The following is a 122592-nucleotide window of genomic DNA, read 5'->3' on the forward strand; positions in this document are numbered from 1 at the left end:
ATTGTATGTTGCAGCCCAACAAACAGGAACAGCTAAAACACACACTGAATCCACTGTAGTCCTGTTATCTGTTAAGAAAATGCACGTGAGGGATTTATTTGTCTCAAGGCCCAGCAAACATGATCAAGCTGAATGAGAGCAGATCTAAGTATCTTAAGAGTTTGCATAACAGAGAGAAAGCACTCAAGTAATGGAGGAGGCTGGCAAAGCAGATGAGTCTGACATGTAAGCCTATTTAGTTAAATTGCTAAGCTACTCCCTGAATGAAAGTACACACCTTAACGGGAGGGGGAGGGGTTACTGGAGGTCAGCAGACAACAGGTGGGGATTCACATTATGCACGAATATGAGTTAAAAAAAACCCTGAATGTCTTATCACAATGTATTTCTGTAAAATCTACTCAGAGCCATACTGTGTCAAAGAAGCTATAGCAGCCACTCCCGCCCTATGGTGCATATAGGTTTAAGGTGACTCCTCCAACGGCCAAGCAGTGCAAGATTAACCCATTTCATCCCCACCCCCATCTTTACCTGGCTCGCCTGTCTCATCCACTCATTGTCTACAGTTTGCCATCTGCTGCATGGGAAACCACTTATGCCTCCCGACCCCCTGGGAGTGACGTTTCACACCTGAGGTCAATGATTCCCAGGACACCTGCACCTGGTTAGAAGCAGCATTGTTCCTCATGTCTCCGTTTCTTTGTGGATAATGTGAGACAGTGACAGAAAAATCTTTAAGTCTGATCAGACAATGGCAATGCACAATATCAATAGACGCATTTGAATATATCTATATATATGAAAATAACAATAATAGTTTCTGAACATTTCTGATGAAAATACCTGGAGATACCTGAAATTATCCAGGAAATTGAATATGAATATTCACAATCACCTCCAGGAAATGTTTTGATAGTTCAGACATAATTTCCCAAAACATGTCTATGCAAAATTCAGGTAAGATTCCCAAGAAGCACAGACAGAAATAAATGAACGTAAACTACCGACGAAAGAAAGGCAACTGGACTTGGTTGAAGATCTTGAATACGTTTCCCCTCTGCTTTGAAAGGCTTGTCCAGATGCCTGTGGATCAAGCTTCAAATCTGACACAATGTTCTTCTGCACCACTGCCACTAAAAAGCTTGGTGTCCAGTTGGCATAAAATAAAGTTGATGTGAAGGTAACAGTGACTTATGATTGTACTGGATCAAAGTTCGGTACAGTATGAAGGTAAAGCCTGGGTGAAATGTAGCTAAATATTCAACATTGTTGCTTCAAGCCACACACAAGACTTCTGTATTTTACAGGTGGAGGAATTTCAAGGCTGTGTGTTACTTGGGAGGTATGTTGGCAGAGGACGGTTGTGAGACCCCTCCATCTCTCACTAAAAGCTGCTGTCAGGGTTTCCCTATTAAGCCCACAGATAAACCCCAATAAATAAAGTTGATTGATATTCGATGAAACTTGTTTGCTCCCTGTCTCCTGTATTCATGCTAAGCTGAGCTGACTCAAGTTTAAGTAGTATTATAAAGAAAGTGGCATCAGTATTATCAAGAAAAGACATGAATACATATGTTTTTTCAAGTCAAACTACAAATTCTAATATTGTTTTAATGATGTTTCTTTGCTCTCTACAGCACAAAAAATGATCACATACAGTTGAATAGACAAGACTCAAAAACTAGGTTTTACAGAAACCTTGTGTGATCATTAGTCTGCTGTAACCTCAGAGACGCGCTGACTCAGCAAAGTCTGTGAATTATGATCACATCTGAGAATTGCACATTTGTTTTCACTGTTTCAAATTGAAGCTGGCTGCAAACTTTCCAACAAATGAACAATATCAGACTTTTGCATTTCGCACGTTCATGCTTGCATGTGCCAGTGTGCTTTTGTGTGCGTGTGAGAGAGAGAGAGAGAGAGTGAGAGAGAGCGAGAGAGAGAGAGAGAGAGAGAGAAAGATAGCTAGTGTGTGTGTGTGTGTGTGTGTGTGTGTGTGTGTGTGTGTACACGTGTGTCTTTCACATAGCATATATACACTGGTAGCTAAGCAGACCCAGGTGTGTTTGGTGTTTTATAGAGAACACAGGCCCTTTACAGCCACGTTTACAGTGACTGTACAGGTGTGACTGATCATTCCACTCATGAAAAGAGACAGCAGTCAGACAGAAACTACTCTGTGCCCTCAGCCTTGAAAACATCATCAGAGCTCTGCAGAGGTTTTGTGCTTCCACGTAGTCAACATCTTAAAGTATTAAAGATTTGTCCTATTTTGATTAACAGTCATGAAAAAGAGTATAAACACCATTTCACCTACTTTACCCTTTTTTTTCAAACTCTCATCCATCCTCTGTTTCTGTTTGCAGCTCTGTCTTAAAACAACTACCAACCACACTTTCTTTAAAGCAAAAGATGGGATGGTTAACGTCTGTGTTTTTACGGCATAATTTGCATAATTGGAACATTTCTGATTGCGAAATCAGCCTGTTCTGGCACAACCAGCTCCCTGCCACCAAACACTCGTATACACAACAATGAAAGGCGCCGACCACAGGATTGAGGGCAGTAGACGATTTCCCACAACCAGCCGGGCACAGCGACAGAGCAGTGCAATAAAAGTCAGACAGCAGACAACTAAAGCTTTTATATCAAGCAAGAGGCTGTTTTTGAAACCATGTTTTGACACAGAGGGATAATGTAGTGCCCAGGCTTTAATGCTGAAACTTATATTCACATATTATACTCCATTTCAACAAGTTTAAACAAGTCTCAGAGGTCTCCAAAACATGTACTTGAAGATTCTTGCCAAAAACCAACACCGATTCTATATTTTGGCGTGCCTATAAACCCCTCTCTTTCAGCCCTGCTCAGAACAGGCTGTTTATGTGTCTATATCTTTAAATGCAAGTGTCTTTTGTCCATTCTATCATCATAACATCCTAGAACAGCTGTATGAAATGATGGTGTTAGGGGAATCTGCATGGGATTAAACCCTTGACTTTTGTCTTTTTGAACTATCTAACATTGCTGCTAATAAGCTGCTCTGAGAGGCTTTATTCAGGCAGAACAGGGCTTTAAGCTAATAGTCATTTAAACAAGCTAACCAGCTAATAATAACTACTAATGTTCAGTACATGTATTATGTGGTGTGTATGCATCTGAAACTAAGCATGAAATGTAGCATGAAAAACAGGAAGAAGAAAAACCAAACATATAGAAATGCCATTACTTTACAGGACTTTGGTTTAAAACTAAACAATAAGGGTTTACCAATGTCATTAGGATTTTTCTCACGTAGGCAACAAAATGTCAACAAGAAATGTCTTGCAGAAAAAAGGACTGCAAGAATGTGGATGAACTGAAAACAAATTGGACATTCATGGGAAGCTAACATGTCATTACTAATTCTCACTCAATGTTGAGAAGTAAAACAGAAACAAAGAGTGTATTTCAACATTAATCGGTTGGTCAACAGGTCTCTGGGGTCGACACTGCCGTATGACATAATGAATGATGTATTAACATTATCAGCTCTAAAAAATGGAAACCTAACGTAGCAACTGTGAAATCCACTCACTACATCAGCTTGGTGGCTTTCCAGTGATATTCTCCATGTGTTACATGAGGCTTTTCTATCACATTGAGAAGATCATTGTATATTTAGTGACCATCCAGATCCTATACTCCCCAAAATCAATGTGATCTGTGATGATTTATGTATAATATGTTGGTGAAATAGTGTCATTTCTGTTAGCTCACCCAGTTAAAGCAATCGCTGCTTTCTTGTTTTGGTCTGTCGACTAATCAGAGGCTGTATAGGCAGTAATAGCAAAACTAACATTTTAGACAAATAACGTGTGTGTGTGGGGGGGGGGGGGGTTTCCCCCCCTGATCACCAGGACATAGGAAAATTAATTTAGGAGGCCAAATGTCATGTTTTACTTTTTGTTTTAACATTTTCACTTTGATTTTTCTTTTGAATTTATGTTATAATATTAAATATTTAGGCCTTCAAAATAGATGAATATTGCATGGTATTACTCTGGTGAGCTAATACATACCTTCTTACAGAAGGAGACCAGGTGTTAAAAGATGAGGAGAAACACTTAAACACAGTTGACTTCATAGTAAAGCTGTCAATATGTAAAAATGTTTTCTTTTTGTAAAAAAAGGTTTTCTAGGGGAAATCTCTGGGCGAGAGTTTCTGAAAGAAAACACATCAGTGTATTCTTATGTGTGTGTGGCCACCCAACGAAGCGGTTTCCTTTGAAGCTTGATTAAAGTCGTCACATTGTCAAGAACTGTATTATGTATCACGACCAGGTAATCACACTTGAAAGTCAAAGGACTAGACACACAGTGTCTTGTCTCAGAGTTTAATACTTCTCTCTTCATGCCTGTTGTTCAGCTGGATGATTGGAAATGCCTCATCCAAAGCTTTATAGAGGGGGGGGGGGGGGTGATGACTCACTCAGGCAACAGACGTCATCTTCTTCCAGACAGGTGCTTCATACTGCCACAGCGGCACTGCACTTCCAAAGAGGAGTAAATAAGAATAGAAAAATTGCATAGTCTGTAAAAAAGCTTATAAATCAAGTTTTTGAGCTTCAAATAAATCTTGTGCTGCTCATGAGCCTGAACATCAGCTGTGACAGTCAAATTGTTTTACTCCCGATTGACTATTTGTATTCAAGCACTTTAAGTAATTGAATTTTAAGTTTCATCCATCATTTCAATAATATTGAAGATTAAAACACTCTGATTTACTGTTGGCCTACATTTTCACTGTAGCAATGGACAGTTTACATGTCTCATATTTTTCTTATTAGTGAAGACTAAAACAGAACTTAAAGAGGTCATATTATGCCCTTTTTGGGGTTCGTATATTTAATCTATGTACCTACTAAATTATGTTGACAATAGCTAAAGTTATAAAAAAGTGTCTGTTTTCATGTACTGCCGCTCCATGTACCGGCTCGCTTCTGACTCTCTCTCTAAGGCTCTGAAGTGCCCACGTTCAGAGTCCCCACGTGTGCCAAGTCTGATCTGATTGGTCGGCCTGTCAGCTCTGCCGTAATTGGTCAGTCGCTCAGCACGGTTCTGTCACGCCCCTTTTACCATATTGGGAATGCAGCCACTTTGGCTCTGAGCAGAGCAAAAACATTAGCACCACTGTGCTACCGCAGGCTACGGCATATCGTGGGCGTGCTACAGAAGTTAACGGACCTGCAACATGAGCTGCTGGGCTTGCCACAACGAGCCAATGGGCTTAGATCAGTGATCTCACACTGACAAGACGTCACAATGGCAATTTTTTTTCGAGGGGGGCTAGAACCGAGCGTTACATGCGGCTAATGCTACAGCTAACAGGAGAACGTGGAGAAGCCGCGTTTCTACGGACTTTGAATTTTTGCACATAGATGTGCCTAAACATGCACAGGACACATGGAAAACACACTAAAGAGCATATAAAACCAGAAAAAGCATAATATGACCCCTTTAAAGGAAAACTCATATCACAATTATATTCATCGGGTTACCAAGGTTACCATGTATGGAAGCTTTTGTTTTACAGACAACAGTTTCGAAATGAAGTTCTTACTTTACCTTTTTGTATTTGACATTTCACACCAAAACATGTTGGGTATCAGGTGCCTATGTCATATTAATGATCTGCTTTAAAAAGATAGTCATAGTTACAAATGGCGTGAAATAATCCCATAATGACTCTTACAAACACAGACTGTTTTAAGTATCCATCATTATCTAACACAGGCTTTTATAGCTGAAGTGCCCTGGGAGCAGGAGCAAGATAAAAGGAGTAAACTACATCTAATCCCAACCTTCATAATATTTGTCTCCACCTGCCCTCTCAGGGAAAAGGGACCGTGGATATTTGTTACACCTCAATAATGGGCTGCACTGTACAGAGAGAGAGAGAGTGTTCTGTACTCAGTCCCCTCTGCTGTGGTCTCAGGAGCCCCATGTGGAGATGGGTGAGGGAGTTCCCCTGTGTCCTGCCACTCAGCTAATTGAGGCTTGGTAAAGACAGGTTGCCATGGAGGAGACTCCCACATATAGGAGGCTACTTTTAGAGTCAATCTCTCGGGAACACTGGAAAGTTTTTTGAACATTTATTTATACTTTGTGCATACGAGAACAGCAGAAATGTTACATTTATTTTCTAGCTGATGTCTTTTATATATTTTAGATTTACCGCATATTCTTCCAATGTTTTTATGATTAGACATTTTTAAAGTGTGATCTGTCTGTCAGCCCATGTGGAGGGCAGTCTGCAAGTCTTTTGCCCTTCACTGTGCAGAGACCTTTAATCAGAGTGTCCTCCTCTCTTCCTGTGAGAAGCTCTTATCTTTTCCCTCCTCGCACAGAAAAAATTAGAAAACTCTTTCTCCGGAAAAAAGAGGAAAGAAAATTGGCCCTATACAGCGAGCTTTGAAGTGTTATAAGTGAGTTTATTGTTTGAATAGAAAGGAGGTCTGTTTCAAGCTTTTCCTTTTTATCTGTTACTGCTGGGAGGCATATGAGAATCTATTCTTCAGAAGTTTGAGTGTTACTACAAGTTTTGATGAGCCAGTGAGAACCTAAATACATCAAAACATTTTCCAAAAAGTTATTCATTGATATATCCAGTCCAATGGTAATCCATTGTCCCTGCAACTTCATTTCATGATCACTAAAATCTGAAGTTTTTCTGTTATAGTCATTATGTACAAATCATGGAATTACCAGAAATAATAACGTCAGCAAGTTTTCCCTTTCAGTAAAAGCTGCTCAGTAGCCACTGCCACAGAGCAGTGAACTGATGTTGTGAATGACAGGAAAGCATACTGTCAAAGTGTAGCAAGGTGAGGCTCAAACATGTATTACTTTCAACATTTGAACATTTTATGATGTCTTCTTCCATCCAGCATGATTTGTACTGAATTATGTAGTTGCCAATGAAATATTTGTTGTGAGGCAATCAGTGAAATCAGTAACACCTCATGTGAGTGTTTTCAGTGAGTCGGCACTGCACATCCTCTGACTTTCACAGGGATGAATTAATTCTCTGTACTTTACATGCAGAGCGAGGAGCTTCGGTTAAATCGTCTGTCGCTGGAACTGACCAAATAGTCAGCCAGGAGACAGTGATGAGCTCATCCAGAGCAGACGGATGAAGAGATGACAACACAGATGATGTGAAAAATAAAGGAAAACATGTCTCATATTTAGACAATTGAGGATGTCTATGTGTGTCTAAATCTTCTCTGTTTGTGGTGCTAATATTCAAAATCACTTGTCATTTGGATTAAACCTGCACACCGTCCTCTGTTATCTACTTTTTTTCTAAAATATGGACATCATGCATTAGCTGAGAGATGGCTGTTACCTTGGCAACCATTCCAAAATGCATGGTTAAGACAAAGTCCTGATTTCATTTCATTATCGTAATGAGATATGTCTTGACATAAAGCTCACTTATGAGCTTGCTGACAGTCGAGGACATGGGAATCCATAGAAATCAGCTGTACACGTTTTTTTAATCTTTTCGTTTAATATTAGCAGTGTTAAGGAATCAAAGGAGCACTGTTAAGGACTTTTAAACATCATTCAGGCGTTTTTACTCTTGATTTAGCACACTCATTGGTTTGTGCTGTTATAAGGTTCAAGTGACTTAAACAAGAATACAAACACAGCATAGTCAGGAGTGTTTGGTGTACATTTAAAGAAATAATATTGTTAGCTGCTTGAATCATTTTGTTGTGCCCTGCAGTAGAATATTCAATTAATCTGTATCAGCTTTACAAGTTAGTTGTCTAAAATAGAATGATTTACATCAGGGAAACTGAGTGTGAACTGAGTGTGAAACAGCACTTGTGTCTATACAAGTGATACTTTTGGGATAATCTTTCATTTATTTTTACTGACGTCATAGATCTCTTTGTAGGCATTGTTTTTGTGACAGTACCGATTTGAAAGGCCAGTCATAATTCACAGACATCAAAAATCTGGATCTTTTTCTGATTCTTACATTTCTGCTCAGTTTGAAAGTATCAATCTGACAAATGGCTGCATTTACGTTTAACGAAATTCAACAAATGTGCGTTGAATTTGAAGCCCAGCTAAACTATTCTGTATCTTTTACCTCTTATGACTCCTATCTTTTTTTACCAGCACTTCTTCAAGTATTTTCTACGATCTCTTTCACCTGACCTGACTCATAAGAAGTTATGTATTAAAAATGTATATCTATATTTCCAGAAAGTTGCATCCATATCAGTGATACTCAACCCAGCCCAATCTCCACCCCTGCTGGATTCACCTTTGTGTTTCCATTGAGGTTCAACAAGTGCAACATCTGCTCTCCAGGAGGTTTGACCTTGACACCCACATGCCTTCTTTTGTCCCCGGATAACTTTTGATCAAGTAGTTCCCCTCAGGCAAGAGATAGCTCTCAGATAAAAGGTGAAACAATAGGGCTACTGAAATGGCCTCTAAATAAGATGAGACAGGAGTAAAAATACTGAAAAGGAACGGAGAGAGGTGAAAATCATTTTAATCTGTAAGAAACAGGTGCACTCTGAAGTTTCTAACCCATTCACTTCAGGATGTGCACCCTGCAACAGAAATCTCTATGTTGTCCTTCAAGCCAACATGAAGCTATGCCCTACTTTCCCTAACAATGTAGTGCATTAACCTATTTTTATGTTTCTTTGCACGACGAGCTGTGTGTTTATTGTTGAAAGCTTTATGTTCAGTGCAGATGAGGACAAAGGCACAGGTGAAATGAATCACTGCATTGCATAATATATGGAATGATACTCATGAGAGCTGCACACAGCTCGTTTTTCTCTGTCCTCAAAAACAGCAGTTCTGAAAACCTGAACTCAGAATATACTGTATGTTGATTATATGTTTTGTTTTGACATCAAATCATATGTTTGTGAATCTTTTGCATAATTACTGAGCCTGCTACTGAAGAGTTTTTTTTAAGATGACAACAAAAAAAAACAACTCAAAAAAGGTAAATATTGGCTTTGGCATTATACATTTTTTAAAACTTTTTTTCACTTGAGTAAAGATTTGTACTGATGACCAATTTATACGTTTTTCAAGGTGGGACGGCAAAATCTATCAGCCATGCCAGCTACAAGCCATGCATATTTATTCATTGACAAACAGTGAGACTACAAATGACAGTGACCGTCAGTTAGTCAATCGTTTAGGCCAGACTAAAATATCTGAACCACTGCTGGATGGAATCGTAAACAACAACCACAAAGAGCTGTTAGCCTGGTGTAGTCTTTATTGGGTGAAACGAGATCATTTCACTGCTTTCTTTTGATCGACAACTTAAAAACAGCAAACTGTGGAAATCTGGTAGAAATCACGCCATATTTATGACATATTACATAACCAAAAGTTACTGTCAAGCAACAGCTACAGGAGGAAGTCCACGATTCATACTGATGTCCACAACATAGCTTTATCTTCACAGAAGACCGTTACACCTCATGGAGACAGTTTAGACAGTTTTTATCCTTCAGCTCATATGTCAACAAACATATTTCATGACTCATATTTCTTTCCAAAAGTAAATTAAACGTTGTTACAATGTAAAACAATATTTACCAACAGATAGGAATAATGAAGGATGGGATAAAAAAGTTCTCTACAGTAGCCTACCCGCGATTTCTTTCTCTCTCAAAACTCCCCGGTCAATATCATGTGACATTCAATGAAACTTTAACGACAGGACGAACACAACAGACAAAATAACAACATCTTTGACTAATAAATTACTGAATTAACAGTGTAACCTACTTTTTAAGATTGCTAAAAGAAAAACAACTTAGCAATCCGAAATAAAAGTCAAGCTTTTTAACTTTATGTGTTGCCATGACAACCTATTTAACTCAAACAGCGCCAGCTATAGGAAGCATTATTCAGTCACTTTTATGATAATCTTACCATGAGATAGAAAGTGGCTGAACCGTTGGGTATGTGAAATAAAGGCTTTGATTCCTGGCTATATGATGTTAGGCATGATTATTTTTTAGCTAACATAATAGAGAAAATGTTTAAATTATAGCATTGGCTGTTGAATTATAGTAGCTAATTCAATTTAGTTATTCAACTTAAAACTCTCAACTCTCCTTAAACAATTCCAGTATTGATTGTCTTGCAAATACTGAACTATAAGAAGGTATTGAAAAACAATTTTTCAGATATGCCAAATTTAAATTGAAAAATTCTGCCCTACCTGTAGGCTTATTCTTTAATGATGTTGTGAAGCGTCCCTGATGCAGCATTGATTGGTTAAAGACCCTGACACACCAAGGAGACCGTCGGAAACAGGAGAGCCAGTGCACGAGAAGAAAGTGCCTCTTCTATTCTTGTTCTCCTAATAAAAGACCAAGGGCTGACAACGCCAGTGTCATTTTCTACTTTTTATCAGATATTTTCTTGATTATTACGAGTGTTGAGCGACAGCGGTGAGAAAATTGTCTTCTCGTATCACAACAACAATGGTTTATCTATCCATGTTCTTCCTCGTCCTCTTCCGGTTTCCCCTTTTTGGAATAACGATTACAGACTACTGCCACCTGCTGGCATGGATAGTTATTGCCTCTCACGCATGCGTACGTGGTGGTTGGCCGTCGGCTGTAGTCTTTGCGGTGTGTTCTAGTGAAACTTTTTGGCCAAGACAAAAGGCGTCATGCGCCGACGCCACAGGCGGCCTTCGTCGCCACTAGTTCTTTGCCGTCATCTTGGTGTGTCAGGGCCTTTACTCTGATAAGTCACAAGATTCAGACGTTGTGATTTGCTGGGCTCTTATTAGTCGGATGTTGTGTGCCTGCATTTGTTTTGCTCCATATTCTAACAAGTTTGTTCATATTCAACAACATTACTCTGCAACACAGAATACAAAAATGTATGTTTTACGGTGACGTCCAACTGAATTACAGTTATTGTTGACATTTTAAATGAAATGATTTGATTTGAATGACATAACTCCTCGAAGAAAAGTATAACACATTTGATTAAAGTCCAAGAGATTAAAAGAAAGCGTGAAAAGTAACAGTTGCTTCCATGTCAACATATAAACATTGACAGCATTATTTGTCAGTTTACGCTAATACAAATCTTGATTTCAAGTTTTTCCTGCAGATAGAAGAAAAAACGTGATTAGTAACATGCAATACTGCATGCACAACATCATAATTTCATAGACTCATGTCTAAATTAGCCGCAACACGAGGGACATTAAGGCAATGCTGAAGATGGAATGAGCAAGTCCCATCAATCATTCATGACAGCAAGCAGGACTGTGGCAGCGTGATGGATGACAGCGGTGAAATGAGACAGAGAGGAATGCACCATACGTCCAGCTTGTCACACTAAGTTTATACTGCCACACATCAGTGCGCTCACCACTTCATGATCAGCATTAAAAAAAGGCTGCTATAAACAGAGCAGGGTAGCCTGTGCATGGAGATAGTGCCGTGTGGTTGTATTGTCCTCATCAAACATGCAACCTCAAACGTTTTAAATGAAAAAGGAGAATTTAGAGATTAAGGGTAAATAGAGACGGCACCAAAGAATAAAGTAAATCTGAATAAAATACGAGTGGTAAAAGATTCAATGATAATTGTGTAAAGGACATATCATCATCAACTATCATTAATGACAATGATGTTGTTTTTATTGTTAATAGTTCTAATCTAATGTGACAAGTAAATGTTAGAAAATAAAAAGAGGAAGCAGGGGTAACATGTAGAAAACAGAATCAAAAAATCACTCAGATTGAGGAAATAAGATCCATAATCGAGCACTTTGAACTTTTTTGTTGTTTACCAAAGTGAGAAATGAAAGCAGAAATCGTATTACCTGCTAACTAACACTGTATCATATATGACCGTTTTTAACAAAAACATTTTTGCAGAAAAAGACACAATACAATCTCAAACAACAAATACTGGTGCTCACACATGCTGCAGGCCAAATTAAACTACTTACGTGCATGTGGTCATGTGAAAGGGCGTCTTTCACTAAGTGTTCAATATGGAAAAGCACTGAGAGGGAATTAGAGGGCAGGGACTCTTACTATTCATTTAAAATCCCCTTGTTAAATTTAGTTTGAAATTAATGGAAAACAAAGTTGTTCCTCCTCATCATACTCTATTTGACTAAACTGAAGACATGACATGCGACAAAGCTTTAGAGGCAGTCACGTAAGGACAGCATTAATATTTAGAGGCTTTGTAAGAGCAGAAGCAGTCAACATTGTCAAAATGACCAGGTGGTGATAATTGCACTGCAAGACAAAAATAGTTTGCTTCCAGCAGGATGCTGTCACTGTAAGCAGCTGTGGGGAAAACAAGTCAAAGGCAGACATCCTGAGCCGCTTGTGTCGCCACCAGCCCAATAAACTGACCGCAGTGTTTGACATGCTGTTGTACACGCTGTTAAAATCTTCAGGTTCCAGCACGCAACAGACACAAAAAAGCCACTTCTCTTTGCCCACTCAGTCTTCTGCAGGTGAACGTTTTCTGTTAAGTTTGCAAGTTTGAAATACTGATAATACAATCTATATCTACAGGACACTTCTTTTAAAAGCACTTTTATATCCTCCTGCCTCGACTCCTGCAACTCACTATATACCTGTATCAAAAATCCCTCCATCGCCTACAGACAAAATGCAACAACTCTGCTTTGAACAAGAATAAAAATGTGCCCGTATTACCCATCTTTTAGCATCTCTACACTGGCTGCCTGTTGGTTTTAGGATTCATTTTTAAATGATTTTAAATGCGTTTCAGGCACAGCATGGCCTGGCCCCTCATTTCTGAGCTTTTGTCACCCTATGAGCAGTCTGAGATCTTCTCCTCGTGCTCTGCTGGCTGTTTCAAGATCCACACTGAAAAACAGTGACAGAGCTTTTGCTGTCAGAGCCCCCAGACTTTGGAGCAGCCAGTAAGAGGAGATCAGACTTCAGTCAGTCTCTCGATTTATTTCTCTACTTTTACAATATGTATTTTATGTATAGTATTTATAGTGTATTGCTTGATTGCTTTTATAATCTGTTTGATTGTATTGTGAATATACTGAAATGCTAGTGGATGTTATTTTCTACAGATGTTCACAGCCCACAGGTGATGAATCTGTGAACCTTTGTTGTTTCCTCTAGTGCCGCCATTAAATTTACTTTTATTGTTGAAGAGAAATGTCTGAACAGCTATTGGATAAATATCAGTGAAGTTGTGTACAGGCATCCATGTTCCCCAGAGAATTATTTATATGTTCTGAGATCCCTTGTTTATACTTTAGAACCATCTAAGGTGAAAATGTAATTCTTGCTAAACTTTGGTTTATGTCCAAATACTTGCCAAAGTAAGAGTCTACCACTCTCCTCACCTACACTTTGTGATTCTATTTGGCAAATGAAGTGATAGAAAAAAATACCTGCTGCACATCAGATGTAAGCATTTAGCTTATGTGTTGAACAAATCCTACATATTATCACGAAACGTTATTTCTAAAAGCCCTTTCAAACACCACGTTATGAAGGGTTTTTGAAGTCACTAATGCATTTAAATAATCAAGAAACTTTTTTCAACTGATGACTATTTTCCTCTGTTAAAAGATCAGAAAGAGTTATGCAATTGTTGAATTTGTTTTTATCATTTTGTTTTATGTATCATCAATTTATCATTTACTTCATATATTTACTTTTTATTTTATTTTCATTTAATTCTTTTATCATTTAATTCATATGTCATATAGTCATAACTTTTTTTCTGCTTTTATATTTCCTGTCTAACTTACACATACTTGCGGTAACTACGCACCTGTGAGGTCAGGATAAGTGTGCCATACACTGAGCAAAACCACATACGAGCTCGTAGGCGTATAGCCTTTCTGCGTATCTGCGGTTCACGGTCTTCGAGCTAAAACCACATATGAACTTAGTATCAAATGTGTTACCTTGTATCACATATGAACTTAGTATCACCTGTGTTACCTTGTATCACATATGAACTTAGTATCACCTGTGTTACCTTGTATCACATATGAACTTAGTATCACCTGTGTTACCTTGTATCACATATGAACTTGGTTGAACTTGGTATCAACTGTGGATGTATACTCACACCACGTGTATGTTTCATGTGTATACATGTGACATGTGTCACGTTTCTGCGAATCTGCATTGTTGAGGTTTTACAGAATCTTGAAAAAAAGAGACAGTTTGGCTATAAAAACGCTGTGTAAAAGCTGATCGAGGTTCTTTCTTGCTTTTCTAAAGGACTCCACGTCACTCTGACTTTTGAATCCCCATTTTGGGACTTAGTCTCTGAGACCAAGATCTTTTAAAACCTCAAGTGTCTACACGCTCGGGTTTAGACTTTGGTCTTTGTGTTTTGCTTTTACTTTTTACATTTTTATATTTTTACTTTTACTGTTTTGTATTTGCATTTATATTATTATTTGAAGTTTTTTAAATAAATTTTTTCTGAAACTTTTTGAAATCATTTCTCTGACTGAAATCATTTACACCACAAAGACCGGAGTCTCCCTTAAGGACCCTGTGAACCTCGGAAGGTAAGCTTGAGCAGTCACACCATGGCACACTTCTACTGACTTTTATTACACACTTCATACAAACCTAACATGCTAGCGGGGGGAGTTCACAGTTATTCCCTCTCTGGGGGGTAATCTAGTCCTATACCAGGGGTTATTCTTGAATCTAATTATTCTAGAAATGAATGTTAGGCAGATAATCCTAGGACTGTGATTATAACTTGTTCATCGGGTGTTAGCGGAGTAATTTTACATCGCTCCTTCCACTAGGAAAGAGTAGACTAGCCGGTTGGTAGGGAGCGAGCTCTCATTTAGTTCTAGTTCATTTAGTAGTCTAGTTAACTAATGTGTGGTGAGCTTCCGTTAGCTATAGTAAAGTTATTCACCCCTTTTTGCATGTCCAGGACATGCTACACCTCTTTGAAGAAGATCATAGATACCCTGTGGCTGCTCGGACTCGACTGCATTTCTTCAGTGAGTATGGGTGCTCTTTTGGTCCACTTCATCAAAAAAAAAAAAAAAACAGCACTTGTTGCCTAAAGTTAAATTTATCACATATATAAGCATTTCTCTTTACTTACTGTGTTTATTGTGTATTCCTGTCAGTGATGTGTGACCACATGTTACATCAAAGACAAAGTGAACGCTCACTCACCATGCTTGCAGATGCAGGATTTAAAGATAAAACATGACAAAAGAAGTGTTAGCTCGACTTTCATCTGTGATTCTTTTAGCCATCAAGGATACAAATACTGAGGGCAGCAGACCAGAGCAAATTTAAGGCATATAATTAAATTCCATGAAGACCTTATTCTTCACTCAAATAGACTGTTGGCGAGACAATCACAGCAGCAGTTTGATGGCTCATTGTATTCAAACAGTAATTATGTCCTTAAAATACTGTATTTGTCTTTCAGCAAGAAACCCAGCCCTGTCTTTATTCTGCTCCTACATGCTCACTTCCACCGCCTTGCTCACATTTGAAGATTTCTATCCCCGAAGAAATGTGTGGATGATTAAATTATTATCATCTCGACAACATGAAGTGTACAGTTGATCTTTATGAAATATGAATTGATCAAATTATCCTGAAGCAGTTGCTTTTTCCTAACATCCATACAGTGCATATAGGCTCATGCAGGTTTAGCAGTAAGTTGCCTTATTGGTTTTTCACAGTTTCGGTGTGTGGGTTGAAGTTCAGTTTTAGGCAGACATGACTCAGTCTTTCAGCTTATTCAACTTCCAGACAGTCAATAAAATCACTCTACCAAAACTGCAAGGAAAACATGATGTGGTTCTTATTGTATAATTGAAATAAACACTCTAAATCACTATTAAAGATTCCATTTTGCACTATAAACTACAGCTGTGCAGTCATTCTTAATCAGATGATTCATTCTCATGTTTATTTTTGACATTCTAATTGAATCATGTGGTCCAATGAATAACAAGCAATTTCAGAATTTTTAGTATAAAGGCTACTAAAACCAGTTAATTTAGTTTGTTTTACATTTTTTAATTTAGTAATTTTCATGTAATTCATCTATTCAGTAGAAACGTAGGCCTATTGTAAAAACTGCTTTTTGAATTGACTTTTATTACGAATGTCAATGTGGATTCCACAGAAGTCCAACAGCCTTCATCTCTTAGTTACTTTAGCATAGCCTGCCACCTGCTGGCTGTTTGTAGCCTAGTTCATAGCCTAGGATGATATTCTACCAAAACAAACATTTTTGCACCTCAAGGACCCATATCTGCATCCAGAGGGGTGTTCAGCTTCAGTGGGTGAGTGATGCCCTGTGCTAGCCATTTGAATTTGCATTGCTAGAAGAGGCCTTTCCATTTGGGCTCTGAGCGGTTTGGTGTATTTTTATTTATTTATTTGTTAGGGACAGTGCATATTAATGAACAGCTGTAACACTTACAGCTGTAAAAATGCCAGATTATAGCAGAAGTGCTAGTTTCCAGCTGTTGTTCCTAGGCAGGTAACAGAGAAAGACAAATTACAAATAAAATACAAATACAAAGACAAAGGCACAAGTGACACAAGACAATAATAGAGGTTAAAGGTGGTCACAGACTTGGTTTTCTTTAATCCACTGTTTGAGGTGTGTTTTGAAGGTTGCATATGTTTGTGAGTATAGGCTAGATACAACTATTGTGTTAGAAGCAGTGTTGGTTGAGTGATTTGAGTTGGAGATAGTTTGTGGCATGCGAAGAAGGTGAAACATAGCACAGAATGGTTATAGTTTAGACCAAAGTTGAGCGATACAGGGCGACATAGAGTCGTTTTTGTATGGGTTTTGTACCACAATGTCAACTTCACCACTAACGATGACGAGCAAAAACCCCAACACTACAAGGATTATCTACTTTATAAAATAGCCTAGTAGGTGAATTTAAGGGCTTCATTGTGGACCTTGGTATTTCTGAAGCTTGCAGCCACAACTTTCGCCCTTCACCGGTTGCTCATTTGTGAAAAATATTAATAGGCTAATGATGAAAAATATAGTTGTACGGCTTTGGAAACAGATTTGAATAGTAGGCTATTGAAAACACATCAATCAATCCATCTTTATTTGTATAGCGACAATTCACAACAAATGTTATCTCAAGACACTTTAAAAGCAGGTTAAAGACCATAGGCTACTCTATATTAGCTTATGTTTCAAAGACAAAAACTTCCTTTAAGAGGCAGAAACCAAGAGCAAATTTAACTTAATGACCTTATGATGAACAGCGCCATCTGCCGAAACTGTGGTGGGCTTGGAAAGTGAAATAGAGGGGGAGATGCAGTAAGAAGGAGAGGGATAGAATAGAATATAATAGAATTACTTTATTGATCCCAAACTGGGAAATTGTGGCGTTACAGCAGCAGGTTATCCAACACACAATATGAGTAAAAAACACAATGTTAGCAAATCTAAACACAATATAATATTAACTACAAAGTAAATAAGCACTAAAAATATCAAAACTAAGAATGTGAATATATACAACCAGGATTTAACTAAGCATTACTAGTCTTAAATAGGAAGATTAAATGTAAATGTGCAAGAACAGAGTCATAAATGGTAGTAAATTAAATATGAAAGATTAAATGTAAATGTGCAAAAACAGAGTCGTAAATGGTAGTAAATTAAATATGAAAGATTAAATGTAAATGTGCAAAAACAGAGTCGTAAATGGTAGTAAATTAAATATGAAAGATTAAATGTAAATGTACAAAAACAGAGTCATAAATGGTTGTAAATTAAATATGAAAGATTAAATGTAATGTAATGTAAAACTAGATTTGATGCTGTTTTGTCATTTAAACGTTTCATATCACCACCAAGTGTCCAGTAGCATAATTGATATCGACGCCTGCTTTTTCAGCGCATGCGCAGTGTAACCGGGGGAGAGAAAGAATGTTCTCGGTGACGAAGGGAAGTCTCGCGTATATTAGACATCGACAGTCAGGCGCAACCTACTGACGAGACGAGAGGGGAACCTACGGCCCTTCGGCTGAGCATATTTGGATTTTGGGCGACAGAAGCGTCGATTACTAAAATGACCAGTGGGTATCGACATATATTTTAGCTGTAAGGCATTCATGTACTTAACTCGATTGCATGGCCGTTGTTTTGACGCCTTTTAGCCTTGGCCGCCGCCGACCCCGGGCTCCGTCTATGTGCTGAAAAAGACCTGCCGTAATGTTTTTCTTCTTACATAATACGTTCAAGGAGTGTCGTCTTAGGTTATGAATCTCTGACACAATTGAATGTATTGTATCAGTGGGGTTGAATGGAATAGACTGGGAAACATCATTCGATATATATATGAGATGTACGTTTATCAACAAAGATAGGCCAGTGTTGTCCAGCTTTTAGTCGAAGCCCGTTCAGCAGAGGTATCACAACACTGATATCTGGGCATCAACATGTGTTGCAAATGTTTTGTCAAAATCTTGTTCTTGCTGTTTTATGCATTATACATGTTGTGGCTTGCCTTGAATAACCCAGAAGATAGTTTGCTGCCCTCTGTGCTGTTGTTGTGAAGCTGCTCCATAGCGCCTCTCTGCCACGTCGTCTGTTGTCATCATCTGCTCCACATGTACTAATACTGCCTTACAGCCCTGTTTAACATTAAAGTACCTTATTTCACTTGTAAAAAATGATTGGTAGAGACTAAAAATGTTTTTATTTTTTTTTATTTTTAGCTTTTGATGTATCTTTTTGAAGCATTATGTAAATATAAGTGTTTTAAGGGTGCAGCTCACATACCTTAAGTATTACTCAGTACAGTGTTGTTTGTTCTAATGCATTGTTTTCTTTCCCTGTTGTGTGACCTACAGGAGGAAACCAGCGTGAGCTTGCACGCGCCAAGAATGCCAAAAAACAGAATGATGGAGGGAAAGGGAAGAGGGGGGACGATGGGCTGTCTGCTGCTGCTCGGAAGCAAAGGTAGGCAGCAGACTGCGTGATGGGACTCTAGAAAGTGGATGCAGACAAACTCAGGAAAGGGTTTATTGTAGGAGTGGTTAACATGTGTTTCAGAACTGGATGATCATGAAATCGTGGCTTATTTTGGTCATATAAAGACAGTATTATCAAACTACTAACAATGTACCTGTACTGTAAATCATCCTCGCATAATGTTTTCAATAAAAAATGGCTAAGAATCAATTAAAACAAAGTCTTCAAATATGTTTGAGTTAAGAGGGCATATTGGGTGATCCTATATTGGCTCCACTGAGGTAGAGTATGTTCAGCTTTTGTTTGTCGTCACACATTTTTTCTCATTTGTTTGTGCCTTTCTTCTAGGGATGCTGAGATAATGCAACAGAAGCAGAAGAAGTCGGATGGAGGGGGAAAGGGAGACACCAAGTCCAGTAAAGAATGATGTCCGAGACTCATTCAACTCAAGTGTTTCAAAAACAGCCCATGTTCAGCAGTTTTCCTGATATTTATGAGAATGGATCTGTCATTTTTGTCCAGACTCAAGAATCTAGGATCCTACTTTCTTCCCTATGGCAAATGACGTTTCTTCATGGATTTGTTATTTTACTTGGTAAAATTATGTCTGAGCAAGTTAGTGGTGGTGACACGTTGGTGCTGCATGCAAAGGAGTATCAACGGTGTAAGCAGCAGGAAAAGGATGAACAATTTCCCGACACAAAAATCTGCGTAACAGTTGTGTATTTTTGTACAAAAATGTCCCCTGCTGGTTTCAAATAAAGTGTATCTTTTTAGTTCATGCTTGCCTGAGTCATTCTGAACATTACTTTAAAACACATTTTGTTGAATATATCCACATAATCTGCATTTATTGAGGGAGAGCTGGAAGGCAACAGTTTGTTTTTAAAGAGCTATTTGTATCTTGTAGCATTTCTTTAATGGCTGATCCAAATCATTTTGCCCATCATATTTCTTCTACTTAGCCTTTGAAATACATCTCTATAGGCTCTAAAACCAAAAGTATAGTAATCCAGTGAAGGCAATAACATTATACTTTAATGATAACTAACAGGATGAAACCATATTAACTTGTTGACACAAGAACAAACAGTTGAGTATTTATTATAGCCTTTACTGAACAGACAGCTTGAATAATGATCTTTTATACTATGATGTTAAAAACAAAGATATGCATTTATCCACTTCTATAGTGCTGCTAGAATATCTGATCAAAATTTTCCTTCATGAAACTTCCAGGTTCTGTCAAATAGGCGTAATCATTGTCAGCTTTAAGCCTCACTTATATGATTAAAGATACTTAATTCATCCCTTTTACAATCCAGTTTCAAGTCATATTAAGAAAGTAAACAAACACGTCAGTCTGCTGGCTGCCTCCTTTCAAAATATAACTAAAAACGGAGTCACCTGTCCTTGTAAATAATCGACAGGTGAATCTTGTTCTAGGCGGTTTTCTGAATGTTTTTTTTTTTGTCATTCTTTTTTTCCAGTGTCTAGTTGATAAATAGTTTTCTGAACTGCAAGCTATTCGGTTCCATTTCTGAAGATCTTTCTGCCTATAAGAGAGAACACTTAAATGTTATTTGGACAAGTTGTATTAAGTACAAAAAGCCCCATCCATATTTTTGGTCACATGATTCAATGCTGCCCCCTGAATGGTCAACTTCTATTGATCGTGGTCGCACAGAGGAGCTCTTTATAGAAATGTAACTTTTTCGTACATAGCATTAGAAATAACAACCTGCTCAAACATTTGAATGAAGAAATGATACATCTGTGTTTTCTGTGTGTTGTGTAACACTGGGCTCTGCCAAGTTCTGTCATTAAACAAAGTATGCCAGTAGACAGAGAAATACTGCAGTCTCAATCTCACCACTAGGTGGAAGCAAACACAAAGCTATTATTTTACACTTGGCTCTTAGTGGTGGACATTGGGTTTGTCAGCTTGTTATGCTATAGGTATATCATCTGTTCATGTGTTTTATTAGCTCTTTACTTATGGGGGTTAAAAAATAAACTTGTTTTTTTTTTTTTTCAAATAATGATAGTACAGGCTTTTACCAAATGTGGTCATTCATGAGGCAAACATGCACAATGACTGTCCCTGCAAGACATTTGTTCTGTAACTGTTGTATTTTAACATTAGCACTTAAAGCATATTATATTCTTTACATCGGCCAGAAGCTTGTGAGCTACTTCACAGCCTATTTATAGCCAATAAGCTCTTTCTTCTTGCTGAAATCTAGTGAATATTTATCATCAGCTCTCAGATTACAGGGCGTATAATTAAGTTACCAGTTTAGCTTTCCCCCCCATCTCAGATAACAGGAGAAGCAGATGAAGAGCTGAATAGTGATGAGGAACAAATGCAGAGTCAGCAACATGCTTCAATTTGAGAAAACTCAAACCGTATCCACTATCATCCACGCTACTCTGCTCGCAGTTTTGGTAAATCTCACTCAAATTCAAGCATAAGGCCCGGCAGACTGACTGTGGGTTCTGGCAAGTTTTCTTTAAACAGAGCAGGAGTGAGGAGCTCAGTGGTAATAAGAGACGCGAAATGCAAAGAAAAGACGCAGTCGGCTCATCTAATTAAATTCAGAGAAGAGGCTTCATCTCTTTATGTCTTCTCTGCTGAATTTGTGGTGATAGGAGAGAATTGGGCGAAATGTATTGTCATGTTAGAGCTGCTGCTGTGGTATTTAGGATGTTGAATAGGACAGTGTCAAAGTACAAATGGAAGAGAAAATAGACACAATGTACTGCATCTACTTTTAGCTTTTCATGTTTTAATTTTAGCCGTATGTTTCCTGCAGCAAAGGCGGCTGTAGTCATTTAATCGGCGTGAAGTCAAACCTCATTTCTACAGATGCATTTAAGAAACTCCCAGCTTTAGCTTGAAGCTTATAGCATTTGGAAAGGCTCCGTAACATTACATCTATATAGAGGGTTCAGTTTATTTCCAGAGGTTAGGCTGTGGTATAGCTCAGAGAATTTAGCTGATGAGGACACACAGGACTCAGAAAAAAAAGATCTCAGTTCAAGCTTCATAATCTCGCTGGTCCCTCCACCATGCATCTCTTTACAGCACAGGAAATCTGGTTCAGAAAAATGACCCCTTAAATACAAAGTCAGAAGCAAACAGTGCTATGATGGTTGAACTCTGGAGCCCAGGTGCCAGTCTGTAATATCCCCTCTCCGACCTGCTGCATTTTAAAATCTCAATTATAACCATATTAATCAAACGTTTCTCATGTTTTATATAGAGATAAAAAAAAGAGCCAAAGGTTATCAAGCAACATCATTTTACTCTGACACAAAAACGGATTTACAAGATACAAGATTTTCCTTTGAAGCAATGTGTGATTATGACGCTCATCATGTGGTTGATAAATATAGACACAGACAGACAGGTACTCCTCATGTTTCATTATGCTGAGGGCGGAGACAGAACTGAGTTTAAATAATGCTTCTGGAATAAAGGACATATCTTTGCAATAACAATGATACTGACGACACAATGATTAATAGATGTTTCAAATCATGTTTCTGTTTAATAGCCCACATAAAGCCTTCACATAAACTGACCCTACAATGTTACACATTGTATACATGATGATGTGACAGGAGGTGCGATACATCATCTACAAATACATCAGATTGGTGTCTCTGTCCTAACACATGTCAATCGATGTCGCTTAATGAGTCAGACTCAGAATCACACAACTACTTTAATGAGGTTGCAGGAGGACTTTTTATAAAACTATATAGACATTTCAAGCAGCAGAAGTAAGTAAGTGTTACAGCATGTTGCTTCTTCACTGCTTTGTGTCCATTTAGAAACAGAGAACATGTACTTCTGCTCTGCTTCACTCTTTTTTTAATGGTATTGCACCTTTTGGCCTCTGCACACTGACTGCTCAACATGGTGGCTATCAAGAATGTAAGCTTCTTTTAAGTACTTGTACATGTCTGGTCTTTTTCTGAACCAGCTGAGCTCGTTTACAGTAACAGCAAAATGTGTGCACATGCTCATTAAAGTGTGAATATGGGGCAGAACAATGTGTGCATGTTCACATGTACAGTGTTTGTGTCTTTATGTTTACAGACAAAGTCATTGATCTTCAATATTTAGAGAAGAAATCGATTGGCTGAGACAGTATAAACAAATTAAGGTACAGCTCAAAACACATATTACAAGCACTAGTTATCACCCACACATTTGTGATATTCTGGTTTCACTTTCGCTGAATATACAATGACACAGGATGAGATTTTGGAGAATTTGATGTAATTTTGATACATTTTTGAGCTTTAAAATCAAAATATAAAAAATAAAATTTCAGCTTCTTTTATTTTTATTATATTAATATTGAGTGAACTGTCCTCTTCAGAATGAAAATACTTGACGTGTAACGTTCTCTCTGCCTCAGCTAAAAGCCTGCACAGGAGGAAGTTACAGCTAGTGACTAAGAAAAAAAACTGCCACAGAACCGTTTATGAAATAGCAAAAGTAAATGTCTGCACACTTTTTTGGGATTTAACACTTGAATTTGTAAGAAGGACTCTTTTTTTTACATTTAATTAGAGCAGGCCTACCTGTGTCCTCAGTGGTCTCCTATTTTTTTTTCCCGATTGGGTCCTTGGGGGTCTCAGCTTTTCGTAGAGCTAAGGATGGGGGGCTCCAAGGAAAAAAGGTCGGGAACCTGACTGCTCTAAGACAAGCTAAGCTACTTCTTTGCTGGTTGTAGCTTAATATTTACCAGTCATATGAGTCATGAAGAACTGAGAGAGCAGATATCTTATATGTAAATATTATCATTATTTTCATTCTTTATTAACTATAAGATTAAGACTGGACCAAACTAAATCAGATAATAGCAAGAACTAGTCAATTCTATTTCTGGATGACCTTCCTTTTAAATGGTGAGAGTTTGGGGCTATTACCAGATAAGTCAAAATGATCATCCATTAAACGGTATTAACCACCCAGTAAATACATTTCTAAAGACATGAGTTGGAGTGTGACCTTGGAGGTTGGGTCGGCACTGAATTAAAAGAGCTCCAGTTCCTCTCATTGACTGTGAAAAAGTAAATCTGCTTTTCAATTACACCATCAGCGAAGCGTTGCCATGAAATATGCAATGCAATCACAGCTGAAACGCACGCTGACTGTAATTGTTTTCAAGGCTGAGGCAAACAAAAGGCACTTTTCACAGCACAGTGATTTGTTAATAATGAACAGCAAATTACCGTCTTTGCTCTTTATCAAATGGGCGGTGACAGCAGATGAGTGGCTGGTGTTGAAAGTTAATGAAATCTGTCACAGAGCATCAAAAGAGAGAGAAGACGTTGATATATAGTTGATTTGGAGACACAGAAAGAGAGACAAACATCAGCTAAAAGTGTGAGAAAAAAAGGCTGAAAATGGAGGAAAGATGCTGTGGTAAGAGTCCTGTCACACCCGACTTTGCTTTTGTGACAATGTGCGGTCACTTAGTGAGTGAAGAGGCCGTTTATTCCTTCTTGCAGCTGCAGCTCTGTCAGCAGGTCTGTTAGGACATCAATAAGGTGAGTCTTATTCACGTCCTCTCCGGGCAGAGTTTCCTCTGCTTGCGGTTTGAGGCTCAACAAAACAATGACACTGATGTCAGTCTGTGCATGTTCATGATCAGAAATGCATCAAGTGAAATATGTTTTATATGTGTCCTGCTAGCAGAATGAAGCACATATTTTTGATAGAGAAACAGACGAGCTGTCTTTGTGTTGTCATTCGTTTCTCTGGCTTGAATTATTTTTAAGAGATCTTCTTATAAAGCTGTAAGTTTGTCATTCAAAACAATAATAAAAACAAAATACTTGTGCCCTAATGAAAGGATAAGCACTCAGTGAAGACACCCCTCGTTCCAATTATGCCCCCAAGCCCGACTGATAAGTTACATAACCTACCTTATGGCCTTTAGTTTCCACCGCAACCAAAACAGCATTGCTGTAAATTTGAGCGTTGTTTACAATCGTAGGAATTTGAACCTGCTGTGAGGTTTGAAGCAGTTTTTTGAAACAGTGAAATGATAACCATTACATACATGAAAAAACTCTGTAACACAGCTTTTAGACTTCGTAATGACATACGAGTCACCCACGCTGAGTGTGACATCAGAGGAAATATGGTGTGTGAACATGGTGATAAACAAAGGTAACATCTACCTCACAGTTCATCTTTACTGTCATTAGATGTGTTAAGGATGTGTTGATGTTGGTCCAGCTTACGTACAAATATCTCATGACCTCAAAAGAAATGGAATTATTTCCAATACATCTTATTGGTCTGCATATAAATATAAGTGACAGTGGCTCACTTTCATGAGCGCTAATTGTCGAGGCTAACGTTTCCATTAGACATTTCCATTAGATATTTTAGTGCTCAAGGGCGTCATTGTTGACAATTATGACAAAGTGTGCACTGAGTTCATGCAGCGTGTGTTCAAAATAGTCAAAACTGTTGAACTGAACTCTTCTTATCCTCAGTGGATAAGGGTAAGGGGGGCATTCAAGTCAAGTCAACAAACGTATTGGTGGTTGACAATCATGGTTAAAAGTAGCTGTTAATGCTAACCTAGTTGACATTAAAATAATAGATTTAGAAGAAGCAGATATATGTTTGCGTTACACTCATTAACTAACTCCTTTAGTGATTTCCATGAATCACAAACGTATGCTCTTCATTGGTAGCACCGAGATAAAACTGTAAAGGACCATGAAAGTGCCAGAGCACCTTTTGATTCTCCTTTGACTTGAACTGTAAGTCTCTGTGAACAAAGAACCTTAAACCAGGTTTTGATGTTCTGAGAAATAAGATTTGATCCTAAGAGTCTGTTTTCTTTTATGAGGCCAGATTGACAGAATTGTGTTTTTCATTACCAGCGGTTAGATGACATCTTTAATACATGATTAAGACAGATGAGACATTTCCGTCTGTATTAAGGTCTTTTTATGTGAGACAGTATATTGTGAGTCATCCAAGCAGCCCACATGTAGGTGTCACGTCTTTGATACGTAGTGTGCAAGTGTGAGTGAAGACTTGTTTAAAGCTCGCAGCAGCTGAATAAAGAAACAAAAACAATAACAGAATAAAGACATTTAAAGAAGCCCAGTTTTAACTTCTTATGCTCCTTGTTGAGATAAAGGAGCATCTATTGATCTTGAGAGGGACCTGCTTTATCCCCAGGTGGTTTGTATTTAACCGTGAAGTGGATTAAATGAAGCAGAGAAACCAGTCTCGACCTGTGCTCCACCATGATCACAGAGAGCAGCAGTGAGAATCCCTGTGTCATCTGTCCCCTCTGAGTAAACAACATTCAGTACAGGCTGGCAGCTACACACACTGTCCAAAAATAACTGCATGTATTGATTCTCAAAGCTGACGTTTATGACAGGCCTGCCCTCTGGAACTGTGTGCGTCCATGACCAGAGTGTACACAAAATAAAGCAGGTTATGGTGACCGTTCTGTAACCCTGCTTGAAAATGATTGGCCGCTACAAGCCAGCTGGTTTTTCAGAAGCTTAAGTATGAGCCAGTGATGACTAAAGGATGAGTGATGCTAGTCTCCGAATGTGAGAACCACTTCAGTGCCAAAAACACAGATCTATACAATCAAGTTAAACGATTCAGCGTTTCCATTAAGTGTTTTGGATACCATCTTTAAAATGAAACAAACCAGTTTAAAGTGATTTGTTATCATTAACCAGATTAATGATTCTTTGTGTGATTAGAGATTAAACAGCTGCATCACAAAACTCTAAATAAGATGGCAAGTATGTAGAAATTGTTGGAGTGTGTAGTTTCCATATCCTAAACTGTAGAAGTGAACATCTGTCAAGTGTGTCTTTAGAAATGTCTCAGACTTTACAGCATGAAATGGACTCACACATGCATGTGTCAAAACATGTATTTTATTCATTTATCTTAAAAAAATTAAAATAAAGTGCTTTTTATGTACAATATAATAAAAACAACAGTCACAATCTCAATGATACAAAAAATACAGTTCACAATGTTATTTGTACACAACAAATAAAAAAAAGGAAATCATGCAGGCAAGACCACATTTGTCTAATAGTTATTCAGTCGTCTAAGCGTATGCTGTTCCGTATGCTGAGGCAAAGCTGTTGCTGAGTCTCATGGTCGAGTAGATGTGGACAATTTGGAGCCGTGCTGGCGCCTCACTGTAGCACTACACCGTGCAGCACACACGATTCATTACTTCTATTGTGCCATGTCTGTGTAGTATGATCGTTTAAACGAAATCCTGAAACGCCGTAGCAGTGTTTTGCCTACTTAAGCTGTTTTAGGAAAATAGACTGCTGCAGATGTTCTACAAAATATGATATAGTGGCTACATTCATGTCCAGTACAGTATGTTGCATTACTGAGGAGCCACTCAAAATGAAGCATCAATCACTGGTATTACTTTTTCAGATAAGCACACCATTAATAAATACACAGTTACACAGAGTATCTACCTTTTTTGGCTTAAGGAAACATTAAAAGTTCAAAAGGGAATCCAATGTTCCACTTTTCTTTAGGAGATTGGTATTACTCTTAAATATTGAATGCTCAGCTGGATGTTTTCCGATGTGCACAGTTACACACTGACACAAGCAAAGACAGCAGAATGGCACAAGATTTTGAGCAGCTCCCAGTGTTATGGTTTGCAGGTAAAGTTTATAGCGACTTGTGAGAGTCTGTAAATCTACTGTTGACCCGTGTTGTGTTGTGGAGTTAAGTGTGCCCATGAAGGAAGGGCTACAATCACGCCATCCACCATTTTTTTTTTGTTGGTGAGGTCACTGCTGGGTTAGTGTACGATGTGGCAAATGGCTGAAGGCAGATCAACTTGACATCTAAAGGCATTTTAAAAAACATGTTGTGAGGTTATCTCAAGCATCTCAAAGCAGGGCAATCGGCCACCAGAGAGACATTTTATATTTTAGAATATGTGTCATAGCTGGGCTGCTCCCCACCTAAGCTTTTACAATCCGTCATTTATTTGTGTTTTTGATCTGTTATACTTCGGTTTATTCTGTAAGATTGTATTGCAAGCAACCAAAAAGACTCAAGGAATAGGATCGAGCTTTTGGGAAATGTACTTGTCTTTTTTTTCAGAGAGTTGGATGATAAAATGAGTCCCTCGCTCACGTCTGCAAAACATGAAGCTTAGGTCAACAAACAGTTGGCTTAGCAGAAGGCCATAAAGACAAAAAGGTTTGCCTGATTTTTTCCAAAAATAAGAAATCTGACCACCAGCACTTTAAAGCTCTCTAATAAAAAGGTTTTTACGTTGTAGTTTTAACTACCTACAAATAACAATAAAGAAGGTTATGTGAGGGATTATTTCTAGGCCAGGAGTAGTGACTTTTTGGATGTCTTCTGGTTTCCTTGCAACCTTCAAGTGACAGTAATCCAGCCTGTGGCTGCATGAGTTTTGCGACATTTGGCCATAGCCAGGCAAACGGTTTCCTGTCTTTAAGCTAAGCTAAGCTAACCTGTGGCTACAATTTGACAATTTGATATTTAACATGCATACTTGAAAGTTGTATCTGTCTTCTCATCCAACTCTTGAAGGTGAAGTGAATATGCCAATTTCCTACAAAACCTTACTACATCTAATTCAGAATAGCATAAAAATAAACCATATAGCACCCCTGCTTTGACATGCTTGTTAGAAACCAACTGGAGAAATGTGCACTTTTCTGTGCAAGAGTTGAAATGTATGCTGAATTAGGCAGTAAAGGACTATGAAAAAAAAATATCAGCAGTGTTCACTCTCTAGTTTCAAGACTACCTCTACAACACATCTTGCACAAGGTCCCTTAAAAACACTCAATATTAACCACAGATACTTTATATACATAACAAAAACTTAAGAAAAACTGAAACACTGACCACTGTTGCGCAGTATGCTGTGCAATGACTTTGTCAACTCGTAGCAGTAACATAGCATTTCATCATCTGCTCAGTGTTCGAAATAGCAAAATGTCGATTCTGTATGACACTGGAATATATTCTTTAGGCTCACTTGATCAATACATTGAATTGGTGATGTATTCTAAGACATGTGGTGCCATAATGTCCCTATGACCGTGTAAATGGTTCTCATTTAGATTTACACAACACTGTCAGCTTCCTACATCTTTGGAAAATTCAGCTCGTTAAGTCTCAAAGTCGAAGCGGTGCGGGTGCAATCGTGTTTGTAATGGCTGCACTGGTCCCTGTGATTACTGATTGCTTCAAAGCAGCCACACCTTGTGTCTCTCAGTAGTTGCATTTCTTTGAATTCGCTCCATTTTTACTGACATGTGCAAACCTGTAAGTATTCACGACCCTGATTACTTGTGCTTTCACATTAACGTCTCCTTGACATCTGAGTTTAGTGAATGCCATGAATGTAAGAAATGGAACCTGGTGGGCGTTATACTGAGCTATAAAGCTCTAATCTGTGCAGCTACATCACTACATAGTGCAGCTGCAATCTGGGCAAGAGACTACTAGATATTATCTCCTCACTACAGTGACATATTATTAGTGTCATTTTGTTTTTACCATTTAATAACCCAAAGTTTGTACTGTTAACACAAAAGCTTTAAACTACTTGTACCTGTATGCTTAGCGGCAGAGAAATCCTTTAAGGGCAGCAGACAAACAAACTGGGATTTTCTTTTCTTTCTTTTTTTACCCTCACAACCACAAGACACGTTTTCATATGAAGTCCTCTTCATGGCCCCAGTTCAGATTTGACATAAAAGTCAATGATTTTACCCGATGCAGTCTTTAGAAAAATGTTCATTATGAGATAACAGTCTTAGAAGAATCTCCCATCTTTGCACTTCACATTTGTTTATTATTAGTGCCTCTTTACTGTTAGTGAAACCAAACTCCGGTTCCATCACCATGTGCTCTTTAACAGTGATCAATGCAACACAAAAAATGGAAGTGGTCATGACGGGATGGCACTATTGCATTTAGGTAAGACAATCAAGTTATTTTGGATCTTTTGGCACAGTGCACATGATGATTCTGGTGCTGCCCTGAAAGTTGAAGAGAAGTGGACATCGACAAAATGTCATCTCTTTTCCATATTCACATCATAAACGGGGTATCTTTGCCATTTCAGAGTCCACCACGATACCTGCCGCTCAGTGCTGAAGGACAGGCTGTCTGAGGTGAGCCAAGACGTAATGGTTTCCTAAATCTTACATGGTGCGCTCACGTGTGAATGATACAGGCCGCCTTTGAACAACATACATACATTCAGGAGCAAACTGTCAGTTTCCAGGCCTCTGGAGCTTTCCTTAAGATCACATTTATTGATCCTTCTTTTTGCAGTCCTTTAGCGTTTGTTTCAACAGCGCTGAGAGGTCTTATTTAACCAACATGTGCCGTTTCTTCTGGTCCGCCTCATCTTTTGTACAGTCTGACTTTCTCCCATGATGTGTGGATCATAATGAACAGTCAATATTATACTATCCTAAACCTGAACTCTTGGTCGCCATGTAGCTGTAGCTTGGTTATAGTGTGCATAATAACAGAAGTGCAGACTATGTGGAAGCCATCTTCTGCAGAGCATGTGCGCGTCACACGTACTCGAAAAGGTGCCGGGCTGCACATCAGTACTTTTAATATATTGTCCACAGTTGTTCATATTATGTGATGGAGATGTTGGACCTTGCACACATAAAGGGTACTTTGATGAATACTGATATCAGAAGATATTCGATTTACTGTGGTAATTTTCTCCCCATACGGTTCAGCTGCACATCTGTGGCCTGTTAGAGCGACTCAAACAAAGACCAGGTTAGCACTTTTCATTGCAGCGGCCTCGAGTCGCGATCCTGGTTGTAACTGGAGTGTTGTGCTGCATCTTCTTTCTGCCTTATGCGGCAGACCAGACCATCCTCTGGCTCTCGGAGTGGAAATGGTTAAATGAAATGACCTCCGCACTGATCACAGAACAAAGATGACTAAAATAAAAGGTGTGCTGTGATGTAGAGGAGTCGGGGTTTTCCTCTCCTTCGCTCTGTGGCCTGTATCCTTCATGGAAATACAGGGTGGCATCTTTTGTAGCGTACGTTGTGCTCTCATACGATAGAGTCTTTGATCTCTGAGCCGAGCCTCACTCTGGGCCGCGGGCACGTTGGCGAGTATTCAACGTGGCTCTCCTTCAGGTTGAGCGGCCGTTTGTCTGAGGCCTCGGAGAAGCTCTTGCTGTTGTCTGGTGAGGACTCGTGTGTGGGCGTGCTGCAGATGTAGTTGTCGTTTAGCGTCTGGTAGCCCTTGTGATCGGACGTGGAAACTGGGATTGTGTTTCCATTTAGGGGTAAGCTCTCAGCAGGCTTTCCCACAATCCTCGGCTTCTTCTGCTGCATGTTGGGGCACTCGTTATGCTTCAGCATGGACTTCATGTGATCTCTGTTCCTGTAGATGACAAACAGGGAGAACACCACGAGGGAGAACGCCAGCAGAGCGCACACCACGATCAGCTCGTTCCAGTACGTCTTCGTGTTCACCTGCTCAGAACGGGACTCTCCTGGCAGAATGATGGTCTCCTCCCGCTTAATGTGCGGCGTGCGAGAGTGACCAATCATAGTGGTGCTTTCTTGCCGCGGCTCCGCCCTCACACAGTAGTTGGCTAACAGCTGACGAAACCCCTCCTCCTCTGACCAGCACTCGTAGGTCTCTATTTTGTCGACCTGGGCCACGACGACCAGGTTCCCCTCGGGTGTAGCGTAGAGGAACTGGCTGGCACTGTCGCTGTAATGCCACCTCCTCTGAGCCAGGTTGGAGCGCAGCTTACAGGGCAGCACTCTGAACGTGCTGGCTGGAATTGTTATGAGCTTGCAATGGGAGCCACCTATTGAACAGAACATATGAATACAAAATAACAGTTATTCATGAAAACAGTTACAGGAGAAATTTAAAGGGTCGCTTTTAATTCCTTAATTAATAACAACATGATTTTTTCTTCCAACAAATAAATATATATGAATATATATACATATATACATAAATATGAAACTAGTCATCATAGGGTTGGTTCAGCATGTCTCAAAGACAGGCGCCAAGGTGAACATAAATTAGCTTCATGATGCCCAAAAAATAATTGAATCCATCTTCCAACAGCACTTAAGCTAACACATTATAATGTTTTAAAAACTGTTTGTTAATATGCTTAAAAACAGCTGTTTGACTATTTTTTATGTTCTGGTATTATTAAAAACTATATGGTAAAGATAAGCTATGAGAGGTAATGAACCTCTCATCTAACATCTATTAAGCTCAATTCCTTTAACAATTTGGCAGATATGACATAAAATACTATAATAAGAGGAACTGCATTCTATCACTTCATATTGAACCATTTTAAATTCATACTGTATCTTTCATGATTAACTAAGAGTATTTGAAAGCTCTGACTTCCTCTACAAAGAGCTGCAGGTTAAGGCATCAGACTCATTCGCAACAACCTGTGAGCTTTCTTCTGTGAGCTTTCTTCTGTGACAGCTCTATGTGCATGTTGTTGTTTTGGTGTACACAAGTGACTGAAAACACCTTTATCAGGAACCGCTATACAGAGAGACATCCCACTCACCAGAAGCTGTTGGTCTGGCAGATCTGCTGCTGGGAAACGTCCTGTTACAAATGGCTGATGTATCAGCCTCCTCCACATCCTGCTGCCAATGACTGAGACAAAAAACAACAAAACAACAGGGTGTTGGTCAGTAGCTGTAATGAGAGGCAACTTGAATGGAGGCAACCATTTCTGCTTCCAAGCCTTTCATTTAAAACGAGACGAGGGCTTCATCAGCATGACTAAGAGAACAGTCGTCTTTTCAAAACTACTGGTTAGATCACATGGCTATGAGCTTTACCTTACGTTGTTGTTTGGGTACATCGCTACGTCTAAAACTGCAAATAAAAGGCCATATCTGTGAAATAATGAGAGGTCACCTGTCTCCCTCACCTAGCTTATTTTCCTGTTTTTCATTGAACACACTGGGCCTCTTGCAAAAACGTATACAAACAGTTTTATCAATTTTGTCTGATTTGGATTTTTCTCTGCGGCATGAATGAAATTCAAGCGTGTTTCAAGCATGTCATTGGAGTCATTATCAATAATATACTTATTTACTCAGGGGAAAAATACTAATTTATTAATAATTATGAAAGAAATACATTCATAATACAAATTCTTTCAACAAATCTCATGCTGAGTAAAACCTGCGACAAAGCCTAACTGAAAGACAAAACAGGAAGTTAATAATAAGACTACAAAAGGCCCAGTGTTTGTGCCTTTCACTTATGGATTGTTTTTATTCGTCCAAGTTATGGACCAAATGTTTTGGTTAAATGAATGTACTTTGTCCCAATGAGCTCCTTGGTTCTTTTTTATGTTAAAGTCATTTCTTAATCAATTCAATACATAACAGCAGCTTCATGAATTCATTGTTGATCAAATGATTAGAAGGAAATATTCAGGGATGTTTTTAAAGTATTTGTGGAGACATGTCTGTGATCTTTCACCTGTCGGGTGGAGCCATCCTGACATCCCGACACAGCCGCCCAGTCCAGGCGCAGTAGGGGTCTCTGGACAGCACACACTCTCCACAGCTCAGGTAGTTAGAGCAGTTAGCCACAGGAACCTCCACCAGGCCGGAGTTAGACGACACGAACAACAGACCCTGCAGAAGAGGAGAAACCATGTGTGAGTCAGTGTGAGAGGTGAACACAGGGCCAAACATAGCTTCGGCTTATTGTGACTATTTTCCTGATTACTGAAAGGGAGAACATGTTTGAACTCTTACTTTAGATAAACAGAAGGATTTAACCTTAACAAAGGACTAACTCTGACCAGCTGTGTTCTTACATGATGCCAGCTCAGTTGTTTATCTGTGCTCATAAACATGTGATAACCATGCTCAGGTTGTTACTACACAGAATTCTCTTCATTTAATCTGTTTTTTTTTTTTGCATCTAGGACACTCTTCAGTCATGGAAACTTTTTGAAGTAGTACGCTTTGAAGCAGTACGCAGTGTCACCATGATGGTGACATTATTCTGACATACAGCACATCCCACTTTTCCCAATAGTGCAGTCTATATTTAGACCATCTTCTTTACTGTTTATTGAATATACATCATGTCTGTCTTTAATATCCCCATTTGGAGCAAGGAATATACTCACAAATAGTATCTATGACTATACATAATCTTAGATAAGATTGCTGTTTGGCTTCCCTTGCCCGGGGAGAGGCCATTATGTAATAAAGGGAGAAAGGTAATGAAGTTTAGCTCTGGGTAAAATGCCAGAGAGGATAATAAAATCACTTCCAGACGGAGCTATAAGTTACTGGAAAAACTCAATGGAAAAGCCACGGCTGAAGGAAAATGTCTGAACCACTGTGAGCGCTGGTAAATTTTGCTCTTCTATATTTTTATTACTTGAAAATGACGTTAAGAGTGAAATGAGTAAACTCGGTGACATATTAACTAGAAACGGACAAAAAAACTGTGAAAACAATAATCATTAAGATGACAGAGTGCTATTTACCCTCTGAGGATCCAGTTCAATGTGCTGCACAGGCTGAGGCTCAGGAAACAGAATCATCTCCTCTATGATGTGCATCTTATCGTTGGCATTGATGGCTTTATGGAGTTTTCCATCATCTTTGAGAAACAGAGGGGGAGAGGAAGAGACTCAAACTTATGGCAAGAAGAAGTTTGTGGGGAAAGAAGAAACTTCTGCGGTTTAAAAAGCCGATACACACACGGATCAACTCACGTTGACTTTGGTCAAGATGAGTTCTTTTAAATGTGCTTTATAAATAAACTTACCTTGACTATTCTCGTTTCTATTCTTAAAATTGTGTTTTACCTGCACAAGTCACTTTGCTGAATAGTTGTACCTGTTCCAATGAAGAGCACATCATAGGCCCTCTCCATGCCTTCGATCTTGTGCACAGCGATCTGTGTGTAGCGCACACTGCGTTTCAGTAACAAGGGGGAGCTGCGGATCACACTGTCCATCAGGAAATGGTCCTTGACAAAGTTGAGCACTTTATCAGGCATGTGCAGGGACGACTGGATCTCCATTTGCCTGGCGTGGTTGGTCACACACTGTGAGGGAGTCAATTAGAAATGAAAAATGAGACTCCTGATTATGAAAGCAGTCCTGGAAATGCAAACATACATTGAGAATGTGTGTAGGACTGTATAAAAAGCATACAGTTTGATTCATTGGAAAACAAAGACTGACTATAAAGGCTATGTTATGGTAGATGAAGTTTTAACAAGGGGATAAGCAGAAATTAAGAATTAGGCCAAATGTCAGCAAGACAGTGCTTTTGTAATCTGTCATAAATCAGGAAGAAAACCCAGATGTATGACAAAGGAAATGACCAGGTAAGTAAAATGAAAACATCATTAAGCTCACTCTACAAGAAGAACAGGATATACTTGGTTGTACTATGTAGCACATATTGCTTGTAAGAGTGAAAACAAAATGGTAATTAATAATAAAACCTCTGCTGTTATTTTTTCTGTTAAGTGAACCTTCATCTTTTTGACTCAATAGCCTCTGATGCTGATTGTAAGATGAGCAGTCAACCTAAACCCAAACATGTTGAATTGTTTTGTTTATCACAGGATCCTTTGTGATTCACTCACCGCCCCGGGCCGAGGTTCCGGCACTGGGTGGTTGTAGGTGTACCACTGCTGTGTCTCTCTGTTGACCTCTCTGTAGCGCCCGCTGAAGGCTCTTTCCACCTGAGCCATGGTGAACGCACACACCGCTGAGCTGCCTGATGCTCCTTTATACCTGAGGAAACATAAACAGTTTTCATCTTTTCTATGTTTGAATTTATGACACAAGACACAATTATTTTTTTTAAAAGGAAACCATTTAGAGATTCTGTCTCACATTTGTGTTTTCTTACAGTATGTGGCCATTTTTTACTCATTCTGGCCTTTCTGCAGTTCACCTCATTTGCTCATGAAACTGGAGCAGCATGTTCTCACTGGAGGACAGTAGAGAGACTGGAGAACGGCTGTAGTAGCTGCTTGAATGATTTCCATATGAAATCCTTTATTATGTTGATATAATAATTAGCCATTGGGGTTGCATGAGCTTGTGTTAGTGTTTAAGCTCATTACAGCTGCTCTAAATTCAGAGCAGCCAAGTAACAAAACGTATCTTGCCAAGTTTGAGTGCAGATATCAAATCAAAACTGGCACAAGATGGTGCGGAGAGCTTTGTAGATTTGAGTGTCTGCATGTTTGTGCATAAACATAAACTGTAACCGTGCCATGAATTAGAATGGTTAAAGTGCCTGTGTGTTTTTGAAACGTGATACCAAACCCCTCCATAGGTCTCTTACCACTGCGAGGTGAAGACACCATAGAAGACAGTGCTTTCCCAGCTGTCTCCCATGGGCTTCAGGACAAACATGTCCTGGATGATATTAAAGGGGAAGCCATCATCGGGGAGGGAACAGAGCAGCTGGGCCTTCAGGAAGGTGGTCCATTTCTTCTGCAGCACCCGCTCACCACCTTTATCCCCCTGCAAACAGCCAAACATTGTTCCAGTTTGTTAGAACAGAAGACCTCATGTCCTATTTAACCGTGATTTATACAAAGTGGTGTTGTCACAGCTTATACACTTTTTTTAGAGAGACATCCTAGAAATAAAAAGAAAAGAACAGAACGTTTGTAAGGACATAGAGGAGGGTGATGGGTAAGGAGCAGATGTAACAAACATCTGATAAAGATTAAAATGTTTGTCACTGTTTTATTACTGCTGAGTCTCAAAAGAACATGATACTAAATCTGGACACAAAGAGAAGAGAATGACGTAGTAGAAGAGCATTCAAAGCCCTCCTTCAAAGCCTATGTTTCTGGTGAAGGCAGTGGCTCACGATGACCATTGATGATTCAGTTATGAGAGTAAATGTGACAGAGTGAGCTCTGGACACTAGACCAGGAGTGGAGTGGAGCAAAGATAAACTTTCAGCTGATTAAACCAGAGTAGGGTTCAAGTGTTAGATTCTGTAAAAAAAATTTTTTTTTTTGTACAGAGAAGCTGAAACATATGAGCGACGTTACAGCCAGTGTGTGTGGACTTCTTTTGTGCTGCTATCGACCAGCTGTGTGCATGTGGAGTCCCTTGTGTTGTGTTAAAGCTGCATTTCCTCCTGTTTGCTACAGAAGGCGCTGTTGAGGCCAGGAAACCTGAAAGTGATTATCACCTGTTATCTTAGGATAAGGAGGAAAAATAATCACAACCAACCCTGATTTCAATGTTCTGATTAATTTCAAGTGTTGAAGTCCTTTCTTGTGGTGCATTTCAACTGAAATTCAAAGGATGTTTTGACGATAAAACTCAGAAGATTAAAAAAATCTCGCATAAAAGAAGACTTGGCAAGAACATATCAGCTGCTCTTTGAAGGAGAAGAGACAGTGGAAATGAAAACAAACAATGGTTAGTTATTAATTACATCTTTGAAGTCCACATCAGCAATTCAGTTGCTCTTCTATAAGATAGAGAAGAGGCATTCGCTCATTTTGAGCTTTCTGGAAATGCTCACATAAACAGTTATCAGACGACTTTGCAATGACGGGCAATTATCAAAGGGTTTATAAAGACACACCAAGACACTCCTAAAAAAAAAAAAAAAAGCAAGCTGAAAAACACAGGGGAACAAGGAGGGGGAAGAGGAGGAGGAGGAGGAGGAAGAAAACGACAAAAACAAGTGGTCTCGCCCAATCTCAAGACAGCTCTCCTGTCTCAGGTCCAAACGATCCCATCAACAACACGGCCCCCTAAATCCTGAACAACTCCAACGCAACAGCACCAGGAGAGATAATAAAATGTACAACTATAACTACGTCTGCTTCCTCCTCTGTGTGTGTGCTTACACAAAAACAATCATGTAGCTCAGTGGAGAGGTGAAACCTCGTGGGACTGATGCCCGGTCTGGGAGCCAATTACTAGGCTGTGGTGGTAGCCTGTCCACATAATGAGAAGCCCACATTCCTGCTCTCTCAGCTGTCCACGCTGTTGTTACTGTGCTCCGCTGTGAAGCTTGTATTTTCAATCGTATCGACCACTCCTCCCAATAACTGCTCTCCAGAAATATATTCCCCCTCTTTGTGCCGTGTTACACTGCTCGTGAGTTTTATCTTGACCTCGTATTTTTTGATTCCTTACGCAGATGAAGAGGTAAAAAAGAAGTGGGTGCCACACAATGTTTATAATCTGCCTGCTTCCCTCAGTCCCTCAGTGTGCACACCTGAATAAACAAAAGAAGAAAAAGGAGTGGAAGGAGGGAGGGGCGGTTGGGAAAAAAGGGGGGACAAAAAACAACTTGGAAGCAGATTTGCTCGGCAAACTTCAGTAAAACAGTAGTGAGTAGAGCTTTAAAACACAGAAGATGCTTTGATTTATCTTATCTAACAAGACACATGTCAACTTTATAAGGTAGCAAAATGTCTGCCAAGATCAACATCCAAAATATTTCAGATATTGATGTAAACCACATTCACACATATCTGGCCTTGGTCTGTTAAATAGAGAAAAAAGGGAGTGCATGCTCTCCGTCAGTGAGTTACAGATACTGAGGCCGCTAACAGGGAGGAGTCTTCATAGCTCAGCGTTACCTAACTCGGATCTGAGTTCAGCACTTTCTGCTCAATGAGGGAGTGAACGGGGTGTGTGCTCAAATTTAAACTCTATTCCCAGAAAGTGGTGAGTATGTTCATGACTTAGGATGTCCAGCTGCAGCAACTCAGGACCCGATGTCTCCAAAACATTTGAGACTGATCTGTTCTGAATTGCTTAATGCAAGCTTGGAGAGGCGAAAAAAAAGGGTTCAAATTAAGTAAAGACACTAAGGGTAGGGCAGGTGAATTCTAAAAAACAACAACAGTAGCAGCAGCAGCAGCAGAGGAAGACGCACACAGCTGATTGTCACAATTAAGGGAATTGAACATAGAACCTGATTGCTGCAACCTGCGTCAAATCCACACGGACATCATTCACATATTTCCAGTAGATCTTAGTTTCTAATGTGCACCCTCCACATATATACACAGTAATGCACTTCTTCTTACTCAAGACATTTCCTGTGAATCAGTCCTGTTTTTGGTATTCTTTGGCATTGAGGTAATTCAAAGAAAGTCGTCTGAAACAAATATACGCTGGCTTGAGTTGTAGGCCACACTGTAACCTACTGAATGCATGACTGTCGAACACAAGCTGATCAGAAGCACCAGAGCTTTATGTGAAACTGTTTGTTTTTTATGTCTTCTAATGGACTCCTGAGTCTGGCAATAAAGATGATGATGATGATGATGTAGTTTGTTAGAGATTTCATAGTACAGTTCCATGTCTAGTTTTTGTTTGCAGGGTGGATCACTGTCAGGCTTTGAAAACCTCCAATGTAATACGTGATAGAACATTAATTAACCTCTCTACCCCAGGGCAAGTCTAGACTAAGAGCCAGGTTTCTATGGGAACAATCGCTGACACAAGCTTATTTTTATGTCACACTATAATATATATATACATCATAATACAAAGTTTTGCAGACAACCAACATTTTCTGCTGGAGTGAAGGGAGCAGCTGATTGGGTACAATAAGTCAAATAGTGAATAACTTCTGCTGACGGTAGCCAATAAATAGAAAGGCTTTGTCAAACAGCTGAAATTTGACATCCATTTGAAGAAGTTTGTCCACAGCTTTACTTTTAGAAACTAGATGGTAGGACACATTTCTTATGTGTCATCTCGATGCACTTATTTGTAAATGTTCTCAGCGTTTGACCTGACACAATGGAGAATAAACCACCTGCATCACTGCTGCACAGCCACAGAACTGACTGAAAAGAAAGCTGTCAGGAAAAAAGAAGGCTGCTACATTCCTCTGAAATAAAAGCCCTTTATCGAGCAGAGAAAGCCATTCTTCTGTCTCCATTGCACAGTGCATCTGCAGCAAGTTACAACAGTCTGGGGCGGGAGGGGGGGCTCTTTCTGTCAATGATTTCCATATATAGAACCCGGGAGGTGCTGTGCTGGCTTCCAGAGGTGTCGCAGCACCGAGTGGCAGAGCCAAGCAGGACTAAGTCATTAAGCTGTCACTTAAGATTACATGCTGTCCCCACGATTACTCACATTAATGCCTCCATGAACAAGAGTATCAGACAGGGAGGATGCTGAGTGTGTGTATATCGGGCAGCTTCGTTGCTCTTTAATTGATCTGATGACAGGTGGAAAGGGATAAAGTCTGCTGTTGATTCTTCAGGGGTGATCAAACAAACTAAACTCTGTGAGAGGGAGGAGGGGAATGACGTCAGCAGTTTAAATGACGCGAGTAAATTCTGCAGTTGCTACAGTATGCCTGCAACAAAAAACAGGCCATAGTGTAGAGTGAAAAAAAGCATTTCATATTGCTGCGAAGCCCCTTGAATACTAATAATGCCTGCAAAGCTCAAAGCACTGGTGGAGAAAGGCAAAGAGCTAGAGGAACGGACGAGTGCAGCTGACATTGTGAGGGAGATGGAAGGAGAGAGGGAGATGACATTGCAGGGGAAAAAAGAGAGGGAGGGCAGTATGGTGAAGTAGGAGAGGATGATTCAGGCAAGGGGAAACCAAATCTGTTGAAAACATGGTCAAATACAGAAAGCTTTGATGCAACAGTGACATGTTTCCATTGCATGTACTCGTTCGGTTAAATGCTACCAAACATGCTTTGACATGGGAGCGTCCCGCCTTGTTTTGAGGTAATTCTAACAGGATTAAAGAGAGAAAGCTTAAACCCTGCTGTGCCTCGTATTTTGTGCATGAATACCTCGCGTAAAGGCCTCAGCCTAACCCCAGGTGTCTTACCTTACACACGCGAGCAATCCTCGACACAATGGTGTTGTCAAAGAAGTCAAATTCTTTTCCCGCCTCGCTAAAGAAGAAGTAAATCTTGTCGTCGTCTCCCACGGGGTTTCCTATTGGCTGACTCTCCTCGATGTAAGCCGAGCCGACAAAGACAGGATCTGTTAAAAATAGCAGAAAAAAAAACCCGCAAAGGAAATATGTGTTTAGAGAAAAATGTTATACCTTCATCATGAACACAAGGGAGCTATTTTTTCAGCCTTTGGTGCCATCGTACCTTTGGAGAGAGTTTACACAGGATTGGTTGAGTGTGTGTGTGTGTGTGTGTGTGTGTGTGTGTGTGTGTGTGTGTGTGTGTCTCGGGGTTTTGAAGTGCATGTGCTAGGACTGATACAGCTTGACTTTGCTCTCGGTCTGCATGCATTAGCCACTAATGGTGGCTACTTTCTTGAGCTTATCTACTCTGTTGAGAACATAATGGAAGATTTGTGGAGAAAAAGCAGTCTTATCTCCTGACTTTAAATAAAGTCTTACCTTGCAGCCACTTCAAAGAGTTTTCTGTCTTTAGAGCAGTTCCCTGACCCAAACTCTTGTAAATTACAGGTTCATTCCCTTGGAAGTTGCTGACAGTACCCGTGTACAATTCACCATCTGTAAGACCAAGAAGAAAAAAAACGCTTTAATATGTGAAATGAGGAGCCTGATTTGCCATTAATTTAAACATGATAAGATATATGGAGATGATGTGCTGGGGGCTTTCTTGACTGCAGCGGAGGAAGTCTGAAGTAGTTTGGAGTGAACTGAGAGCAGTCTGAGAAAGGGCTTAGACAAATCATTTCTTCCATTTAAATCCAGCTCAAACACAAACAGAGTCTGCTGGTGTCCGGCTCTTTATCAGAAAGACTGACACAGACAGAAGACATTAGCGTGCGGATCATGAATTATTACTGAATCAAAGTTGTAATTGGCATCAGAGTTACTCCAGAAAACAGCTGAGGGTGTTTTCATGCAGAAGCCACTCATAATGATACTAGTTATTTCTCGTGACAAATGTTTATATTAACATGACGAGAGAGAGAGAGAGAGAGAGAGAGAGAGAGAGAGAAAAAAAAACACCCTTGAGTTATGACATACCAACGATGATGGCAGTGGATTTGTACTCCGGATTAAAGGGGCAGCGGCTGCGCCCGTCCTCCATCACGACCTCGCCCACTTCATCTTTCTCCAGTGTGAACGTTGATGTGTTCTGAGACAAGACACACACACACACACACACACACGTCCCTCAGGCACAGTCCAATTAAAGTCTACTTACAGTAAAGGCTGAGCTAAAATGAGTTCACAACTAACAGCTTATTCTCTGCATTTATTCTCTGCAATATGACAGCACTGTTACAGTAATGTTACTTTGGTCACTTAGAACTGTATAGTACTTATCTCTGGTAAATAAGCCAAGTATCATAGGCAAAGAGGGTGACACTTCACATCCTCTGTACAAAATAGTCCTTTAAATGTAAGAAAAGTAAGAGTCTGACTGATTCAGGAAGATTCTGAGTCCCTAAAGAAAACATTTCTGGCCCATTGTTTGCAGATTTATGTCAAAATTGGGAACAGATAGACTGCGAGAGAGACAACAGAGAAGTATTAAGAGATGGAATCTAGCATTCAGGGTTTATTTTTGACTGGATGTGTTTAAAAAAAAATGGCACAACTGTTGTCCTTAAATTCCTGTTTTGAAGAACTTTTCAAAGGTCTGTTTTTAGTGGTTAAATCTAGTAGACGATGTAATTCATTCATTCAGGACTGATGACAAAACTAAGATTCAGTTTCAGTCAATAAAGAGCCGTAGACAACACTTTGGTTTATCCTAGGTGTCTGTGCTTTAATTCATGTTTTTTTGTCTGAGATACAATAAATGTATTTAAGTTAAACAGGGGTCTGAATATTTAGCAGATATCCTGTAAACTGTGGGCAGGGAGGGACTTACAAAAATGAGTCATACTACGGCAAGTGTGGATGAAATGTTGTACTAATGATATTTTTTGTGTGTATGCCAGACTACCCAAAGCTCAAAGAGATTCAATTTCCAAATTAATAAAATCGAGAAGCAGCATTTTCCTACATTTGTCAGGCTGAAAGAAGCAAATATGTAGAACTTTTTTTTAATCAATATGAGCATTTATTTTGCAGGTTCTTTTTTCATGATAAAAAACAACATGCCTATATTGACATTAAAACTGCAGTGATTTAATTCTTAACTAACCATCATTTTCAAACTCATGTGATTTATGTGACTTGTGTCGGTAATGTCAGCTTTAGCTGAGCTAAAAGCATTTTGGCACAGAATTTAGACGGTAGTTCCCCCCCACCTTCACTTGTTCATCATATTTGAAACAACTTGTTCCTTTTACTTCTCATCAAATCAAGCATGACAGTATAAATGCCTCTGCTGCTTGGACAATCTTCCCATGCTCCGTCATAACGAGTTATTGTTGCACTTAGGCCTTGTTTTAATTCATGTCTGTCATTGGATTGTTTACTGGATCTCCTTGGATTCAGTGTCTCACTGCCAGTAAAAAAAACCCTGAGACTGTTTTGAGAACAGCTATGAAAATAAAACATTTATTAACATTAATAATGTGCATTCATAAGAGTGTGTGGCCAGTAGGAATGTCCTGTGTGACACACAAACACGCACACACACAGCTCTGGACTCCGTCAACATGACAAAGTGTTCATCTTGACTCTTCGGGTTCAGAGATGCCCGGAATCCCAGTTCAGGGCCGAAGGTCCTGCAAGGTCACCTTCAGTCTGAGATCTCCCGTTATTTTCTGTCTGTCTGAAGTCCAAAGGACAGAGTTTAATACCCGGCTTTAAGAGCAGAGCTGTCGCCAAGCTCGACTGCCCCCCTATCACTGAAATCAATGTCATTCTGTTGTCGGTTACAATCGCTCCAGATTTACTCCTCTGCAACACAAACAGATCTTGTGCTTCCCTATTGCTGGAAACCACACAGCTCCTGTACCCCCTGTTGACTTGTCTGGCTAGAGTGGCTCAGCAGCATGTGGCTACGCCTGGATAACTGCAGATCAAATGCTGACATGGTAGATAAAAGAGCCTGATTCCCAAAGAACACCAGAAAATGTGGAAAAATTCAAAGCTGAGCTAGTGAGAGAAGTGAAGGGATATAAAAACCAAGACTTCTTTTGATAGAAAGAGAAAAATCAACTCTTGAAGGTCTGGATGACAGGTTAGTACTTACTATGTAGGCACAAATAGGACTGAAGGCATAGGTCCCACACACATAGAGATGAGTGCTGTTCAGCCGCAGGAGAATTTTGATGTAATTGAAGCAATCAGTCTGGATGGGGAAAAAACAGAGAGAGACATTCACAAGAAATTCTCAAAACTGCATGAGGAGAAATCCTTAAAATTCTGTGCCTGACAAATACTTCAGAAAGTATTCGATACAAATTGTTAGAAATATTAGAACGCTGTGAGGAAAACCTCCCAGCATCTCCCCGCTTCTCTGTAAAACACAGACAAAGCTGTACACTGCAGTACAAAGAGTAACAAGGTTTGTCGCCTAGGGATACAACAGCTGGCATGACAACACAGTAATAGACAGACAAAGTAGAAGAAGCAGTGCACACAATCTCAAAAAGAAGTAATTCCCTGTCGAGCCTGCACACTTGATGAATCTGTTTGTCAGAAATGGAAAGGTTTGTCAACACAGAACTCAGTTTATCTTCTCAAAACACCAGTGAAACAGTTCAGAGCAGGAAGGGACAAAAAGGAAAGGAAGGGAGGAAAAAACAAACACCCCTTACAAGTAAACCCATCCTTTCCATGCTGTCTTTATAGAGCTATTTTCCTGAGGTGTTTTCATTATTGTGCTGCAGCAGTTTAAGATGCCTCTCACCTCCAGGTTCTTCCCTTTGAAGCTGCATTCTTCTCTTTTTCCTGCAGGAGTGCCCCACGTCAGCTGAAGAAGAAAAAGAAAACCCCTGAATAAATGATGTCGAATACAGGAAACCATGCTTATTTTGCTTAGGACTGTTTCTTCAATATCAGAATGTACAAAGAAGATGCTGTGTGTTATGGCACACTAAAGAGAAAACACTTCATATTACACATAAAGTACAGGATGCTGTTTGATTCAACAGGTATATAACATGGAAACATTGTACTGGACTCAGCATAAATACAGGTTTTTTCTCTGATTATCCATTTGACATGTACTCACATTCTTCTGCAGCTTGTTCTTGCTGATGTCCGAGAGGCTAAGGGCAAACAGCGCCTCCCGGGCTCCGACGTACAGCATGTCGTCCTCCTGGCTAAGCAGCAGAGACGTGTAATTGTAGACACCGTCCGCAGAGAATCTCTTGGCCGACCTTTCCTTTGCATCTGGGGAAAAGAGCAGGAGATAAAACACACTCTTGAGATTACTATCGCTTAAGAGGAGAGGGAAAAGAGGAACAGACTGGTACAGAACGATACCCTCATGCTGAAAGTACAAGAACACGCATGAAAGTGCTCACAAGCACATCAATTGATCCCCAATTACAACGCTCATGATTCTGCCAAGCTGTGAAGACAGTTCTTGCCTTCTGCACGGAGAAAAGCAACCAATGATTTCCATATCAAACAGCATTTCTTAATGCATGAATGCATGTTGGGAAAGTTTAAGGGTTTAAAAGGGGTTCCCAAACTTCATCTCCTCATATTAACAACATTTCTTATATTCATGTTATTAGACGACAAAAAGCTGAATCAAGAACGGTTTTGTCAAATAAGATACAATTCTCAGTCTAATTGAACTTTAACATGTATTCTTAACAATGCAACTTGTTCAAAATGAATTGTGCAACCCCTTCAGCAGTTAAAAATTAAAAAAGCATATCTAAAAATATCAATACTTGGCAGCCATGAGACGATATAATATCGCCACACAAAATATCACGATACTATACTGCATCAATTTTATACCCCACCTCTACTGGAAACCATGTCTCACCCTAACTTTTAGTCAACCTTACGACAGGCTGAGAGTTGGAGCCGAGGGGGGTTTTAAGCCTCTTGACGAACCGTTACATCGCGCCCACCTGTCAATCATGTCAACTAAGCACCTAACTATGGATAAACACTTATTGTTCATAAAATCAAGACGGAGCCGTTCAAAAATCGTTTTTGTACCAGGCTGCTTACATGTTTATTTATGCTGTAAAAACAGATTTTCTTTGCTGTGGTGTGTATGTGACTTCCGGTGTTCCTGCAGCCATCCTCAAGCAGACTTGACAGACTGCAGGATTTTGCACTTCCGCATAGGCTTAATTTTTCAAGACCAGAGGTTAGCACTTGTGTACAATACTTCATATATGTTCTTGGTTAATTTGTCATAGCAGACAAGGAAGAAAATGTACATGCTCAAGATGTTCAGAAACTTATTTTATCTTCTTGAAGCTGAAAACCTGCTAAAGGATCCATTATTTAAATGAGTATCTGTGACTACCAGGGGCGTGTCCAGAGGGGTTGACCAGGGGTAGCATGGATGGGCCACCCTTGAAATCTGATTGGACACCCCAGGTGCCACCCCCAAGAATCTAAACTGTGATTGGCTATGTTCCTTGTCAGAGGCGACTATTCTGGCTACTCCAATGAATTTTGTAAAAAAAATAATAATAATAATAATAATTGTTTTTTGCCTACAAAGAGCCACAAATTTAGCAGGGAACAAGACCAGGTGCACAAACATCACATCAAATCATCTGCAGCTTAACACATAGTTGTGAGTTTAATTCAAATCAATTTATTATACCAACAAGAACAACTGTCATTGAGTTTGTTGTCATCCCATGTATCTTTTGACTGTCCCCTTCCTTTGTTTATCCTCTTGCTGGTTGTAGCCAACAGCTCCTGTAGCTCAGTGAAAACATGTCACATGTGTGCCAGTGAGCCACATCCACACTTTCATGTGCTGGCCTGCTCTCTGCTCTGTGCTGGCATCAGAGTAAAAGCCTCTTCAGCTCAACACCCATCCAAATCTGCTTCATTCTGCTGCTGCAACACTCTTCAAACGGATCTCTTTTGCGGTCGGCCATAAGTCAAATGAGTTACATTTTCCCCCCACATCACTCCCTCTCTGTAGAATCAAGTGGTTCTTGTTATTAAGTACAGATTCAATGAATGCATTTATAGCTTTTTCTTTGGCATCGCTAACAATCTCTGATCCTCTGCAGCAGCATCAACAGCAGCATTTTTTTTTTTTACTGCAAAAGAGCTCTTTATAGGTTTGGGTTGATTTTGCAGCCTTGTCCCCGTGTTATAACCTGCTCAAACTATGCAATATAAATGGAGGTAGAAAGTCAAAGACGACATGAAAACTAGTTTACAGTCATTGTTATCCTTCGAGAAATTACTGAGTTGGGTTTTGTGGATGTTATTCGCTTCATATCTTTTGGACTAATAATCTTCTAGAGAGGTCACCAAAGACATGGGATATGTGCAATCAAATATTTGTGCATCCTCTGCTTACATACTTCTCATCCTCTGCCGTTTTTCCCCATCTTTGTAAATGTTTATCCATTTCCTCTCATTCCAAACATATTAAACACACTCCATGTGCTCCCCAAGCCAAAACGCTGGGGGTCACACACTCCATTTGCTTGTCCAAATAAGATTACTGGTTCGTATCGAGAGTCATCAACGCTAATATTTGCTGCAGTTAAACCGTTTACAGCCCTTTCCCCGTGTATAACCAGCTAAATTAATTCAAATTTAGACACTTCTGACGGCAGGAAAAAAGACACCAGCAGTTGGTTCATCTCCAGCACTCCAGGTGGTTCGCTGGACCGTAATGCAAATGGAGGCAGTAAACAGCAATAAACGTTTACAACCCACGACTTAAACTTTTCAATGTGCTCACAAACAAATGGTTCAACTAACACTCAAGGCGCTTTGGCAGATGATCGTCTTCCCCTTATGGGAGTTAGAGCCAGCTGCACAAACCAGATCTGGTCCAAAAATCAAATCTTAGGCTCTTTCCAGATCAACAGCCCTCGTTCTGTTTAAAACGTTTCACATCTGGAGTCAATGAAGAGAGGGGCCTGTCATTATAATCCAGGGAGGGGATGGATTAAAAAAAACGTCCTATTGTCATGCTTAGGTCATCCAGGACAGAGAAAAAGTTATGTGGGGAAGGAAAAACTTGTTTATTTCAAGGTAAAGTAAGTCTGTTAAAGATGCCCTAAATGCTCATAAAGTGAGCTAGATTCAGTCCCGTTGGACCCCGCTGTTAGCAGACAAAGCAGTGCCAGCTCTCCTCCCAACAGGGGGACATATCATCGCTTCACTGTCATGGCTCCCCTGAGTTTTACCCATTCACTGGAACCACAATCAGCCTTCCCTCAGCATATTAAAACTCTCTGACATGAATCACAGCGACATCCTCTTCGACAGACAATGAAATAACGAGCGGAGGAGAGCTAACTCAGAGGAGTCGGGGGCTACTTGGCAGGATGTGTGTGTGTGTGTGTGTGTGTGTGTGTGTGTGTGTGTGTGTGTGGGGGGGGGGGGGGGAGATTAGAGGTTGGGGTAGTGAGTAGGAGTTGTGGTTTCCAGGACGATTAAGATGTTGACCTATCAAGAAACATGCAGACGAGAGGAGAAATATTTAAAAAGAACTCTGAGATGGATTTCTGATGCGTGACAAACGTCAGAGCTGTTACAAGCTGCAGAAACTCGATGCTTCCTCTGACTGTTTTAATCCACATAGGTTTTTTTTTATTTTTTTTTATGCACTTTCTTTTGCAGCAGATCAGTTGTGTGTTTTGACATGCTTGCAGCAAAATGTCAGGCATCTGCAGGCCATTTCACAGCCAGGTTCCATGTCCATTCATCACTGGCCTGTTTAATCAGCTGGCTGTCACCAAGCTGGACTTTAACCTCTGCTAATACTCATCACATCACACCTTCCATCAATATGGCTGCTTTATTGCCAGTACTTACTTTTTTTTTATAGCATCACAGGTTGCATGCAAACCATTCTCATATTTATTTATCTCATAATTTCTCTGAGGTTATAAGGGCTGCATGGCATAATAAGTATGTGTTCAGATCTACAAACTGAAGGGCAGGTGCATAGATCAAAGGATGTATTATTTGAAGAACAATTTGCAAATCCCCTTTAGCAAACTAATAGGAGAAAACCCAATTTTGGCTGCACATTCTTTCTAATGCAATGATACTTTTTTTTTTTTTACCAGAGCAGGAAAGCTGGCAGGAACAGAGAGCTGCTGCTCTGTGTTCACAGAAATGTTTGCTTTGTAGTGAGAAAAATTCTTGGCATACACGATGATCAGCTACAAACTCATTGAATTACATAAGATACACAAAGGGGTAGAATTTAAATCTTTACTTAAGAATTTCAAATTCTGCTTGCATTTCATCGGTATGTATGTGAAGTTTATACTATCCCCAATTTGTAAGCTGCCTAAGTGATGTCACAAGGGGTTTGAAACATTCACTTTGCTTGAATTGAAGCTCATCTGCCTGGAGACAATGTTTTCACATAACAGGTCAAAGAAAACACATTAACCCCAATACAAATATCAAATATGTTTTAATTAAACATTGAAACCTGTGTCAACTGTGGAGGAAACTATGCTAACTTTGTCAAGTCTTTTATGCTAAGCTACCTGGAGTAGCTTACACCACAGACATGAGGGTGGTGCAAATGCTTTCATCTTAACAGAAAGTGAAAAGCTGTTTACCAAAATGTCTGTAACAAAGTGGCTGTAATGTTGTATGTGTTAAAAAAAAACACTTCATGGCCACAAGGATTCACTTTTTTTTTTAATAAATATCTTTAAATATTTTCTAATCAATTACATTTTTGTGATATGTATAAATGTTTAGAAACCAGACCTCCAAAACAACACAGTGACATCAACTGAAATTTGCCCCCTCTGAATTTATTCATTCACATCACAGCTGAGTGTGCTCATTGGGTGCTTACTCACCATTAGGTAACTAAGATATCATCAGAGGGTGCAAGTTTACAGACACAGTCTGGCTGAGTAATAAAATCCATGCCAGCCCTTTGGCAGGCATCATATTTCAGAGCAAACGAGGCACGATCAACCTCTTTTTCTTAGGTCTAATAGTACTCGGAGGGCGGGGCGATTGATCGGCGGCCCGGTAGGTGTACACTTGCCAAGAGACTCCTAAAAGCCCCGACTGTAAACATGCCCCAGATTTACTAAAGCAGCATGAGCCAAGTCACAAGGTGAAGGGGCAACGGGGACAAAGGGGTTCACTTGCAGCCCAGGCAGAGAAAACCCAGAGGAGAGCAGAGAGAAGCAGAGTTGATATTAATCTCACAGCAAACTCTGCTATCTTACATGCAAGGCACAAATATATAAAAAAAATAAAAGAAACCTCTGCTCTCTGCCAAGCAAAGCTACACCGCAGCGCACAGCTTCAAGGCTCTCTGTTTGACTCGATTTGACAAAGAACCTCATAGCAGCGGTGCAGCTCCCTGACTGAAGCCCAGAAAAGTCACTTCAAGGTCATCGCAGTTCTGCGTCTCCTGATTTTTGGGCGAAGTGATGGTTGTTTATTGGCTGGTGGTGACTACTGGCATCCAAACACAGCTCTGTTGTGTGCTACTGCTGTAATTTGTTAGACAAGTCTGAGCAGAAACACTGTTTGTCTGCGCAGTTAGAGGACACACACCTTTGATGAAAACACAGACCAGGTCTAGGCAAACTTTTCTTTGTATTTTTAGCACAAACTATTTACTTTTTTTTTTAAAGTTACTCTGGCAACATGAGTGGATTATTTTATTTTCAAATCACACTTTGCTGGACTGTAAATGAAAACAGACCTCACTGAATCAGAATGAGTGTGACATTTACGGTATATGTGTGTCTCACAGATGTGTTTGGGTGTTAGAAATCACTGGGAATTATTTTGTTGCACTGCTACAATTTTGTGTGAACATAACATGCTGTGTGTTATGTTCATTTTTAGTTTATGTTTGTGCGTGTATGTGTGTGTGTGTGTGTGAGAGAGAGAGAGAGAGAGAGAGAGAGAGAGAGAGAGAGAGAGAGAGAGAGAGAGAGAGAGAGAGAGAGAGAGAGAGAGAGTGTGTGAACACATCATACTGAGGGACAGCTGCACCTTGTAGATAATAACCAGAGCCTGACAGTGTGTGAGTCCAGTGTTTGCTGTATGTGAGAGGATTATTATGCAGTAAAAAGGTGTAAATGGTGCCACATGATTACATGTGCAGGCCGTAATCAGGGCAACAGAAAACCAAAAATTGACTGACTACTTGCTCAGTTGACTAACATTAATATGTACTGTACATGTCCCGAATTGCCAAAAAACGCCTCATTCACCCGCTTTAGAAAAAACAACATCTTCAAGACGCACATAAACCGGGGATGAGGTCAGTGAACAACACACTGCATGCCTCTAAAAGCATAGAAAAAGAGAATGACACACATGATGCTCTGCTCTGTAATTATTGGCTCTTAGGTGTCATCCTGATGCACTCTGCCTTGGCACGCTACCAGCCAGCACTCAGAGCAGCAGAGCGATGGAGCGCAGTGGTCTATCACGGCTGAAAGCTTTTGAAATCCTGGATATTAGCTTGGAGAGACAGAGAGAGACACTCTGTGGTATCTGAGTGAGTTATTTAAACACATGCTGAAACACAGAGAGACGGAGACAGATAGTTGTGCGATTTCCTCACACCGACAATTCAAAACAGACGTGTCTGTGCTTGTCATGTGTGGCGTGCCTCTTTAACGTCTTTCACTCAATCCTCCTCGTACCCACTCCCTCTAGGAGCAAGACTCAGTGGATGTCACTGGAATCTGATACACAAGGATTTAATCAAAACTGAAAGTGTGACATGCTGCAGGGTTTTACGTAGAGTTCCAATGAAATGGCTGAAAATAATGTAGTTAATAATGACTGGATTTACTGTGTTTGTGTTTTTAAATGACAAAAAGAGTTTTAGGCAGCAGTGTTTTCAGCCACAGTCTTGAAACTGTCAGCTTCCATTATTTTGGCCACACCTTTGGTGAAAAGTGGTAGCTGCACTTTTAAGACATCATTTAAACAGACATTCAAACAGTGTCCTCATTGAAAGTTTGACTGTTTGCCTACAAAAACAAATTTAAAAAAACAACACAGTTAGCACTGCAGTGTTGCTGTAACATCACACTTTCCCAGGTGGGATCAATAAAGTGTGTCCATCCATCCATCCATCCATCCATCCACAAGGGCAAAGCATACTGACCTTTTTTATTCAGTCCTCCTAATAGTAAAATCCCACTTCTTGTGTCATGGGACTACACCATATTGTAAATATTAACAGATGAAGCCTGAGTGCCGTCAGCCATCTGTCACAGCAGGGGGCCCCGAAGGCTCATCGACGGCCGCCGCCATGCTGGAAATGCTGTCTCAGCCTAACTTTCAGTCAACCTAACGACAGGCTTACCCCCAATTCACACATACTCCGTGTGCGCCGCGGTCCGTCAGTGCCACGGTTTTGCTCCGTCGGACGGCTCGCGCCCATTCACACTGGATCCGTTTCTGGGACGTCAGCGCACCCATGACACGTCACAGGAGAACTACAAGATTTGACGTAATGTTGATAAAGTGATGAAAAATATGGTCGCGAGTCCGTATATTGTGTTTTATTTTGAAATTGACCGGATGCTCTGTGCGTTTCCTTGTCTGACTTCCTGTCCAGGCTGTCATATTCTGTCCAGCTTGACGCGTGCCTGCAGCGTACTCTGGCGAAAATAGACTCGCTGCATATTTGAAACGGAGCAGTTCGCAGTGCCGTTGGTGGCACGCCCCGGAGACGGACCGCAGCGCGCCCTGTGTGAACACAATGATTGACTAGAGTGGCAGCTAAGTACAGCGTAGTGCGCGGTGCTGACGGATCGCGGCGCGCATGGAGTATGTGTGAATTGGGGGTTAGAGCCGAAGCGGGTTTTAAAGGTCCCATATTATGCCTTTTCTTGTTTTATTTGCTCTTTAGTGTGTTTTCCAAATGTCCTGTGCGTGTTTAGGCACATCTATGTGCAAAAATTCAAAGTCCGCGGAAACGCGGCTTCTCCTACGTCCTCCTGTTAGCTGTAGCATTAGCTGCATGTAACGCTCTGTTCTAGCCCCCCTCGATAAAAATTTGTCAGTCCGACGTCATTGTCAGTGTGAGATCACTGATCTAAGCCCATTGGCTTGTTGTGGCAAGCCCAGCAGCTCATGTTGCACGCCCGTTAACTTCTGTAGCACGCCCACGATATGCCGTAGCCCGCGGTAGCACAGTAGTGCTAAGGTGCTAATGTTTATGCTCCCCTCGGACGGAGCCAGTGGCTGCATTCCCAATATGGTAAAAGAGGCGGGACATTTCCGAGACGCGTGCTGAGCAACTGACCAATAACGACAGAGTGGATCGGCAGACCAATCAGAGCAGACTTGGCCCACGTGGGGTCTAACAGTGGGGGCTCAGCAGAGTGTAGCTGACGGACTCAGAGCGTAGAGGGAGCAAGGAGGAGCAGTACATGAAAACAGACACTTTTTTCGGACTTTAGCTATTGTGAACGTACAAAAGTAGGTACATAGATTAAATATACAAACCCCAAAAAGGGCATAATATGGGCTCTTTAAGCCTCTTGACGAACCGTTACATCCCGCCCACCTGTCAATCATGTCAGCTATGTGCATAATGGATAACATGTATTGTTTTCAAAATCAAAACAGCACTGTTTAAAAAAAATGCACCCCCGGTACAGTGTGTGCCAGTGATGACAATAACTAATCAGACTTATTTCGGTTTTTTTACCAAGCTGTAAACATGTTTATTTATGCTGTTAAACTGATTTTTTTTTGCCAGTCATGTGTATGTGACTTCCAGTGTTTCTGGAGCTAGCATCAAGCAGACACTCGACGAACTGCAGGATTTTGCACTTCCGCATTGACATTTTTAAGACTGGAGGTTGCCGCTTGGATTATAACCTATAATCACTAACATTTAAATAAAACAAATGACTTCTTTCCAGCAACAGATTTTCAACTTATTAAGATCCTGTAATTACCACTCAAGAAAATAGTTTTCCTTGTTAATAGTAGGTCAGACATTTACATGTCTTTCACTACACAAGGGATAAAAAGTTAATTATGCATGCAGACACTGTTTCAATGCTTCAATTAATGACTTCACCATCATCGTTTCCTACATGGAGAAGCTATTATTGTGGCGAAGGAAAATTCAATACTTTTATCACTTAGGTTTCAAATAACAATAATCATAAAACAAAAGGTGCCTATAAAACAAGAAGGAAGTACTTTTAGATGCATCAGTTCTTCTGTTGCAAAGTAGCTGCTGTAGCAATAAGACAACGGGAAAAATGAATGACACATTATCTATGGCTCAGCAAAGAAGACTGGAAGAAAAAAAAAGTCATTTCATTTAGCACTGCGTACATCCTTATGCAGCTGGCCTGCACATGTTCACAGAAGGTTTCTGCTACAGTAAGAAAACCATCAAAGGACTGTTTAAAACGTCTCCTCTGTCGTTTCTAGCTTGCAAACTTGGCCATTTTTGGGGCAGTGGTGAAGCCTGTGTACAGAGTGCCCTTACTTTGTATCGGCAAGTGTTGAAGGTCAACGAGTGATACTACAGCATGCAGACACGACCATCTAACCTGTGTGTGTGTGTGTGTGTGTGTGTGTGTGTGTGTGTGTGTGTGTGTGTGTGTGTGTGTGTGTGTGTGTGTGTGTGTGTGTGTGTGTGTGTGAGCCTCTGAAGAGGCCCTTTAAGAGAAAAGCAGGACTGGAGTCTCAACTGAGCCTCCTGTTCTCTCCTCATCGACCTCAAAGTAACCAATGACAGGAAGTGGCTGAGCACGTTGGTTTTACGCTCTTTGCTAATGGCTTCTCACACATGCACATGCACGCACATTCAGCCAGGCAGAAACACACAGATTTTTTTCTTTTTACATGTAGGATAAGAGGCATGTGGAGCATATTAATAAACTGGATCACAATCAGGAAAGTTCTGTCCTTCATTTAAAAACACTTGAGATGTTTTAAACTGTTACATTTTGTCCTCAAACCCAGTTTTAAACCTACTTATGTTCTGGATATTATTCAGTGCATAAAATTGTCAGTTGAGCCTTAATAAAAAGCTTCTTGACATAAGACACAGACATTAAACACAGGACAATTATTTGCCCCTCTTTTGACATAAACATATTTAACATGATTTTATAAAAAGTGCCACTGTGTAAAATTCAACATCAGTGGAATCCACAAATTCTACTTCTTGAGATCATACGTCTGGTAATGAGGGCATATTCAGAGGTTGTTACTGTATACAGTTTTCCTCTATAGACTGGTTCCTGACATAGTTACACTGTGGGAGGAGTAAAATTGACAAGTGTTTCCCGCAGAGATGGATGTATTCAAAACCTCTTCAACCCCTAGAGGGGGGTTTAAAAAATTGGATTTGAATCTGTCTCAGATACATTTATATGCAGCTTTTTAAAGTTGGGATAGCATTTAGTGACTAATCATAAATGACACCTAAATCTCAGATTATCTTTCTTCGAAAAAGGGCCTACTTTTAGTTTGAAAAATGTGCTTCATAAAAAAGTATGGTGTGAATTTACTGTAAGAGTTGTGCAGAGTAATATACGGTCAGTACACCAGAAACCATTATTTCCACAAATTCTTGACCATGCAAAAAGGGGGTATTCTCAGTGTCACTAGTAATGTTAAAAAATTAAAATCTGGAATATAAGATGTTAACAGTTGTGAAGCAAACCACATTTTGGGTTAGGGTTAGGGAAAAAAGTCCACCATGCGTCTCAGCATCCTACAAAAAGAACCTAATGACTCTCCTTAACCTCACATTCCTCTCTGTCTGTCTTAATTAACAGCTACAACATTATTTCTTGCTGCTTGCCATTTTCTTCAAATCAAATGTTCCTGATTGAAATCTGCAAAGACTGAACTTTTCTGTACATTCCCTGGAGCGTGCAAGTGACAAGGCCATTAAAAGGTCTGAAACAGACGGAGTTGATGTGCTGTAATTATTCTCCATTGTTGCTGCTGTTGTGGTGTTATAAGCAGGCACTTGTGAGTGCCACCTCTGCTGGAAGCCACAGACTGCTTTTCTTTTCAGGATCAGTGGGCGTGTCCTTGCTGGGTTTTAGGTGGGCATCGGAGCATGTCATGAGTATTTGGCCTGACCCCCCTATCGCTGCCCCTCCTGTTTTTCTGCACTGCGATCCACACACAGCCAGGGTCACATGATTAGCATGCATGAGAGAAAAAACACAATATTCACTAAATGTAATCCAAATGTAAACGAAAGGACACTTTGTACGCTAAGCATTCACAGCGTAGACGTCAGCTCAGCTTCATGGCTATTTTGATTGTCTTTTCTAGCAGCCTGTGTTAAAGTATTCAGAAAAAATGTTCTCCTGTGATCTGAATGTCTTGTTGTTATTCAATACATTAATAGAAGAGTCAGTCAGTCATTATTGATTAGATTTGATTAACAGGGTTTGTATATATTGTTAAGGTGTGTTATCATTCCATCTAACTCTTGGCAAGAAAGCTACAAATAAGAACAACTGCTTTAAGTGGAACCAGAATTACAAAAAGTAGAGGGTGACATAAGAGACGCTAGAGCAAATGCACAAGACCCAGACTTTTAAACAAAGAAAAAAAAACAGCAGTTGCCAAACAATCTCACCAGCCCATTAATGTAAGCTGTTCTCATTGAGTACATAATTTACATTTCTCCTTCTTTTTCATGTTAAGGAACAAATTAAATGAGATTGAGATAATAACTCAGCTCATCACTTCAGCAAAACACATCAGAGAAGTTTCTGATAGCCAACATGGATATAGTCCACATGCTTAACCAATGGTTACTGTAGTCCCATGATCCTTTGTGCTATCCCTCTGTACAAGATCGGTAATGAAAAACAGACAAGCCCCTCCACTGCAGAGACCACTCACTACACGAGAGATTAGTCTGCTCATTAGGAGAAAAGGAAAGAGCAGGAGGAGAGGGAAGGAGGACAAAAAGGAGAGGGACAGTTTTCCAGGAAAAACACGATGTTGAGGCAAGGGTCCTCGTTTGAGAAAACAGCCCCTGTCCCCCTTTTCTAGCAGACTTTACAGACAAAGAGGAGAACTGCTTTACATGTTTCCTCTCAATAGTGCTTGTTGAATTGAGGCTAGTTTATATACGACTTGATAAGTATGCAAGTGAAGCTGCAGACCCTGTTTATGTCGAGCCATCCCCTTCATGAATAGGTAACCATCAGTGTCAGTGATGTCTAATGAAGGTTTTCTAAACGGTGGTCTGTTTTCAGCTGTAAAGCATGCTGTCTCACACTGGTACTTGCCCTCCAGTAGAATGAACCTAAATCAGTGACTGCTGGTGTCAAAATACACACACTGAATCCAGATTATGAATGCTGAGTGATTAAGCAAAACAGGCAAACGAAGACACATCAGAGATATGAAAACACTCTGTTGCTGGGAACCAGCCTTAGGCCCCTTTAATCCATTTAGTTCTTTTAGAAAAAATGGCTCAAGTATGGGAAAGGTACTTCTCGGGTATAAGTGATGCCAATTTGAGGTGGTGCATGTGAATTACAGCATTACGCCTCACTGAGTTGGCTGAAGAGTGAAGAAAACAAGCATCAGATTGTTGTTTTTAGGAGCTCCAACTAGAGACAGGTAGTATTTACCGGAGGCAGTGCACCCTTACATCCTTATACGTCTGTACTTTGGTTGCTGCTTAATCAACATATTTGACATTATCAGCAGTGCTGCAAAACATGCACAAGGGCAGGGTAAAAGTAGTAACAGTAGTTTCAGGAACCAGAGAGCTAAATTTAACAATAATCTTGTTATCAATGTAGACCTGTCCTTTCCAACAGCAAAAAACTGTGTTTAACAACACTTCCCTGAAGAAGCAGTCGATTTCCCTTCTTTTCCTGCAACAATCAATTTGCCGAAAAGCTTCCCTGAATAAACGGTCAAACAAAAAGCAGTGTTGTTAGATTAACACAGCTTAATTTACATTTTACATTATTTCAACAGAGGTACTGCTGTGGTTGTAATTACATGCAATGATGAAGTCAGTAGCATGAAGGTCTCCCATTCAATCAGTGTGTTGTCCAGGAGAGACATTAGGTTCATATTTGTGAGATAATTTCTTGCATTCAGCTTAACCGTATGTCTACAATATTTCACTCCATTGCACTTTCAAGGCTCAGGGGAAAAAAAAACAAAAAACATACATGGGGAACTTTGAGTATTCTGACACCTTATCTCAAATAGGGGAACAAACAGGGGACAACCCTGCATATTATCGCATGTATTTATGGGAAGCAGTGTTTGTAGTTCAGGCATCTGAAGGCACATTGCTTCTCTGCACGCTTGAGGCAGCACAGTTTGTTGTCTTTGTTCACCATTGACATGAAGTATGTTATGTCGTGTACAACTCAAGGATCGCTGAGATGAGCCCACGCCCCTCCATTACTGTTGCTATGTTTGTCAAGCTCTCTGGTTACATCAGATTTTGCGTATGCACTTATTTTATGCGCATAGTAAGAACATTTCTACGCACATATTAGTGAATGAGGCCCATTGTCTTTTTCGTTACATATCCTGTAAGCCCACAAATTATATCAACTGTTGCTGTCATTGAAAGCACTGGTTGTTTATAAAACTAATGTATATTGTAAGCTTGTTGGCTTCAACTGCAAATGTTAGTGGTATATGTAGACAGACATACTGTAAAATATATTCCTTACATATTTTTCATATGTTGTAGAAATAATCCTCATCCGTGTTTCTTATATGGATATTATTATTGTTACTTCCAGCTCATGCTCACAGCTTCAGCATATAATTGGCCAAACTGAACAAAAGTGTTTTTGATAATAAAGTCAACTTACTGTAAGGGAAACTGATGCGTGGTGTGACATCCTCCTCAGTGGCCGTCAGTGACTGCAGACAGCTGGCCAATAGCAGTGCAGCAGCTAGAAGACAGTGGACAGTAGCAGCTGATGTCCACATGGTTGCCTGATCCTCTCACACAGACAAACACAAATGCACAATGTTTGTTTTAAGATTCCTTAGACTTCATTAAGCTCCTCTTGAATCTGCAGAGCTTTATTTTCTCACTCCCATCTTCCTGCAGGCGGAGGGGGGGTGAACGTGTCCTTGACTTGATTCTTGTACTCCCAGAGGTCCTTACACACGGTTAGCAGACTCTAAGCGCAGAGAAGAGGAATCCTTTCTGGATTAAGGGCTGCTTGTTGTCATCTCCTCATAGTGCTCTTCTAAGGCTCAGTACTAAGCTCCGACCAGCGGCCGTTTAAAGTCATTTTGGATCTGTGGAAAGAAGTGAGGGAAGTTGTTTGTTAATGTTTGATCCAGAAATACAATGTTAAAAGAAATATGAAATACATGCTGTAATATCGGAGCCACATCTAACTTCTGACAATACAAAACTACAAAAGTGATGTTTGTGATAAGATGTGTGATTTACAGTAAACAATTAATCAAGAATTAAAGAGTTATAATGGGAAACAGCGCCCAAAAGTCACCCACCTCATCCCTCTGTCCTGTGACTTAAAGCTAGTAACACATGGCTTCAGCTCAAGCCTTAATGACAAAAACAAATATTTTTGCTTCTACTGTATACTCACACCGCCAAAGATAAACGTCAACCAACACATCATTCAGACCTCCAGTCAGCTAAAACCAACACACAGATCATGTGGCAGCTTACAGGGTTCGACAAACATTTAAGTCTAAGTGAACGTCCAATTTACACTGCAGCCAACAAAGTTCTTCTGCAAGATAAAACACATGTTGGACTTTTTTTTTTTAAATCCAAGTATTTAATTATGCTGTCATCAAAAATCTGTGAGAGAGCTCCAAGAAGATAACATGGCAGCTAAGCTCTAATTTTGAGGCTATGAGGGGAAATACATGAAAGCCCAGTGACTCCCAAGACAGCTCTGTAATTTGTCTCAAAGAGGCAGAATGAACACATCTGCTCTCTGACTTTTATTGGCTTTGATATGAGGGTGCAGATAATGTGCCTGTTGTGTGGATGTATGTATTTTATTTAGAAAGAGGTCAAACTTTCCTGGAAATCACTTGAAAAAAGTTCATTATACAGTAAGTTTTATAGCTCTATGATTAAAATAGGCCCGGATTGTGTCTCAGCAGTTTGACACATTTTTTGGTCACTCTGGTGCAGCAGAAAGAAGCCGTAACCACAACACACAGACACTGACCTTTTAAACTAGTACGGTGAACTAGTTTGCAAACAACCGCCTATCCGGGAGATACAAAGCTGAAATATCACATTCTATACACTGGTGTTATGTATATGACAAATGTTAGCTCTATTTTTGGTCTCCACCACAAGGACACTGGATGCTAAACATGCCATCTTCACTAGAAAGTTGTTCACTTCGTGGTCTTCTGTCGGGTAGGCTCCTGGGCTTTCTCTATAACAGTTGTGGTCAAAACCTTGACAATATTATAATGCCAGGATACAAAATAGCACAACGAATAACTTTTATATTGGGATTAAGTGTTCCTTTTTCTGACGTATTAATAATGATTTGATTCAACGTTAATGTTAAAATTATTGATTAAAGTTGCTGTTTAAGAGCCACGCTTGGGGATGCTGTTTTAGCTTCGGGGTTAGAACATGTACCCAATGATAAGATGTTACAGTCCTTTTGTCCTGACATTCGCAGCATGTCAGTCCCTACTCTCTTCTCCCAACATTTCCTGTCACTTTTCTCTGTCCTATCCAAAGATAAAATGGCCCAAAAATAAGTCCTAAAAATCAGCTTTGGCGCAACAATGCATTCAGTTTACTCCAAACATTCGATGCTAGCTTGCATGCAGTGCAGTGCACGGCTAAAGTAACAAACAAGTGTACAGTTTGCTATCTTCTTGGTTTAGCATGTACTCTTAGAATTCTAACTAACACCAAACCACAAAGTACAGCAGGGATAATGACGTTTTTCTTAAATTTGGTCATAAGCCTTAGTTTTTCACTATTTCAAATATTCACACCTGACAGCGCCTAGAGAAAAGTGGACCATAAAAATTATTCAATTTCAATGCAAGGGGGGACATGAATGTAAAGTTTATGATTGCTCTTCAGGTGTTTGTTTGTATATTTTAGAGTTGACAAAAGTGTGGGACCGACACATTCTTAACACCACCAGTGTGACTAAAAAACACACAAGATACTTGAAACAGCTGCAAGTATGTATGGCAAGGCACTCGAAACCTAAGAACACAAACCGTTTCTAACACACTACTCATGACTCCTTGTTTTCTGACAGCTCTGCGTGTCTTCCCCTCGAGCTGGGCTCCCACAAAGGCGGTGACGTTTAGAAAGTAAACACTGGGGAGCACATGGCGTCTCTGGCTGAGAGCTGGCGTCACTGCAACAACTCCCTGGAGACGTCGTTCAAATATTTACGATAGCTAATAAATCCAAAAACAGTACAGGACAAGTGGGGGGGGGGGGGGGGGGGGGGTCATCTGGTTGCCCCTGGTCATCTGCAGAGACAATTCCCTGCTGCGTCGTACCATTTTAAACTTTTGATCAACTTGGACATACTTCAGAGTAAAGACTCAGGGTAAACAACTTTTACAACCCTGTCACACTGCTCCTGCAAAGGCTGAACCTGGACTCCCCTGGGGTTTGACCAGGGGACCAATATGTATGTGTCACTCATCGCTACGACACAAGCTTGCTTTGCTTCCTGCTGCTCCACTGAAGTAAGCAGGATCACTAGAAGCTGAAACATCCATCTATGATCCTCTAACATCTCCCTCCTCCCCGGCTGGTCCCTCTCATGCCTGCTGGGACTGCGTCAACAACAAGCATGGCAGCCCAGCTTGAGTTGCACACCCCAGGTCTTCATGTTCCCAGGGAAAATCCTTATGTAACCGAAGCTCTTTAAACTTTAATGAAAAGAGAGAGAGGGATGCTGTTTGGAGGGTTTCCTAGCACTCTGATAAATTAGGAACCATTTTGTCTAATTGTGTCACCCAGCAGTGCAGAAATAAACTCTTGCATTGACCTTTCTGTGCCTGGAAAAGTTGTTAATTAAAAAATCGCCTTGGAGGTCCCAGCACGGCCACATGGTGTACAAAATAAGTTATGAATGGTCACTAGATAAGAGGTTATAATTAGTGTTTAAGACATATTTAAGGGCTTACTGATTTGGTCCAAATTGCTATAAAGTTTTATACTTTTTTCTAAGCACTTCCAAATGATCTCAGATATGACCTTTAAAAACAGGAAACTGGTCCAGTAACGGGTATGCACCAAATCAAGAATGCTTTGTAAAAGTGCAAAAATTAACAAAGCCTTTTACCCACAAGTACCCACATTCCTTGTTGCCTGTATTTGAACACTTCGCTCAGTTGCTTGTTCACAGAAATAAATAATGTGAAGCAATGAAAAAACATTGTGTGCTCACTAAGTGAGTGCCATAGTAAGAGGCCCCTGCAGCAGACTGGGAAACTTGGAGTATCAGGGGAATCTAAAATACAGGAATGACTCATGTGTGTGGAGCCTAAAAATGTTCAGAAAACTGTGGCCAGCAACCTGAGGAGGACAAGATGGATGTTCAACACATTGAAGGCAAATCTGTTGTGACTTAGTGAGTTCATGAAGGGCAAGTAAACTGATGTAATGAGGCACTTGTCTTGTTTTCTTTACACATTTTCTTTCACTTGAATACTGTGTCACAAGTACATGGATTTTAGCTTAATTAATCATGTAGTGCCCTAATCCATACTGAAGAACAACGAAGCATGAGTCGTAAAAAGTATTAAAAATTAATAAGCATTTAATCACATTTGACAGCAAGTACTCAAGCAAGAAAGTTATCTTATTAGAAACAACGATTATTGGACTTATAGGATTAGAGCTCTATTCAGCTGTGGCTGCAACAGTACAGGCGACCCGCTAGGCTCCATGCTAAAAGACCCATCTGCTCATCTAGGAGAAGGTCTGCTGCTCCTTGTATGTCTGAAGGGTGAATCTGGTGCCATATTGCTTAAGGCTACAGATTCATTAACCTTTCGAACTATCCTAGAGACTCCCTATTAATACCTGCATCTGCTGAAGGAGAGAAAGGATGTGACAGACTTATTGGGCCATACACTCGGCCAGGTCATGGCAAGTTCATTGTATGGGGAGCAGCATGAATGTTAACCATTTGGCTAGCTCTGTATAAAAGACTGGGCCCTATGCTCAGCAACCAGCTCCTGATATTGTATCCCTGCAAAGTCACTTGTCTCTCATTTACTCTTTGGCATAGGCTGAGGCTCTTATGGAGATAATCAGCGGCCGGGCAGGACCCTGTGATGAAAGCTCCATCACAGAGCTCGACATGAGGCTAGATTAGGCCGCCATCCAATCCATTAACAGTATCATGAGTACATCTAAGTCCAAAGTGAAAGAGAGCTATAAGAGCATTTGCATTTAATTGGGTAGCTGCAATCAAATTTGAAACTTAAGTGGTTCAGTTTTTGCCAGGTTTAAGGGTGACTTTGAAACTCAGCAACTAAAACTACACCACAAACTGTTCCAAACAAAGAGGCAGTAACAGTATTACATTTGTGTATAGTCTCTGTCTTGCAATGCAGTCAAAATATTTTTTCAATGTCCACTTCAGTGCAGATTATTATTCAGGAAGATTTATGGAGCTATTATGTTGGGCAGAAAAGGTCTCAGTGGGTGACTGACATGGCAGAGACTGCTTGCTGTTTCAGTCAATATAAATCTCACTTTAAAGAGTCTGCTTTGCTGAGTTGGCAGTGCAGGATCACTTTAAAGTCAACAGAGGGGATGGGAGGAGGAAGGTTAGCTAACAGCTAGCTTAACATTTGTGGATAAACACAGCAACAATTCAAAAAGCTCTGAACTCTGAACAAAACTAGGTGTTTTATATGAAAGTTTACCAGTGAACAGCCAAAACAATCCTGATGAGACTCAAAATGCCACTAAGCCAACTATAACAACGCTAACAGCCCCCCTACTGCTTCATCCTCCATGCCAAGCTAGCTAGCATTGTCCCACACATCTTCACTGAACGCAACGAGAACTGGCGCCCAACTTGAACCGCCAACAGTCACTATAATGTACATTACATTCTGCTTTATTAAAGATGTACCTGAAAAATCTTCAACGTATCATTAATTTGTCTCAGCCGTGCGGATAAAGAGTCATTGAGGACAAAGAGCTCAAGATTAAGCATTCTGCCAACTCATGGCTGACGCTGGGCTCAAACCCTGCTGTTCTATAGCTTAACGTTTCTGATGCTTAATATTACTTTGACAGCATTTTGTGTTCAAAGTTTAATCAAATGAGGCATTTCTTTAAATTCATGGCAGGTAATCAACAAAAAGCTCAAAAACTTTGTCCTGCTATATTGACACATCTAAACAGGTCAGACAGAAGTGGATGACAATAAAGTTAAGCTTATTCCAGTCTTTCCTAAAATCTATCTTCTGACACGTTTAAGGCTTTGCTCTAAGAATAAATGGTAAAATGGTAAATGGACTTGAGCTTGTACAGCGCTTTTCTAGTCTTCTGAATACTCAAAGTGCTTTTACACCGCATGTCACACCTACACATTCACACCCATTCAAACACAGATGATGAAAGAGGTTACTATGTAGTGAGACCGTCAGAAGTAACTAACTAATCACGTTCATACGCATTAATGCGCCACCGACAAAGCAGCGGGAGCAATTCGGTGTTATGTGTCTTGCCCAAGGACACATTGGACATGTTACTGCAGGAGCTGGGGATCGAACCCACCAACCTTTCCGCTTGAGAGACAAGCGACTCTACCATCGGAGCCACAGCTGTCCCAGTAAAAAACTTTGACATTCACACAGTCAACTTTCAGTCATTAAACCAAAAAATATTTTCTTTCACTGTTCATTGTTGAAGCCCTGTGATTGACTGGCGAACAGTCGGGTGTACCCCACCTCTCTCCCAATGAGAGCTGGGATCAGCCCCCCACGACCCCAAAAGGCAAAAGTGGTATAGATAATGGATGGATGTCATTGTTGAATTCTGTCAGTGTTTACATAGAGGCTGTGCTTGAGAGCACAACTCATAAATGATGCTGGAGTTGTCTATAGATTATCAGTATCTACATCATACATATACAAGAGTCTAACTCAGGGGCGACTGGCGGCCCGGGGGCCACATGCGGCCCCCATCAACCCTCAACGTGGCCCTCAGGTCAATTTTTACACATCAATTAATTGGGAACATGAAGAAAACATGACAAAATCTGCCATGAAATCATGAAAACCAGAAGTATGTCCATAATAATATTTGATCACTGGTATATGTTGAGTTAAATTGGAGAAAAAATTGACTGTAATCGTTTTTGTATTCTACAATTTGGCCCTCTGGCAGTGAGAATTAAATGAATGTGGCCCTTACTGTGACCAAAGTTGCCCATCCCTGGTCTAACTGATAAGGATGCCATGTAATAGGACCACCATGCTAATATCTCATACATATCTCTGTATTGGTATACTAACACAGTTTAATATCTTACAGTTTATCTTTAATAATTGAGTCAGATAGACTAACACAAAAGTTCAAACAAAAACTGGTCATCTTATGTAAAACTTTACTTCCTCAGTCAGGAGTAAAGTACGGATATTTCCAGACTGTCTATGGAGGTACACTGTACTTTGTGTGAACCCAGTGTAACACATTTCCACTCTTCTTACCCTCTCCTTCGTGGAGCCAAGAAGACAAAAAAGCAGACTTCTAAATAAATCACAACTGGGTTAAAAATAAACTCTAAATGTAAAATCTTGGGTGTACACACTGGTCATTGCTTTCTTAGGGACATACAGCAGATTATGGATAATATGTCTATCAGAGACAAATCTCCAGGATATCCTCTCACAGAGGCCTTCAAGTAGATTTTAATATGGACAACCTCGACATAACTCATAACAAGCTTAGAAAAACATCTTTCTCACAGGATAAGGTTTTGTTTGGGGGTCTTAAAGGAAATTCCTATAGAGCAGGAAATTAAATGCTGATTAAATGTAAATATTTTAAAGAAAACTTTTTTAATATAAACAGAACTTAAGGAATCAACACAATGTTCTTTTTTTTTTGGGGGGGGGGGGGGGGGGGGCATAGAGACAAGGGTATGAAACAGCCAGTGAAAGAGAGAGAACCATTTTCTTCTATTGTCTCTCCAACATCATATCTACCCTGCAGGTAATGGGATTTTCACTTGGTTCCAAACGAACCTCTGTGTCATAACATTAAAGACGAGACTCTAACCTGGGTTAGAACAAAAAGAAAGATCTTTAAGCACGCTCCAACTGTAGAGTCAAAGATATCAGACAGCAGCAAACTGAACGTTTTGGATCCTGATGCCTGGAGGCAGAATTCAAATGAAAGAGACACATTTGTGCCACAACAATCCACATCTGAGGGTCACTCAAAATGCACTGATGTAAATTATTCCACTACATTTTCTCTATTCAAATGTGTCTGTGACGATACAACGTGGTAATATAGAACAAGAAACTAAGTACTCTAAATAACTCAAATTTAAAGGTCATAAGATCATCAGTTTCCTATCTCAACAACTTGATCAATTCACTCGCTTTTAATTTGAATGTAAAAGAAGAAGGAAATAAATCATAACCTTTTGTTTTATTTAATTAACCATCTACTAAATGCACTTGTGATTTAAAAAAAAAAAAAAGATATGAGATATGAAAAAGGCTGAAAAACAAATCCTATCTTATAACAGTGTGCATTATTTCCTGGACACAACATTATCTCTCATCCTGAGTTTGTTTTACGGGAACATGAAAGTCTCTGAGAATTGAAACCAACAGCCTTCTCTGAATTATTGATTCACATGTGTAATCCCAGAGTGATAATAGTAGGATACTGACATTTCCTGCATGTATTATTAATAATTCACAGAATCCTCTTTGTATCGATGACAGACTGTAAAACATCCTGTTGTGGTAGGTCCCTGATGCATTCAAATACACAAAGATGATGACTTTCAAACAGCAAAATTATGTATAACAAATTGGTATCTCACTCAAGAGACAGGTAACTTAATAGGAACTTAAAGGCAATTGAAATCATGAAACAGTCTCTTGCTATAACCCTGAATGACTCACTGTACTTATCAAACTAGAAAGCAGTGATGGCGTGTCCTGCAGGGCTGCACAATACTCCAAGGAACTATTTCAGTAACACAATGTGCAGAATTAGATACTCAGTGTTTGGATCCAGGTAAGCATTAAAACATACAGTGACACTATAGCCCAGCACTTGCAAACTTTAGACTCTTTGGCTAAAGGCCCATTTACATGATCTAGAAAGAAACTAAGTGAAGCTTGGTTTCCCATAAGATGGAAACAGAACATTTTAACAGTAGTTATAAGCTAGTGCTGGTTTTATTAAATTTGACTTTAAACAAATGTATAGTATGTTTGGATAGAAATCTTAATATGAGGAAGACAACCTTGTTTAGGTGTGACACGACAAAATGTGAGTATATTTTTGATTTGATAATTATCAAGTTCAAGGATGGGAATTAAATATGCTTCAATTAAGTTTGCATTAGCTCCAAGACCGATCTGTGCTGACTGCTTATGCACTGTTTTTGCCCTGCTTCCATGATCCATATATATGCAAGTCGCCAAGTCACAGGTATTTATTAAAACACGTTGATGAACTGAAATTTATCACCTGTAATATATAGGTTAGAAACAGGATTCTTTTTTTTTTTTTACAGAAATCCATCTCAATATGGTAGACACACAACATAGTATTAAACAGCATGATGCCACACCACGTTAAGTGTGATCCTTTGCTTGAATAGGCTCTGAGGAATATTCAAAGTCTCTTCTTTTACATTTGTGCACACACTGCTCAGCGCTTCAATGCAGGAAGGAGCAATTATCATTTCAAACGAATGAATGAAGCAGAACTGGCAGAGGAGATAAGTGCTCAGAGGAGAGTTGGGGTCACCTTATTCCTTCTGATACAGAGTTGCTCTTAGCTGAAATTATTTGAGCATGACGGGGAACAGTGGGAGATCGCTTCCCGAAAAACTTGCAAAGCGTCAATAATGAGCCGCGAGTATCAGTCAGAATGCGGTTTGATAGCAGGCATAATTTACCACTTGTTCACAGCACTCTTAAAGAAACTATATGAAGGAAATTATTGTCCTGTTTTTGAAGTAAATGCTGCAATCTCACTGGGAAATACATAACACTCATTTCCTTTTGTATACTGTGTGCTTCTGGGTTTAAAAGCTCTCAACACTTTTAACCCGATGACCCATTTAGACTAAAGAGGGGCGCTGACCAATCAGGAAATCATCATTTTGCTTCCAGTGGGAATATAAAAAAAAGAGAGAGAGGAAGTTAGATTTCCACTTGCCTACGGTCACTTGCTGCAATTTAATGATTTTCTAAAAACTTCAGCAGTGAGAGAAAATGTATTGTCCTGCCTTCGGTCTCCTTATGACGAGACAACCCAAAAGATGTATAGGACAAACTGTAAGCATCAAGGCTGCAAATGGCAACAACACAGGACAACCTCTCATTCATCTCTTGGGCTGATGATGATGTCAGTCAAGTCTGTGAACAAACTCTGTAGCGTGACAAAGGAGACTCAAAGATTTTACAGTCATGTAATCACACAATAGAGGTCTTTGTGAGGTCTCGAGCACACTGTGTAAGCATCACAGTTCATCTGCTAATTACACCATCAAATCCACAGACTTGGCTGTCCATAGTGGACCATTCATCTCATGACTTAAACATGAAACAGGGGGGCACGATTAATCCCTGCAGTTAAACCGATGTGAGGACTCATTTCTTTACTCGATTTGACAGGCAGAGCAATAGGATTTAAGAGCATATCAGATGACGATATTCTGCCTTTGGCCCCTGCTTTACCTTGTCAGACTCACAGTGCAATCACTGCACAGGGTTCAGGTACCAACGTCAATGATGGTAATGACAAGCCTTGACCACAAAAACGTTCATATTACTCATCACTCAAGTAGAAACATGACACGGTGTGCCTGAGTCGTCTGTCTGGTTCGCCACCTCCACACTGCAGGTTGTTGACTCTCAGCAAACATGTTGACTTCAAAAAAGAAGGAACACTTCTGCCGTGTTTACGGTCAGGTGCTCCGTCTTTGTCTCTGCAAGTTGCCGCCAATAAAGGAAGTAATAAGTCGACAGCGTGCTCACACCTGGCAAAGACCTGCTGATAATAGCTGATATATGAGACGGATAAGGAATGTTATTGTTATTCATTTTTACAGTAATTTGGAGATAATTTGAAATTATTTAAAATAATTAGATAACAGTTGATTTACAATTCAAATGTAAAGAAAGGGAATGTACCAAAAAACATGTGTTTTTATGTGGCTGATTTGTATGCTTCACATGAAACAAACAAAAGAGAAAGCCAAGTGTTTCTGATCATAGCATGACAGTCATAGAGCACCTGATGCTACATTTAGGATGAAACTATAAAGAACAAATGTTTAGCAAACATAACAAACTGGTGTAGATGCCAACGCACACCTTTTTACACTAAATACAACAAATGTTTATATTTTAGAGTAATATTTAAATTAATTATATAATGCAGAGCAAACATTTAAGACCAACAACTGTTAAAGAAAAATCAGACTGCTCTCCCATCGTCAGAAAACTAGACAACCCTTCCCTCTCTCTTGCTCCCTTATCATTTTAATTCAGTATCTAATATTCATCAGGTTTCTTTACTAAAGAATGATTTCATCAACGCATGCTTGAAGCTCTTTATCACATCACATAAAATCAATAAAATGTATCAGCTGTACACTATGAGATAATAGTTTGCTAATGTGCTACAGCTTTCATGAGAATGTTTCAGATAAATAAAACTGAAGTTTCTCCTGCATTAAACAGCTTTGTATATCTTTTGAAGATATACAGGGCACCTTCTCTACTACTGTAAGTGCAAGATACTGTTTTCTTCCTGGTACCTGCTGTGGAATAAGAGTTCTTGGTTTTTAAATGAAAAGTAATGTGTTTCTATTTCATATATTCCCTTGTAAATACCAAATCTTAAGACTGCTTTGGGGAAAATTTTATGAACTTCATCTTGTATTTCTCCTTCTGAAATATAAGATGAAGTAATCAGAAGCTTCACACAAAACATTCCAGGCACACAGAAAATCTGCATTCCTTTCAAGTCACAGTTTATCTTTTACTCTTCATTTCTTTCAAAACAAGAGAAAAAAATTGAGAAGACATTAATTTCTCTCTGGAGAGGAAAAAGTTACATAATGTGTTTTCCACCCAAAGACAGCCTTTTAGTTAAGACCTCACCCAACTGGACACAGAAACGTTTTTTTCTAGCCATCTTGAAACACTTCTCAGATGGGACAATAAGATGGTGTGAGCCTGCTTTTATACTACTACATTTAATAAAAGGAGAAACGATGAATTGGAAATGCTATGTGAGGTGTTAGAAACGTATGTGTAAACACAGAAGAGACCACATTTTAAGAATAATGATACCCTTAGTCTATAAAAAAATGTTTTTTGCAAAAAGCAAACATCTATAAGTCTACTGGCACGGGTGTAAAACTGTGGTTGAAAAGTGATACATAAATATAAACAGTGATGGCCAATCTGATGGGTCGTACACATGTTGAACACATGTTTGAGCAACCAAAAACAGATTTCTGAGTAGAAGTAATACCAGAGTGGATAAGGATGAAGCAACAAGCTAGAAAAGTGAGGTTCATGCACGGCCCCCAGAGGGATATCACCTGCATTCAGAACCCTCCATCTAAACCCCTTCAGGGCCTGAGCAGCCTGTATACAGGACCTGCAGGTCATGCATATGTATATGAATAGCCCTGAAACCAGCAGACAAAGCTCAAAACAGACTCAGCAAATGTGGCTGGAGCCGGGTTTCAGTGAATGCAAATGCAAACCATTAAAACCTTATCGCCTATGTGTAAAGCCGGGTGTGACTTTTCACAGTTTAGGTTGCAGTAACGCTACGAGAATTCTTGCAGATTCCTGAAACTGTCTCTTCTCCAGTGCCAAATGTTCTCCCTGCAGGACAACCTGAGAGAAAACAAAACGTGCATGGGATTTTTTACACACTGCAACAACAAGACCTTTCTGAACTGATCTGCACTAACTCAACTCAGCTGATGAAAAGGCGGCGTGCCTGGCTTCATGCCTGCCCCGTCATCCTGGGTGCATTCTGGCTGCAGCCCATGAAATGACTGTTTTCCCACTTCTCAGCCAGTATGAGAGGGCTGCAGCACTGGGGACCTTGAACACGCAAGTTCCCATCAGCCAGCACTGACTGCTCTCTGTCCCTCTGGTCTCTGCTGTGGGGACGTCGCTGTAACCTTCTGGGGGATAAAAGCAGAAGAGTGACTTCTCTCCCCACTTTCCACTTCGCTTCTAAATCTTTTACCACAACCTCTCCACATGCTGACCATTCCTCTAAAGTTGTTACAGTGGGTGGAGGGCTGGGTGGAGTCTGTGTTTGTTTTGAGAGTTTGATTGTGTGGGTGGGGGTCTGCATGTGTGTGTTTCAGAAAAGGAGAGGGAGAAGGAGTTTAAATACTTTACGAGTGCTTCAAAAGAAGAGATTTCTGCAGCTTTGTTTACAGTGAGAGACTACTAATACTATAATATTATTATCAAAGTTACTGATACAGTATCACACACACAAACAAAAACAAGAGCAGCAGGGGCCCTGAGGTAGAAAAGACTGTTCCACTGGTCATTTACAGTCAGATCCCAACCAAGCATATCAGCACCATCTAAACACTGAACTCACACGCATCACAGCCTCCAGATTTGATCCATCAGTTCAGGGTGAAAAACAAAGCTCACAACCACTCGTGGTTTGTGCCTCCTTGTTGGAGAGCAATAAAAGGATGCTTCATCAAGAATCAAAATGGTGTTTGTTTTACAGAAATGCAGACTGATAATAGAGGCATGTCAACACATTCTTCAACAGGGCGATACGAGGAGATGGATGTTTGGGAGAGAGAGAGAGACAGGAAACCAGCAATGTGTCATTAAAAAAAAGTGTAAGAGCAACACAATCAATTCCAACAGGCTTTTTCGTTTAAATAATTAAAAATGTATGACAGCCAGTGCTACAAGAGTGTTTGTTGTTTGTTGTTTTTTTAGCTACATGTGAATGGCAGCTGTTCACCCATATGGGAAGATAGAAAGCAGAGGGGCCAGTCCATGTCTCCTTCAACTAAATAGCCTGCAGTAGCCTAGCCTTTATAGGCCTACTGTTTTCCTAAGTTTGGATGCAGATAACCTATAAAATGTACAAGCCTATATGAGGAGAAGGCTGTGTGTGCCTTCAGTGTTGTTCTGTGTTGAAGCAAATGTAATCAAAAACAGCTTTAATAGCCAAGATTTATTCAGCTTATTTTTCTCATAATTACCTCACAGAGGAGTAGAATAAGAGCTACAGAATAGACAGCAATGTCAACAGACGCTCTGCATGAACATACTTTAACTCTGTTTAATGTCGACCATTAGACAAGTATGACATTACAACATTACAAATATCAGAAATTCGCTTTAAAGACGTTTTAAATCTCCCCGTCTAAACGAATAAAGGGATACTGGATTTAAATATTTGGGTCAAATTTCTCCCTGAAGGTGTTTAACCTGAAAACGTAAGACCACCGAGCAAACATTAAAAGACCTTACCGTACAGGAGCTGCAGTGAAAAAAGAAAGAAAGACTCTCCGTCTCTGCTCAGGTCTTCACGTTTGTTTGTCTTCCCAGAGAAACGTATCGAAAGATTGACTGAAACACCTTGTACATCCCCAATGTGCGTTTCAGTATGTGTACAAAGAGTCCGTTAGTGTGTCCGTGCAGTGGAGTCCATCCTCTGTGTACAAGAAGACGAGCCTCCTCTACTACACGCGCGCACACACACACACCCACAGACACACACACACACACACACACACACACACACAGGGCTGGTCGCTTCAAGCTCCTAAACTTTAGCTCCGCCCACAGCACGAGCTGCCGGCTGCAGCAGCCACAGACTGTAGGAGGAGTCAATGACACACATGTGCCAATCATTTCCTCAAGAAGTCACTCTTCAATATTTACAGTCTATGCTCTTCACTCAAAGATGCAGGGAAATATCTTCTCAGCCTCAGTCCACTCGATTCTACTTATTCCCTTTCTTTGCAAAAGCTTGAATTGATCGCCTTACGACTGTTTCTGAATGCAGACATCTAATTTTCACATAACCCCAAAAAGATAAGATAAGATAAGATAAGATAAGATAAGATAATACTTTATTGATCCCCAGAGGGGAAATTCGGGCGTTGCAGCAGCACAGACAAGAAAGCTCAAAATACACATTAAACAGAATAGATAAGATAAATAAAAATAAAAACAGGGGGTATATACAAGTACAAAATGAATGATGAAGTTAACTATGCAGGGAATTGAGAATTGAGACAGTATTTGCAGAGAATGACAAGATAAAGTGACAAAAGGCTGCATACAAAAACCTCTGAAGTGTTACAATTTCTTACTATAATTTAGATACTGTATTGTAAAGAAGTGCAGGCTTTTCAAACAAAGATTTATAGGACATTTATCAGACTTGTGGGAAAACATAGCGTGAATGTGAACATTCATATTCTGTATATTGTATGTAGGACTATCTGATTGTTATGGAGTAGTCTCCCACTAAATGTTTAATAACTTCTGAAATACCAGACAGACAGAGAGGGTTATGTGTCCTGAAGAAGAAGTAGGCTATTCATGGCCAAAGAAAATGCAGGAAATCAGTTTCCCTTGCAAACCAATATTCTGTATACATTTTTAATAAGATGTCAAGAGTATAAGAAGATGATTGATTCAGTTACAATATTTTAAAATTATATTCTGAAATATACTGAATGTGTCATGTTGCAGAGCAGATGAGAAGTCTAACAGTTTCACATCTCTTCTACCTTATCAATGTCTATTTTTTTGGACTGATTTCTTCACTGAAATAACATTTTGCTGCCGTGTCGTTTCAGCTATCAGTGTTAGGCCTACTCTCTTTCTCACCTCAAGACCCTGCAGCCTTCAAACAATGAATGACAACTGAAAGCATCCACCACAAAAAAGAATTACAGGGGATTATGTGCAAAGGCAAAGACCTGAACACAACCAGACTCAGCCTTGTAATCTCTTTTTTTGGCAACAGAAAAGGGGAAAGAAGATTGTTGTATTAAACCTTTAGTTCTTCTTTTAAAACGTAAAACAAAAGACACATTCTGCTCAACTCAGGGCATCAAATCACGTGTCCTGTGCAAAACAAGACACAACTCTTTACACCTGCAGTGGAGGAGATAACATGAATAATAAGTCTCTGGTCACTCTGCTTTCAGTGACATGTGGCGATGTGAGAACTTGTCAGAAATTAGAAGAGTGTTAACACTGAGAAAAAGTGACAACAGTATAGCCACGCCATGCTGCAGGCTGCATCCTGACAGAGGCCTGACACTCTTGGAAACGTTTTCACTCTCTGACTGGTTTTGCGTGACTGTGCCACCGATGAAGGAAAGGCCAACACACACATCCCTCACACATATAATCAGGAAAAATCAGTGGAAACTTTTTCTATTTTGCTTTGTGGCATTGTCTATTTCTTTGACCATTTGCACATATCTGTGCATTGTATGCTCACACTTGCTCTCCATCATCTACCAGCCCTCAGCAATCCTTCAAATTCAATCAAGGATTATTTCTGATTTAGATTAAAATCAACAAATGATGCTAAAGTCAGGCTAGGAGCAGGTGTAGGAAGAAACCAGCAGTATGAACTCTTTTAAAAGTGCTCAGAATGATCTTTATTACTTTTCTGCTAGCTCCGAAGTGATGTACCCTGTATTAGTATTGGAAGGCATTTAGCTAAATGACCCCCTAAGATGTAATCGATTTCACACTAAACAAATTGTTTAAAAAATTGCCGGAGCCAATTTTTCCCTAACTCCTCAAAAAAGTGAAAAAAAAAAACATATTTGCCACACAGTCATCAGATGCTGAAGATTCAATAACTAGAAGTGGATTATATCTGCAGCAATTTGTGAAACACTTTCATGAGAATTACGAGGCCTGTAGTGGTGATCAGCCCAGTGTTTGATGATCTGAGAATTTGCACTTGAATAAATCATCTCTGAGTTGGGGTAAAAACAATTATTGATTAAAAGGCAGTATTTCAAGTATTTGAGGTTGCATTTCACAAACGCTCAGTTGCTGACCCAATCATCCTTGCTGCTGCACTCAGATAATAACCCTTTGTCATGGGACGTGAACGCACCGTGAAGCATTCAGCAGCCATTCATATTAAGGTCACACCACCCGTCAAGCTTTTATTGGGGTTAAGTATATGACAGACTCTTTCAGTAATGCACAACACCAGATTTGGTGACTTGCTTAAATGTTCAGGGATTTAATCCCACCAACAAGCTCTAAGCTCACAGCCGAGCAGGGCCTTGATAAACAAATGATCTCTAAATGTATTTGTGTCGCCTTATAAAGTGTGTTACAATTATTGTTAGCCCTAACAGAAAACAAAATGAGAACTTGCAAAAGTGTGAAGTAAAGATTAAAAAACACATACACCTCTCGCCATTCTAGCTTGTGTGGTTTCAGGCTGGAAATCCCTATTAGTTTGCAATCCCCCCTCCTTGTCCTCACTGACATATCTCAACGGCTTTTAAATGGAAAATTGGAATTCCTTCCTGACATTTATGATCCCTAGGGGATACTTATCATATCAGTGATTCTACGTTTTCCATCCTGTCACTTTACATTAAAAATAAGATCTAAAAACAGATATCAGCGGAATCTGAATTTGAGGGACAAGACTTTTGGTATCTGAAGTCTTTCTTCTGTTTGTAGTCTCCTATTGCATTTCAGGGTACTTCAGTTCTATGCAAGAACACCGTCTGTGGAGAGTAAAAGAGGCAGAACGAATTGGCTACAATGCAATCCCAGAATTCATCTTTCCGATTGTAGAAATCTTTGCTCTGTTAAACTCTGTTGCTATTCAGACTATAAACAAGACCAGCACACAGAACAGGAAGCTTTCAGGGCCGACAGTACCTGATTGGTGCAGAGACTGAGTCAAAAGTACCTGCAAAAACAAGTGTTACTTCTATCAGCTGAACAAAGATTAGTCTCAATTTACAAGAATATTAAATGGTAAGATTTGGTTTTATGCCTGTATGACTTCAATAAAAAAGACTTTTATAGATATCTAGCCTATTTGTTTTGAGATAACATGCGATGAGTTGCCTCTGTTTAAGGGTGTGATGACCAGAGCTGTTGACATGTAACAAGGTCAAACTCTGAGGGCTCCACGCCTGCAGGCTATGATGATGTCAGAGCAGCCCGGTGCAGTGTCTTGCAGCAGACCCAAAGGTGCTCTGACTCATCCCCGTGTCCTCACCTTGTCCGCTCCGACAGTCCCTGAAATGTCCCCACATCTTCCTCACTCTCTCTCTCTCTCTCTCTCTCTCTCTCTTCACACAGGAGACTGTCTCTCTTCATTCACGCTGATGATTCATGACTATTCAAGTGATGCAGCACCCCATTTTGAAGGTGTCCCATTTTCCTTCGCTATAAATCGTCTTCAAGTCGACAAGTTGGTCATATTTCATGGATAAGCATGACTTGCTGTTTTGATAAATTTAAATCACACTGCTAGTGCTGTTGACTGTGACCATTCGTTTATTGGTAACTGACGTAAACAAATGTTTCTTGAAGATAAGAACTAGAAGAAATATAGTTCCAAGTAACTACGTCCAACGTCCGGTGAAGTGAACGCTGGCACGTCTCTGCCGCTGCGCTCCGGTTCCTCTGACTGTTTTTTAATGTTTTTACTGATCTACGGACTTTTTGCATTTGTTGTATTCTTACCTGGACACACTTCAAAAAAGATCAGATTACGCGGTGAGTTAATTTGGACTAGTAGCCTATTAGCTTACATGCGTGTAGGGCTCCCACTCCTCACCTGGGCTGCTTCTGCTGCCGGAGCCCTTATCTAGTCAACCATGTTTGTTTGGTCCGTGCTCGTCTGGACTGCCCTGTCCTTGATCTTCAACCCAACGGCAGCGGTAATCCGTTACACAGCCGCTGAGCTCCTGCAACTACGCTTCCACCTGTCCGATCCCCCACCGGCTTTGCATCTCTACCTGGACATCGCTCGTCATGCCCGTCGGAAATATATCCACTGAGGTTCCCGACAGGGCTTTCAAATTGACGACTCCACACCAATACAAACCATCTGGTCCTCATCTCGTCAACCCCGAAGAAACTCCAGGCGGAAAGTTGACCTAGCCAGCCTAGCCAGGTCGGCTAATGTCACCGTCAAACATGACCACAAAGAAGTCAACTTCGGATTATTCAACACCCGCTCTCTTACCAGCAAAGGTCCTCTCCTCCAGGAGCTCCTGGTTGACCGTAAGATTTAATTTTTGTGTTTAACTCTGAAACGTTGCAACAACCTAATGACTTTTCACAGCTGAATGAATGTACCCCTCCTGGGTTTGTTTACATCTGTAAACCCCGTGCCTCTGGCAGAGTCTCACGAAGAATTGGAAAGTGTCGCCTTCAGTTGTCATTTGAATCTATTGCCTTACAACTGAATGGGCCTACACCTACCATAGTGGCCACTGTCTATCGTCCACCAAAGCCCAATACTGATTTCTTGAATGAATTTGCTTCCTTTTTAACTCATCTGTGCTCACTCAACATACAATTGCTGGGAGATTTTAATATACATATGGATAATATTAACAATGCCTTGACTAAGGACTTTACATCTTGCCTTGACAGCTTTGGATTGCAGCAACATATTGATTTTTCTACTCACTCCAAAGGACATATCTTGGACTTAATTTGCTGCTCTGGCGTCACTCCTCTTGACTGCACTGGACTTCTTATTCACAGAGAAATGTACAATAACCACATTCTCCACTACAAGGACAGTCTCTCTACAGCAAAATCAACTCACTACGCAGGTATCATCAGCTCAGGTGAAGGGAATACAAGGACACTGTTCTCCATCGTCAACAACATACTACGACCACCGGACTCTCTTGCTTCTCATCTGTATTCCGATCTGATAGTTATAAGTCCATTATCAAAGTGTCACTTGCTGTTGGCTCTGTTCTTGCTGTTAGCCTGGGCCCACAAGGTCTTAGAGGACCATCATTAAGACCACCAATGTCCCTACAAAGTTACATGACAATCTAATCGTCTTTAATATTAAAAAAAAACATATTGTAGAAATGTGTGTCCTTTGGAACACATGTCATAACCCAGTCAGGTTTTATCATAACCAATATATGCTGTCTAATTTCAGTCAGGTCCTAAGTGCTGACCAACAGATTGACCATGGCAGCTCTATAGGGCGTCTCATGGGATCTGGTTAATCTGGACAATACAGAGTCCTCACTTAACATTCAAACGTCTTCACTGATTTGTTTCAAATTAATTTTCAAGCCTTTAGTAGTTAAAACAAAATGTAATTCATCAACTCTGAGCCAAATACATTCAAATCTTAGCACATGAAATCATGTCTGCATGGATACATAACAGAGACTGAAAATTGAATCATTTGGTGTTGTATACAACCTCTATAAGAACAGCGACAGACCTCACGTCAAAATTGTTTTCAGTAATAGACAGAATGACCAAACAGCATCAGTGCGACCCCAGCAGACAGCAGCTCATGTATCAAAGGCTGTTCTCACATTACCGCTCCTGAAAATTCCTGGAGAATTTCAGGCAGACTGCCCCTGAAATTGATTGTTCACACATGCACTTTCATTCCTGACATGTTCAATGATCCGATGGGATTTTTAGGCTTTTTTTGGTCCCACTACACAATTAAAGCTTAGAGGTTTACAAGCCAACCCGTACATACAGCTAATCTTTAATTCAGCTTCAGATACGGCTGTGGGTTCTTTGCCATGTTGTCATCCAATTTTCATCTGATGTCTGTTATTTTTATTAAGGGTTGTCTAAAAGGTGACAAAGAGGATAAAATGTCAAAAATATATTTTTTAAAAATGGAAGAGAATCAGAACATACTGGATCTAGCTGATCTGTTTGGATTCCTCTTTAGCTCCCCTAACAAATAAGAACCAATAACTGCTGTCTGACACCTTCTGTGCTCGCACAGGGGGGAAGAGCTGACATGTAGCATTGATTCAAATTCTATAGGATAAGATGAGATTAATGCACATTAATATGAGCTAGTTTCCCCCTGTGAGCTTGAGATAAATAACATGGACGACAGCTGGAGCAGTTAAAATGAAGACGTCAGTGTGTGTGTGTTTGCTCTGTACATATATTTTCTTTGTCTGGCTCTTTCTTCCTGGTTTTTCAGGCTGGGAGGCTGTGGATGCTGCAGGAGGAGGGCAGAGGTGAAGGTCCTGCACAGCTGCACAGTGGGAGGGGGGAGGGCTGTAGAAGAAAGCCTCAAGGCACTTTGAATAAATGAATGAGTATCTGATTTTTTATGAAATTCTCTTCATAACTTTATTAGCTCGGATATCAATACAGAGCAGCATAATAGAGGAGCATCGTTAAATGTGACAAGTTCCCTTTGTTCTTCTGATGTCTAATGACACGTTGGTCTATTAAAAAATGTTGGTGAAGAAATCAAATGAAATTCATCTGCAGTTTGGTCAACAATGCAAGTTTGACACATATACACGCATTTTAAGTGATCAGACATTTTTTAGTTGTTAATAATCGTCATTCATTGCTTTGTGGAAAGCTTGTTTAAATTTGAGTTTGTTTTGTTTTGTTTTGTTGAGAAAAAAGTGCCCAGTTTGGACTTGAGGGTGTTAACCCAACAGGTCAGGTCCAAAAATGACAATGAGACAAAACTCGATGTGATGCTTTTACATCTTTGCATTTTGTTTAAGTAGAAGGATGCGGTCCCTCCCTGTCCTACTCACACTGGATCAGAGAGATGAGGACCTGTTTGAATCTAAAGAAAGCATGGTTTTACTACCCAGGGGAAAGGAAAGTGTGACACCTCTTCTAGACATTAAAAAAAACCCATTATTTTTTACTTACATTAATGTATTATTATTTTTTAAATGTTCATTCATTTCATTGTAGTTACTGTTTTATTAATCTAATTCAGTTGTTTGATAGAAAGGGGGGCCGGGAAGTTTGTTAAGGGACAGATTCCTCAATGCAACTCAGCTTACTATTTCATTTCCTATGAAGAACTACTGTTTATGTATTGTTGTCTTCAATGTTTACCCTGTTATCATTCAGAACATGTCTTCTGTGATTAAATATAGATGTTTGTTTTTGGTGTCTGGCTTTGTTGTATTTTTCAATGATTTTTAAAAAATAGTGTTGCTGTTAAGAAGGGGAAGAAGAGGAAAAAAGTATTTCCCTGTACAGTTGTTTTTTTTAATGTCTACCATCGATAAAAAAAAAGACCTTTAAAGAAAATTAATAAGCTAAAATGACACCTAGCAGACAGCAAGCATTGCTGTGACACAAAGCAAGCCTTACGCCTTTATATAGTTTAAAGAGATGACTTAAATAACAACTCAAACCTGGTACATTTGTCCTGGATGGGAAAAAGTAGCAGAAGTGTATTCTGCAACAGGCTGTACATAGTTTGTGTGCTTTAAGTGGATTAGTGTTACATGGGGCTCAATGGAAATTAATCAGTTTCCATTTACAGAGCTACAGTTTTTGGCACCTCCAAGTTGTCTTTGTTTTTCAAGTTACATCTGGTTAAAAAAAGGGGGGGGGGGGTCAACATGAATATTTTCCTTTGCTCTCAAACTACTGCTCTGTTTATACTCTGTTAAATGTTTGTAAGTGCTATTTTTTTAAGCTCTAAGTTATGTTTTTGCAGGAATACCGCCCTGTACTCATTTTTTTTTCAATTCATTTGACTAATTACACTAAACTCATTTAGACATTGGACAAATGGGGACATTTCTTTTCCCCTTAGGGCAGTAGTGGACAGCTGAATCCTTTAATGTTTCCAGGATGGAAGAAGCAGAGCAGCCGGCATGGGTCTGGTTTTTCCCCACATGGTCAAATGTTTTATTCTTAGGAATACTTTGTGGTGTCTCTGTTCAGAGCGGATGGAAAACAAATCAAACACTCTGAATCTTTGATTAAAAAAGGGAAACAACAGCTGACGGTGCTCATATAGCTTGTTTATAGACCAAAGAGCACTCACACATGCACACACAAACACACCCATTGCACAGTGCAACAAAGCCATGACTAGTGCTCAAGAAGGTAACAGATACTTGAGGACTTTTCTAGGCTGCATTCAGGGTCCAAATCAGTAACACAGTAGGCAGAGTTGATGAAATATTGATCGAATTGACCTTCATACTTCTAGTTTTTCACTTTTCTGCCTTAAGTGAGTTCAAATATTTATATTTCCCTCAGATGAATTGTTTGACGTCAGTACAGATAACGAGGGTAAGACTTAAAAATCAACAGTTTTGGCAGCATGACATTTTAGCACATCTGATGTACAAACAGCACAAGTTCTGCAACCTCAACTTCACTTCACAGGAAACTCTCATGTCATTAATAAAAAAAAAAAAAGGAGTGGAAAATAAACACAATGAGAGGATGATCTAATGACAGACGAAATGCTTCAGGGAGAATATTAACATTCCGATTTTCTGCCTGCTTCATAAATAGCAGCGGATTAGAGCAACATTATCTCCTTGTCTTCATTTTAAAGGTTTTTGTGGGCAGTGGGTTGTAACAGGGTTTAAGCAATCAATAAACAATCTCAATGTGACCACAAACTAACCCCTCATAATGCCATAACAGCCAATGGGAACTGCACTGCACTTCCTCATTGCCTTACTTCCACATTGTTTTGCTGTTGGACCAGCATCCTAATTACTTTCCATTTATTCCTACAGAGAGCATTTCAGAGCTAAACAGCCTGGAGGAAGAGTTGTTTCATGTGCTAAACATTGATTTAAAAAAAACCACCAACATATTTGCACACGCTGTTCCGTTAGCGAGGGCAGATCATTTAAACAAGGCCAGCTGATTTCTAAAATATCTTTGGGTTTCTTCCTTTTCTATGTGGTTAAAGCTGCAATTATTGGTAATAATGAGCCAGCTGAAAAGCATAGCAAAGCTCATTTGTTTCTTAGTTAATTGAAGAATGAAATGCCAATTATCTAGCGTGCAAAATGCACCATCTTCTCGGTGATCTGGAGGCATTTGATTGATGTGTATGCTTACTAATGCATTAATTTTAGGCTTTACTTTGAAATGGAAAAGCAGTGAATCATGTCTGGCCTTTTGTCAGCTCTATGTTATATAGAAAGGCAAAAAACATCTGGATGAATTAGTCATGAGAGTGTCCACATGTGAGGTAGACCAACCATTATTAAATATTAACATTTCAACACACTGGATGTAAAAGGTTAGCTTGCAGTGCATCACTGTACTAAATGCAATTTGGTCATCCTCGGTCCAGAGAGGAAAATGCACCAGTGACTTCATTCTTTGCTTCCATTATCATTAATGTGTCATTTAGCAGCCAAAAGCTGAGGCAATAATAGAATTACTTTTCCTATTAGACTCAATGTCATTGAGCTACACAGTGAAAGAGCCCAGTGTACATAATGGAGCAGGAGAAGAGAGACAGAGAGAGAGGGGGAGAGAGAGAGAGAGAGCGCATTGCAAGTGTCCAAATGTCACAGGCGAACAAGTTCACAACATGCGCACACCCTGTTTTCTCAGTGATTCAACAGAAACAGTCTATATGTACATAATGAGACTGTCAGCGCTTTATTGCATCCAATTTATCATCCTCGCCCAGCTGGCAGGAATCAGAACTGAACCATCACAAAAATGCAGAAGCAGCTTTGCTTTACATTCGAGTGATTCAGCTGCTCTCAGAAAAAGGTGACTGACACATGAGGAAACCAAATCAAACAGAACTCCTTGGGCATATTAACGCTTCCAAATCCCATCTACATGCTTACAAGCAGATTTTTTTTATAGCTCACTCACACCCACGTGCATCCAATCACAGTCTCCAGCACCTTGCTAGGACACAGATGTACAATAAGCCAAGACCCTGATTGAATACAATTTATTGCCATGGCACCCAGCACTCAGATGACCGGTATCTGTAGTATCTGAGCAACCACACGCCACTTCCTTACTCCAGGCACAAACTCAGCTGCAAGCCTCTCCTCCTACTCCTCCTCCTCCCAGGCTGCAGAGGATGCCAGCTTTGCCTCCCGGTGTTTGTCCAGCACTCTCTGCAGGAAAAAAGCCACGTCCTTTCATCCTTTTGTCTTATCGTGCACCACAATTGCCTGCTGTCATTAGAGAGAAAAAGGAGGGACTCACCGCGTGCTTTTCTCCCCCCACGGCAGAAGACAGTAAGGAGCCAGGTGGAGCAAGCAGAAGCTGCAGTGGCGGGCGGAGGAATCCCCCTGGTAGTGTATGTGTAAGGGTGTGTGAGAGGGAGCGTGGAAGTGTGTGTGTGTGTGTTTGTGTGTGTAAGTGAATGTGTATGTGTGTGTGTATGTGTGCAGGGAGTCAGAGCTGATCCAGCAGATGCAGGCGGGAGCTACCAATCGAATGAGGATAGAGAGAGAGAGAGAGAGAGAGAGAGAGAGAGGGGAGTGTGTGAGAGACAGCAGAGGAGGGGTCTGATAGCATTACATCATGGGCTAGAGAACGGCAGGTTTGCAGGGGGGTGGGCTAGATGGGCTGGGGGACAGTGTGTGTGTGTATTTATGTGTGTCCTTGTGTTTGTGTTTGCATCCCCATCACTGTTCTCCCTCTGCAGCAGACAACAGGATGATTAAAGACTGTGTACATGCTGCATACAGTGCAGTGTCGTCATGCAGCCTGCACCTGTGTGCCGGTGTGTGTCTGCAATGCTTGTGTATATTCAACAGCTATCATCAAATGGGTATTATAATCACACCACCTTTCATAGATACTGTACCAAAACCTCCTCGTTACTATAAATAAGGGTTTTGTGTCTAGAAACACCCAGATGGTGATTTGCTTCCTCCTGTCACCTTTATTGATGTTGCACAGGCTAACAGTGTGCTGCTGATGTGCATTTTATAAAAAAGGGAGAAAAAAAATTCAGTCCCGCCCATTCCCACCGCAGGACACACACTCAGAGCTACGACTAATGGCTCCCTTGTCAGTTTTAAAAAAGCTCTGATGGACACTCAGTTAGGAAGTCACTGACATTTCAGGTGAGTGATTCCAAACACTTTCTGCTGCCTTTGACATATAGCACATCTCTAAGTGGAGGAGCAAAAACACACCTATTTCTACCTCGTGCAATAGAAATCACCTGTCTCTGTGCAGCCTGCCATCCCTAAAAAAAAAAAAAAACAAGGACGTAAGGAGATGAAGAGGCAGTGAGAAGGAAACAAGGGCGTTCAGAAGAAAACAATGACAGCTCAGGGTCATCGCTGCACCTCTGCTCTGTCTGTACCAATCTGGCACCAGACAGGCAGAAAACGAGATAGGAGGGATGCGAGTGGCAGAAACATGCAGATAAGAAAGGCTGTTTCCCAGCGCTCTTCATTAATTTTCATGAGTTACGTTTGTGTTTAGCCCGGCAGGCTTTGTATGACGTATCATGTGTTTTAATGCTGCATTCTAGTTTAGGACGCTTTATATCCACATAATGTCACTTTCTGCTTTTAAAAAGACCGTGTTAGCTTGTTGTTAAGATGCAGGAAGTTGTGTACATGACATCACTGCAGTTTGAATCCTGATATCTTCACTGCAGGGCAATTCCAACATAGACATAAAATGAAAGTTACTGTGTGCATCTAAAAGCCACTGAGGCTGACAATTTTGAAGTAGGTAACGCTGTTTCCCCCACGATGACTGAGCAAAAGAAGAAGCCGCTTGGAATAAAACTTTAACTTACCTGTAAAATGTTATTCTATGACCTCCACCATTTTATCTGTGAGCAAACACGTTAAAATACGGAAAAACTTCAAGTTCGGAAAAACTTCCACACACAAGTTGATGAATGCCAGATAAAAAAATATTTTTGAAGACTTGTTAACAACACGCCATTTCGTTGACACCATCTCATTAACACTGGTCACACATAAAAAGGTCACAAGCTTTTCCACCTAAAGCACATTAGGGCTGACAGCTGTGTGACGTAGCTGCTCCATCGGGGCTGGTTGGTGGGTGCTGTAGCTTGTGAGCTAATCATTAACTTAGTGGGAGGATAGCTGAATCAGCCCCAGAAGCTTCCAGAGCTTCTTTCATTTAGTCTGTTTACTTTCCACTATCGTTGTTACAGTTTTCGTTTTAAGGAGTTAAGAAACACAGCTTATCTAAAAAACAATCCTGATATCTGTTGGTTGGAAATCTCTTTAGCACAGCTTGGTCATTAATGAGACAATTGGTTCACAAAGTTTGATGAAATGATACACTTTTTGTTTCATAACTGTCAGCAGACTCTTTGTGGGACAATATGTGCTCATATTTACTGAAAAGAAGGGATCAAATAACTGGTACCACAGCAACAATAAGCAACAATTGCATCTTCTCTTTTAGACACAAGTTTGTCCCTTTGCAACCTCAAAGGTCAGCATTGTCAAGACTACTTACTGTTTGTTAGTTTATAATGAAATGTTCTGCTGCCGCGGATCGTCTGTTGTTGGTGATTCCAACATCTCGTGGTCTGATGTCCTGGTGTACCCAGGCCTTTTGAGATTTCTGACCAAAGACAAGATCATTATGTGTGATTCTACAGGAGTGGCAGCAGGGCTCTGTTTGAAAGATGAAAAGCACAATGATTCAGCAGTGACACAAATAAATGCAACACTGATTTAGCTATGATACCTCAAAGCACAGGGAGAAATCTCATAGGGAAACACACACAAAAAAAGCATGTAGTGAGCTGAGTGAATGATTGAAGATGAACTCTATTTATAATATTTCTGGCATGTTCGCTGTAATACCAGCTTTTAGAAGTGCTGCCACTAATTCTTCTTCTGCCAACATGGCTGTATGAGATATTAGATACTTTGAAACACATACACACACATACACATACAAAAGCACAAACCTCTTTCAAAAGATTATTGCTGCTGTGTCAAGTTAACAGGTTTTGGCTATAATCAGTAATTGGCTGAAGAATAGTCCCCTTTATATGTTTACCCTCTCATCTCCCATATGAGGAATGCTGACAGGAAATGCTGCATCTATCTTCATGAGGTGGGATGTGAAAGATCAGAAAAAAGGCTTAGATCTAGTTAGTTAAAAGTATTTTTGTCAGTTAATGCATTTGGTACGTTCCCAAAACAGTAAATTCCCCGCAGCGGTTTCATTAAAGTTTCCATCATGTGTCTATTTAAAGTTATTACTTCGAAGTGATGCTGTGGACTTTTCCATTGGCATGTTCAAGAGTAGTAGCCTCATAATTATACACTTCACTTTTTTCTTTTGTAAAATGCTCTATAAAGGTTTAACCTTTTATTATAGAAGCACTAAGAGAACCTTTTACTCACTAAATGAAACGTGACAAGATGGACCTGTGCCCACATGAGTGTGTGAGAATCATTAAGGCTACATGTTGCTCATAATGTGATCACGTTCCTCTGCTTTTGTTGTTGTTGAAAGAATAGAAGTTACTTTTTAATGTTTAAAAAAAAATGGACTCAATATACAATCCAGGTTTCTGGTGCAATGATGCAATGTAGTGTAAGATCTGTATTGATCAAGTGTGTATTGGATTCTGATGTCAGAATTTGGGATCAAATATGCAGCACTCATGATGGCATGGTTTCTAAAAGTCTGAAGCGTTTCACTTTCTCAACAATTTAAGTGAATTGAAAAACAGCACTCTACAGCTGTTTACTTTATTTAAAAATGTTTAATTAGTTGCCCATTCTGGTCGGCTTGTTTTGTGAACATTTCCAGTTAAGTGTGGAAATGTGGCATCTTCCTCTGTTGGGAAGATGTCATGTTAAGTCAACATGGTGGCAGTGTTTCCATGCTCCAGAATCAAAGCACTCATTAGGGTTGCTGACATTAGAGTTGCAGGCGAAACAACAATGTGCAAAGAGTCAGCACAGCATATAAACATATGATGTTCCACTAGATACAGTATATCACAAAGCATTGATTTGAAGCAGCCATATTATAAAAATTGCTATTACTGATAAATAATAGAGTAAATGGAAGAACAGTTCATAACCTGTAGTTTTGTGCAGTAGATGCAGATAAAAAAATAAATAAATGTGCTGTTGTTTTTTTACTGCCAATATTGTGAAAGAGGAAAAAGCACAGGTGTTATCAATTTCATTTTTATTAGCTCATTCTATTTAAGTGTCCTTTGAGCCACAACAGTGTGAAAGCTAGCAGTGCATGCACAAAACCAGGGCCCAAACATCTGAAGCAACCATATGTCATTTCCACATAAATAGTTGTACTATTTTTAACTGTGTTTTCCTACCATCACATGTCACAAGGTCTTCTGTGAAAATGCCGTAGCCAAGATAGATTTGCTAATTTGCAAAATGTGGGATAGTGGATTCATTGATATCATAATAAATGAATTTAGCTTAAAATGGTAAAAACTGCTATGAAGTCTCATTAAGCATCAGTAGAAATCTAATTGTATATCTTATCTTGATTGACATCTGCCAGAATCCTCTGTACTGTAATGGTGTATGTGATTATCAGTGATTTGCAGCCCTTAACAGTTAAATCCATCTAAACAAGAACCAGAGGATGAAAACAAGGCTTTGCTATCAGACAATTATTCACTTTAATTAGTAACTGAATGGTGAGTTACAAAACACATTAACCATTATCATAGTTAGCAGTAAGCTGCATGCAAAGTTATGTTTTCAAACTTATAATTGCTCTACCAATTGTTGTTCTGTAGCCCAGACTACTTTTAGCTGTTTGCTGTTTTATAACAGGATCGAACCCCACCACTGACACTCGCTCCGACAGCTGAATATAGATGATCAAAGGCTGACACTAAACTCTGGGTGTAAACAGCTGAATAGCTGCTGTATGTGTGAGTGGATTGATGATTATGTCATGACTATGAACGCATAACCACAGTCCAATTCAAATACAATACCAGAGAACAATACAAAACCTTAAATGATAGTATCCAAACTTAGATTTAAACCATTTTTAACTTCTTCTCCACTTTTTTTAATTTGTTGGTATCTGTAAATATTGTGTTACTTGGTTATTATACTATACAGTATAGAGATACTGCTCTATACCTTTTCCAAATAGCCACTGATTAGTTTTCTGTTATTTAATCTCTATTTGAAAGTAAATATCATCTTAAATCCATGTGCCAGTTAAGGAGGATGATTACAATGCAGCAGACTCACAGTCTGATTGTAAGGGCGTTTTAAAAACCTATTTTAGCACTCTTTAGGTTCCATGTCAAAAATTAGGAAATAAACATTATTTCTATTCAACTGTTGTTGCATTCACCAAACGTTGGTTTCTGGTGTCAAATTACAGTTTTAGGAAACAACATTAAGATACATGCTATGAACCAGATTTTCAATATGTCTTAATTTGTACTAACAATGTATATTTACCTTTATTAATTCCTCCAAATAGCAGAGCAACATTTCTTCAATAACATTTTATCCTCACAGGGGAACACAGACCTAAAAGTCAGTCTATCAGATGTATCTATCACTTTAGTCAAATGAACATGATCAGGTAGAAGGGATAAACCTTAGAGTTTTTATGTCACTGAGCACATCTGTATAAATTCTCATAGGATTTTGTTTCTGAAAACTACACAGACATTTCAAGTATGTTCATTTTTCAGTGCACTGGAGACCATGTATCTAATAAAGCAGACACGAGAAATAGATCAAAGAACCCATTCACCCTGGTCTGTAAACCGGAAAATGCTCTGTGTCTGCCTGTGAGGTACATCCCCTGATATTGAGCTCTTCAATTTCAGACACTGCCTAACCAGCACAATTTATAGTTTAATTTAGTTTGGCTGAGAAAGAAAAATAAATTCCCTTTTTCACCCTCAAAGGGGAGTGTGCAGTATCTTAATGCACAAAGGTGTCCCCTGGCGTCTGCAGTTATCCCGATCAGCACAGACCCCCTCGTCTTTCATACACCATGCCTGCACTGTTCCCTGTTGCCTTGGCAACCCTACGGCCAGGCCTCTCTTTCTGTGTGTGTGTGTGGAGACACAGGGACCTCTGTTCATGCCCCCAAGCAGCTGAGGAAGGACTCACTAAGGTTGCGCAGTGAAAAAGGTACATGCTTGTCCTTGTCATATCTCCCCATGGAGACACTTCTAAGACCACTTACAGGGGGAAAAAGGCTCATCTTAAACTAAGCCTTCACAAAATGTATGTGGTTTTTTAAAATGCAGACCATTTATACCTTTAAAGGAATGAACATGAAGGTTAAATTCTATAACAGCTCAATAGCTCATGTCCAGGTCAAAAAGGTGCAATCTCCAAAAGGTATGTCAAACAGGAATACAGTGATGTGCTGTGTCATTTTGAAAATTACGCTAAGCACAAATCTCATCCATTGACTCATTCAGACAAAAAGATTTAGCTTACAATAGCCCAACAAAAACAAAAAAGCTTACTTGCTTTCTTTAAGAGGAAAATGAGAAGATTGATATTTATCTCCTTTTAAAAATGAAATGGGCCTAAAGACTGAAAGTGATGGGAAACATGTAGCAAGGCTTTTTGAGAAGTTTAGAAAACAAATATACACCTATAAACATCAATTTTGTATTTGAAAAGAAAGAGATAACACAGAGCAAGTAGAGGTGAGCTCCTGGGGGGGGGGGGGTAATTTAATATCTGCATTGTACGATTGCAGGGCTAGCTGTTTGGCCCTGTGTTAAGTCTAGCTAAACTTACCCACTCCTTGCTATCATTCTGTGCTTAAACTGGATTTTTGCTTCTTTTTTTTTGCAGTTTTTATTTTATTATTGTGTCATACATACATACATGTATATACCCAGTCCACATGGGCTTACATGACACCGTGAATTTAGACATTTCAGGATCAGTGTGAAAAGCAGGTTGATTTATTGTCATGGAATAGAAAGAGAAAGCAAATGCAGGATAAACACTTATTAAACAGAATATCTTGTCTTCTCTTCCAGGCTTGTAAAACAAGATTAGCAAGCTCAAAAACATCAAACATAAACAGCCATTCCTGTTTTTGCACATCTGTCCACCCCAATTTTTCTGTATTTTGACGAGCTACTTGAAAACAATAATTCCTTAAGTCATAGCATATGACTAGTCAGTGACTTTAGTCAGTGCATTATTTATTGTCAACATTTGACTGTTTACTCTGCCGTGTTACCTTGTCTCATGACTACACCAATAAATCAGAAAGATTTTTTGCCTGGTAAAATTAATTATTACTTCCAACTTGAAAAACACCCACAGAGAACGTTGTCTGAAACTGCAATGACAATTAACAGGTTTTTGAGCTCAGTAATACCAAAATGCTTGATCGAGCGCAATAGAGAGGTAAACAGGGGATCACCATAGAGTTTAATTTAAACACACAGAGGGGTTTTTCTCATGTTCTGTTGTAAGTGATTTTATAGAGTGTCAAGAAAATGGTTATCACTTCATCTCCCAGCTGTAATTCATCAGCTTTAATCACTTGTTTTTGTCTTGAAGGACACTTATACACTGTGTGTGCGTGCGTGTGCGTGTCTGTGTGTGTGTGTATTTTGTATTCCCTTTGGCAGAACAAATTGTTCTGTTCTTAACAAGATCTTCCAGTTTAATAGACTCTCTGGTCAAGGGCCACTCAGTGCTTCAGGGAACAAAAGATGAGAGGCAGGTGCAGCCTAAAGTTCCTCCTGTATACCTTGTTTTAGGACCAATAAACAACCAGTGTAAGGTTGTTAGTTGTTGTTTATGTTCTGTGTAATATTATACAAATAGTGAATAGTGAATAGTAGAACTTTATTAGCTTCATGATACAGTGAGAATCAAGAAAACTTTCAGTGAATCATTTTGTGCAGGAGAGATTGAATGAGATAGGAAGGAAGAGAAAAACAGGATGTCTCTCATCACTTCACCCAGTTTCACAACAGAGGGACAAATATGGAGTTTTCTTGAGATCCCTGACTTTGCCTGCCGGGGTGACAGACAGACAGGACTTTAGGAACAGCTTGTTTTGTTGATACTGGCAATGAAACAAATCCCCCATAATAAGATAATTACGCAATAAAAAAAACAGACAAAACAATGATTGAAACATAAACTTTATGAGAACGACATATCCGTCCCCTCCTGACCTCTTTCATCTGGCTCCATCACTTAGACAGACCTTTCACAAGAACTGAGGATTCCCAACTCTTACTCAATGATAACTCAAAAGTGAGATTTAACCCGAACCTTATACGGAATTCTGACATCTGATCCTTACGCAATGTTTTCAACTTGATTGGCTTCAGCCCATAGATGCACAGACTTCCTTTTCTGAGTAGCAGGCGAGAAAACAAAACTTTATGGACTAAATTTAAAGATGTCAAAGTCAAGGTGCATGACCAAAACTCTTCAACCATAGCCAGCCCATGTCAAAACATTCAGAAGTTTCAAGTTTGGGCTGAAAAGTGTGTGTTCATGTATATGTTACACCAATTGTGAAAATATGTTGCCAGGACATCTGAAGAAAGAATATTGTATTGTCTTCTTTTCTTGTTATTGTATAAAGATTTGAAAAAAAACCCCATCCCTATCAACTTTTCTATTTGTGAATCCAAAACCTGACATGTCTTATTTGTGCTATATATCTCAATTGTTGCACTAAAAATATTAAAAACATATCAAGTGGACATACCATAGCATTACTCATTTAATGCTGTGTTAAATACTCCATTCTGATTGGTCAGTTACAACATTCTCAGTTCAGCTATTTCTCCAAAGCAGACCACTGACAAAAGATCAGGCCATTGATAGGAGCACAGTTCAATGAACAAAAAAGCAAGAGAGGTTATAAGATGCAGAATTAAGATGCATGAAATAAACATGAAATGTAACACGGTACGAGATGCAACAGTGTTTACAGACAGCTGAATGGCACAGAAAATATTAACAGTCTCAAGCTGTCCTTCTGTCTTGATACTCAAAGAAAACGTCCCCAACATGAAAACTATTTACTCCCATTTGAGTCCTGTTTGCTCAAACTATAGTGCCAAGCTGATTTAGGAAGTAATTCACCATTTTCTAATCATGGCATACTTCCACAACTCATTCTAACAGTGTAACCTGTATTGTTGTTTTTTGTCATTCCATATAAACAATAAAACATTTTGAATGAGGCCTTGTCCTCTAACTTGATTGGAGATGAATAAGTCATGAGCGAAAAAAAGCTTTTGATGACATGGGCAGCCAGAAAACCAGCCATTAGGTCACCTTGACAGCCTGTTGGCAAGAGAGCAAATTGCACATTCAGTAAATCATTCATTCTGTATGTCTGCCAGTCAGTCGGCTAGTCAGTCAGTCACACCATCACAGTTTGATTGCAAAGCAGTCCGCCAGCTAGCCAATTAATCAGCTTGGCAGCGAGTCATCCACAAGACTGATGACATAGTGGGAACATAAAGGAAATGGGAGAAAGTTTACAGAAATTTTTCCTGCAATGAGGATAAATATTGTCATAGAAATGAAAAAAACTCTTATCCAGCAGGTTTGCAGAGAGATAGGTATGTGTGTAAATGACTAATGCGACTAATGCTGAGATGAATAAGACGTAAATGACTTGCTGTAGTGTAAATTCAGTCAATGTTTTATTAAGACAAAATTCTATAATGCCTTTTATGCCTCACACAGCAGCCATTTCTGTGTTGGAAGCTTGCATGCTGTTATAATTTCTTTCAACTGTATAACAGGTTTGCATTCATTAAACGTGGGATTATTAATATGTCATGTTTTCAGATGAAGCAACATGTTTGTTTATACACTATCAATTTTTAGACAACAGCAAACACTAGCATTTAACCATTCCCCCGCTAACATCAACATTTGCTAGAAAACAAAACCTCAAGCTAACAATAGCATTAGCTGGTAAACATTTCCATGAGCATGCTTATACCTCTCCTGTCATACCATGTACTGGTAATGCTAGCTGGGAAGATGCTAACACCAGCTGTTGGTAGCTATCAAATGTCTTTATTCAACGTTGAAAATGGCCCATTGTCCCTCCAGATTTTCACAACTAATTCTCTTTTTAGTAAGGGACGAACTGAAAATGATGCCAGTTTGTTTGCTTCCTTTATTTAATAGAGTTTGCAACGTGGAACACAGCAGCACTGAATTTAAAACACTTTTACCTCGAACACGAACAACCAGGATCATACAGTAAATCCTACAGCCAACTGGAAATCCACCATGAAATCCATATTGTTACCCCTTTGTGATTGGCTGTATATAATCTGTCAGATTTATGTGTAAATGTCAGCTCGGCCACTCTGGGAATAGTAAAATGTAAAGGGCATTAAACGCCCAAGAAGAGGACCTGTCAATCAGGGGCAGACGTCCATTCACAGCACTGTAGGGGAGCCAGTCATTGATTGTCTTATTGTAACTAATGTTACGTCAAGGGGAGCCTGAGGCGGATGCCCCCGATACATCTCAATAGTGTTTTGTACAAGGGCAATTCAGGCAGTGAAAACACACACATATTCTGCCACTACCCCACTGAATAGGAGGCACACACTAACCAGTGGGAGCGGAAACTCTTTGAGATGTGACAGGGGGGTTATTGGTCTTGTGGATTGGTTCCCCACAATGTCAGCCATCTGACGATTCTCATGTTGATGAGGTCAACTTCCTCATGGCTAAACGGGTATAGATTCTGACTGGTCTTAGTTGTAGTATTACCTTTTCAACAATTTGTTGACTTTACACCAAGGGAAGGGAGGGTTTTTGGTACAGCTTTGCAGCTGGTGAACCTTTTTTTCGTTGTTAAATATGTCAACATTTGGTGGAATATATTCATTTCAATGCATACCATAATGTAAACTTCGAATGGCCCATTTATAATAAAATAAATATTGTAACACCAAAGTACTCAAGACCAATTTTCACACCGATCGCACAATGTGGTATCCATCAGCAATTACCTTGTTCCATTTAAATTGAACACATGTCTGAAAAGTTTTATAGTAACCTTTTTTGGACTTGAATGCTGACATTCTCAATTACGGTTACAAAAATAGCAAATCCTACTCTCATGCAAGTGTATCAGAAGTTTGGGATTAAGGGCGATGATGTCGTAAGTTTATGTATCTGTCAGCATCTGAGGGCAAATTATTTTGGTTTGGCTGCTTCTCCCCGTCGACTGTCAGAACATGTGTGTGCAAGAGGAAAGAATGTAATCACTGCAGCAGACGCGATGAGAGTAGACGCGATGCTTTAACAAGTAGTGCTCTTCTTCTCATTATCTGGATTTACGTCAAACACTTACTGCGAAACCGTGTCAGAGTCTTCTGTTTTAAGACAGCAGCCTCAAGAAGCTGAATGCTGAAGCTGTTCATCAGATATCATGCACATCACATTATTTATGAGATTTTTGAAGGAGGACAAAAAGCTCTCTGAGCAAACAAGTTTGCCAATGATTGGGTAATAGTGGAGAAACAAATCATTTGTAATTGATTACTTCATCTTGTTTTCTCACAATACAATTAATCAAAAGTAAATGGGAAATAAACTTCTCCTTGACACCCCAACCTATTTATCTCAGACATATAACAGAGTTTGGGGATAAGAAAGCAAATGCAGACAAACAGTTCAGTGACGTGTCAGAATTCAAAGCAGTGGTGTTTTTTTGTTTTTGTTTGTTTCATTTAAGGGACAGGGGAGAGCACAGCAGTCGAAACATTTCTTTCTAGCTGGGCTACAGGATTGTGTCACTTACTTACAGCGCGTGTTGTGTATGTTATCTTATTCCAGAAAAGAATGTCTAATTCAATAGGTGTTTTAATGTTATTGTCAAGGAAACTGGGCCCTGTCATAATTTTTATGACTCTCCAGTCTTTGAACCTTTTTTCTCAAATAGATAGAGAAAGCAACTTCTAAAGAGCTGGGATAAACAGCCGAGGCATTGTTGTCCTCTTTCATATCAACTGTTGTGGAGAAATGAATCATCAAACATTGGTCTTGTATATTGTGTAACAGCCAGTCATGTGTTTTGTTATTTTGAACATTGTTGTTTGGTTACTGTGACATTACAAATCAATATGTTTTGTCCTCTGTTATTTCAGTATTTAAAGCAATAATATGTAACTTTCCACCTACCAGTCCTTTCAAACGTCAGTTTAACAGCACAATCCTTTTCAATAGAGGGGAATGACAGTTCTGCCCTGTCCACCAAACAAAATGTCGACATGTTATTGCTTTAAATGCAGCGTATTTTTGACTGTGACCTTAAACTATAACATTCTGAATTCTGGTTATGGCTGTAGAGATTCAGTCAAAGGATGTCCCAGTATAAACAAGTGTTGTAGAATAAATCTGTCGGTTAGCAGAGGCTAATGTTACCACAAACAGAGATGACGAACAGGCATCTTAGGTCATGTAAGCTAACATAAGCAGCAGTGAGAGCAAAGACCTGTGTAAGAGCCAAATACGAGGTTCTAATGCAATTGTCTATATGTAATGTATTTAATGTAATGTGGAAATCACTGTACTGTCACAGGTATAAAAGACAGGGAGCCCATTGTCTCAGGAGTGAGTAGTAGGTTTTTGACTGTCAGTGTAGGTTGGGAGTATTTGCAGAATGCTTTTTAATGTGATAGCAAACTACAGCGAAGAGATTCAGCAAGGTAACCCCAGAATTGAATACATCAGTAGCCTTGGTATAGACTGAGCTCCTGCATACAGATTTTGATGTGCAATTTCAACCAAACATGTTACAAGAAACTTCTTTGTGAAACAATCACGCTCTGCGCATTAAAGCAAATCAATACTTGCTGTCAACATCATTACATCTTCAAACAAACTTGTTTCTTAAAAATATATCCTAAGGCTGGTCTGTCTCTTTAAAGCAACGATCCTGGTTTAAACTTTCTGCAAGCATAATCTCTGCCCTAAACCAAAAACCAAGGCCAAACAAACATAAGGATACTGTGGCTAAGTCGATGCTGAGAGTATGTGACCTGCTCATCTTGTTTGCATGAATATGTTCCTGTAGGCACTGTGGAGCTGAGCGTTAGCATAAACCTCTGAGATCTGGTGCTGGAGAGGATAAATATATTTATTCAGCCTTTCCTCACCTTTGGATTCGTAAAAGCACTGGTCCATTTTCAGGGAAAAGTCATTTTGCTTGTTCTTGAAGCAGCATAATTGTGCCCGTGAAGGCGCCTGCCGCTCCCACACCATCAATAGACAATACAAGACATGAACAGATGCAGCTTTGGCAATACAATGGGCTCTGACAACATGGAATTACAGCCTCTGCAGCTGAAAAGTGCCTTTTTATTCCTTGTGCGCCTGGGAATTGCAATAAAGGGTGTGACATAGATTGAATAATAGCATGGGTTCTCGTACAAAAGTGGTAAAAAAAAAAAAAAGAGGCAAAGCTAGCATCTGGGCTTATCTGACACTCCTGAATTTTTATCAGAAACATACACACAGGAAAAAACTGACTTGGGAGAGAAAAGCTAGTTTGTTGATGATTCATGTAGAGACAGAGACATGTGATCCATAAGCCTTTGGACTCTCCAAAAACCACAGTGCCTCTGAGGAGCTTATATTGTGTTCTGCAGAGCTGTGTGTACATGCATGTGGGCTTGTGCTGATGTCATGTGCTGGTGAACAGATGTGAGGCAGACTGCAGGTGAAAGATGAGTCAAGTCCTGAAGGGGGGGGGGGGTGACATCAATCATTGATGGGCTGACACATCTGAGAAGAAAGACAGACAGAGATAGAGGGAGAGAACTGGGAGCTCTGACCTGGTCGAGAAGACGGCGAGTCACTGCTGTCCAGCCCAGCCACGCCCATCACATAAACCACCTCTTTGGCCCAGAGGGTGTAGAAAGGATATGATGCAACTTACGACAGGGGCTTTGAAAAATAAGCAGACATTTCCAAGAAACAGACGTCATATCCTGTAGCCTCATTCTAATCCATTTTTACATAATGCCAAAAACTTTGTTGGATCAGGTTTAGCAAGTTTGCTCCTGAAGTTAGTTTGTAAATGTCAGATGTCATTTATTCGTTTTAAGCAAAAGACGAACAAAAGATTTCATGTTGGAAAGATCTAACTGATTAAATAGCAAATATGAAGTTCATGCTTACTGATTTAAAGTTGTATTTACTTTATCTAAAGTTGGGCAGATGTGGCTCAGTTGGTAGTGTTGCCGCCTCTCAACCAGAAGGTCGAGGGTTCTATCCCCAGCTGAGCAACATGTCCGATGTGTCCTTGGGCAAGACCCTTACCCCTGCATTGCTCCCACTGCTTCGTGGCGGTGTATGAATGGATTAGTGTTGTACTTACTCTCTGATGTACGTCGCTTTGGATAAAAGCATCTGCTAAGTGAATTGTAGAATTTCTGTCCAACTTTCTTGATATTCTATTCACCAGCTAGCTATTAGCATCACTGCACTGAGGTTTGGTGCAGCGCTATGAACACAGACGGCACTTCAAAGGTCTTTTGATGAGATGCAACAGAAACAAGGCGCTAAATGAGGCTAAAAGCCCTGCTGAAAAAAAAAAGGCTGCAGATCAGTATAGTTTTTCTCCCTTCTTAGGCACTATGAGGGTGTTTCTCATTTGTTTCATTAACACTTAAAAATGTTGATTAATAAAGCAAAAGAGAGGATACATGACTGCATTAATATCTGGATTCACATATAAATCTTTGGCTAACAGTCACCTTGAGAACAGAAGGTGCAAATGTATTTTGTTGAAGGAAAGCTTTCAATAAAACGATTGCAGTGGAAAGGTTTCTTTATTCTGCATTCAAAATATATTCTAACATTGTAAAATACTTCCCTTGTAGCACAATTAAAATCACATTTCAGCTGAAGTGCATTTAAGTCTTTGACCTTACAAACTCTGACATCCAAACTGTGCATGGGCTTGAAGTGGGAGATTAAAATGGTTTAATGCACCTTTGGGAGAGAGGAGAGGCAGAATAAAGTCAGGGAGATGTGACCAACAAGGCCATGGGGGCATTTTGTCTGTCTTTAATGAATACAATGGGCCTTTGAGGGCCTGAAGTGAGTCACTGCTAACAGGATGTGCTGAAGTATCATCCCAGGCTCATCCTGTGACCCCGGAGATACTCTGTAACCTTTGCCTGATGGGATTTAATTGATACATAAAAGCATTTATGAAAGTATCACAAAGCAAAGTGTCTCAGTGACATATGAGTCAGTGATCGGGGTCATGCTTTAAAGACTTGAAGTGGATGTGCATTTTGCTGATGTAATCTTTCCTTGTCTGTGTAGCTTCAAGTTCTTGAAACATTGTGTCAGGTCTACTGACAAGCTAAAAAATAAACGTTTGCAAAGGGGGAAAAAATAGGACAGTAAATTTAAGGAAGGCATTAACAAAAAGTCAGTTTTAAATAACCTTAGAAAAGATTCTTTCTAAACGTCTGTTGTTGTTTTTCTCTCTCTCTATTAACATCTGAATAATAGCATGGGCAGATTATGCAAATTCCTTCAGCACTTGAGATCTGGTAAAGCTGTATTCAGTCAGACCAAAGCCCCATTTCATATTTATAGCCATGTGGTATATATGGCCTCTGTGACACTTGACTTTCGTGCTGCAGGTCCTCAGCAGCATTGTTTCAATTAATATTTATGCAGGGAATTTTTCTCTTATTTACCGAGAACCTAAGATACCCACTGACAGATTTCAACCCCTGAACAAAACAGTTTTAACAACATAACCACACAGTCAGGCAGCACATCGATCTATAATACAACACAGTCAGACAACATATAAGAATGCCAGCTATAACAACAGACTTTAACAACAGTGTGAAAATACACTTTAACAACAAATGGTACCAGCAGAATATAACAGTGTGAAAACACACTACACTGTAACCACATGTTGTAACACCGCATTGTTACTAAACAGAGTTACAGTACATTACACTGTAACAATAAAGACTGACAACCGATTATCAGAACACAAACTGACAATAGATTGTAATACTACATTGTAACAACACGCTGTGACATCACAATATCCACTCAGAACGACCTGTATAATGAAAGAGTCAGACAACACATTGGACAGTGGGTATAAGTAAAGATCTGAATGGCAGGTGAAACAACACAGTCAGAAGAATGTTTGAAACACCATAAGAAACAGCTGCATTTATTAGACAATAATTCACATTAACATTTAACAGGAGAGATGCTATCAGATCAGTGTGTGTCTGTCAAAGTAAACATAAGCACGAGTGTGAACTAATTGTTTGATCATGGATCTGTCATCACTCCAAAATCACATTTCCATATTTTTCCATGCGCATTGCCTACGTTTAAAACTTTTTTCTGGCACTTACACACTTCACCACAACATAGAGACAGTTTACAATTGTAACAACTTCTGTTTTTTGGAATGTAGGCCTATGTGTTTAAGAACAAAATGGCCTATTAGGATTGGTGGTTGGGATAGATGGATTACACTTTTTGATTCTAGTTGAAACGCCTATCTCTTAAACTTGTGTGAAAATGGCTTCTACTCACAAAAAAAGACCAAAAGTGTAGATGCAGGTAAGTCAACCCAGACTTCCCTCTCCCAAGCAATCCTCAGATTATTCTATAATTGCAGAGCGAGCAAAATCTTTCATTTGGTTTGGTTCCAAATGTACCGTCAGAGCAGATACTTCTGCTTTTAAGAAGAAGCACTGTCACACGAAAAAAAAGAAAGAAAAACAAAAACCATCTGGTTAACCTTATCTAATCTCATCTCAGTTTGAAATAGCAAAATAATGTTCCTGGAAAGTGTCCATCTTCTGTTTCGTGTGCTTCAGATTTGCCCTTTATGTGCAAAGGTTCTGTGAAGCCCAAATGATTCAGACAAGGGAACGTTTTCAATAACTCAGATGGACACAGGTGGGTGGATTTCCCCTGTCAGAGATTTGACATCAAACACAGACAGCACCTGCACAAGCAGCTCACCTAAGGCTACAAAACACTTTCTGTTTTTAAGGAGCAAAGGAGAGACCCCGAGCAGGTGCACAGTTTATATCCTCCAATCCACCAAATCACAAGTTTGTACCAAAGCTTTGTGGTTTAGCCGGGTAAAAATCAACAACCATACAACAACACCTTTTTCTCCCAGAGAAATAAGACTGCTTGCTCATATAAGCTGCTCTCTGATGCATATACAAGGCATCTTAAAAATATGCAGCTGGACATAAAACATGTCAGATTCAGAAGAATGTAATGTATCATATTGCCATTATGACTCTTTTTCCAGCTGTTTAGTTTCTAGCGGTTTTAAAGGGAAGAGACAAAGACAGAGTAAGTGAAAGAAGAGGGGCCAATAGAGATTACATTCGTACAGAGATCAGAATTTTGGGTTCATACTCCCCTGAGACAAAACAAGATGTAGGGTACGTACATCCAAACAAAAACGTTCACAGGTGCTGGATCAAAAACCAAACTGAAGGCAAGAATCAAAAATGGATCTGCACACTGTATTTAAAGCTCCCAGCAACTTTAATTGCAAAATCAACATTTCAAGCTCACAGATCTTCTTCAGGCATTATCAAGTCCCACACTCCCTATACTCCCCTGACCGTATGAGCCATCCATATATGTATCTCTTACAAACATCTCTTATCATAAATGGTCAATTAGCCTCTCCGTCTAATGGAGACACGCCAGTGCTCATAGCAAGGTTCTGAAAGACTCATAAATGGGCAAAAAAAAAAACAGAGGAAAATTCTTCTATTCACAGTTACAGCACAAAGATGAACGACTGTGTATAGTCACACACTCACACACTTGACTCTGTAGACCAGCCAGCAGCCTTACTGTACTGAACCTGGAGACCTTTCTCTGTAGGTTTTTACTCTGTTGCCAATGTTTTATTTTGGTTGGCTATCATCCAACACGCTCTGTACTGCCTCGTGTGCATTCATTCACAAATATACATCATACAACATTGTGTTGGGCATTATACCAAGTAAAAGTAAGAATAAAAACATTTATTGTAGTTCACTAGAAGGACGCTCAGCCTCTGCATTGTAAACGGGTGTTCCATGAACTGGTACATCTGTATTCAGACAGAAATCAGGCATTAATATCATGATGACACTGTCTGGAGTCAGCAAGACAGGTGCAATATAATCGACAGGCTTCGTACCGTGTACTTAAATCTCAACTATATTATTGTTTTGACTACCAAAGAAATCCCTGATTATTTAAAGATATTCCTTAGAAAACATTTGATGCAACCCTGTTAAGAGCCATAAAAAATGTTCTGGACCGTTTTCGCTTTTGTGTTTAAAAAAACAAGTGGAAATGGCCAGCAGGCTGTTAGAGGAGAGAAGTGGCACCAGAACAATGCATGTCTGACAATCTGCTGATGCTGATTAAAAGTGGGGTTTTCAAGGAAACTTAGTGGGCCAGTGCCATTTCCAACACACCATGCAATGAGGATTTCCTTTGCAGACATGAAAACATTCCCAACATGTAGCCACATGAGCTACAAATACAACACCCTGTTGCTCTATCAAAAAAAATCAACAGTAGCATACTTGATATGAAATAACTATTAATGCTTAAAGTTATAATTCTGACAAATTCAATAAAACAGACTGCAAGTTTAAAATGTTTTTTTCTGTCTTATTGTCTGCAAAGTCATCCAATGTATTCACATCAAGTTAAAAACTGGCATTTTTTTTGTTTAAGTGTCAGACTCCACCTCTCCTGTGATTAACTGATTCACAGGGAAAAATGCAGAATGTAATCCAGCGTAATAACAGCCTTACAGTGTGCTCTGTTTGAACAGTGTCAGAGCTGTATTAAGCTACTGTAAGAAGAGAAAAAAAGGGGTTGGATTTTATTGTGAAAAGTGACGGGACATGACAAGTAATGCAAAATCATCCACCAAAGAATTAAAGTGCTTTTGATGTTACCACAGTAACCATGCGTGACGCCAGAGCAACCAGAAATGAAATCTCCAGGATTACGACTTCAATGATGTTATAACTGTGTTTCTCTAATCAAGTAATTATTGCTTTTTTATGGCTCTCAAAACACAGACAACCTGGAGAAGGATGTTCACACTCGAGGTAAAAGACCGACGAAATGTCTGCATTTTAAGGACGTCTGAGAATAGTGGTGACTTTGTCCGCTGAACAAAGCAGTAATTAAAAGGTAGCCAGTGTCATATCAGCAGCGCTTATTATCAATACACTAGTTTTTCATGTTAAAGACATTAGAAGCATGTCCTCACATTAAATAACTTGGTGTTTTTTGGTGTGAGTATCTATTGTCCAGGAATACCAGCGTCTCACCTGTCATAGTGCTATAGGCTGCTTCTGTACATTTTTTACTGCCGACAATTTAGCAAGTCACTGAGTTAGTAGAGTCTGTGTTATTTTCTGGGCGTGCATCAAAAACTCCAAGTAGGTGGATAATTTGTCATGATTAAGTACAGTTAAAGTAAGGGATGATGTACATGCCATCTTTATTACAGCTTGTTGACTTTTCTTTTTTCAAAAAAGCTGGCGTTTAAATCCTTAAAGCCTCTGCCTTCTCAGTGGACTTATGAGCTCAGACATTCTGTATATATGTTACAAAACATGAGGATCATGTCAGCTATTTTATTTGGGGGAAGTGTATCACAGCTTTTAAGGTTTAGTTGAAGAATCATACATCAAGAACTTTATTATGCTTTCAAGTAATCAAATCAAGTATTCACAAGACTGTCCAGATGTGTTGTTCATCCAGTGAGAGAGAAGGAGTGTAACAACGTCTCAAGAAAAACTACAATCATGACTTCATCTTCTTTTCTTTATCGTCTTGCTTTATTCACCAAATGTAGAAACCATGACAGTATGCAGTGAAAAGTTCAAGACATACAGTAGGGGCTCTAAGACCTCCATGGTGGCACCAAATCTGCCTGTGTCACTCAGTTGTCGATAAAGACGTCTCCTTCCTTTTCTTGTCCGTCTGTAGACAGACTGTCTGTTAAAGTGCACACTCCTGAACAAACCTTACTGAGATGTATATCCTGGAATAGGCACAAGGCACTGGTGCCATGTGCTGTGTATGCCCCTGTGTTAATTATGGGTGCGTAATCTGGGGTCAAGAACGGCCTCTTCTATATTTAACCCCTCACTAGAGTGGGATTCTGGAGACACTGTGACCCCAGAGTTGCATTCACACACCTGTTAGTTCACATGTTTTTGCTTCAACTGTGGAATGTGTATGTACCACCTTCAACGCTGTGTAGTATGTTGTGCATTTTTTAAAGAAGCATGCATGAAGTAGGATCAAGTACGCACATTGGAACAATTGTTATGTTTACAGCTGGAGTAAAAGTCCTTATCTGAGCCTACAAGCACAGCTGTTAAAAACACACAGTAAGAATGTTCTCGTCTTTTAAATGCTTCATGACAACAGAGGATGTTTCTTTGAAAGACGCGCTTACGCAACTGCTCGTGCATTCTCCGAGGGATTTGGTTTGAATTTGAACATGTGAACTTCGGTTGCCCCAACACGCCCTCCCTGAACATCTCTGGAAAGCACTGAAAGCCTGGAGCAAGCTCTTCAGAGGACAAATGAGGTAATACAGTTACACCCCATTAAAAACAAGCTGTCAAGTAAATGGGAAAACAGAGTACTACACTTGCTTGAATGAATAGCAGCCAAACACATGGGGCCCAAAGTTATAATCCAATGGTTAATAGAACCAGCACACTTTCCTTTTTATGACTTCTTATTAAAACATACATGACTTATCGAGTGATTGATAAGAGCTGTCTTCAGTGTGAGCTGGGTTAAGTCCTTAAAGAGGATATAAATTAAATTTGAGCCTCAGATATGTATAAAAGGAAATTATTTTAATATTTCAGTTTAATACTAATTACCAAATATATCATCGTAGAACAAGACCACCAACCTACAACAGGCTCACACTGACCTATGACACACTAAAAGTTGCATTTTCATCATAGGAAGACAGGGTTCATAGTAAGTGCATTACTTTCCTGTGTACATGTCTTGTGAAATAGATGTGCAAAGTTTTTATTTACAATGTAAAGTGCAATCAAAAGAAAATATGCTACATTGATATAAAAAATACTAGCAACCTTCTGCAAAAAAATACCTAATAGTTGGTTTCAACATAAGTCCCGCCTCTGACAGGGCAAATAGACAATCACAGTTTAGGATTTTTTTGGGGTGGCACCTGGGGTGGCCAATTAGATTTCTATGGGGGGCAATGCAACCTTCCGCCACCCCTCTGGACACGCCCCTGCCTGGCTGGGTCGGTAATTCTTTCTGACAGTCAAAGGACTTTGAGGTAGGACTTGCAGCATTGACGACAGATGACAATGGGCTGATAGCAGCTTTGAACTCCTTGAGAAAAAGCCCCTGAGACAAAGACGCCTGGGTAATAGGTGAAACTAAATTCTTACCTCGTCTAGATAACATTTCATGCTAGAAGTAAGTGGGTCAAATTGTTACATGTTCATCAAGTAGTTTGTCATCATAATATCATAGTGTATCATGTTAGCATGCAAAAATGTCTTAACTAGAACAAAAACAACACACAGCTGAGGTTTAGGACACAAGTCAACTTGTTGTTAAGGTTTAAAGTGAAATCAACAAAAAGATCATATTTTTTCTGACAGCAACATAAATAGCAATATATATATATATATATATATATATATATATATATATATATAAAAATATTAAAACCATCAACAAGTTGTTGAAATATTAGCCTAAAAGCGAAAAGCATAAAGCTGGTTAAGCTAGATGAAAGGTCTGTTGATCACCAAAGTCATAAGGAGTTATCCACCGGGGAACATGAATGTCTGTACAAAATTATCTCCAGTTAGAGAGCTTGGTCCCAAAGCCTAAATTGAATCAAAGCACTGAACTGCTATGTAATTGAAAGACAAAGCAAACTGCTCTAAAAATGACCTCAATGGGAGTTTTGGACACTAATCAACAATCATAAAAGTTCAGTCAGCGTCTAAAAAGTTAACCTTGCAAAAAAACGTCAGGTACGCTGCCTAGTCCTGCCCAAATACCTGTGATTCTGCCAACAAAATTTGTCTTAAATTCACTGTCAGTTACTTGTTACATAATTGGTGAGCAGATGACCTCATCATTGGCTCAATTGTGTGTGGTTTTGGAAGAAAATTGTACTTAATCATAAAACAGATCTCAGCCAGCTGAGGACATAACAGGGAGCACATGGCAAAATATTTCTCTGATGCATTTTCCCTCAGAGACAATATCTGTTTCAAATTAATCATTGTGCAACATGTTTCTCATCTTCAGAGGAAGAAATTGACAGACGCTCAACACACACCACACTATGCATGCATTAGTCTGGAAATACAGTATTTACAGGATGGACACCAGCTTCTCTTGCTGGGATGCAATGATAAATATGCTTTGAATTATATGTAAATGATTGGCAAAAGGGACAGAGGAGTCTCTGCTTTAGTGCGGTATCACGTTGTGTTTGTGTCTGTTTTTATTTGTGTGTGAGAGAGAGAGAGAGATGGGGAGAGAGCACAGTAAACAGTGGAGCGTCCAGAGTGCTGAAGCAGATGGTAATCACAGTCTAGACAGGCAGGGCAGAGAGGTGGTAGGCGAAGAGGAGGAGGAGATGGGACTTGCTTTTGAATCAACCACCCACAGGAACAACATTTTAAGCCATTTTAAAAGACTTCACAGCACAGATTTCTGCAATGCGAAAAAAAGCATGCAGATAAATTATCATGGTAGCGCATCATGCTGAACTAACAGTACATGACTGGAATATTAATAAGTTGGCATGGAAAAAAGAAGCATATTCCCATGTAAGTCAAAGCCTTTGCCGCATGTTTAAAATATTGTGTGAACAGCATTTATTCTGCCTACAGATAAAAGAAACACAGAATAATATCCTCTAACAAAAGATGTGAAAAAGCCTCAAATGTCCTGAAGAATGACTTTTAACCCAGTAAGCTTCCCAAACACCCACACACTGTCCTTTGAATGCTCAAGAACTGGTCTGTACCTGTGGGAAAACAGGCAGATCTTCCCTCAGACAATGCATGCCGTGTTCTCACAAATAACAATCAATAAAAACTCATCTCACTTTGCTGACACAGTTTGAACCTAAGTTCAAGAGCGCTAACCTGCAGCCTTTTAAATTCACAGTGCATTCATATTGATGAGCCTCTGTGTACTGAAGAGCACAGCAGCATCTTTATGTAAAAGAGCCTAATCTGTCAATAACGCTGGATAATCACAGGATGCAGGGGGCTGCACGGCCTTCTGTGGAGACTGATAGCACAGCACATCTGTATTCTTCACAATTACACAGACCATCAATCATTTTCTGTTACCAGAAACTCATTATCTGGCTCAGACTACATCCTACTGGTGTTTTAAAATGAGTGCCCTGTAAGGATGATACCAGTGGACATGATTGGCTTCAGGAGAGAACATAATGTTGGACCTGCTCTACCTTGACAGTTTAAAGTTGTAGCAACGATGTCATTATTCACACATTAAATAAGTCAATGAATTAAGGAATCTCAATAGTTTGAGACCATAATCATTTGGTCATTGAAAAATCTTTACCGTTCAGTCAAATTTGTTAAGTGAAGTGATATTGCCCTCTAGTGTCAGAAGTGTAAACTGCTCATAGAGCATTCGTTGCAGTTCAGCTTCACAAATTAAATTCATTATTTAAAGATTCTGCATCGACTCGATCAGCTGCTTACCTGAAGGTAAATATATTTTTAAAAAATCAATATTCATCACTTGGATTCATTTGCCTAAAAAAATGTGAGTAGGTTGTATCATTCTTAAATGTCCCTCTGCTCGTCCCATCTATTTAAATTATTTTATGACTGACTTAATCAATAAATAATAAAAAAAAGTAAAAAATTTGAGGATATTTTCACAGTGAATTTCTGTTATCAGGGTGATATCATTCTTAATCATCAAAATATAAAGGCAACAGCTTCTTTGAAAGATTATGAGGTTCATCTTTACGTAGCCAGAGACAGTTAAGCCTTGTTCATTTTTCAATTCCTGCCAAACCTTTTGGGGTTTTCTTTGTCAATACGTTTTTGGCCTGAGGAATTCAGTAGAGTTTGATACCATAAATACAGTTTTGAATGTATCTGCTAAAGGGGGAATAATTCTCTGCTTTCTACTTAAACCAGACTTAAGGCTTGACTTCAAAATAAAAGGTTATCGTGACATTAACCTTAGCCTGGAAACAGTCTTAGTCCAGGGTGCACTTTTCTACTTTGAAACTAAATCCAGATCAGTTAGGCTTCAGGTATCTTATCAGATTCATCAACTAGTTATTATTATGATGACATAAAAGTAAAACATTTGTCTTACTCTGGACGGTATGTTTTATGGAGCTTTGCCAACATCGTTGCTTAATTCAGTCCTGTTGTGGGATGCAGACACAGCGCCACCTGGTGGATTTATTTAATATCGTGCAAATAATGTGTTTTAAGTCAAACAAAAATAAGTCCCGTTTTTTGTTTCTCAAAATAAAAAATTACACCTGTAGTTATTTAAAAAAAAAGGAGAAAAAAAGCGCATTTTACGCAATAGGCTATCGCCAAAACAATATCCGGATTCAATAGCCTTCCAAATAGTCGATATGAAAGGTCGTAGAGTTCGTCAAAAAATCATTACTAAAATTGTTTCTCAGTAGCCTACATAAAGATCGCTTGACGTGTGGTGGTGATTTTCACTAAGTGAGCATTATACCGCCTTTACTTGTGGCGTTGAGGAGGAGCTCAGTTGTTTATTCATTCACGTCAGCCCCTCTCTCCTGCCTTCCCTTCCCTCCTTCCTGCTCCACACAACGGGGACACCTCCGTTTGAAACTGTTTTTTTTTTTCCCACATTAAAATTAACCACAATCACGTCGCCACCATAAACCGATTTTGGAATCAGGTGAGTTGCTTGTTTTCTGTCTCTCTTTCCTTTCGGCGATCAAAAGAGGAAACGTTTACACGGCGTTGACTTGTCCGGCCCCGGCGAGGCGGAGGAGTGTTTCAAGCGTAACTTATTAAATTCCTCCTGACCAGCAGACTAAATGTATGCGCCTTATGTATGGCGATTTTGAAGCTCGGGCGATTTGCACGGCCGTCTCTCGGCGTTGATTTCACCTTATTCTCCTTACAAATGGTCGATGTAGGTCAACAACTACAGTCAAAATGTCGTCTTTTCTTTTTTTACTTCCACATTCTCTCATGCCACAAACAGATGGCGTCGAGAGAGAGAGAGGGGATGGAGAGAATGGGGAGGGGGGGGAAAGAGGCGCATAAAGGAGTAGGGGCTACACCAGGCCACATTAGCCCGGGTCTAGCTGCCCCCCATCATTAATGTGAACCCACCTCGTCATGTCAGGACGCGGGAGGCCAAGATGTCTCGCGTAGGCCTGTCTTGAAGAAAGTTTGTTCGCTGTTTAGCTGTCGGGTCTTTTCTTTTAAAGATACAGCGCAAGTTTTTTTTTTTTTTTTTGGGGGGGGGGGGGGGGGGGGGGGGTGAGGTTGTCTCACTGTCAAGGTAACGCTAACTCCGCTCAGTTTTTGGTCTATGCTAGCCCACATGGCGTTGCATTGGAGATCACATTTTTGGTCGGAACCCCCTTGCAGACAGAGGGGGGATATGTTGACACCGCAGAGCACCGGGGAGATGCACTGCAGCAGATAACCTGTAGCCCGGGCTGCTCGCTCTTGTGGTGGCCTGTCTCCCCCCCCCTCCTCACACAGGTTGGCTGATGGGCTGTCAGAGATCATTGATAGGCCACAGGTAGCCTATCCTCTCTGCACTAATGAGGGCAGGGCATATCTCACTCTGGCTGTCAGGGGGGGACGTGCAGCTCCCCTATGTCTGCCCTGGTTTGCGTCTTGTTCTGGACTGCTACAGTGCCATTTTTAGGGGATTTTAAAATGCAGATCCAGAAAGAGAAATGACACTTTTGCATACCGGCCATGCAGTGTCTTCATAATGTAAAGTGGATGGTGCACTGCATGCAGCGAGGCAGCAGCATACTGTGCATACCAGTTGGCAGCCTGCGGGCCTATAGATGTGCTGTGATGCAGTTTGCAGTCCTTGCACTTCAGTGGCTGGCAGTAATTAAAAAGACATTCTCCCCTTGTGGTCTATGGGTCATGTGATTGATGGTCATTTAGATGGAAATGTTCAAATGACTCAGCATCAAGGTATCACCTGCCACTATGCTGATCTTACTCATACTGCAGATCTTTCAAGTGTTTTCTTTTCTTTCATTTTTTTTTTTTTTTTTTCAAAAGTGACCCATTTCTGCGGTCGTGCGTCCCTAAATGACACTTTGATTTAACTGGCTTAATCATCTTATAGTGCCACGAGGAGTGCTGGGTGTCAACCATCTCTGTCCCCGCTCACCCTTTTCTGGTGCTGCAGCTTTTTGGTAGAATATCTATTTTCTTTTTCTTTTTTGGAGCTCTATAATTGAGCTGTGCCAGGCTTTTTTTTTTCTTTTTCTTTTTTGCATTCCTTTGTTGCCTTAGGAGTGATGGTCAAGTGATGCTGCTTTGGTTTTTCTCACTGTAGAGTCCACCTCCACCTCTGATCTTGTGAAGAGGGCATTTATCAGCTCTTTCGCTTTCTTTTTTTTTCTCCTGAATTGTCGAGCAGTAGTGGACGACTAGTCCTTGGAGCCTCTTTCACTGACTCTGTTTGATGGTAACATCTCCGGTCTGTGTTTGCTCAAAAGGCATCTCACCAATTACTCAATCGTTCCCCTAACTTGTCTCTCAGCTTGCTGCTGTATTTATTGTCCTCTAACCATGTCTTCCCTGCTCTGTCTTGATTTTCATGTTTGTGCTCCAAAGTGAATAACAAAGGCAACATGATTTAGTATTTCCTCTACTTTGTTTAAAGACGTGCTTGATGATGTTGGAGTGTAGCATTTGGCATCATGTCATTTATGATGATTCTCTAAGTTGATTTAATGATATCATAGCAAAAAAAAACAAAAAAAAAGCTGAGCTCAACAAGAAGCACTGACAAGTTCTCAACATTTCACTCGTACTTTGTCTGAAGGATTTATGCCTCCAAGTTTAACAGAACAGTTTTTGTATTTATTGGTTGGCTTGACTTGTACAGTGATGAATTAATTTTCCCATGTTTGGATCAATAATGTGTTATTACAATGCTACTGCTGCTGCGGCTACACAATCTGTATGCTGCTCAGGGGAACATAAGCCATTCATCCATGGATCATCAGCTGCAGGGTGACTGTGTTGATTTAGGTCCAGCCAGACTCATCTACACTTCAATAATATTATAAAAAAAACCCTGCACCACTCATCATAGCAGCCTGAGAATTAGACACATTTAATTAAGATAAATTAAAAATGAAGCGCTCACATTTTCAGTCTCTCGCTCTGTTCTTTATCAGGATGTGGGAATATAGCTGTGCTAAAAGGTTTAGAATAGCTGATGATGGTGTCAGCACATTGCAGCTCGGCTGTGCTGCAGGCAGGGTTTAAAAAAAAAGGGCTGATGTTTCTAGAAGCACAAAGGCCTAATGTGTGGGGTCTGTTTGTTATACAGCCACGCTGAACGACCTCCACAGTGAATTGCCAGTTTGTTGGTTGTATTAGAGGAATGTTACGGCCCATTTTAATGCCACCACACTCAGAGAAACCTCTTCTTTGTTTAATAGTGGATAAATAACGCTGACATTCAGCTTTGTGTTTACACATGCTTTAACAGCATACTTTGATTGTCATTGATAATAACAATAATCATTTCTCAGTTGACTATTTATTTGATCCCTTGATCCTCTTCTCTAAAACCTTATATTGGGCCTAACATCTGGTAGTTATTATAGACGTGCTAGGTTGTGTTTGTCTTCGTGTCAACCAATGTTATCCAGACTAAAATATCTCATCAACTATTGGACAGATTGAACACTTGATCCTTTGATTATTCCTGTAATACCACCTTAAGGATCTTATTTTTGGTTTCTTGTGTCACATAACTTGATTGATTGAGCTGTTTTTATTAATTGCCATGAGAAGCAGTACTAACATTCCTGGTGCCCAGAGATTAGACCCTGAAAGATCTTGGTGATCTTCTGACTTTTCCTGAAGTGCCACCAGGTCAAACTTTCACGTTTTGTGCAAAAAAAAACAATATCTCAACATTTACCAGAGACATGGAAACAAAATGATGTAAAAGCCAACCGTGGTCCCCTGAAGATGAATCTATTGACTTTGGTGAGCCAATGACTTTTCTCCAAATGTGCTTTAGTGTTTGCAGTCTGAGTGGATGAAGTTTGTTCGTTGGTTTGCCATGGATTTTTGATTCACAAACGTATAAATATGCAGATCATGTGTTATAACTTTGTTGTCTTACCACCATCGATTGAAACGTTTTTTGTTTGTCAACATTTTGTCTTGTACTTCTCATAACTGAAAACCTGCAAAACACATTTCAATCCCAGAAGTCTCAACTGAATGTTTTCCTTTTCTGATTTAGAAATATTGGCAGGCTGATGTGGAACATATCATAATACTTTATTTACAAGAGCATGTCATTGACAGAGGGCACAAATAAACATTGAAATAGAACATTTAAAAACCACTAAAATAAACAATTCACAATGGCAGAAGTTACATATTCTTGTTATTGTGCTGTTATTAAACTAGTGTCTGAAATGCTTATTAAGTGCCAGTTTATGTTGGTCACTGTGGTGTGACTGTGGGCTGTCTGTCCCTGCCTGCTTTGTGTGTGAAGATGCTACTAGTTGTCTGTCTGCTGAGTCAGTTATTTCAGTCAGTCCTCTCACATCCTGCCAAATGATCTGCATGGAGAAAGACTTGCTTTGCATGTTTTCTTCTTCTGCAGTTTAAAAGAAGAAGATAGCGTGTGATCTGTTCATTAGTTTTAAATGAAATTATTTCTTGTTTCAAAATGAAATATTCTGTTCTCATGTAACCACTAACTACATTCAGTGTTGCCTTCAGGTCTCAGCAAGCCTCTTTTCAATTAGCTAACTACCACTTTCCAGCATAGTGCAGAGCAGTGGCCTAGTTCATGCCCTCTTGAATGTAATTTTAGCTCGGTGTGTGTTTGTGTGTGTGTGTGTGTGTGTGTGTGTGTGTGTGTGTGTGTGTGTGGATGCCTTTCTGTTTTGTCTCCTTCTCTTATCGTCTCTGTTTCCCCTTCTCTCGTTCCCTCTCGTGTCTTTTCGCGCTGTTTCTGTGTCTCTGTGACAGACCTGACGCTCTGCCGGTGATGCTGCAGTAGTTGCCTCTTAGTTTCGGGGGAATGTAATTTGTTATTGACTCTGCCACAGCCCTGTGTGTATGGGCCTTGTTGTTCCCGCGGGAGACTGAGACTGTTCACACATTTTTATAATGTTTCATTTGGATGACACCTGGTGTGTTGCTCATGCCATTACTTTCATACGGGTTTTACAACAGTGCTGTGGAAAATGACAGGACTAAAAAAAAAAATCCCCCATGTAGCAGGTTTATGTCCTTGCAGATTAGGAATTACATGGTCCTCCATAGAGAACTGAGAAGTTTAAATTATTGTTTAAAAGTCTGACTAATATAAATAACAATGTATAATACACAGAAAATGTGGAGTCCAAATGAAGCTTGTTTATCTTTCACATCATTAACCACTGGCCATTAGGGGAATAAAAAAAAATAAAAAAAACACTTTCCATATTTAATTGTAGACGTGGGAACTGTAGGGTAACTCTGGAGGATACGATATATTCAATGATGTTTGGCCCATTATAAAACTTAAAGGAGCAGTATGTAACTCTGATACGCATTGTTTACTGCAGTCCAAATTCAAAACAAGCGATCTGCCCCCTCCAGCACCTTCCTCCCTACCTCCCTAGAGACGATGTGAACACAGGTTGCGATGATGTCATGTACACAGAAGCTTCAGTATTAAACCGGCTCTGCATCGTTCTAAAAATCTTTCAGAGTTCAAACCTCTCTCCGGGTTTCAAAAGGATAGTATCATCCTTAATTTCAGCATGTTTCTGAGGAGCTTATTAGAAAAATGCAGAGGCTTTTTGGAAGAATCAGTGATGTCTTAACAAGTTCACTCGCCCGCTTCCATCGCTGTTCCTCCTGTTGGTTTGCCGTGTGCCTGGCAAACTGAGGGGCGAGGGGCAAAACGATCGTGTGGGGTGCTTTACATCGGCCTGCTTCTCTGGTCTAAACAAAAACTAACCATTCCGCACAGGAATCAAAAGTTAAAAGGAGGACATACTGGCTGCTGCGTTGTTAACAGAGAAGCCAGCACTTCAACACAGCATGTTTCCTTAATGTCTGATCATATAGTAAGGTAATTGTATCATTTCATTTAGTATATATGGACCTTTTAATATTCTGTATTTGATAAATTGATATATTGCAAGACAATAATAGAATGAAAAAAACAAGAAATCTGTCTAACTGAAGAATACAAAATGCCCCTTTAGAGGTAAAGTGCAGGACTGATGAATTTATTTAATCACTGCAATTTGGTGTCAGTTCCACCTCTTATCACTCTTCCTACTTTAACTTCTTTTCACCCCTGTCCGATATATTCCCGCTGTCAACTTTTTTCTTCTTTAATCCTGCTTCCAACCTCTTCTTTGGCCAATGAACCTCCGTTCATGTTACCCTCCGTCCTGTCATTAGCGCCAGCTCGAGGAGTCATGAAGTAGTGACACAGCGATTTAATCTGCAGAGGATTGTGTTAAACACAGGATCCTTTTCAATTCAAATATCAATATTTGGCACTATGTATCGGGCTTACTGCATATGAGTACATGTACAAGATACAGAGAATCTGCTGCCCATGTGATGAAGAAGCCCACAGCTTAAAATTGCAATGCAAATGAATTCATATAAACTGAGACATTTAATCCAAGAAATGCTGCGAGGTGTAGCATCTCACAGGATCTATGCTGGTGTTGGATAGATTAAATATCTTTTTTTTCCCCCCACAGTTACATTCTGTGAAAGAAGAGCAAAGTGTGCGATTTACCGCCAGTATTCCCCATCATAACTACATATCGTCAACCAGTTTTAAAGACTTCCCTAAAAGTGTTTCAAAGTCTGAAGTATAGGAGTTAGGGCTAATTCCATTTATTTGTGTGTAACTGTGTGTTGTGTTTGTCTCCTCTCCATTACAGTCTGCTTTCCTCCTCACCTTTCAATGTGGCCGTTCCAAACCATGAAAAAAACCACTTTTAATATCTGAGGGTGTTAGATAGACAGCATATTGTATGAACAACCTCTCCTCTATAATCCATCCCTTAGATTGCTTCATTTGGCAAATGAGCTCTTGAATTATCTGTAAATGATGGGATGAGAATATCGTTAGCAGCTTTATTTGAGTGGACACAGTTTTTGGGATTGGTGGTGAAATGTATTGGACGGTACAAACTGGATTAGCATCATATCAAAGAGGCTGTATTGCATTGAATTTGTACGCAGTGTAGAAAATGTTAGCTGTCATTTCAGATTGAATGGTTAAGATCTTAAAGCTAGTTTCTCCTGAGTTCTGCAGTGTTGCATTAGGGGATTATTGAGCTCATGTAGATAATGTCATGCTGAAGTATTTCTTTTTCTCCATTTAGTCAGACATATTTACTGTTAAATGTTCTACCACACTGATCCACTTGGTGCTTGCCTGCTGAGTTTTTCAGGCCTTGTTAAAGCTGCTGTGACTGGCTGTATCTGAGGATGTCAATCACCTCAAGTTGATAGTTAACAAAATATTCCTCTCTATTCAACCCATTACATCAGAAAAGATGTGTCAAGAAGAGTATGTGAGTGATGATGACATTCAGTTTTCAAATGCAAGAACACTCCGTCAGGTGGAGGACTAAATCCTGAGCAACGAAAATCAAACTCCAGTCAGGAGGGTTGAATTTCCTTAACAACAAGTTTTTCCTGTTAAAGTTTCCTTGTGAAAGACACTCGATATAACTCTTGTCTGTGGGGGTGCTGTTGTGTAGCTAATCTGCAGAAGAACAAGTGTAAAGACCCTTTCCTTTTGTTCTAACATGCGGTATCGGTCCCTTCAGGGATCCATTGTCAGAACATTAACCCGGGTGTTTGAATATCCTTTATAAAGTGGATGATTTCCTTTTTATGTTGGTTTTTGCATTTTGATACAGGTCTGAGGGGGTCAGGGATCCTGAAGATCAAACACCACATGTGCATTAAATAAGATCTGTTAGAGAAGAACTAGAAGAGCAGAGCATTAAAGGAATTGTATATGATAAAAAGGAAGAGATGAAGAAGAAAGAGGGCGAACAGGGAGAGAGAAAAGGGGAGGGCAGGGCTGATGCTCATTTAAAATGAGTTTTGTCTTGTGACTACACTACTAGTACACAAGTGATACTGTTTGATGGATAATGTCCAGCTTTTGTTTTATAATCCTGAATTTGTTGCATGGCAGGTAAAAAGTCAAATCTAGAGCTGTTTTCACTTATGGCGTCCTAAAAAAATTCTAGAAATTTCTGGGAAGTTTCTGATGGACACTTTACATAGCAGTGTCTGCCATCAGTGTTTGAATAGTAAAAGCACTTTGAGTAGTCAGAAGACTAGAAAAGCTGAAGAAGCTCAAGTCCATCTACGACTCCTCTCTGCAGCTGTCGTCACCTGGATCAACAGGAGAAGAACATTTGCAGAGCCTCTTGCCTATTTTCACACTTAATGCACACCTGAATCATGGCAGTATGAAGTGCAATCCAAGAAGACGTGTCGCTTGTTATGACCAGGCTCGTGGGGGGAAAGGGAGGAAAATTAAATAAGTAGATTGTGTTGGTAAAGCAAAGTAACTTATTACAAAAGAAGTAAAATTGTGATGCAACAAAAACGTGAGGCCAACAAAAAGGGCTAATGAGAGCTGTTCAAATCAATAACAAAGTAAAACAGAAGTACTCTCAACTAGTGTTTTAAAAAACTAACTTTGTAATTGGTGAAAAGAAATTAAAATAAAACCTAACTACCTACAATAACTAACCAAAAAACAAACAAAACAATGAGCAGCACCTCTAAACCTAAGATACATTTTCAGTTTCAATTTGACTTCTATTTGACACCATTATTTGGTGGAATGGAGACACCATTGTTTCTTATTTGCAATAAGAGAAACAATGGTGTCTTTATTGAAGAGATCTGCTTCTTGTACCTCAAAATCTTGCTGGAAGGCGGCAGTAGCTCAGTTTGTAGGGACTGGATTTGGGAACCGGAGGGTCGCCGGTTCAAGTCCCGGTATGGATCAAATTTGGAAATTGGTCTGGTAGCTGGGAAGGTGCCAGTCCACTTCCTGAGCACTGCTGAGGTGCCCTTGAGCAAGGCAGCGAACCCAGCCACCAGTTCAGGAGCGCACGCTGTGGGCAGCCCCCCTCACTCTGACATCTCTCCAACAATGCATGTCCATAGGATCCTGTATGTGCATGTGTGTATTTCAGCCTGTGTGTGTGAAGCATGTTCAAATATATAACAGAGTGCAAACCTGAATTTCCCCTTGCGGGAACAATAAAGTATACATTATTATTATTATTATTATTATCATTATTATTAAAGGGATACTTCACCCATTTGCATTAAGCTTTGTATCATTAGAAACCTGGTAGTATTTTTGAATGGTCGTACATCCCGCCCTCATTTCCCCCTGAGATGGGAAATCTTTGTATTTCTGAGTCTGAAAAGAAGCTTCTGATGATGCAGAAATCGTCATTTTGCGTCATTGATCGCTGTTCCGGTTAGCGGGGTGAAACTACAACGCTATTTCCTCCTATTTTTGACCACTGAAGCTACAGACCAATCACAGATCAGTGGGTGGGAGCTCACTCCCAGAATCGAAACTTAACGTCTGCCATATAATAATAATAATTTATTGATCCCGCGAGGGGAAATTTGTTTTTACACTCTGTCTAGTTAACATGCTACACAAACATAGGCTGAAATACACACACATGCACAAACAGGATCTTATGGACATGCACTAATGGAGAGGTCTCAGGGTGAGGGGGCTGCCCACAGTGGGCGCTCATGGGCTGGTGGGGGGGGGTTAGGTGCCAGACCAATTTCCGGACTTGGTCCGTGCCGGGACCTGAACCGGCGACCCTCCGATTCCCAACCCAAGTCCCTACAGACTGAGCTACTGCCGCCCACATATATTGCTTGGAAGCTATGCTAACAGGCTCTATGGAGAAAGCTGATAATGGCGAAACATATAAATATAGTGGTGAGACAGCTGCTGCCGACAGGCCGGTCTTGTGTCTTGGCTGCTGTGGCTGCTGGCCGCCGCTGGCAGCCGCCGGCCGCTGCCAGCTCAGCAGCCGAGACGTAAGGCCTGCCTGTCAGTTGAGGAAAACGGCCGTATACTGTTGAAGTAAATATGTCTGTAAACCTGACCTTAGTGGGAGTGGCCTGCAGTGCTGTGCATTCTGGGATTCGGTGTCTTTCATCCACATGAGCCAAAAAGATACTTTCTGCCTTTTCTCTGCCAAGAAGGCACCAACTTCAAAATGTATTTCACATTTCTACTACAGATATGACCCAATGTCAATACAGATTCATGTTTCAACGGGTGAAGTATCCCTTTAAGAATGTTTTGGACTGTTCTTTAGTATCAACACAACCCCAGTCATTGCCAAACACAAACTGGTGAAAGTTGACTTTTTAATGGCATGATGGTGAAATACAAACCAACAAAGGGAAAAAGTAGGACTTGTCTGGTTATTGTTTGAGGTTGGCTCAACAATCTCCGGCAATGAGCAAATACCAACGTACCTGTGCTTTAAAGACCACAGCCAATATATGAGCAGTACTTTATTGAGAATCATTACCTATGAAGATACCTGGACCTTTCCTCCCATACACACAGTATACCTTAATGGAGCTGATTTCCCCCCCCCAGAATGATTGGCATGTTGATGTTTGTGAGTATTTGTGTGCGCGCACATTGGAGAAAGAGGCCTTGTGAAAACCATTCTTCTTTTTCTTGTTCCTCTTTGCTGCAGCCATGTTTGTGAGACCACAAAATAGAGGGAGATAGGGTTTGTGCTCTCTTTCTCCCTCGCTCGCTCCCTGTTTTTTCTACCTCTTTCTGTTTTTCTCTCTCCAGCACTCTTCCCCTCCCCCTCTCTCTGTTCCCTTTTCCTCATCTCTCCCTCTTTCATTCTCGCTCTCTCTCTCTCTCTCTCCCTCTCCCTTTCTCGCTCTGGGTTTCCATCAGGCTTTACCCCTCCCTTTCTCTCTCTCTCTCTCTCTCACTCCCTCTCTCTCTCTCTTTCTCTGTTCCTCTCTCACGTTGCACACTGCCCCTCCCTCCCTCCCTCTGTCTCGCTCTCACGTTGCTCCCTGCCCCATCTCTCTCTCTCTATTCTATCGTTTTTTTCTCTCTCTCTCTCTCTCTCTCTCTCTCTCTCTTTCTTTCTCTTGCTCTCCCTCTACATCCTCCCCTCCCCCACTGCTGCCTCTCATTTTCTCTCTCTTCCTCCTCTCCTCTCTCACTCCACCATTTCACTCACTCACTCACTCCCTCACTCGCTCACTCGCTCCCCCTCCCGTCCCTGTTCTCTTTATCTCCTCCTCGCCCTCCCCCTTCAATCCCTCTTTCATTCCATGCAATCATCTGTTCTCTCTCTCTCTCTCTCTCTCTCTCTCTCTCTCTCTTTTTTTGCTTCCTCTATTACGCCCCCATTTTGTCCTCTGCTGTTTCCCTCATTCTCTCTCTCTCTTTCCTCCATGTTCTCTCTATCCCGTTGTTTGCCACACTTCTCCATTACATTTATGGTAGAAACTTTATTTAAAAAAAAACAACCGTTTTCTATCCCAGAAAATATGAAACATATTAGACAGATAAGAAATAAAAGCTTTATTTTGACTTTAAACTCTTATGTTACTCACCAGTAGTTCCTTGGTTATTCAAATTAACCCAAATATCTAAAATACTATGCCTTCTCGAACTATCCGCCATGTTAGTGGATTATCTCACCATTGTGCTTTTTTGTCTTTAGTCAACATGTGGTTAACTCTGCCATCTACCAAACTGCCACAAATGGCCGTCGCCTTCCTCACGGGAATGCAAACTAACCAGGTACTGCCTCACCTCTCACATTCACTGACACGATGAGCTCATACCTTGAGCTCCATATCATTTGATCAAACACAATGTTACAGGTTGTCTGGTGGTTCTTTTGATAAAATGTCCAAAACACAAACCTACACAGTACATAATAATATGAGGCAAGAAGTTTGCTCTACTAGGTGTTTATTGACAACATTACCCCAATAACAGAGTTTTGAATGTACACCGCTAAAGGCACACTGGAGTTGTTTACAACTGCCATGGCTGCCGCTGCAAAAAAAAAAGTGAAAAATGCTGATCATGAAATGCCCAAAGTATCACTATTGACCAACTTTAGTTTTCCTCCCAGCAGTCCAAACCTCAAAGGCCCAAGACTACAAATCATTATACAAACATTTGATAATTGTGCTTAAAGAATAACTGAAACATCCCAAATATTGTTGAATTAGTTGACACTTACGTCTATAACTCTTTTCAGTATCTAAGCTCAGCCATCATCACGTCTTTGTACATTCATATTGATTCTGTGACGTCATAACATTGGTGTCCCAGTCTGTGAATTCACATTGCATTTCAGCTATTTTATAAAAATATATTTCTATTTTCCAAAGTTGTGTACTGTAAAAATGCATGAAACTCAGTGTGAAGGACTGTACAACAGTTTTACCATGCTGCGTTTCATTATGGATATCAGCACTTTTTACAGTCCACAACTTAGAAAAAATAGAAACATATTTTAATACAAAAACCCTTTTTGATATGTCATAGGAAGCTTAACTTTAGATTTGCAAGACCTGGCTAAATTATCTACTTATTTGATATTTAGAGATTTTCAAAATTGTTGGCCTTGAAGGGTCCAGTGATGACTCCATACATTAAATGGTTGTTTTAATGGCCTGATATACCAAAATACCACTATGTGCTTTAAAAGTAAGCTGACTCCTGACAGGAGTCCAGGGCCACATGGCGGTCCCCTCAGATGCTTCCCACCAAACCAGGAAGTGGCAGGGGTTGATAGATAGGAGTCAGGCACTGTCATCCCACCTCAGCATCTTAAATATGATCACCATCTGGGATGTTTGTTCTGTTGATTACATAAAGCAGAGGTAGATGGATCTCTTAAGTGTGATTTACACCCATTGGGTTTAATATATCTCATTATTAAAAGTGTCCTCAAACATTTTATAACTCTGTAATGCTGAGATTGGTAATTGGACAAGACAGAACGTCTTTTCTTGTAGCTGAAAAATTGATGTCACACACTCTGCATGTGGTGAAGCTGAGTTGGTCGGTTTAGTTCCCTCTAAATGGAAAATGTTTGATCAGTTTGACAACATCCCAAACTTTCTACCACGGTAAATCAGAAGTTTGATTAAGTTAAGATCAGGATCAAATAAAGAGACAGGAATTTAAAGTTTCAAGTTTTTATTTTTCCTTACTGTCATTTCAGCCTTATTCAAGTGCACAGTGAGGGGGGCTGTGATGCTACATAAGACATTTGAGAATGAAGAGAAACATAGTTTGTAGATCAAGCGAAACAAAGAAGTGTAAAAACAGACCAGCAGCAGCTGATATACCTGTATTTATAAAGTACTATACAGAATACATAGTATACAATGCAAATATTACTATAAATAGACATACACATCAAAGAAGGTGAACTATGCAATTTAGATTCATTTTAAAAGCAGACTGAGTATAGTGTGATTTCCAAGCCAGTAATATTGTTTAATGATGTTAAATTAGATTTGAATGACGACGTCTCACTGAGGAGGTTACGTGATGATCTGTGTTGTGATTGAGAAGAGAGGACTTGGGTTGTAGCATCAGGACAAAAAAAAAAAAAAAACATTAATTTTTTCAACATTTTTTTCCCAACATTTCATAGCACAATCATACGTATGAAATTGTCAGGATTTACTCTCAATTCCTACTTTTATTATTTCGACTTTATTGGACATGGACATCGCAGTCACATTGGACGAAGCAGATGCATTGTCTAAGTGTTTTAGCATACATGCTAGTTCTCACCACCTGTCCACAGGACGCTTAATAGTAAATGAGCTGATAGTGAACACAAAGCGGTGCTTCACATTGTACTGAGAGAAGTGAGCTCATGATGTTTGAACAGTAGTTGTGTTCTGTGACATGAGAGTGCTCAGAACTGATCCACAGAAAAGATGGCTGTGGAAATGAGTGTACACAACATGTAGAAGGAACAGACTCTAACAGGTTAATAAGCACACAGTTTACTTTTTCTATCTTTACATTGTCTGAAGAAACTCCAGCTTTATAATTAATTGCATCTTTGTTTTTTTTCTTTTTCCGTCCTCTCACAGTGTCTCATATGAACAGACCTCATCAGAAGTGTTTAACTTTGATGACATGTAAGATTTGTGTGTTTCGTACTTTAAATCATTACGTGAAGGAAATGTCGGCCTATTCTTAACTCCCATTTTATCATTTGTCCACGTAGTTTGCAGCTCGGTTATTTGCAGCTTTTGTGTCGTCTCTGTTTCATCCTTGGCAGGACGGGCATGACCTTTGTGGACTCGCGGGTCACTGTTGGCATCATCTCACAGCTCAACAGTTATCTCATCTCAGTAATTTTACTAAGGGTGTGTGCTCTGGTCGTGAGATGACGTGAAGAGAGATGAAAGTCCCTCACACTGGAACCTCCATGTTTCCTGAGCTGTCAATCAGCAAACTTCATTTGTGTGTGTGTGTGTGTGTGTGTGTGATTGAGATGAAGAGAGAGAGAAGGAGACTTGGGCCGGTTTGATGCATCAATATGATCAGCAGCATACCTTTTATTCCCTCCCCTAACTCATTTCATCTGCTTCTTCCCTCCCTCCATCCATCTTCCATTTCTTTTTCTTATTCTTTTACCGCATTCTGCTCTACTCATCCCATCCCCCTCCATCTCTCTCTTTTCTCTCTCTCTTTTCTCTCTCTCTCTCTCTCTCTCTCTCTCTCTCCCCTCTACCCCTCCCCTCTCTTTTCCGTCAGTACTCTCTCCTTCCACTCCCTCCTCCTCCTTCTTTTTCTCCATTTTCT

The 122592-nt window shown here is 39.9% G+C and overlaps 3 protein-coding genes across 4 annotated transcripts in view; 2 read left to right on the top strand and 1 right to left on the bottom strand.

Moving 5' to 3' along the window:
- Positions 1 to 17980: 17980 nt before the first annotated feature.
- On the top strand, positions 17981 to 19824 carry serf2b (small EDRK-rich factor 2b). The gene is made up of 3 exons (XM_061040361.1): positions 17981 to 18145; positions 18923 to 19031; positions 19392 to 19824. Exons 1-3 carry the CDS (start codon positions 18139 to 18141, stop codon positions 19468 to 19470), a joined length of 195 nt encoding a protein of 64 aa, XP_060896344.1. The 5' UTR covers positions 17981 to 18138; the 3' UTR covers positions 19471 to 19824.
- Positions 19825 to 26978: 7154 nt separating this feature from the next.
- sema4bb (sema domain, immunoglobulin domain (Ig), transmembrane domain (TM) and short cytoplasmic domain, (semaphorin) 4Bb) lies at positions 26979 to 83815 on the bottom strand. 2 transcript variants are annotated; one of them, XM_061040380.1, is made up of 15 exons: positions 83585 to 83815; positions 58987 to 59425; positions 45225 to 45385; positions 44901 to 44963; positions 44241 to 44339; positions 42113 to 42224; positions 41513 to 41629; positions 40982 to 41139; positions 36477 to 36658; positions 35767 to 35917; positions 35007 to 35217; positions 34652 to 34767; positions 33625 to 33782; positions 32693 to 32784; positions 26979 to 31954 (listed from the first exon to the last, which is right to left on the bottom strand). In XM_061040380.1, exons 2-15 carry the CDS (start codon positions 59105 to 59107, stop codon positions 31182 to 31184), a joined length of 2514 nt encoding a protein of 837 aa, XP_060896363.1. In that variant the 5' UTR covers positions 59108 to 59425; positions 83585 to 83815; the 3' UTR covers positions 26979 to 31181. The 2 variants fall into 2 exon arrangements, with proteins under 2 accessions (XP_060896363.1, XP_060896355.1); XM_061040372.1 differs by lacking the exon at positions 83585 to 83815 and adding an exon at positions 72881 to 73121.
- Positions 83816 to 108212: 24397 nt separating this feature from the next.
- znf710b (zinc finger protein 710b) overlaps positions 108213 to 122592 on the top strand; it is a 25287-nt gene continuing 10907 nt past the window's right edge. Inside the window, exon 1 of the mRNA XM_061040400.1 lies at positions 108213 to 108369. The gene's annotated coding sequence lies outside the window, so the exon portion shown is untranslated. The remainder of the gene's footprint in view (positions 108370 to 122592) is intronic.

This window comes from Labrus mixtus, chromosome 1, assembly GCF_963584025.1.
Source record: "Labrus mixtus chromosome 1, fLabMix1.1, whole genome shotgun sequence".
NCBI classification, from domain to species: Eukaryota; Metazoa; Chordata; class Actinopteri; order Labriformes; family Labridae; genus Labrus; species Labrus mixtus.

What these genes read in the sequence shown, in the direction of transcription:
- serf2b (XM_061040361.1), top strand. An exon ending in GCTGCTGCTCGGAAGCAAAG is followed by an intron (nt 19,032 to 19,391) that starts GTAGGCAGCAGA and finishes CCTTTCTTCTAG; the next exon opens with GGATGCTGAGATAATGCAAC.
- sema4bb (XM_061040380.1), bottom strand. Translation starts at nt 59,107, where the DNA reads ATGTGGACATCAGCTGCTACTGTCCACTGTCTTCTAGCTGCTGCACTG. An exon ending in AGAACAAGCTGCAGAAGAAT is followed by an intron (nt 44,964 to 45,224) that starts GTGAGTACATGT and finishes TTTCTTCTTCAG; the next exon opens with CTGACGTGGGGCACTCCTGC. An exon ending in TCAAAGGGAAGAACCTGGAG is followed by an intron (nt 44,340 to 44,900) that starts GTGAGAGGCATC and finishes TTCCCCATCCAG; the next exon opens with ACTGATTGCTTCAATTACAT.